The sequence below is a fragment of the Equus caballus genome, chromosome 14 (genome assembly GCF_041296265.1).
Source record: "Equus caballus isolate H_3958 breed thoroughbred chromosome 14, TB-T2T, whole genome shotgun sequence".
NCBI classification, from domain to species: domain Eukaryota; kingdom Metazoa; phylum Chordata; class Mammalia; order Perissodactyla; family Equidae; genus Equus; species Equus caballus.
In genome coordinates, this window is record NC_091697.1 from 103,335,550 (window position 1) to 103,443,554 (window position 108,005).

The 108,005-nt window shown below is 40.5% G+C and overlaps 1 protein-coding gene and 1 long non-coding RNA gene across 2 annotated transcripts; both read left to right on the top strand.

Annotated features, from left to right (window-relative positions):
- The first annotated feature begins 13,044 nt into the window (after positions 1 to 13,044).
- Positions 13,045 to 22,691, top strand: OTP (orthopedia homeobox). The gene is made up of 3 exons (XM_023618368.2): positions 13,045 to 13,195; positions 14,488 to 14,897; positions 20,696 to 22,691. The coding sequence occupies exons 1-3, from the start codon at positions 13,159 to 13,161 to the stop codon at positions 21,224 to 21,226; spliced, it is 978 nt and encodes a 325-aa protein (XP_023474136.1). The 5' UTR covers positions 13,045 to 13,158; the 3' UTR covers positions 21,227 to 22,691.
- Positions 22,692 to 30,722: 8,031 nt separating this feature from the next.
- LOC138917519 (uncharacterized) lies at positions 30,723 to 85,066 on the top strand. The gene is made up of 3 exons (XR_011425718.1): positions 30,723 to 30,889; positions 34,121 to 34,242; positions 85,000 to 85,066. It is a non-coding gene; the product is annotated as an uncharacterized lncRNA (long non-coding RNA).
- Positions 85,067 to 108,005: the final 22,939 nt, after the last annotated feature.

A 108,005-nucleotide genomic window follows, 5' to 3' on the forward strand; every position in this document is an offset into this window, starting at 1 on the left:
GAGTCACATGGCAGCCTTTGCTCTGGGCTCACCTTCCAGCACGGGGCTGGAGGGGAGAGCCCGACTTCATCCTCAAAGGCTCCACAGGGCTCTTTAACAACAGGGCCACCTTGCCGTCAGTCCCATTCTGGGCTGCTCCACGCAAAACTGGCAGGGTGAACCCCATCCTGAACGGGAGGCATGAATTCCAATTGTAATAAACTCTCCTTCCTGATTTGGACTGCTTGATAAGCATAATCTGAATTGAGAAATCTGATTCCCAACTGCTATTGAACAGCTAGGCCATTCGTTCATTCTCCTTTTCACTCATTCATTTAAAAAAGCTTTTTTGAGCATCACTGTGTACAGGGCTCTTGGGATGCTGAGGTAAGAAGACAGTTTCAGCCCTCACAGTGCTGGATTCTACTCAGGAAAGAGACAATAATAATACAATAACACAATAAACAAATAAGCAGGTCACACCCTTTCAGGTGGTGGTAAGTGCTATGCTGAAAAAATAAAGCAGGGTAAGGGGTAAAGATAAAGGATGATGGATACATTTGACTCTTCGAGGGGACCCTTTTAGATTTGGGGGGGAGATTCAGGGAAGGCCTCTCTATAGAGATAACAGTTGAGCAGCCACCTGAATGAAGAGAGAGATCTAACCAGGTGGAGGTCAAGAGAAGCGCGTTTCGGGAAGAAGGAACAAAAGCAAGGCCCCTTGGCTCTGAGGTAGGGATGGGGATGGCAGATCTGAGGAAGAACAAGAGGCCAGCAGAGTGCATATCAGCAGAGGCCTCCATCTGAGAGAGGATGAGAAGAGGCCTCTCATCATGAGAGATGAGGGCCCGCCTTCCCAATCTGACTGGTCACAGGTTAGCAGTCAGAAGTATGAGCTACAGGGAAGGAATCTCACACAGTGTGACTTTAAAGACAACAAAATATGTGACAAGACAGCCAGGCCCACCCCTAACATTTGCAGGATGTGGAAAAAGAGTACAAACAGAAGACCATTGAAATACTATATATGTAAATACTTAAAAAAAATTATGAATCCAGCCAAAAAACTGTCACATGAAATATGTACTATCTTCTTCTCTTGACAAATACAACCTGTCCAAGTTCAAGTTCAAATTTATAATTCTTGGAGTCCTAGTCCCTAGGCCCTGGGCTTGCCCCTCCTTCTCTTCCTTCCCACCAGCTGCATCTAATACAGTACGGGACCTCCCACATGCACAAGTGGTCACCCCAGCCCTCATGTCCAAGCTCCATGACACCACATCACTAATGGCGGTCCCTCAGGCCAAGGGATGTGCATACTCCAAATATGGGAAGAGGCCCACGCAAGCCCTGGAAGCAGGAACAGGATTGTTGGGCAAAGATTTCTGGAGCTCCATGTGGTCTAGAGTGGGCTCTTCATGGGCTGCAGTTGGAGAAGGCCCAAATAGAGCCATCTAAAGCCAAGGTCCAAGGCAGGGGATACCTTCTTGCCTGGGTATAAAGGTGATACTATAGGTAGTTCCTGAATGATTAAAGTTAAAACAAGTAACCCTCGTGCAGAGACAAGCTGGGAACCAAGGAATAAGGGTGGTCAAGGTACTGGAGAAGCTGGGCGAAGACTCTGGGACAAGAGGGAGGAAGAGTTGATAGATACTTTGGATTTTTTAACCTGGGAAGTTTACATGTTTCTTGCATTTTCTGTGTTTATTTCTTCTTTGTTCTCCTGACATCTATAGCAAACTTGTTGAAAGCTCTACTCAGCCTTGGCTAAGGGAACCCGGGGAAAGGTTTCAATCTTTGCTTGACCCAGAATATTTAAGGGGGCAGTACTACCTGGGGGACAGCAGGAACCCAAGTGAAAGAACCTAAAGAAGAAGGTGAAACTTGAGGTTCAGAGGTGTCTTCCAACCCCTCCACCACCACTACACTCCTGGAAACTTTCTTTCCAGTGCTGACCTTGGAAGTTCTGAGTAAGAAAAGGAACCCCTTTGTGCAACAAGACTGCTGGAGAACCCAGTGTCTGCCCCCTTTTCTCTCCGTAACAGAACCCCCTATTGTTCCTGGAACATGACTGTCTGGTATAAAGTTTCCATCCCTTTCTTGTAGCTAGGTGTCATCATTTGACCAAGTTCTAGTCAAAAGGGTTGAGCAGATGTGTACCACATCTGAGGTGTTCTTTTAGAGGAAGAAGGATTCTTTCTCTCCCTCCTTCTCCCATCCTGCTGGCTACGCTGTGACGTGGTGGTGAGCCATCCTGAACAACATGAACAAGGAGACACCCTATCAGGCAGAACAACAAGACAGGAGGGGCTGGGTCCCTGACACCACAGACCCACCAGAACAGCCCTGTCTTTCTGACAGCTGGACCACTAAATCAGAGGAATAAACTTCTGTCTTGTTTAAGGCCCTGTTGGCTTCTGTTATCATTTGCCTCTTTTATAACCGCTGGATCCTCATCCCAACAAACACAGTGGACCACCTCTTGGAGGGAATATAATTCGCCCTGTAGAAAGGACTTCCTGTTATTCGTCTTGAAGATTGTGGGCTGTCTCCTCACCCATGTTTACTCTCTTGAAACCTTCCTGAATTGTATAGGTTTTGATCACATCAACCCTCAGCTCATGTCTTTCTAGGTTGAAATCCTCTGAGTTTTAGTCTGACCTCATGGAGAATGCTTCTGCGTTTTCTAAAATTTAACAACTTCAGCTTTATTATCTGCTTTCGGTTAAATGGTACCATGGGCTATTGTCTTTGGGCTGAGAACCCAGTCCAGAACCTACAAAAGTTTACTGAACTGAATTGACTAGAATTGAAATTCAATGAACAGTCTCTCTTTCAAGAGACAGCATGGACTAAGTTCAATCTCCAGACTTCACTGCCCAGGGTGTCATGTGCTGCCCAAGCAGACAACATGAGGCTGTGGAAGGAATGAAGACTTGGAGAGAATTCCTTTACAAGAAAACTCTTCCTCTTCCGCCCCCATCTCACCTCAATTTCCTGGCCAGTTCCTATGTATCCTTCACGCCTCAGTTCAGACATCACTTCCCAGGCCCCTACCCTGGGTTGGTTTCCTCTGTGTTATTATCTCATAGCCCCTGGTACTTGCTTTTTATTATACATGGTATGTTTCTATTTACTTCTTTGCTGTCTGTCTTTCTCCATCAACTGTAAAGGTGCAAATATACCCATCGTATCTGCGAGTCCCGGCCCAGTGCTTGGCTCACAGCCAGTGCTCAATAACATTTTGATAAATGAATGAATGAATGAATGAATGAACAGTCAATGAATGAATAGATGAGCAATGAACAGCGTTATCCTTGACGCTTCTCTCTCACATCTCATATCCAGAAACAAATCCTAGGCTCTTCCTAAGAAATGCTTCTGCATTTCAACCACTTATCACTTCCTCCACTGCTCTCATTCTGGTCCAAGCAGCCATCATTTCCCCCTTGGACTATTACATTAGGCTCCTGACTGGGCTCTGTGCTTCCACTTCCCTCTTCTCATCCCCCTACAGCACACACCAATCTTCTAGTACAAATACGGGGGAAGCATGAGGATGAGGCCAACTTGTAAGCGAGGGCCATGTTGAAGAGAGTGGTTACGTTCCTCCAAGAGCAGGAAAGCCACGGAGACTCCTTATGTTTTAACTAGCTCAGAAAAAGACTACAGCTCTCAGTCTCCATTGAGGAACATATAGCCATATGACTAAATTTTGGTCACTGCATTGTGAGAAGAAGTGATAGACACATTTTTGAGCCATTCTTTTAAAAGAAAGGGATGAGCCTTCCTGTTTGTCTCCCTTTCCAGATGCCTAAAATACAGAGGTGATGGCAGGAGCTGGAGCAGCCATCTTAGATCACAAGATGAAAGCCAAAGGTTGAGGAAGGCAGAAAAACAATAAAGAAGGCCGGGTTCTCAACCTTTCGGAGCTGTTATATCAGCCTTGGAATGGGAGAGAGAAACAAAATTCCATCTTTTCTTAGCTACTCTAATTTGGGGTCTCTGCTACAGCAGCCTAATATGTATCCTAACTAATATACACTTCCCTCCCTATTGCGGCTGCTTCATGGGGAGTAAAAAAAGATTATGCCAGGAAAATGTATATGGGAAAGACAATATCCCTCCTAATAGGTGACTTGGGGACCTCTTGAAAATTAAGGGAGAGGGGGAGAATAAATCCTTGTTCTAAAGCAGCCAGGAAAGAACTATCTTCTGCCCAGACAAGACTCTCTGGTTCCATATGTTAGCATCTTGGGGAAGTGTGGGAGGGTGGAGAAGGCAGCTCTGCCGCTTGGTTTCAGGCCCTAATGTGTAAAATGCGTTTGGGGAGTGAATGAGAGAATTAGCTTAAGCTCTGGATTTGGGGGCTTTAGTGGGCTTAAGACAGACTTTTAATCACCCTTCACTCCCTGTGGTCCCAGTGTGTGAATTTTAATCACATTCACTTGCATCTCCGCCCAGGGTAAGGTCTGTGTATTTATGACCTACTGTTGTGTGAGGTGGCTGCCCTCGCAGACGAGAGTGCCTGCTGCCCAGGCCCTGCAAAGGCAGGAGCTGCCCATCGACAAAGTAGGTTTCCTGACAGTGCTCTGCAACATGGAAAGATTTTACACAGGTGTGGAACCATATCAACCTGAATTTGAGTCAGATGGAAGATACGAATTTGTCATAAATTTGTTAGACTGCATGCATCTTCTAACCAGTTGTTTTCCTGGAACTTACTGGTTTGAGATTTTAATTTTGACTCTTGACCCAGCTCTTCCCTAGACTGATTTATTGAGAGAACTCCTGGAGATTTGCATTATTTCTTCTCTGAAAGTCTTAATCATGAAAATGAAATGTTCACCTAGATAGCACTCTTTCATAAGCTGGGGCTTGCAGGGGGCCTGAACCCCCTGAAGTTGTTTGCAAATACATGTATTTTAGTGGGAGGAGGTCCACAGCTTTCATCAGATTCTCAAAGGGATCTGTGACTCGCCAAGAAAAAGTTTTCTTTTAAGTGCAAGAGCTGGGGAGGCTCATCAGAGAAGCAGGAACTTTGGACAGCAGTGATTCACCCCCAAATCCTCCTCTCTCAAGCCTCCCACCACCACCAGACAGACCCAGAATCATTTATTAGGCAACTTGCCTCTCTCTCCACTCCTCTTTCAAAATGGGAACACTCTATAAAGGGTACAACATTAACTCCTAACACCCAAGAAGGTTATGTATCAAATTACTCTCTTCCTCAGGGTCCCAGGGTCCTGGGCGGGAAGAGACCACTGACGGAGCAGCTGGGAGGGTCAGAGCACACTGAAGCAAGCCGGGCTGCTTCTGGGTTCGCCTCTGCCTCGCACAGGTGCAGGTGCCTGACAGCCCCAGTCCACCGTGGCTTCAGTGCAGGCCATGCTCCCTCATGGCTGCCAGCTCCCTCAGCCCACTGCTCACTCCCCAGGGACCACCACTGTCCAGCACAAAGTAGCTCAGTGAATATCGGTGGGTGAATGAGGGAAAGTGTGTCAGCTGCCTCATTAGTCACTCTGTGTGGATAATGTGAGTTTCCTTGTCCAGCTGAGAATGGCTCCAAATGGAAAAACTGAATTAAGGAGAGGGTTAACATTCTCATTAGAAATACATGCTGAGGTATCTCCGCACCCGGACACTGGGAACGTGCATATGTGCACACACACCTTGCTGTAAGGAAGGAACACACAGCTCTCCTAAGCCTAACGAACCCGAAAGGTCCGAGCTACCCACTTAAGAAATCTTTGGAATCATTTGTTCAAGACTTTTTGTTCTATGAGGCTGGTAAAACAGAGTTGGGGTCTTTTCAGTACTTTAGTAAAGTTTAGAAGATGACATACGTGGAGAGAGGCGCAGCCCCAAGGCTCTTCCACGCCGGGACTCGGAGTGGTGAAGGCGCAGTGGTGCGCTCCCGCCTCTGCGCACTCATGCGCTGGAACCTCTCTTTCCCGGTGGGAGTCACATGCACCCGCGCCCAGGGGGGCCCCCGGACAGCCCGCAGCACCCGCCCCATCGGTGCTCCTCCAGCCACCGAGGTCCTCGAAGTCGTGCGTGCAGACCCGGCTCCCGATGCGGAGCGGGCGGGGACGCGGGGTCCGGGGCAGCCCCCTCGCCTTGCGCGGCCGCCTCGGTGCGCCCGGCCCGACGGCGCCGCCACCCTAGGGAGGAGGCCGCGCGGCGGGCGCTGCGCCCCCTGGGGGCCGGGCTGGGGCCCGTCCGGGCCGGCGATGGCGGGACGGCGCGCGGCGGCCCCTTCGGGCGGGCGGGCCGGGCCAGCGGGGGAGTTGGGCTATTTTGTGACTGCACCATCCACCCAAGCCTCATTACCACCTCTTAATGAGACCCCTTTACTCCGTGACGTGCAACCGCTCCATCTCATTAAGGAAATCGCTCTTCAATGCTGATTATTTTATTTGCAGCCATAATTATATTTCTTTCGGCTAAATCACGGTTTAATCGAGCCCACATGGAGGGCAGCAGCACTAATTACGGCGGGGGATGCGGCGGCGGGCGCGGCCGGCTGGGGGGGCGGCGGGGGTGCCCGGGCGGCGGGCGCGGCCGGGGGGCTGCGGGTGGGGAGGGGCGCGGGCGGGGGCGGGGGCCCGGGCTCAAACACAACAACTTATTACTTCTAATTCCCCAACTGTCACCAAATCACCTGCACGAAACAAGAATCTAATTTGTTAAGCTGGCATGTCTGCAGATGGAAGATCGATCTTCTCCGTAGATTTCTCTAATTGAGTGAATATAGACGCCCGGAATTAGCCGCACTCGGGCTGCGGGGGGGGGGGGGGGCAAGGGAAGGGGAAGAGAGAGGGGAGGGAGGGGAAGAAAGGAGAGAGGAAGGGGAGAGAGAAAGAGAAGGGGGGAGAAGAAGGAAAGAGGAGACGGAAGGATGGAGCAAAGAGGGAGAGAGAATGAGAGGAGAGAGTGGGAGACGAGAAGGCAGAGAAAAAGAAGAAAAGAGGAATAAAGGGAAGAGAAAAGGGAGGGAAGGAAGAGCGAAGGCAGGACCTTGAAGAAGAAGGAAAGATGGGGAAAGGGAAAATCCTATGCCAGGAGGGCTCGCTACCTCTAAACCCACATCTCCCTCCCCCACCCCCAAAGTGTGATGTGGTAGGAGAAGCCGAGCCGGAGGTCGGTCGGTCCCAGGCGGGGCGGAACCCGCTCAGGAAAAGAGAGAGGGGGACCGGGAGCCGGGCCGGGAGCGAGGGGGAGGGGCGGGCGCCGGCGGCTCCAAGAAATGGCTTACAGAATTACATTTGTTTTTCTCGTGATTTTATTAAAAGTCACTCCTCATCTCCAGAATGCGTGAAAATATCTACTTTCCACTCAGATACACCGCATTAACTTGTTGGAGGCGAATTTGTTTGTTTGTCTATTTTATTTATTTGCTAGATAAGATTGATGCAGTCTTATTAGCGCTATATCTAGTTATAGAAAGAGATAAGGATGAGATGTTTTTCTTTTTATTCCAATTACTAGCCTTGTCACCTAACTGAATAGCTGATATATGATTATTTATCCTGAGTAAATAGAAATCAGAAAAGCAGCGAACTTAACACATACAAACAAAATCTCTGTGTCACTTATTATAGTCCGTGTGGCTAATTGGGGCCATTAAAATTACAGGGCTAAAGGCAAAAAAAAAAAAAGAGGAGACACGGAGTCAAGGGGCGGGTACGGATCCGTCATTGTTTTGTGCCGAGCCTTCTGCGCTGAGAGCCGCGGATGCCAGTCGTTAGAAGAGGAAGATAGAAGAAAATAGTCAAGGGACGGGCCCCAGCGCCCATGGACAGCAAAGCAGATGTACTGCACGGTTGTCGTTTGCAAACTCGAAGTATGGGAAACTGAACGTAGAGGGAAAAAAAAAAAAACCCCATTGAGTTCGTGTATTGCCAAAGGCTTCCGGGAAGGGTAGGAAATCAGAGTCTTTTTGGGCGAGTTTTCTGCTCCTCTGCCGTCCGTGGCGCATCCCCGCGTTTCGGGTGAGCAGGCAGTGGACACACACTGCTCACACAAGCGTGCACACAGTCCACACGTCACGCACACTCAGCCCCTGCTTCCTGAGCTTAAAAAAAAAGCCTGGAATATGGGTCGTTGGCTTTTAGCTGCTAAACTGGGGAGCCCGGGGCCTGAAGGTGAGGAGTTTTTGCGGCCACGGGCTTCCGCGCGACGTTAACAAGACAACCCTGGCTGAGAGCGGCCCGGAGTCCCTGCGCGCCCAGCCCAGAGAGGCCTGGAGAAAGCGCGTCTGGGCTGGGCCCACGCGCGTTTGGCTGGAGGTTGAAGGTGCTCACTCTGCCCTCGAGAGCCGCAGCCTTAAGGCGAGCCGAGCTGGTTTTCGCAGCGGCCGGGCGGGAGCGCCAGCCAAAGCCTCTTTGCCTGTGGTCTTTTTTTGCTGGGAACCTCGAGAGAGTTGTTTATGCACACAAGTGTGGAAGCGGCTGTCACCCCTTCCCAGAGTCTTGGCTGCCCTCCCAGATCTTCCTTCCCCTCACCCCACCCTCAAATTGACTGACCCCAAACGAGTCATACATCAAGCAGCCCCAAACTCTAGTGTGACCAGATGTGGACCACTGACCCCTGTCCAGGACGGGGGTGGGGCATGGTGGGTGAGGTCTTGGGGAGCTTGGGTTCTGGAACTTGGGGCAAGATACGGGAGAAACTGGTCACCATTGTTTCAAACGCAGTGGACTTGAGAGCTTCCTGGTCTTTCCTCGATGATTGCCCCCACCTTTTGTTCTTTTTGAGGTTCCAAGGTAGGCCTGAGGAATATGATCTGATTTGCCATTGCGTTTGGGTTATTGCATATCTGAGAAAGTAAACAGGAGTGTTCAAGTCACTTGATTTGTTTTCTGTAAGCAAATAATACCCAAAAGCATGGCTGTAATTTACCACGAATTAAAATTGATTCTTTTCATCAGGCAAGAAAATAGGAAAATGTGAGATCGTTAATTATTGAGGGAGGCGCTCCTCATTAAAGGGAACAATGTTACAATTCAGCATTTAATAGCAGGAATGTGAATAATAACGCGCCATATTTCAGCCCACTGTCTGCAAAGAAAAGAGAGCAGTTTACAAACAACCCAAGCAGCCGAAAGTTACATTTAATAAAAACTGGAGGTTTCTGTAAGTGGAAAAAGCAATTAGGGGGCTGGGCACACTACCCAATTCTTCAGGAGCACCCGGTATGTGTTTTTATTCTCTCTGTCTCCACAAAGGATTCGCAATGAACACAGAAATACAATTAAAGAGAAAATAAAAATTACAAACCTAATCAGCATAAATCCATCATTAAGACACTGGCTCCCTGGCTCTCCCTCCCCCCACCACCCGCATCCCACCTCCCCACGCAGCCACACTGTATTTCTACATCTTGCTCTGGACCAGGATGGCAAAGCAGGAAAGACACCGATTTTGTAGGTGCTATGCTTATAGTTTACATAATCAGTCATCAGGTCTTTGTTTTTGTTTTAAAATATACATCTCCCAGAAAGCTGACTTCTCTCAAAACTACAAAGTTCTCTGGCTCCGTCTGGGCACACGGCCCTGCGGGAGCCGGAGCACATTCCCTGGCCTTTAAATGCTCTTTGTGTTACGTTAAAAGGAAGAAGGGGGAAAAAGGAGAAAGAAAAAAATGATTCCCTGTGCATCGCCCCTTGGCAGGCTCTTGTACAAAATTCAATCTCTATTTTTTATGAGAAGTAAACTGTCTAAATAAATTTTATTAGGGGCAACCAATATATTTTCTGGTAGTTCCCTTTGTTCCACTTCTACGTGTGTGTAACAATCTAAAACCTATTTATTGAGGAAAAATCACTGGATCCGTCATAGAAAATCCTTTTACTTTGCTTTGAAGTGATTTCTGAAGACATTCTTGTCATTCCGAAGATTTGGGGGCCATTGCGCTAAAGCCTCGCCTTGTTAGGGACTTCAGTTCCCATGATCATGTGGGAAATACCTTAAATTATCAATAGCAATGGGCCTGACCGGCACTTTCCCGGCTGCCCCAGGAACGTGGGAAGATGACGGGGAATAAAACTCTGGTAAATACATCTCAGGCGCAGCCCAGGTGGATTCAGACATTGGCCAAAACGAGCTGCCGAGAGGGAACTGGGCGCGGGGGCGAGCATTTTACATCCGGACTGTTGTCGTTTTCCACGCCACGCCTGCTGGCAGCCGGCTCCTCGCTCCGGCTCCAGCTCCAGCTTGCGCCCTCCCCACCTCGACGCCCCCACACCGCCCCTGTCACCCCCTCCCACTCTCAGATTTCCCTTTCTTTCTTTCTTTCTTTCTTTTCTTTCCTTTATCCCTCCCCCCTCCTCCAGATGCTTCTGCTCTGAAGTCTTGGAAGAAATGATTTAGTTTGTTTATACTGCTATAAAAATCAAGACCAATAGAAAAGTCATAAAATGAAGCGGGCTATCAATCACGCCGCAACATTGTTATTCAGCGGTTACTAACAGAGATGGATAATCCTTTGATTTCGTCCCATTGTTATTACTCTGATGTGTCTTCACATTAACTATTACACATTTATTTATCGACCTGAAAGATACAACAAAACAATATACGAGCGAGTGCGTGTGGGAGGACGCTGCACGGCCGGCGGCTCTTCTGGGGCTGCTGTGGGATGAGGACACGAGCGCCTGTGTGCACACACATGTAGATTCGGAGCCCCATGCCCTTCTGCTCTCCCCAGGTCGTGGCCTCTCCTCCGTCTCGCCAGACAGGGTTCGGTGCCACGGCGGTGCGGGCCTCCGCGGACCCGCCTGTTTGGAGGAGCGGGGTGAGGATGCCAGGCCCTCTGTCTCTTCCTCTGACACTTCTCTCTACCAATGCCCCTGCGTTCGAGTCTTGGATACTCCACAAGCCCCACCCAGGTGGGCACAAACCCCCTGCGAGTCCCTGGGAAGGTGCAACCAGGTGCGCACTCAGGAGCCACGTCCAGGGCGCACGCCCGCCCCGCCGCGGGCTGCTGTCCGACCTCCTGCCGCGCTCGCTTCGCGCCCTAGTTTCTAGATTCAGGGTTTTGTTTCGGGAAAGGAAAGCTTTTATTGGAGAGACTGTTTGCTTTAGGTTTAGGCATTTTCCTCCCAAGCAAAGCCTTTCTCGTAGAGGACACCAGGCGCTTGCCGTAGACCACCAGGGCTCCCAAACGCGCCGCCGCCGCCCCGGCTCAGCCAAGCCGCAGCCCGCAGTCCCGGCGCCCTGGTCTCAGACAGGCCGCGTGGGCAGCAGCTGCGGCGGCCGCCGAAGCTCGGCCAGGCCCAGAGCTTCTGGGGGAAGCTGTCTCCGCAGCTCGGAAGGAGCCTGTGCGGCTCATGCCCGGCGCTGACACGTGTGTGTGCATGTGTGCGCGCGCGCACGTGTGTGTGCATGGAAGGAGGGGAACGGGCTGCAGGAGAGAAGGAGGAGGAAGCGAAACTGCCCCAGAGTTCGCCTTGCCGCCTCCTTTGTCTCCTTGCTCAGTCCCTGTCACACACAGAGCTAAGGACACACACACACACACACACACAATTCCTCTCGCATCTGCTCTCAGGCAGCATTTCCAATGTTTTGTGTAAGTCAATTGGACGGCGAACAAAAAAAGCCATTTGCTCGGTATTATTTAAAACAGACTTCATAGGGCCACCCTTTTGTGGAAGCTTTATTTGCACTAAATGAATAATCTTAATTGCATCACTCTTGAATTAAAAATCAATGTTAATCAAGTTGAGAGTAGTAAATATCAGTTTTCATTGTGCCTGGGTAGAGGGCATTTTTCTTGTGTTGCAAATAAAAATACAAGTCAAATAACTTTAAAAGGGCATTATGTTCTGCTACAAATACAATTGAAACGGATTGTTTAGGAGCAGATCAGAAATGGTACAGAATTTTGCACTTAATTTCCTCAGTTATCATTTACAATAAGAACCTCTGGGCTTGACAGCCAAGTCTAAACAGTAGTAAATTAGTACAAATTTATACTGATTTTACTCTAATAATCGTAATAAAAGCTTATAGATTTGGCACTAATTACATAAATGCCTAATGATCTTGAAAATTACTCTGGTTAGAAATATATTACTAATCTAAACTTTGTTGTTGGCTGGCTCTGAAAAATCAGAACATTAGAAATGGTTCGCTTCACTTGTGCAAAGCGCTTTAAATTGTTCAAGTAGTTTAACATATTCAAGAGGAAAATAAAGAGCATTTAACTTTATTTACAGTCTTAAGTGGAGTTGGAAGCCAAGCTGAACTTAGAAACTTTGGCCGAAGGAGCGGGTAGCGGGCCAGGCTGCTGGCGTGAGCCGGGCGGGCGCCGGCGGGAAGGGTGCAGGGCGCGCGAATCGACGCTGCGCGCGGGTCCTTGAAGCGGACCGTGGGCCCTGGAAGCGCCCGGGGAGTCGACTCCTGCTGTGCGCTCTAGGCCTGCCGCTGGACTGGGACTCGGTAGGCCCGGGGTCCCAGCCAGGGCGTCTGCACCCTAGGCGCAGGCCTACTGGGCGGCAGCGAAGTCTAGGAGCAGTGTGGAGGCTGCGGGGTGCCCTTGTTGTGCTCCCGATCGGCAGGCCCGCGCCAGCGGCAGGCCAGTGTCGCCCAGAGCCCGCGGGCGGGGGCGACTCTCGGGTCACGCGAGGGTCATGCCCTGCTCTGTCCTCTGCCCCGCCTCGGCCCCAAGAAGATGCTAGCTCAAAGAGACAGAGCCGCGCCTGTGGAGACAGCAGGGTGGGACAAGGAGAAGGAAAGGTGTGCCTGAGAAAACCGCAGGGAGGAACTAACGGGGGTCGGGCCCAGAAGCCCAGGGCGAGGCCGCGGCGGCCGCCGCTGGTTTCGCTGCTGCTTCGGGCTGGAGCCGCCAGGGCTGCGGCCGCCGCCTCCTCCGGGCGGGCGCGGGCGGGCGGGCGGAGTGGGGGACTCTCCGGGCGCTGACATGTGCAGGCTGCCCTCCTGATTGGTCCCCTCGCCGAGCTGCTCACGGGTTCATTCAACTGTTAAGCACCTCCCCGTCTCTCTAAAGGACATTATAATGCAAGAAGCCCCCTTTTTAACCACAAACCGAATTTTCTTTCATTTAGGTGATCTATATATATCTATATCGTATAGCTTATAGCTTATATCTATTTTAAATAACTTAAAGCCGCTAAAATTTGGGGGGGAACAGCTTTCGCCCTGGAGCGGTGCGCGATGCTGTCTCACGCCGACCTCCTGGACGCCAGGCTAGGTGAGTGCGCGCCTCTCGCCCCGGCGGCCAGGAGAAGCCGGGGCAGGAAATTGTCAATTTGTTCCTTATTTTACCTTAATGCGCCCTAAATGGACTAATTTCTTTAAAAGTAATTGTGTTGCATTAAAGTTTAATTTGATTTAACATCGTCTTTTCAAAAAAAAAATCTATGGAATATGTAGATCCAGAAAAGGAGTGGGAAATGATGTTACTTTTTGTTTTCTTATTTTTGCATTTCCCTCCTCCCCCTTATTATTATTTTTTTTTAAAGGCGATCTATCCCGTGATAATTTGTTTGGAGGTGTTTTTCTTTCTTTCTTTCTCCCTCTTGTTTGCTTTGATTTGGGATTTCTTTCTCCTCTTTTTTCCCCTCTCTTTCATTCTCCCCACCACCTCCTTCTCTCCTCCTCGTCTAAGTATGGTGGAATTTGTAAAAATCTGTCCTGAAGGAGAAGCTGCTGCCATGGAAGCGGATCTGCTTCGAGTGCTCATTGAGAAAGGAGAAAAGCCAAATTCTTCCTAATAGGCGTCCCGCCTGGAAAGACTCGGCCTCGCCTGTGGCCGGGAGAACGCGCCTTTCATTTCTCTGGAAAGAGGAGTTGAATTCTCTCAAGTTGGATTCACTGTTACCTGTGTAGGGTTTCCTTAACGCTCTCTGGGCTGCTGGGCTCTGGGTTTCCGGTTTGGGAATCTTTGGTGATGGATGTGACTCCATTTTCCAAACACTTTCTCTGATTCGAGGGGGAGGCGGAGCTGATTTGGGCTGATTTCGGGGGGTGGAAGGCTTGGAGACGTATTCATCTTCGGAGCGTGAGAGGGAACCGCTGAGGGCCGGAGGCACAGTCAGTCAGGCTCCCCCGGCGCAGGTCAGGCAGCAACCAAGGAATCCTTTAATTCTCTTTCTTTCTTTGCTCCTCTCTCGCTCTCTTTTTTTTTCTGGTCCAAGAGTATGCTCTCGGGTTCCTGGGCGCCAGGGGTACGGTTCGTGAAGGGGACTCCTCGGCGTGTTTCATTGCCGGCACTGGGAGTGTTCCATTGTAGGAGAGACGAAAGCGTGCGCTGTGCGCTACGGGCGCCGGCTGCGGAGAGAGGGGAGAGGGACGGGGGATGGTGTTCCAGCCTGGCTGTCCAAATCCTGGGGAACCTAGCTGAGTGTCCCGGGAGCTTCCTCCACAGGGCGAACATGGGTGTGGAGGGAGCCAAGGATGGGGCTGAAGGAAGACACCGCCGGGAGGACAGTCCCTCCTGGCATCGCCAGGAAAGTAGTGACCGCGATCCCCTTGCCTCCTCAGGTATGAAAGATGCCGCCGAGCTTCTGGGCCACCGGGAGGCGGTGAAGTGTAGGCTGGGCGTGGGGGGCTCCGACCCCGGGGGCCATCCGGGGGACCTAGCGCCCAACTCCGACCCAGTCGAGGGAGCCACTCTGCTGCCCGGGGAGGACATCACCACAGTGGGCTCTACGCCGGCCTCGCTGGCGGTAAGTGCAAAGGACCCGGACAAACAGCCGGGGCCCCAAGGCGGCCCGAACCCCAGCCAAGCCGGCCAGCAGCAGGGCCAACAGAAGCAGAAGCGCCACCGGACGCGCTTCACTCCTGCGCAGCTCAACGAATTGGAGAGGAGCTTCGCCAAGACTCACTACCCTGACATCTTCATGCGCGAGGAGCTAGCGCTGCGTATCGGGCTGACCGAGTCCCGAGTGCAGGTACGTCGGGCTGGGCGCCAGGACAGAAGACAAGGAGAGGGCAGGGTGATTTGGGCAAAGGAAGCGGGGTCTTTCCTTCCCTTGCCGGGATTCTGGGCTGCGCTTCGGCTGCCTATGCCTTGCTGGGTCCTGTTAGCTCCTCTGCCCGGAAACTGGCCCGGATCACCATCCTCCAAAGGACAGACAGGGCCTCTATCTCCAGCCAGTCTAGCCACATCCCCGCAGAAACTCCTCAAAAGAGAAGCCGGCGTTGTTCCACTGTTACGTCGCCTCCTTCTTCCTGAGAAGGGAACCCTGGCGTCTCCCTCCCTCCAGGATCCTGGCCTCCGCTCCGAGTTTCCTAGGCGGCTAAGCCGGGCGGGCACCTCCGCTCCAGTCGCGTTATTGACAAGTATTTCATTACTCCATAATGAGTTTGTGTTAAAAGTCTGGATAAACGGGGGAATGCAACAATTATACAGAAAACATGTAAAGTGAGAAAATAAGGCGTAATGGGAGCCTTTTAAAAAAAAAAGATCCACACCTGGGTTTCACGGTGTAGCTTTATTCTCCCAAATATCACCCTCCCGCCGCTCTCAGGCAAAATACTGCTAGCCTTGATGATGGCAAAGAGTTTGAACTTTGGTGATCAACCAATGCGCTGGGGGAGGCTGGAGCTATCCCCCTACAGCCTATGAACCCTGGTTTTCCCCTAAGGAAGTCGAAAAAAAGAGAAGGCTTTCTGTTGTAGATATCCGATGTGAAGAAAGGACATTTAGGGCAGGAAAGATTGACAGGTAGTAGACGAAATCATTACTGACCCCTTGTTCTGTCCGACCACCCTCCAAATTGTAGATTATATATAACTTAGAAAAAGACACCTATAACTTTTCTGAAAATTGGGGAATAAAAGTATAAGCCCAATGAATCTCAGATCTTTTTCGCTTTTTAAGAGAATGAAAACAATATATCAAATATTTTATGGACAGATCCTGGAGGTGAAATACCAAGACGAGCGCTTAGTCTTGAGCTATCCAGGGTGCTGAAAATCTTCCTTGCCTATCTTGGACGTGATATTTTTTGTCCCTTATTCTGTATGTCAACCTCAGGTCTAGCTGCTTTTACAAATTAAGTTTAAAGACCTCACTTATTTTACATTTTATCTAAGAAGCAAGAGACAAGGATGTTTATAATCAAGGTGTTGAATATTTCTATCTCCATGCAGCATTTTAAAGGTAGTCTAATCTGGAAAAATAGCCTATGCTTCTGTTCTAAGTAGTCAGCAAACGAGTGTCATTGGGGACCTAATGTGGTCAAATTAATAAAGTAATATTCAGGGTATAAGATAGATTAACATTTTTACTCAATACAAGTCTGAATGGTTTCCTTAGTGAACTCTGGAAGCCCTGAACCATGGGCCGTTGGAATTAAGCACCAGAAGAGTTTTAATTGCATTGTGCAGATATACATTATTAATGCTCTTTAAAATTTTTTACCTCGTATCCCTTTTTAAATCCGAAGTTGAGTTCAAACCTTAACAGAAATATACAATTTCAATACTTCCATTACTGCTAATGATAGTATTGGCTTGTCAAAATCTTGTCGACTCAAAATTCATAAATTTGATTTTTGTCCCTCAAGAGAAATATTACCTAACAATTTTTGTTTTAAAGAGTAAAATGCTGTTGTTTAACCTAGACATAGTGGTAATTAGTTTAAATTAAAATAGAACTTAGAATCACAAATAAAATATAATTGGACAATCGACTTTATGAAAAAAGAAAATGAGGTCTATTAAACTTTATTAGGTCTTCCAAAGGTTAATGGTAGTGATTCTTTTAATAGAAAAAGTTGTAAATGAAATAAAATACAAACTATGTAATAGAAACAATATTTTTTAAAAGTACACAAAAGAATAATCAAGAAGAAAGAGACAAAGCACTTTAATTGTTCTAGCATAATGTTCAACCAAAGATAATAGCTTGAGGCTGCTGATAGGAACAATTTAATAGAATGGCAATTTCAATATTTTTTAAAATAATGTTCCATAGTTTAAAAAGTAATCAGATCAACATAACCTTCTTAATTAACATTTCAAAATGATTAACATTATGTAATGTAATGCAAAAATAATTTATGGAAAATGTATTTAGTTCACAATTCACTGTACCATTGCTCCTTGACCAAATTCAAATTAAATAGTAATTGGTTTATGTTCTTATATGATGAGTACTTCATAGTTTTCTTTATAGTTAACAGATTGCCACACATCCTTTTCAGTACACGGGCCACTGTGCTGATTAAAAATGATCTAAACATTTAATTTATTGCAATTGTATGTTTTAAAAGATGTTTTTTGATTCTACTCTAAATGATCCAACACACTTATTTTTATCTATATCTGGTATATATCATACCTTTTAAGTATTTATGAAAGCACCTCTACTCACATGGAGGCCAATTCCATGTCTGATATCGCTCCCCTTTTCTGGCTAGTGTAATAAAACCATTCCTTTTATAGCATGCCATTATTAGAAACCAATTTCAGAATTATTTATAACCTGGAATGGCTTATTAAGCAGCAATGCGAGAATCATGCAAATTACGCGATCAAATGCAATATAATAAGCATAATCATTAGTCTCTAGCACGGATTAATTAACTTTCAATATTTTATTTACATAAAAACCAAATCAGTGAAATAACTTCTGCACAGTCAGGCTTGCCTTTCAATATTTTATACGAACAAAAATAATGTGCTGTAATTCCATTGACCGTGTCCCCCAGAATGGCCCTGTCACCTGCCACATCTTAATAGGGGGACAAGCTGAGAGTATTTTCTAGTTTTCTAATGGAATGAGAAATTGCATTTTCTTCCTCTCCCAGCACTATTAAAGTGTAATGAATTCGGCCCAGAGTTCACGGCTGGCTGATCGAAATGAACCTGAGATCCAGGCTTTAATATAGCTCCCCAGATTTCCTCCCAAATCTTCACATTAATCATTTGCTGGATTCCAATGAGATCTTCATAAAGCGTTTGCTTCGAGGGGAAAAAAAGTAATATTCTCTCTTTCTCCCTCTCTTTCTCTATCCTGAGCCATTTATAGGTGGGGAATTAAATGGGCTATATATTTTAAAATACATTTACAGTATGTCTATATTACTGTAACAGCAGATATCATGAAAGTGGATTTTTAAATTCCAACCTCCATTAGATTCTCACTGTTGTATTAAGCATTTTCTGAGAAGAGCTGCATTTCAAACTGAGTACAAAGTTGGCCCGTGGCTGCGGTTAATATATTTCCTGGAGTTGTCATCTGTGCATTCTCAAAATCTCCCTTAGGTTTTGCCTGCATTTTAATCCGTCATGCTCTAGTTTTCAAGTGGAAACATTCACATTTTAAAAACATATGCATCATAGCTTGGAACGGAGGTGCTCAGACCCCATGCAGATTTTTTTCCCAACCCCAGTAAGCCATGAAACATAAAAAATTTGTAGCCATCATTTGACTACTAACCCTCAAACATAATTGAGCACGATTTTTCGATTATTCCTGTATTTAGTTCTTTAACAGCTGTTCTTTTCCGCCGGTGCCTGAGATTCAGCAACCTTTCTGAGGACGTGTTTTCTACTGAAATTCTACGGGACAACCCCCCCCCCCCCCGCCCCCGCTCCCGCCCGCCCCTTTCTTTCTTCTGCTTCTCTCTCCACTCCCCGGCTCTTGTCCACCACCCTTCTCCCCCGCGCTGCCCGCCCCAAACGTTCAAACATTTCAGGATTCACTGATACTTGCAGGGTGTTAGAAACCGGTCTTTAATTTACAGATATCTTTCAAAATATATCCGGGTGCGAGTGTGAGGGGTGGAGGTCGTTTGGACGCAGACATCATCCTTACCTAGGGATCCATCGGGTCTCCCTCCCCAGAGTCTAGCCTTGGGTGGGTAATGCAAAGCGACCGGTGGCCGCACGACTCCTCGCTGTGCTTTCCTTGGGTTCTGCCGGTTATTCTCCGGCGGAGGCCGCTAACAGCTCAATCCGCGGCCGGCCGCATTGATCCCAGCCACCATCTAGGGCCCTGCTGCCTCACTAAGCCGCTGCGCTACCAGCTCAAGGGGCTTTAGCAGGGAGGGAACCCGGCGTCTTTACCCAATCCGAACACTGGGGTAGGCAGAAAATGGGGCAATGGGGTAGAAACCAGAGAAAGATACAATGGTGGGCGATGGGGCGGGCATGGCAGAAAGGCCAGGGCCGGCCCAAAGGAGGGCGAGAATTCTAGATCGCAATGCCGTTCACACTGGTAGGCGTAGAATGTGTCTCCACTTGCACGGGTGTGAACACACACACCGCTGTGCATAGCTCGCTTACCGAGAACGGATCAGGTACATCCAGGCTCATGACACTTTAGCTTCCAGAATAAACACTAAATAGCTTAGATTAACGGATGAATAACCTTTTGGCCGAATATGGTGGTCAAATTACGTTGGCCAAATTCTAAGAGGAAACTCAGCACCTGAGTTTTGTCTCACACCAGTTATATTTATGCACGGTAAACCTCCAACTGACTAGATGTTAAACCGCAGGCCTGTCAAATAGGCATGCTGGCAATTATCATTATTAATTATTACTTAAAAAGATCAAATTCGAATATGGGGAGATGAGAGGTTATGTTGGTCAGACAACTTACTTGATACCTTTCAGAAAGAACCCTTCCTTCTCCTGTGGTAGTGAATTTGACATTCGTAGGCATATTTGTCTGGTAAGGACTGAAATTCCAGGGTCACTGTTAAGAAAGAAGGGTAGGAGGCTTATTTTCATTTGGAGTGTATTTTATCAAACATATCTCCTTTAAAAAGACATCTGGGTTTGTCTATGGTATGTCTATTTATGAAGCAAAGTTAAATTTGATTCATAACTAGTGTGAGCTTTAAACTTGACCTCCTTTAATTTGCAGTGGTCAGAAAATTTGCTTTTGGCTTATAGATGAAGTGGAGGGACCTGAGGCAATTGGAGGCCTTGTTATTTGGCATCCTCAGTAATTTCCTGAAAGGAATAGACTTGAAGGCCCTGGGGCTCAGGGCTCCGGCAGCAGGTTCCAGCACACCTGCACAGCCCAGATAAAGGTGCCCTTAGAGGGGTTTGAGAAGGAGGCGCGGAGACTTGTGGCAGTCGCTGCGAATCAGAAGTCACGGTGGCGACCCAAACAAGCCTGTAGCTCAGTGGCGCTCGCTTTCCCACACGGATCAGGGTATTAACCTCTCCGCTCTGTCATCCGTGGCGTTAGGGGTTTTCCTTTGTCTTTCGATTTTGAAACTGGCTATGTCATCCATGGCCTTTCATCAATTTCCAAATTTCCAGCGTTTCTGAAAATTCTATACCCCATCAGTGTTATAAGGCACACTATTAAGCCACATGGGTACACATGTTTATCTTCATTTGTACACCTGTGGGTCCAGCCTTGACACGCGCCTGCCTGCAGACCTGTGCATCTAAGCAGCGTACGGAATGTGCCAGCGTGCAGGGGCGTGGAGAACACTGCACGCGGTGGGATGCTCGTACTGTGTGTAAGCGCTCTGGGGGGGCACGATCACTCAGGACCCCGGGAGTCGGCACTTGGTGGGTGCAAGGGGCATCAGTTGCCTCGAGCTGGTGGAGACCCAGGGTCTCCGGCTGGATGTGGGCGCGTCGGACCGAGGGCACTTGTTCGGCCTGGGGCTGAGGGGGTGTATCTGACGCGGGTCTCTCGGCTCAAGCCCCTGCCGCTCCTGGCCGGCCGGCCCGCTAACAGCGCCCTGTCTGTCTCCCGCCCCGCCCGCTCCAGGTCTGGTTCCAGAACCGGCGCGCCAAGTGGAAGAAGCGCAAGAAGACCACCAACGTGTTCCGCGCGCCGGGCACGCTGCTGCCCACGCCAGGCCTGCCTCAGTTCCCGTCGGCCGCCGCCGCCGCCGCCGCCGCCATGGGCGACAGCCTGTGCTCTTTCCACGCCAACGACACCCGCTGGGCGGCGGCCGCCATGCCGGGCGTGTCCCAGCTGCCGCTGCCGCCGGCGCTGGGCCGGCAGCAAGCCATGGCGCAGTCGCTGTCCCAGTGCAGCCTGGCGGCCGGGCCGCCGCCCAACTCCATGGGCCTGTCCAACAGCCTGGCGGGCTCCAACGGCGCGGGGCTGCAGTCGCACCTCTACCAGCCCGCCTTCCCCGGCATGGTGCCCGCCTCCCTCCCCGGCCCCAGCAACGTCTCCGGCTCGCCCCAGCTCTGCAGCTCCCCGGACAGCAGCGACGTGTGGCGGGGCACGAGCATCGCCTCCCTCCGCCGCAAGGCGCTAGAGCACACAGTCTCCATGAGCTTCACTTAATGCCGCCGCGCCGCCCCCGGCGCCGTCCCCGGGCCCCCCCAGGCCTAGCGGCGCGCGCTCGGGACCCCGCTCCCTGCCCGGGCCCTGCCCGGTCCCGACCCCGCCTCCGCCTCTGCCTCCGCCACGGCTCGTTTTGTCCTCTCCTCGCTCCTCCACTCGCTCGGGCTCTCCCCCGGCCCCAGCCCGCGAGGCCTCCCCTCCGCCTGATTTCGCTCGCCCAGGCCCCCTGCCCCCGCCCAAAGCCCCTCTCCCGGTCTCGCCGCGCTCCTCCCTCGGCCCGTCTCCGAAGCCTCGCCCCCCCTCTCCCGCGACCCCGGCCTCCCGGCTCGCGCTCGTCGTGCTCGCGCCTTCCCACCCGCACCTTCCACGCGACGCCTACGACCCCTCGCCCGCCGCCTCCCCTCCGGTCCCTTCTTCCCCGGACCTCACGCCCCTCCTCCAGCGCCCTGCAAAAAGCATCCTTCCCGCCATTTTACTTACCAGGGAGTCGACTCAGGATCTGAAATCAGACACCAATGGACTGGTTTGTGGGCAGAAACACACACACTCGCACTCTCGCTCACTCTCAGACACTACACACACGCGCGCGCACACATACACAGTGCACCTAGGTCACACACGGACGTGTTCAAGGGACAGCACAATGTTAGGGATTTTTGTCTTAAAGGAGGACAAGCATCTGCTATTAACCGCCTCATCTGAGGGCCCAACTGATATAATTTGATTAATCCTTGTATTCTTTCTCCGAACTCCTCTCTTCTTTCCTTTCCCACCAGCCTACCCTTGCCCGGCCACCCAGCCTCATCCATGCAGCCCTCCATTGGCTTGCAAGACAACGCTTTTATTTTCTCTTACTTTTATTTTCTTAAGCACAATGTGTGAGGGTATTGAACGGAAGCCTTCTCAGGAGGAACATGCCAGTGGATCGGGTGGCTGGAGTAGACTAAAGCAGTCATGTGATGAAAAAGAGGTGATCTTACCCATTTTGATAAGTCTTTATAAGGAAGAATAAAATAAACATGTCAGAAAATTTTCCTTTTGTAGAAGCAAAAGCCACATCTCTTTTCTGGATCCTTCAGGACTGGGGTTTGTTTGCTTCCTTTTCCGTTTCTCTCTCCTCGCTGCTCTGTGCCCTTGGTTGTTCTGTGGTCGTCCTGTCGTCCCTCGTGCCCCTCGGCCACCGCCCTGGCCCCTGCCGGCCGCGCCGTGGGTGCACGCGGACATCTACAACCCTGCAACTTTGTACAGAGAAACACAATCAGCTCTTTCTGCATGTGCTGGTCAAATCCAAACCCAGAGAACAGAAGCGCTTTCGAAGAATGAACAAACATGTGAAATAGGATGTTTTGTGTAGATAAAGCATTCTTGTTACATACTGGTCAATTTGTGATATGTTTTAACTTATTGTCTGTGCTTATTTATGGAATTTGGTTTTCTTAATAAATGTTTGAGCTAATATAAAGCATATTATTTGACTTTTCCGGACAAGTTTATATCGAGTTAAATGTAAATGGATAAAATAAAATCATTTTCAGTATGTGATATGGAGAATGATGGGTTTGGTGTGACTTTGAATGGCGGGGGAGGTCTCGTGGGGGGAGGGGAAGAGAGCTGGCCCTGGAGGTTCTCAAGGCGCGCTCCGCGGGCGGGACCCCGCGTTGGGACCGTCCGCCCTTCAGCGGGCTTGGGTTCGCTTTCCGAGGTGCCCCGCGGCCCAGGCCGCGCTCCCCACACGGCGCCGGCAGCGGACACCCGGCCGCCCGTCGCGCGGCCCGCAGGCCGGAAGTGAAAAGGCCGGGCGGAGCGGGCCTCCCGCGAGCTCGAGGCCTCGCGAGGCTTGGGGCCGCCCTGGGCTGGGGCGCCCGAGGCGGGCCTGGTGGCGCGGCTGGCGGCGCCGCACGCGGGGCCTCAGGGTTGCTGAGTTGCTCGGGCGGCGGACCGTTTCGCTCCGACGGAGGAGCGGAGGGCGGCCGTCGGCGGGCTGCGTGCGTGTGCTGGGGCCGCTGTGGGCAGGAGGGCGGGCGGCCGGGAGGGCGGCGTGGGGCCCGGAGCCGCATCTGGCCCAGGCCGCGGTGGACGTGGGGGCCCGGGCTCTGTCCTCCCTGGGCCTAGGCCTCGTGCGCTCCGAAGAGGAGACCGGCCCTGGTGTGGAGATCTAGGCTCGGCCTCGGGAGCTCCCAGGTGGGGGAGGGAGCGCGTCCGGGACGAGCTGTGCGGGTCGTGCCGCCGCCCGGCCTTCCTCCGCCGGCAGCCCCGGTTTTCTCTGGGTCGGTTCTTGGTGCCGGCCAACCTCGAATTTAGCCACGTGCTCGGGGGACCTCCCCAAACTAACCAGCGGTGGAAACTGCGGTTTTTCCCTCGTCCGAGCCGGAAGGTTGTGGGTATGTTTGAAACTTGGAGGCGAATCGATACACAGTCTTCCTTTGGAAAACCAACCAAAATCAGTCCAGTGGTTTGAAATTTAATGGTTATTACAGGCATTGAGAGCGAACCCTTTCCCATGGGAAGATTTCTCATTTGGTTGCCACAGCCGTAAACCCTAAAAACATCCTTGTCCTAAAATACAGTCTCCTACCGCTGGGCTACATGTGAATTTTAGGAACTGATGTAATTGTTGCTCAACTCAGCACAATGGAAGCTCCTCAAAGGTGAGGACAAAAGGGCATGATTTTCTATGAGGAAGAAAACTCAGATGTTCACATTACCTTAGGAATTTTAATTAGACGTAAAATTGGTGGGTGGGTTCACAGAATCTCATTTCTACATTTTCTAAGAGGATATTTTTGAGGTAACGTTAGAGTATTAAAGTAAGAAGATAAAAACATGCTCATTTGGGTTTTCATATAAAAATAGGACGTTTCTGTATTGTAGAACTCACCTAGAATTTAGCAGCATAACTAAACTTCTAAAATATCTGTAGATGAAACACACTTTTCCTTGTTTTTACATTTCATCATATTCACCCTTGTTTTAGGTTACTGGTCTTTTTTACTTTTAATTTGAAATCGTGGTTACTATAATCTCAAGTCATATTTAAGAGATCAGTACAAATCACAGATTGCTTCACCAGTGAGCATGGAAGCTTGTTTACAAGGATGCTAATTTTACAGCTTTTTTATGCTGCTATAAAGCATAACTTTATGATGTAGGAATGCAATAAAGGATGCTAAATGGAATCTTTAAAAATTGTATTTCTCAAAGGCAAGGGAAATGGGATCTTTCATTTGAAAAAAAATGGGCCAACTCAGAACACTGATGAGAAGTTACAAATCAACTGAAGTGATAGATGCTTTCAAAGATACTTATATTTCATAATATAGAGGTTATTTATCAATATTATAATGAAAGTGTACAGAGTTTTTCACTTGACCTGACTCTAGAATAATATTTGTTTCTATGGCAATAGATTTTTGTATTAAGAATCCTGAACATTTTAATGTCATATATGCCATTAGCATAAGGGAAGGCAACCTGCCTAAATTGTTAAGGTTGACAGTTTAGCAAAGATAAAAAGAGAATGAGAATCTCAATCACAAGCCTGAAAGATTTCTGCATTTTGAGGGAGGAAAAAAACCTGCAACAGAATAATGTTTCATATTATTTTTTAGTCCTTGTCAGCAGCAATTCTGACTCAAAACTGTTAAAGTTATAATAATAACTAATTACATTCAATAAGGGAATAAAGACAATAATGATGAGTAATATCAAAACACAAAGTAGATAAGTACAACATGCCAGGTATCCTACCTCTGATGAATTGTACTTTTTGCTGAGTAGCCTGTTTGGCATTGAATATTGTCACCACATGCTAGCTAGAAAAAGTCAAAGTCTATTACGATGTGACTATGTGATTGATTTATTTGAATACGCATATTCATCCTTGTATCTTTATTTTCTCCTCAATATTGGTACTAACCATCTTACGTGGCATACAACTGATGGCATGAGAATGATGTTGCCCTTAGTTTACCTTTTGTTGATGATGGAAGAAACAGGATATAGAAATTCAACCTGATAAAGATGATATTAGACACTGAATACAAAATAGGATGCAGAGCAATTTTGGTAAATCAAGGTAGATGTGAACGGAGAATACAGAGGAAATTCTAACTTTGGGGCAGTTTATGTTTGATGTCCTCAATGTCTGCTTTCCTTGAAAATGAAAATGTTTTTAATCTGTGTTGTGGACTTTACATGTTAATTTTTACGGTAGAGAAAAAACTTAGACCCCAAAGATGTGTCTTTTAGTAATGGCAATAGTTAACCTGTCAGTTGAAAGAATGTAACCTTCCTTTTCTCCTTTTCATGACATAAAGGTAATCTCATCTAAGGGCATTTATGTGAAGAAGTAACAGCATGGCATGGTGGAACTACTGGCTCATTAATCCTGGCATCTACTTCCTACAGGGTTCCTTGATTAGTTAGATTCATTCATCAGGCATTTCGGAGTTTTTGATTTGTTACCATTGGCTAGGTTCACTGAGTTCAGACTAAATTGAGCCAGAAGCAATGTTTATTAGTAATTTTGTAGTACAGGCTACCCTAATAATTCAGCCCAAATATCTCATCTGAAAAATATCCATTCCCCTTTGCTTCTAATGTGGGTTGCAGCTGTGTTCATAGGGAATTGAAAGAACACAAGTGATTGGGCATGTATTTTCTAAATTATTAATATGACGGCTAATAGCTGTAAACCCATCTTCGTATCCAATGCAGAAATTATGATTCATTTTAAAAATGAAAGCAGCAACAAAGGGGGGACACCCCCCGCCTGGCTCTCTGCTCGCTCTCATCAGTGCAGAGCTTTGGGTCCAGGAGCAGTGGCCTATTTAGCGTGTGGTCATTACAGAGAGAACTAGGACAATACCTTTCGCTTTGCCTCATGCATGCTCTATCAAAACAAGGCATGGATTTATAAGACTTACTAGAAAATGCTTTTAAGGAATTTCAGGCATGAGCTACACAGAGGGCCCTCTTTTGATTTTGACGATGTCATAACTAGTCTTTAAGCAGGCAGAGTTATTTTGTGCAGTTAAGCTGCGTCTTCCATCCATGTGATCAAATATCCCATATATCTAAGGTTCCATCTTTAAAGCCACATTGGATCTGAGATACACTTGTTGCAGTTGCCCATGCTGCCACAATCCCTCCCAGTTTTGAGTTGCAATAATTCATAAGTACTGGGAAAGATATAATTAACCCATGTGACATGTAATATATGTTCTTTATATCTTTCGTTGAAATGTCACAGGACTTTATATGCTTTTGTTCACAGTCCTTATTGAATCTGTTTTGGGTAAACTAAAAGTCAGATTAAGAACACTAGAAGCCCTTGACACTGAAAACGTTATGTGTAATTCTTATGAAATTAAAAATAAAAATACTAAGTTGTAAAGATATACTGAAAATAAGTTCTTTCTAGATTTTCTAAGTGCAAAGTTCTTAGTGAGTTCGGTGAAGCTGAACTGGTGACTCTTTCTGCTGCCCTTTGTTAATTATCACATGCTTAGTCTGCCTCTCAGGTACTCCAACACTGATTTCAGAAGTAATGTTTTCAGAGGGTGTTTATTACTTTCCCTCCAGTACCTTATGTTTGAAGCCCATTTTTCAGTTTACAGAGCACATTACCTCATGTACATCATCGTGGCACCTTTATGAAGTAGATAGTGCAATCCCTGTCTTACAGATGAAGACACTGAGATTCGACGAGGCTAAGACACTGGCCCAAGGTCACATGCCTAGCAAGTGGCAGAGATCACTCTTTAAGTCAGGTCTCCAGATCTGTCAGCAATACCGTCGTGTATGTGACATGTAGACGTTGCTCTTATTCTTAAAATATTTTCAGGGAAGAAAACTAACTTCTCTTTCTTGGAAGTTTAACACCAGCCCTTATAATTTAAACAAAACAGATCATTTTTGATGGGACATGCTAGCTGCATTAAAATTAAACATGGTTTCAAGAGTCTAGAAATACTCCTTCCCTCCTGAACTTTACCCTCTGTCCAGAGGTTAATTCAAGATAGTTCCAGTGTGCTAATGAAAAGGCTCTTTATCGTGTGAGGAATCTTTATCAATGGAGTTGTCTTCTTGTGACATGAGCTCTGGGCTAAGGTGGCAAGAAACTTGGGCTCTAGCTCTGGGAGTACTTTCGGGGGGGTGGCACTGAACATGGAGAGGGGATGGTTTGTCTCCATCCACAAGGGGGAGGATCCTTGTTCCCTCAGTGCTTCAGACTTCTTTCTTCTGTCCCTGTAAGATTTTTAGGAGGATCTTTTGATGTTGCTTCTGTATCGTATTAAAACAGTCACAACCTAGGACAAGCTATTTCTCATTTTTCTGTCCTCCCCATATTAGAAATCCACTGTCAATCATAAAATCTTAGCATTTGAAGGGATCTTTGAAATCCCCTAATCCACATTCTCTGACCACGGTTGTCCCTTTTTTGTCTCTCGCCAAATGGACTTGCAGATTCTGGTTCAACACAAGACAGATCTCTGTTATTGGCCCGACTGCCAGAAAGTCCTTCCTTTTATCGAGCCTAGTCCACCTCCTGTTCTTCCTTCTATAGTCTTGCCTCATTAGGGACTTTCCATCACATCTGTTAGTACTGAAATGATTTTTATTTTTAGTCTTTTATTAATATTTTTATCAGTCAATATTACTAGGCTACGCTAAGGGACCAGATAAACCTCCTGTCTCTGGCTTAACACAACTAAGGTTTATTTCTTGCTCACAAAAATTTCCCTGTGAGTGAAGAGATTCTCCAGGACAGCTCCCCTTTGTGGGGTGACTCCGTGGTCCAAGCTGTTTCATTTTGCAGCTTGACCGTCTCATTATGGGGTTTCCATTGTCTTTGGGGAAGGAAAAGAGAGAGCTGGAAGGCTGTGAACTGGCTCTAATGTTTTGGCCCAGAAACTTCTGCTCACGGTCCAGTCAGGCAAGAACTAGTTACACCACTTCCCCTAATTGCAAGAGGGATGGCAAATGTAGAAGAGTACATGGATATTCAGCGAGTAGAGAATATCTCTGCCACAATCTTATTTTCTCTGTGGTAAACATCCTTACTTCCCTTACTTAACATGTTTTTTATACATGTAAGTCAACAACTATTTTTTTGTGCTTATTGGCAAGGCACAGAGGTAGGGGTGCCAGAGAAATAGATGCTATCCAAGTTCTTGAGGAGCCTACCATATAATTGGGGAGGCAAGGCAAATTTATTCTAGAAAGAAAACTAGACAGGGCAGTTTTTAATGGTTTAAGTGCTGAGTACTCTGATCCCTATCATAAATGCAGTGGGACTTCAAAGAAGCGGGAGATCATTGGGGATGGAATTCCTGGGCGAGGCTCCCTGAAGGAACTAGGCCTTACAGGATGGCAATGTCACATTTAGGATTTTCTTCTTCACTTTATTGGAATTTATTTATTCTTTTTTTAAGATTGGCACCTGAGCTAACATCTGTTGCCAATCTTTCTTTTTTTCCTTCTTCTTTTCCCCAAAGCCCCCCAGTCCATAGTTGTATATTCTAGTTGTAGGTCCTTCTAGTTGTGGCATGTAGGATGCTGCCTCAGCATGGCTTGATGAGTGGTGCTAGATCTGCACCCAGGATCTGAATCGGCAAAACCCTGGGCCACGAAAGCAGAGCACACGAACTTAACCACTCGGCCATGGAAATGGCCCCTATTGGAATTCTTTTGACATTTCCTGTGGGTCTTATTTTCAGATCAATAAATTATGTTTGGTGTGTTTATTTATATCATTACTAAACTCTCTACTATCTGCTTAAATTTGGAGCCATTGCCCGGATTCAGATCTCTAATGACCAGAACAAGCCATGGTGGACCTTCTGCCTTACTCACGTTAATAGACGTTCATAATCTGATATAGTGTTTTTACAGTATCACTGATATTCCCCAAATGGATGAATTGTAGCAACGTAATCCCTCAATATCTGACATAGACTCTGGCACATAGTAGGTGCTCAACAGGTGTTTATTAAGTTGATTTTAGGTCAGATATGTTGGTGTTAGTTCCCAGCTTATTGCCCTTGCTATTGGTCTGTTACCATGTCTGGGGGAGTAGTTACCAATTTTAAAATATCATATATTGAAAGGCTTACATGATTATTAAGGTGAAAAATAAACAAATCATTCCTGACAACAAGCAAAATAATATTTTCACTCCCACAAAAAGAGACCATCCTCATCCTATGGTGAGCACAGTGCTCACTCGGAGTAAACTAGTCACCCATGGGAGGCCAATTACCTTTTCCAAAGAATGAGGGTATCATGTAGTGTCTTCAAAAAGGTAATTTAGTAAATGATGCCCTGGTATCTTGGAAGAGTTAATCTGCCACTCTTAGAAACTCCAGTGACTGGATTGTTCCTCAACAGAGGAAGGAGCGCATGCTTGCAGGAAACCCGCTATCTCAGATTTCCCTATTGGAAGACTTAAGAGCTTCATTTTCGTCTTAAACCTAGTGGCTTCTCTGAGAACTGGTTGTATGCCATGAGACGTCTCCGATTTGAAGAGTTATGATGAGAATTTTGTACTTAGGCAGAAGAACTCCACAGCAGCACCTTAAGATTCTGGCGGAGGGCACAGGTTAGGAGATTGCTGCTTCTCAGGGAGACAGGCTGTTTCCATTTAGTTGCAGAAGGACAATCCTTGTCCTGCCCCTACTCTGCTATAGCTGGGGACCGTGAAGAAACGCAGCATGGTTTGGAAAACATAGTTGTAATCCTTGGTCACCCATTATCTGACTGTATGATCCTGGTCCAGTCACTTAGCAGCCGTAAGCTTCTATTTCCTCGCACGATATCTGAAGTTCTTTCCCAATGCTAACCATTTATAATAATGTTATAACTCCATAAGGCTGACTGGTGCAGTGCAAGTCAGTTAAAAAATACCTGTTAATCAGAGGCCTGGGCTGGTCTTTGTCTAATCTGTTTCTTTTAAAGGTATTGTCCTTTCACCTGAGACAAGGGCATCTGATTCTGAGTCAAGTCAGCACTGTGTTGAGAGGGTGAAAAGATAAGCAGAGAACATCACTGCTGTGCTGAAGAGTTGCTGCCACTGACTGCATCCCTCGCCTCCTTGTAATGGGACCCAGGGACGGGGTTGGGGCGGCGCTGGATTTGTATTCCAGAGTAGGAGAGGAAGATTGGACGACGCAAGAATTTATCTTTCCGTAGACAAATATGGCTGCATGAAGAAATCATCATCCCTGTCCTTAAATCATTAGTGCCATGGGGTAAAACATGGTTATCCCATGGACTTAACCGAAAAGGAGAGATGAGAGAGGCGACGTAGACCTGTTCTCCTGTAGGAAGCAGTCAGTGACGTTCAGTTGGATTGATTGGATTCAGATGGCACCAGTTCCTCGTGTAAAGTTAGCAAGGCAGCTGGACAGCTCCCTAGAAGCTAGTGTGGGGCAGTGTCAGCATATTTATTCAGTTGCCAAGGCGATGCCAAGTGTTTATGACCACATGGGAGAATGGAAAGAACATTCAGGTGAGTGCACGTACACAGGCCACGAGGTGTCCGCTCCTCCCCTCTGCTTACGTGTAGATGAAGGCAGATAGTGCAAGTCCAGGAGCAACTGGTGAAGTCTGTGGAATTTTGAGGGAGCCTTCAGCGTTCTTCCCTCCCCTGGCATTTTTGGAGTGAGGACCTTCTCTTTCATATCATTTTCCCCACTCAAAATAGGAAATTAGTTGGTATCATTTACATTTTGGCTGACTAGATTTAAAGCAATATACTAACTCATCCACTTTAAATCCTCTAATTTTACTGTAGAAAGATGTCTTTCTATTAATCCTTTTAAAAACATGTGAGCGTTAGGAGGCAAGTTAGAATGGTATTGGAGAGAGAGCATTTGCACACAGCGGTCTGCAATTTAAGGAAATTATACCACAGCTGAGACTGGCCCCCCAGATAAATCTACTTCACTGGCTTAGGAATGCTCCAGGAGTTGGAGAAAAAGGAATAAGGAAAAATATTCTTCATTTGGGAGATGGCAACACAGGTGTTTTTAAATTATTCTTCAAATGGTATATATACTCTTTTGTTTGTTGGACGTATTTCACAGTAAGAAAAAAATAACAAAAGTACCAGTTGTTATTCCCTGCCTCCCTCAGTATCCCATCATCAAAGGTCAGCTTTTTCAGAGTAACCAACATCTTACAGATTGCTGTGGAGATGGATTGCCTAAAAGCTTCTAAGCACACAGAAGCACCTTCTGCAGTGTTGGCTTCTCCTCGCTGAAACCCTGGTCTCCAGAGTCACTTTGGCCGTTTCTGTCTCCTGGCTTCAAAGTAGTCCTCTCCTCCCACCCCTGCAAAAACACCCACCTCTTTTCCTTTGCTCTCTTTATTCCTCTGCTCAGAAGTCCACTTTTTACTGTGTGATGTCCTGCTCTGAGTTTCCTTCTTCCTTCCCTGTGGTAACCCTGTTCCCTCTAGACAGGCAGTCCTCGTCCTTCTGGCTCCAGATTTCTGCTGCCTCAAGGACACCTGGAGCTGGGGTCAGGGCTGGGGAGAAGCAGCAGCTGGACGTGTTGCCCATGCGCCCCTCAGGTAATTGGGGTGAGGGGAGGGAAGGCGAGGTCTCGTTGGGTGTGATACAGGAAAGTCTGGTCTGAGCATAGGGATAGGGTAAGGAAATGAAATGAGTTTGGGGAGCATCAGATGCAGGGCTTTTGTCTCTCAACTTGTGTGTATTGATTAGTTTAGCTGTTTCCTGGCCTGAACGTGTGGTACTTGACACTTATTAGACGGCAAAAAGTATCTGTTGAATAAATGATCCTGAGGTGGTAATGAGGAGAAAATACAACATTGATCTTGATTTTGGTACCAGAAAAGTGACACAGGAGTCAAATGATTTTCAGTGTGAAAGTAAAAAATTACGTTGATGTGAGCTGCTTATCTAATTGTCATGAAGTGCAGAAGCAGTTAGATGTAAAATAAAATACTCTCAAATGAACTTTGAGTTCTCTTTTGTAACAGTAGTAAATTCCACCAGGTGTTAGGTAGGATGTTTCCAGGCAGGAAGGTTGGTCACTGGCCATCTACCCTTGTTATTGCTGACTAAATTATTCACACAAATTATAGACCAAATATTCATTTGGCATCAGCTTAGACATATCCCAGAGACAGGAAGCTCACAACCTTATATGGGGTCCCATTTCTTTTAAAATATTCGTATATCAAACTGAAACCATTCCCCTTCTTGCTTGTTCTTGATGTCCCACGAAACAAGCCTGCACTCTTTGTCACTTGACAGGTCTTCGCATGTTCAAAGACAGCTTTTCTATTCCCCTTCCTTTCCTAAAATTTATGAGAAGATAAGGGGCTATGGTCAGAGGTCTTAGGGTTTCCCAAGTTATCAAAAAACCTGTTTAGTCATCTTTATTAAATAGGAGACAGATTTTATCCGTGTGAAGCATCAGGGGGTCTTGATGCTTTTTCCTATCCCAGACATTTAAAGCAGGTGGTTTTTCTAAATCGATATTTCTCAGACTCCAGGGATGGAGTTTAGGCCCCTCACTGTGAAGTTTGAGAACCACGGTTTCAGTCGCTGAAGCTGTCCAGGTGAATTAAGTGTAATTGATGCTAATCTCAGGAATCGGATGCACCTAGAAAGCAATGTGGAACCTTTCTGGCCTCTTCGCTAACAGGCTTGAAACAATCTTTTTTTTTTTTTTAGGTACGCTTTTTGGTGAGGAAGATTGGTCCTGAGCTAACATCTATTGCCAATCTTCCTCTTTTTTTCCTCCCCAAAGCCCCAGTACATAGTTGTATATCCTAGTCGTGAGTTCTTCTAGTTGTTCTATGTGCATGCCACCACAGCGTAGCTTGATGAGTGGTGTGGAGGTCTGTGCCCAGGATCCGAACTGGGGAACCCCGGGCCCACTGAAGTGGAGTGTGCGAACTTAACCACTACTCTACCAGGCTGGCCCCTGAAACAATATTAAATCTTTCACCAAGTGATTATTAACATCGACCCCCGTTAGCTCTCTTATCCTCATTTACAAGCTCTTTGCCCTCTTTCTCTAAGTGATGGAGTTACACGTTCCCACCACTAGCACACAGCTTGAGTTTTTCAGTCTCCTTGTCCTCAGTCCTTTAGGTTGCTACTGATGGAGGAGAGTCATTTGCTCCCGATGGAGGAGAGTCATTTGCTCCCACCGTTCGAATGTTATGAGATTATTCCTATGCTCAGTCCTTGAGATCTCACTTCTCTTAACTCTTATTTTTCTAAAGCTTTATTTATACACAAACATTAATACAACTCAACATGAATGAAATCCACTTAAAATTCTTTCCTCTACCTGCTGGTTTTCATTGGTTTATGGTTCCTTCCAATCCGTATACATGTGCCTGTTTAATTTTTTAATATTTCTGACCAAAAAATACATAATATCTTGTATTCTGCTTCTGAATATTTCCCATGTTGGGGTATGTCTTCATATGTATAGTTTTAGTGACTATAGTATTAGTTTCTAGCTTTTTCTGATTATAAATGTTACCTGTTTATTGTAAAAATTGTCAAATATAAACACATTCAAAAATGTATTTGAATGTCTGATTCCATTGCCCCATCTCCCAGTTAAGCACTCTTAAGATTTGAGGTATGAGCCTGTGAGTGTGTGTGTAGATGAGGGAGCGAGAGGGAATTATTTTAAAGAATCTTTTGTGTATAACAAGTGTCCCGAGTGAAAACAAAACGAAAGTCTTTCACTTATAGCTACACTGTCCAGTATGGTAACCACTAGCTACATGTGGCTATTTAAGTTAAATACAAGTAAAAATTTAGTTCCTCAGTCGCTATAGCCACATTGTAAGTGCTAAGAAAACCGCAGGTGACCAGTGGCTGCTCGTTGGGTATCATTACAGAAGTTTTCTTGGACAGTGCTGACTTGTGGCATTCCGGGCCGGAGAGAGAGGGAATCAGGGTGCTCTGCTCCTTGCTGAACTCCATGAGACGTCACCCGCTGCTGGAGCTGGAACCGAACAACGTAAGTGGACAGCGAGTACCCCTGAGGGCTGGGGAGAAATCCGTGTAAGTAAGAACTCACCTAGCCATGGGATTGCTATCTAGATTCCAAAGTAAAATTTTTTTAGTTGAGGGTTAGGAGGACCTGAGAAAGTAGGTCTTAACTCCCAAGAGTGTGGAGGGAGAGGGACGTGCAGTTCAGGTCTAACATTTCTGTGCTTGCTGTACACCACTACTCAAATCATGCTTCAATGATTTTCTCTCTCAGTGGTAACCAAAGAAGGCTTTTTATATAAGGTTTTGAATTGGATCCATATGTAAATTTAGGGCCATGCCTTGGTCATTTACAGTGAGTATATGAAGGATATGATAAGGAGTGCAGGAGGAGAGCAACTATGATTTGAAGCAGACGTGTGTATATATATGATACACACACACATACACACACACTAAGAGTTTCCTCCAGCTATGTCATAGCTGTTTCAGGAAAACAACTGTTTTCCCACTTGCAGCTTGTTCCATACCTGATCTGAAATTAGCCGTCCTTTCTCCCCAGGGCATCCTCAGTTCCCTGCAGATCTCAAAAATGGTTATACATCAAAACCCTATGGACTTGGTCAGATGTGCTGTTATATTAATTATAACGCAGGTCATGGTTGTGGGTTCTTTATGCAGATGTACGTAGGAAGCCTGCAGATGTGCACAAAGGAAAAGCCGTTGAAAAGTCTTGAATACATTGCACTGGTGCCAGGCATATTTATCACAGGATCACAGGCTAGTGACTGAGAATACCGATGGATTTATTTCTCAACCTGGGCATTATCGAGTATGTAATGAGCAGAGACTCAATTAAGCTGGTAGGGAAAAAAAATGTATATATACACTTCCTCCCCCTACAATCTGCCCCCCCCAAAAAAAACCCCTCCAAAAACAGAGTGGGTTTATAAAATATTTTGAAGTTTCAAATGGTGACTTAAAGGTAACCAATTGGTTTTTACTATGGTGACTTTAAATAATTTTAAATACGGAAATTTACTTAAAATGACAACCTGGTATCTTAGTCTGGCAATTTTGGGCGATCATAAACTCATCATTGACTTGGTTTATAGCATTGACTGTAAGAGGGTATTATTGTAGCCATTAATTTTTTTAAATTGTAAAAAATTTCAAGCATATATAAATGTACGGAAAATAGTACAATGAACTCCCAATATGACCATCACCTAGATTTAATAATTAATATTTTTATTCATTTGCTTCATTCATTCTTTTTTCCATCTTTTTCTCTGTTTTAGTATATTATAGCATATCACAGAGATTGCACATATTTCAACATCCATTTCTAAAAATATGAACAAATATGCCATTTACACCCAAAAAAATTTAAAATAATTTTTTGGTGTCATCTAGTCCATAATCAAATTTCTTTGACTATCTCAAAAATGTCTTTTTAGAGTTAGCTTATTAGAATCAGGTCCAAACAGGGTCCATATATTATAATTGTCTATTATGAGTTTTTTAAAATAATTCAATAATATTTAGTAAACTTACAACCATCATTATAATCCAGTTTTAGAGAATTTCGACACCTCCCCAAGATTTCTTCCAGCCCATTTGTAGCCAGTCCCTGCTCTCACCTCCAGCCCCAGGAAACCACGGATCTGCTTTCTTTTTGTATAGATTTTTCTTTTCTGGACATTTCCTATCTTAAGTCTTTTAAAATCTGGAGTAGTTTCCCCTGCTCACTTGTCCCCCTGCCATCCACTTGCTGTTCTGTAGAATGTACCACGTTCTGGCCTTGTTTGCTTGCTGTTTCTGGGGTTGTTCGATTTGTTCTTTTATCCCCCTCTGTGTCCATATTTCTTGTAAATGGAATTTAGCCCCAGAGCAGCACCGCCCAACTGTACTCCTACACTGATGGGAATGTTCTGTATCTGTCCTGTCTAATGTGGCTTTTGAGCACTTGCGATTGAGAAACTGAATTTGTAATTTCACTTTCTAAATTTAAATAGCTACATGTAGCTAGTGGCTATCTTATTAGTGCAGTTTGTAGAAGCTTGATCAGATTTGGGTCCAACATTTTTGTGCATAAATATTTCATAGGTGGTGCCATATGCTTCTTATTGGATCCTATCAGATGCACACAGTGTCTGCTTGTCTTACTTTCAGTTATGCAGTGATTGACCAGTGGGTTCAGTGGGGACAGCCTGATCTCCATTGTCCAATTCCCGTCACCATTTTATCTAATGGATCGTCCACTTATGAATATTGCCTGAAACAGTTATTCTACCAGGACTTGCAAAACGGTGATTTCCTAATTTCTTCATTTCTTCTATATTTATTAGCTGGAATTCTTTAGTAAAGAACTTTTTTTTTGTCAACCAGAGCTATTTGGTTATCCTGAAATACATTTTGTACAGAAAAGGCAGGATAAATACTCCATTTTTGCCTTTTAACTGTCAATTTTCAGAAGAAGTAATGTATGCTCTAGTTATTTCCCATAGTGCTCAATGCGGATTTTTAAACCACTTTTCTTATTGTATGTTTTTCCAGTTTTATTGAGAAGTAATTGATAGGCATCACTCTCTGAGTTTAAGGTGCACAGCACGATGCCTTGATTTACATATAGTGTGAGATGATGACCAATATAGGCTCGGCTAACAGCTCTCATACAGATACAATAAAAAGAAAAGAAAGAGAAAAGGAAAAAAATGTTTTCCTTGTGATGAGAACTCATAGGATTTACCCTCTTAACAACTTTTTTATCATATAGCAGTGTTAGCTGTAATCATCGTTATACATTACATCAATAGTACTTAATTATCTTATAACCAGAAGTTTGTACCTTTTGACCACCTTCCTCCAGTTTTCCCTGCCCCCACCCTCCGCCTCTGGTACCCACAAGCCTGACCTCTTTTCTATGAGTTTGGGTTTTTGTTTTTTGTTTTTTTTGTGTGTTTTTTTGGTGAGGAAGATTCACTCTGAGTTAACATCTGTTGCCAATCTTCCTCATTTTTTTTGCTTGAGGAAGATTGTCCCTGAGCTAACAACTGTTCCAATCCTCCTGTATTTTGTATGTTGGAAGCCACCACAGCATAGCTTGACAAGTGGTGTAGGTCTGCACCCAGGATCTGAACCTGTGAACCTGGGCCACCAAAGCAGAGTGCACCAGACTTAACCACTATGCCAGAGGGCTGGCCCTGGCTTTTTGTTTTTTTAGATTACCCATATATGTGAGATCATACAGTTTTTGTCTTTCTCTGTCTGACATATTTCACTTAGCATAATGCCTACAAGGTCCATCCATGTTGTTGCAAATGGTAGGATTTCCTTGTTTATGGCTGAATAATATTCTATTCTGAGTGTGCATATCTATGTATGAATATACATATACACTACAGCTTCTTTATCCACTTATCCATCAGTGGACACTTAGGTTGTTTCCATATCTTGACTATTGTCAATAATGCTGCTATGAACATGGGGGTGCAGATATCTTTTTGAGTTAGTGTTTTCATTTTCTTTGGATATATTCCCAGAAGTGGAATTGCTGGATCATATGTAGTTCTATTTTTAATTTTTTTGAGGGTCTTCCATACTATTTTCCATTGTGGCTGTACCAATTTACAGTCCTGCCAACAGTGCACAAGGATTCCCTTTTCCCCACATCCAGCTTGTGTTATCGCTTGTCTTTTCAATGATGGCCATTCTCACAGGCAGGAAGTGATATCTCATTGTGATTTTAACTTGCGTTTCCCTAATGACTAGTGATGTTGAGCATCTTTTTATTTACCTGTTGGCCTTTCATATATCTTCTTTAGAGAAATGTCTGTTCAGGTCCTTTGTTCATTTTTCAATTGGGTTGTGTTTTTGCTATTTAATTGTATGAGTTCTTTATATATTTTGGATATTAACCCCTTCTTACATATATAGTTTGCGAATATTTTTTCCCATTCTGTATGTTGTCTTTTCACTTTGTTGATGGTTTCTTTTGCTGTGCAGAAGACTTTTACTTTGATGTAGTGTGACTTGTTTATTTTTTGTTTTGTTTCTTCTGCTTTAGGTGTCATATCCAAAAAATCATTACCAAGACCCATGTTAAGAAGCTTTATTCCTATGTTTTCTTCTAGGAGTTTCATGGTTTCGAGTCTTACATTTGAGTCTTTAATCTATTTTGAGTTAATTTTTGTGAGTGGAGTAAGATATTGTCTAGTTTCATCCTTTTACATGTGAATATCCAATTATCCCAGCACCATTTATTGGAAAGACTGTCTTTTCTCTATTTAATATTCTTGGCTCCCTTGTCAAATATTAGTTGACTGTATACGCTTGGGTTTATTTCTGGGCTCTTGGTTCTGTTTCATTGGTTTATTTGTCGGTCTTTATGCCTGTGCCATAATGTTTTAATGACTATAGCTTTATAATACAGCTTGAAATCAGAAAGTGTGATGCCTCCTGCTTTGTTCTTCTTTCTCAGGACTTCTTTGGGTATTTGGGGGTCTTTTGTAGTTCCATATAAAATTTAGGAGTGTTTTTTCTACTTCTGTAGAGAATACCATTGGATTCTTGATAGGGATTGCATTGAATCTACAGATAGTTTTTGGTAGTGTTGACATTTTAACAATATTAATGCTTCCAATCCATGAACATGGGATACCTTTACATTTACTTGTGTCTTTGATTTCTTTTATCAATGTCTTGTAGTTTTCAGAGTAGAGATTTTTAGCCTCTTAAATTTATTCCTAAGTATTTTATTGTTTTTGATGCAATTGTAAAAGGGATCAATTTCTTTATTTCTTTTTCAGAAAATTCGTTGTTAGTGTGTATAAATGCTACTGATTCTTGTATGTTAATTTTTATCCTGCAACTTTACTGAAGTCATTGATTAGATCTAATAGTTTTTTGGTTGAGTCTTTAGGATTTTCTATATGTAAAATCATGTCATCTGAAAATAGAGATAATTTTACTTCTTCCTTTTTAATTCTGATGTCTTTTATTTTTGTTGCTTGATTTTTCTAGCTAGGACTTCTAGTGCTATGTTGAATAGGAATGGTGAGAGTGGGCACCCTTGTCATGTTCTTGATCTTAGAGGAAAAGCTTTCAACCTTTCACTATTGAGTATGATGTTAGCTATGGGCTTATCATATATGGCTTTTATTATGCTGAAATATGGTTCTTCTATGCCTAATTTAAGAGTTTTTATCTTGAATGGATGTTGAGTTTTGTCAAATGCTTTTTCTATTGAGATGATCATATGATTCTTTTTGTTTCCTTCTGTTAATGTGATGTATCACATTGATTTATTTGCATATTTTGAACCATCCTTGCATCCTACGGATAAATCCCACTTGATCATAGTGTATGATCCTTTTAACGTGCTAGGAGATTTTTTTTTTTAGTATCATTATGAACTTGGGGTTTGTATATTTAGTGTACTTTAATCAGTTGTATTTACATATTTTTTGGTGCTTAAAGTATCCCATCTTTGGCCAACAGGAGCTCTTTGTGTTGGCTCATATGTTCTTTTGATAAAACTATAGAGAACACTCATCATTAGGGAAATGCAAATCAATGCCACAGTGAAATACCACCTCACACCCATTAGGATGACTACTACCAAAAACCAGAAAATAGCAAGTATTGGCAAGGATGTGGAGAAATTGGAACTCTGTGCTCTGTTGGTGAGAATGTAAAATGGTACAGCTGCTATGGAAAACAGTATAGTGGTTCCTCAAAAAAGTAAAAATAGTGTTACTGTACGATCCAGCAATTCCACTTCCAAAGGAATTGAAAGTAGGGACTTGAAGAGATGTTTGCATACCCATGTTCATAGCAGCCTTATTTGCAGTAGCCAAAAGATGGCAACAACCCAAGTGTCCATTGACAGATGACTGGATAAACAACATCTGGTGTATACATACAATGGAATGCTCTTTAGTTTTGAAAAGGAAGAAAATTCTGGCACGTGCTACCACTTAGATGACTGTTGAGGACATTATGCTAAATAAAATAAGCCAGTCACAAAAGGACAAATACTGTATGATTTCACTTAAATGAGGTGCCTAGAGTAGTCAAATTCATAGAGACAGAAAGTAGACGGTGGTTGCCTTGGCTATGGGTAGAATGGGAGTTATTGTTTAAAGGGTATTGAGTTTCAGTTTTGCAATATGAAAAGAGTTCTGTGGATGAATGATGGTGATGGTAGCACAACAATGTGAATGTACTTAATGCCGCTGAACTGTACACTTAAAAATGATTAAGATGGTAAATTTTGTTATGTATATTTTACACAATTTTCTTAAGAAGCAGTTTCATGAAGTTTCATATGGGCGAAAGCCGATTGGAGAGCATTTAGTGAGAATAGAAGGAATGGAATTGGAGAATCTACATACAGACAGTTATTTGAAAGCTGAAAATATATACAAAATTAACAAAAAGCATTTAAACATCCATTTCTATGCCACTTAAAATTAAGCATTGTTATTTTTATATATTTTCTACATACTATATTATAGATTTTATACATTTTCTATATATTTTATTTTATTTTTTATAGCTTTTTTTATAAAGATTTTATTTATTTATTTTTTCCTTTTTCTCCCCAAAGCCCCCCAGTACATAGTGGTATGTTCTTCGTTGTGGGTCCTTCTAGTTGTGGCATGTGGGACGCTGCCTCAGCGTGGTTTGATGAGCAGTGCCATGTCCGCGCCCGGGATTCGAACCAACGAAACACTGGGCTGCCTGCAGCGGAGCGCGCGAATTTAACCACTCGGCCACGGGGTCAGCCCCAAATTGATATGTATATTTTAGATATTATATATTTATCTATCTATTTTCTATATATGTTCTATATATTATAAACAAATTTATATCATTAAAAAATTCAGGGGCCTGCCCGGCGGTGTAACGGTTAAGTTCGTGAGCTCTGCTTTGGCGCCCTGCAGTTTGCTGGTTTGGGTCCTGGGCATGGACCTAGCACCGCTTATCAAGCCATGCTGTGGCAGGCATCCCACATATAAAATAGAGGAAGATGGGCACAGATGTTAGCTCAAGGCCAATCTTCCTCAAAAAAAAAAAAAAAAATTCATAAGGAACATTTTCCCGCTCAGTATCCTGTGACACTTTAAACACATTTAATCTAAACTTACCTTGGCATATCAGATCTGGAAGAGTCATATGAAGCATCTAGTTTAATCTTATTTTTAAGAAGAGGACCTGGGGTTCGGGAGGTTGTGTTTGCTCACGGTTATGTGCCTGAGTGGTGGTACAGCTGGCAGAATCCCTATCCAGTCTGATGCTCTTCTCACTGCAACATAGCTGCTGCTAGGAACCCCCCTGAAAACTGATTCTACCTCTTGGTTTCCTCGTATCTGTCAGTATCATCATTACTACTCTAGCCGCCAGGCTTAAAATATGGGGGTAATCAGTAATTCCTATTCTCCTCTCTCCTTCTGTCTCGTATCTCTAATAAGTCCTGTGGAATTTTTCTTCACAGCATTCATCACACCTCCCATTCTCTCACTTTTAGTGATGCTATAAGTGATCAGTGGATTCAAGTGGTGGCCTTACCTTCATTGTTAATTCCCTATTAACTTTTTATCTAATGGTTTCATCCATGGAAGAATATTGCTGTTATCCTAATTCAGATCCTTATTCCTTCTTGACAGACAGTCCTCATCCTTTCGGCTCCAAATTTCTGCCTCTTGTTAAGTTAGATTATCGAAGGGGCTTCTGCCCTTACAGGCACTTGCGGGGGCAGGCAGAGCCATGAAATTTCATTCATAGTTTGCCTAGTATTGATTCTGATGAAACCACTCATTGAGGCCAAACTCAGATCAGGGCCAGAAGCAAGGTAAAGAACTAAATGAGGTAACTATCTCAAACCAGTCAAGCTATAAGGAAAGCCAAACGAATTAAACATTCGTTTACATTCAAAATGCCTTTTCCTCAATTTTCTGGATTGTTTTTAGAAAGAGTTTGTCCCTCTCCCGCCAGCCACCACCGTCCCTCCATACACATAGAACTGTGGACTCTTTAGAGCAGTTATTCTTAAAAGGCAGTCCAGCTATCTTGGGATCCCCTTTTAAGAAGTCTGGGAGGTTAAAACCATTTTTATCATAAGACTAAGATGTGATTTGCCTTTTTTACTGTGTTGACATTTGGTCTGATGGTGCAAAAGCGATGGTGGATAAAACCATGTTATAGAGTGAGTCACTACATTGACACAAAACTGTACTAGTAGTCATTGTATTCTTATAGTAAAAAAAAAGGAATGAAAAAGTTTCACTTAAAAACATTTTTGATGAACGTTTAAGAACATTTTGAACAATAAAAAATTAACTTTATTAAACCTCAACTCTAGAGTAAATGTCTTCTGAATATTCTGGGTGATGAAGTGGGCATCATGCACAAAGCTCTTCTGCCTGCATCCCAGAGAACCATGGTGCAGGAGGAAAAGCAGTTGTGTGATGGTGTGGGTCGTGAGCTGGTCTAGCTGCTTTTTTCACGGAATACTATTTTTAGTTGAGAGAACAACTGACAAACTACTAGCCATCGGAACTGGGTATTTGGCAGACCTTTTCTCAAAAATGTACAAAGTGATATTTCAAGGAAAGTTCAAGAAAAACAACTTATAGTATTAGTTGCCAATGATAAAATTTGATCTCCCAAGTGGAAAGTAGAAAGTTGGAAAACTTATATTACCCACTGACAGCTTGACAGTATCTCAATAGCTAAAGGCTTCTCTGATAAGATTCATAGATATGATTTTTAAGTATTATATAATGAAATGTGTCAACATTTGAAAGAAATGTCAGTGAACTAATATATTTAAGATGATCAATACATAATAGTACAAAATCATGCTAGTTAGAAGATCCTTTCAAAGTGCAAGATAAACTAATGTATTTTTAATGTAAGAAAGCATGAAATTTCATTGATATGGTTTCAGATTCCATATTACAACTAACTTTTAAGAAACAACCACTTCACACATTTTGGTTTTTTATCAAAGCAGAATATCTCCAATTATCTAAAACAACTGTTAAAATAACCTCTTTTCCAACTACATGTCTGTTGAGGCCAGATTTTCTTTATACACTTTGGTCAAAACAACATATCACAACAAGTTGAAGGCAGCCTATTTGTTAGAATTCAGCTGTCTTCTATTAAGGCAGTTGTCTCACTGTTATGCTTTTTTTAAGGGAGAAATGTTTATTTTAAATAAACTGTTATTTGTGTTAACATGTAATGGATTTATTTTTGTCTTAAAATGAATTAATAAATACTTAAAATTTTTTTCAGTTTTAATTTTTAATAGCACAACTATTGATATAACCTATAAGCAAAAACTCTTTGAAGTCTTCAGTAATTTTTAGGGACCAAGAAAGTTTGAGAGCTCAGCTATTGAGAACTGCTGCCTTAAAGGGCTGTTTTTTCCTTCCAGGGATCAAAAGACGTCTTACTTCTCTATGTTTTCTGCATGGTGCACCTAACGGAAGAGTTCCCCACAGGAGTGACAGTTATCAGGGAACTCTTCCATTAGGTGATAGAATTTATAGATCTCTCTCTGATTATCAGAGTCTGATTTCTAATAATTGAAACCTCAGAATACGAATCCCTGGAGCTTTCTATTAAAATTAGAGGATTTGGATTCAGAATTAGGCTGAGGTCTGTCTGGATAAGAGGCAAGCAGTGGGCCAAGAAATATCCCTGGTCTATACTCCAGCAAGTGACTCCTGCCTCTGGAGCTCCCTGCCACTTTACCATGTGAAATCACCTTTGACCTCAAGTTACCCTGTTACACCCCTTCCCCAAGCCATTAAAGTAGGAGATTCCCCTCCTTTAATCCTGCAGGGGGCAGGAGAGTGGGAAACCGTAGCTGAAAGGCACGTGTTCTTGGTTTAAACTGTGGGTGCTCTTTCCCGTAGAAATATGGTACCAGCTGTGGCTGGCTTCTAGGACAAACTTACACGTGTACGGAATAGCCTTCTGTGGGCTTGCCAGGGACCCTTAGGTGCCCTAAGTTCTAAATAAAAAGTTTAGGATTTAACTTTTCTCCTAAGTTGGGAATTGCTTCTACTATTAAAAAAATTTCTACATTTTAAATCAGGATAAATATTATATTATTATAAGGACAGGTAAAATTAAGGATGCTCTTACAGTGGTAAAATGGGGTCATTTTGCTTTTTATGAGACTAAATGGTGAGATTTGTCCCATGCACTATGAAATTAAGACCACAGGCAGTACTTAAAAACGCAACAGAAGTACATGATCAAGAAGTGCCTGAATTCCTAAATTTTGTTAAATGGCGTCATATTTCTCAGGGCCATTGGCATTCAAAGAATAAAATAAACATTCCACAAAATTGTCTATTTTCTAGTTAAACTGATGTCCTATAACTGTATCTGAAAAGCTAAGCTGTAATTTTGAGGACACCATGGATGAAAAAGAAAAAAATTACTACCACTAGTAACAGATGTGAAATTACATTAGATAAATATAATCATTAGTTTCAGTCTCACCCTGGTTAATTTGTTTGTGGAAATGTGCAACCCATTATTCATTAGATAATTTTTCACACATTGATTAGAAAGCCATGTCGAATTGTGACCCTGCACATTCGGGCTTACCTATCTTGCAATGAAGTATACCGCTTACAATAGTGGAAATGGGGGACAAAATGTTTATCTCAGGCTGATTTTGTGCCAATAAATAAAGTAAATCAATAGCCAGTGAAGTGTGAACAACATTTCTCTGCTGTATAATATGGTTTTGGGGGCAATTTGACATGCTACAAGGGGAAACAAGGGTCTCGAACAGAAAGGTAATAAAAGCAAATCATGCTGGTAACTGTTCCTGAAGTCCTCTATTTTTCTATACTTGGGCAGCTTCAAGATGTGAAAAATAATGCACATAAAATTATAAAAATATTGAGGCAACTTTCCCCCATATTTATAAACATTCTTTCTTATAGCTGAACTTGATTTTATTGGTCATGCACTCTAGACCTGTGACAAATCTTTTCTATTTTCTATTTGATCTGATTTACTACACAAATTCAGATAACTTTAATGTATTTATAGCAAATAAAACAGAAAGACCTTAAATAGACTGCATTAGCACTCAGTAAGACTTCGTCTGAATTTTACTTTTCAATATTTAGATAACTACGTACAGTAATCAAAAATCTCTCAAAAAGTATTTTTTCTGCCCTGCAAAAAGCATCAAGGAGAAACCCCCATTTTCTCGTCTTCCATTTTTCTTACCATTCCAAGCCCTGCAAAACCGTAGGAAAATGAATCTCTTGTAATTCTCTGAAGGAGAATAATGATATAAATGCATTTAGAAAGTGTATCTTCTTGCCAGTTTGAACCTCAGATGTTGTCTTTTAAATTAAGATGAAAGTAACAGGTTTTTTCCACATAATGCAGCCTGCATTCAAGTAATTAATGCTTAATTAAAAGCAGGTTTTTTTCCTGTGGGTCAGACAGTGAAGGGCTATGGCATGTTACTATAGTAAGGAGGAGGGTAGGCTGTTTGGTTTCTAGAAGGAGCCTTCTGGCCCTCTAAAATAAAATCATAGCCAGGGAAACCTGCAGATTCAAAAGAGAAATGGTTCAAAAGAGAAATGGTGTCACAGAAACAGTATTTTGCTGCCCAAGAATATTATTTCCTTGACAAATTCTGTGTACCATTGTTAGAATTTCAAAAAATCGTTGACCACAGACATTTTAGTACTGTGCGCTGACGTGTAGTGTATTTATTTATGGTCAATGAATTGATTCATATAAAGAGTCTCATTTGAATGCCAGACTATCAGAAGTATAAGTACTTGGGAGAGCCAATATAGCAGAGAGGCCATAGGGGCGACAGAATAAGCGTTAGATTGAGAAGCGGATCTATATTCTAGTACTTGCTGTCAATTAAGTCCTGTAACTTTTCTAATTTGGGTAGACTAGGTGAGCTCTAATCTTTTCCAGCTTCAATATTCCATGCATACCATATTTTTATAGAATAGCATCATGCTATACATGGATGAATAAACTTTATGAGTTAGATAATAGTCTACTTTTACAACCTTCTTTGTTTATATTTAATATAAACATTTTTCTATGTCCTTATGTATTATTTTACATCATTTATAGTGGACATCATTTATAATGGCTGTATCATATTCCATTATATGGATTTACTGTAATTCACTTAATAATCTCTCCGTTACCAGACATAATCAAAGCTATCATCTTTTTCTTATAATGCTGCCATGGTTTATTAATTGGTCTCCCTTTTTCTGCTCTTACACCTTATAGTGTATAATCTCTAACCAGATAAATCTTTTTCTTTTTAATGGCAATCAGATACAACACTGCCCTGCTCAAAACTCTCCAACCATCCTAGAATAAACTCCCAAATCATTACGTGCCATACAGGGTACTGTGTAATTTGGCACCTGCCTACCTCTGGAAATTTATATCTTCACACACTCCACTCCACGCACTGTTCTCCAATTCTCTAAGCATGTCCCAACCTTAGGGCCTTTGCTCTTGGTGTTTCCTCCACCTGGGACACTCTTCTTTCTGATACTTATGTGGTTTGTTCTTTCACTGCCTTTGGATCTCTGCTTAAATGACACCCTCAGACAGTTCTTCCCTGAGTATCCTATCTAAAATAGCATTCCTCCACTGTTCTCTGTCCTCTGACTTTTTCTTTCTCATAGCACTCATTACTATCTGACAGTGTTGTATATTTCTTTTTTTAATCTCTTTTATCTCTCCATAAACTCCCTGAGGGGAGGACTACAGGTTTTGTTCATTGTTAAATCCTCAGCACCAAGAGTTCCTTGCTGTCAGCTATCTTATCTGAAACCACCCACTTTCAGTTCCTCTCTGCACTTCTTCTTTCTCAGTCTTGACCTTGTTTCCTGTCTACTTTCATCCAGACCATCCATGGTCCCTGGGGAAGCCCACCCGGAAAGGCTTATAAGGTCTCAGTGAATTCCCTACTCTGCTTTTGCTGTCTCCTCTTTCCTTCACCTCCTGTGCCGACTGTGTGGTCCCTCGAGGTGTGCTGTGTTCTTCATGCAGGGGGTGGTAGGCTTAATAAAACTGACTTGTGTCTGCTACATCCAGTCTGGAGGTTATGTACTCGGTCATCCAAACCTATTGAGAAAGGAGATGCCTGCCAGCCCACTGTGGGTGTTGGTAAGGCGATCAAAACAAACACGGGCACGTAGACGTAAAAATCCGGAATAAAATATTAGGTATCTAATTGAGCGATATATAAAACTGATAACATATCACAATCAAATTGAGTTTATTCCAGGAATGCAAGATTAGTTCAACATTTAAAAAATCAATGGAATTCACATTAACAAAATAAAGGACAAAAAACTCCCATATCATCATCTCAATAGATAAAGGAAAAACATTTGATAAAAATCCCACACTTGTTTATAAAAGCTCCTAGCAAACTAGGAATAAAAGTGTACATCCTTAAACTCATATAGAATATTTACACAAAACGGTACAATAAACACTGAACTTAATATTGAACTATTCAAAGCTTTTCTTCCGAGATGGAACGCAACGATGCCAGCTCTCACCACTTCTATTCAAAATTATACTGAGTTCTTAGCCACTGCCATACAACAAGAAAAATGAAAGTTATAAGACTTGGAAAGGAACAAATAAATTTGTTGTTATTCGTAGGTGACATGATTGTGTATGCACAAAGTCAAAAAATTAATTATGTTGCTGAATTAAGCAAGATCAAAATGCAAAAATCAATTATATTTCTATGTACTATCAGTGAACAATTTTAAGATGAAATTTTTTAATGATAGCTTTTGCAATACCATTGAAAACATCAAATACTTAGGAATAAATCTTAAAAAATAATGTAAAAAGTGTCTACAGAGAAAACTACTAAAACATTTCTGAGAGAAAGATGTAAATAAACAGAAACCCACACATGTATAGGGTTGGAAGACAATATAGTTTCTCCAAAATTCATCTCTAGATCCAATACAATCCCAATAAAATTCCCAGCAGGTTTTTTTTTTAATATAATGCAATCTCAATAAAAACACTAAAAGCTTTTTTTTTTTCACCTTGATAAGCTGGTTCTAAAATGAATACCTCTGACTGTTTTGAAGAACAAATTTTAAGGCTTTATGCTACTAGATGTGAAATTATAAAGCTACAATAAATATAATGGAATGGAAGTGGCATGGTGGAATAGTGCTGCTATAAACATTCATATACAGGTATTTGATGGAGTACCTGCTTTCAATTCTTTTGGATATATACCTAGGAGTGGAATTGCTGGGTCATACGGTAGTTCTCTGTTTGACTGTTTGAGGAACTGCCAAATTGTTTTTCCTAGTGGCTGAATCATTTTACATTCCTACCAGCAAAGTACCAGGGTTCCACCTTCTCCACGTCCTTGCCAACCATTGTTAATTTCCTTAAAGAAAAAATTGTTATAGTCCTCCTAGTGGATGTGAAATGGTATCTCCTTGTTTTCAATTTGCATTTCTCTAATGACTAATTCTGTTGAGCATCATTTTGTGTGCTTGTTGGCCATTTATATATCTTCTTTGGAGAAACGTTTTAAGTCCTTTGCCCATTTCTTAATTGAGTTGTTTGTCTTCTTGTTGCTAAGTTATGAGTTCTTTATATAGTTTTGATACTTGATCCTTATCAGATATATGGTTTGCAAATATTTTCTCCTGTTCTGTGAGCTGCTTTTCACTTTCTGGGTAATGTCAATTGATGTGCAAAATTTTTAAAGTTTTTAACATGTTGAGGTCCATTCCTTCCATACTCCATTTGTTGAGAGTTTTTATTGTGAAAGGATGTTGAATTTTGACAAATGCTTTTTCTGTATCTATTGAGATGATTATATGATTTTTATCCTTCATTTTGTTAATGTGATGATCACACTGATTAATTTGCAGATGTTGAAGCATGCTTGCAACCCTGGAATAAATACCATTTGATCATGGTGTATGATCTTTTTAATGTATTGTTGAATTTTGTTTGGTAATATTTTGTTGAGAATTTTTGCATTTATGTTCATAAGGCCAATATGCTTGTAGTTTTCTTTTCTTGTAGTATCCTTTTCTGGTGTTGGTATCAGGGTGAAGCTGGCCTTGTAAAATGAGTTTGAAAGTATTCCCTCCTCTTCTATTTTTTGGAAGAGTTTGCAAAGGATTGGTATTAGTTCTTCTTTAAATATTGGTAGGATTCACCAGTGAAGCCATCTGGTCCTGGAATTTTGTTTGCTGGGAGGTTTTTGGTTATTGATTCAATCTTGTTACTAGTAACCAATCTGTTCAGATTTTCTATTTCTTCATGATTCAGTCTTGGTGGTTGTGTGTTTCTAGGAATGTATTCATTTCTTCTATGTTGTCCAATTTTTTGTTGTATAATTGTTAGAGTAGTCTCTTATAATCTCTTGTATCTGTGGTATCAGTTGTAATGTCTCTTCTTTAATTTCTAATTTTATTTGTTTGCATCTTCTCTCTTCCTTGGTGAGTCTAGCTAAAAATTTGTCTATTTCATTTATCTTTTTAAAAAAACAGCTCTTTGTTTCTTGATCTTTTCTATTGTCTTTTTAGTCTCTATTTCATTTATTTTTGCTCTGGTCTTTGTTGTTTCCTTCTTTCTACTAACTTTGGACTTCATTTATTATTCTTTTTCTACCTCCTTGAGGTGTAAGGTTAGGTTGTTTATCTGAGATCTTTCTTGTTTCTTAATATAGATGTTTATTGCTGTGAACTTTCCTCTTAGAACTGCTTTTGCTGTGTCCCATAAGTTTTAGTATGTTGTATTTCTATTTTCATTTGTCTAAAGATCTTTTTGATTTCTCTTTTGATTTTTTTTTTTTGACCCCTTGGTCATTCAGTAGCATGTTGTTTTATCTCCGCTTATTTGTGAATTTTCCAGCTTTCTTCTTGTAATTGATTTCTAGTTTTATACCACTGTGGTCAGAAATGGTACTTGATATGACTTCAATCTTCTTAAATTTATTAAGACTTGTTTTTTGGCCTAAGCAGTTTTTAATCTTGATGAAGTCCAATTTATCTATTTTTCTTTTGTTCCTCATGCTTTTAGTGTCACATTTAAGACTCCTTTGCCAAATCTAAGGTCATAAAGATTTACCCTATGTTTTCTTCTAGGAATTTTATAGTTTTAGCTCTTATATTCAGGGCATTGATACCTTTTGAGTTACTTTTTGTGTATGGTGTGAGGTAAGGGTCCAGTTTTCTTTCTTTTACATGTGGCTATCCATTGTCTTGGCACCATTTATGAAAAGATTATACTTTCCTCACTGAAGGGTCTTGGCACTCTTGTTGAAAATCAGTATTCCAAAATGTAAGATTTTGTTTCTGGACTGTCAGTTCTAGTCCACTGATCTATATGTCTGTCCTTGTGACAGCATTGCACTGTCTTAATTACAGTTGCTTTGCTTTTAAGTACAGTTGTTTTGAAATTGGGAAGCATGAGTCCTCTTATTTTATTCTCCTTTTTAAAAATTGTTTTGGCTAATCTAAGTCCCTTGCCATTCCATGTGAATTTTAGAATCAGCTTGTCAATTTCTGCAAAGAAATTGTAGAATTGTCAAAGAAATCTACAAAGATTTCTGTCAAATAAGCTGTCAAGGAATCTACAAAGAAATCGTCAGCTGAGATACTGTTAGAGATTGCACTGAATCTGCAGATCATTTTGAGGACTATTGCCATCTTAACAACGTTGTGCCTTCCGATCCATGAACGTGGGATGTTTTTCCACTTAATTAGATATTATTTAATTTATTTCAACAATGTTTTGTATTTTTCAGTTTCAGTTTCAGTACTTCTTTGGTTAAGTTCCTAAATATTTTGTTCTTTTTGGTGCTAATATAAATGGAATTCTTTACTAATTTCATTTTCAAATTGTTCATTGTAAGTGTATAGAAATATAATTGATTTTTGTATATTGATTTTGCAACCCTGTTCAACTCATTTATTAGTTCTAATAGTTTTTTTCTTTTAGTGGATTCCTTAGGATTTTCTATATGTATAATCATGCCATCCACAAATAGAAATAGTTTTACTTTTTCCTTTCCACTCTGTGTGCCTTTTATTCCTTTTGCCTTCCTAATTTCTCTGACTGGTATCTCCAGTGCAGTGTTGAATAGAGGAGGTGAGGGTGGAGATCCTAATTTTGTTCCTGATCTAAGGAGGAAAGCATTGTCTTCATCATTAGGTATGATGTTGGCTGTGTTTTTTTGCAGATGCCTTTTATCAGATTGAGGAAGTTTTCCTCTAATCCTAGTTTGTTGAGTGTTTTTATCATGAAAGTGTTTTGCATTTTGTCAAATGATTTTTGATGTGTCCTTTGAGATGATCATATGATTTTTGTTTTTTATTCTAATGGTATGATGTATCATATTAATTGATTTTTGGATGTCAAACTAACCTTGCATTCCTGGGATAAATCTCACTTGATCATGGTGTATAACTCTATTTATATGTTACTGGATTTGATTTGCTAGTATTTTATTGAGGATTTTTGCCTTCATATTTATAAGAGATATGGATGGCCTCTAGTTTTCTTGTAATGCTTTTATCTGGTTTTTCTATCAGGGTAATACTCTCCTCATAAAATGAGTTGAGAAGTATTCTCCCCTTTTCTGTTTTTTGAAAGAGTTTATGAAGAAGTGGTATTAATTCCTATTTTTAAAAAATTATTAACTAAAGGGGCTGGCCCCATGGCCAAGTGGTTAAGTTCGCGCGCTCCGCTGCAGACGGCCCAGTGTTTCGTCGGTTCGAATCCTGGGCGCGGACATGGCACTGCTCGTCAGACCACGCTGAGGCAGCGTCCCACATGCCACAACTAGAGGAACCCACAACGAAGAATACACATCTATGTACCGGGGGGCTTTGGGGAGAAAAAGGAAAAAATAAAAATCTTTAAAAAAAAATTATTAACTAAAGTCTATACTTTATGCGCATTCTCTTAGTTTTTTGTTTTTTAAGATTGGCACCTGAGCCAATATCTGTTGTCAATCTTTTTTTTTTCTTCTTCTTCCCAAAACCCCTCAGTACATAGTTGTATATTCTAGTTGTAGGTCCTTCTGGCTCTGCTATGTGGGACACTGCCTCAGCATGGCCTGATGAGCAGCGCTAGGTCCACACCCAGGATCTGAACTGGCAAAACCCTGGGCCCCTGAGGTGGAGCATGTGAACTTAACCAATTGGCCATGGCCCTAGAGATCTTTCTTAATATCGATTTTTGTAGCTATAAATCTCCCTCTGAGTGCTGCCTTAGCTGTGTGTCATAAGTTTTCTGCTCTCATAAGTTTATTTTCATTCATCTAAAATTATTTTGTGACTTCCCTTTTGATTTCTTTTTTGACTCATTGGTTGTTTAGGAGTTCGTTGTTTAATTTCCGCATATTCATGACTGCCTAAATTTTTTTCCTGCTTTTTATTTCTAATTTTATTCCATTATAGCCAGAAAACATACTTTATATTATTTCTAACCTGTTAAACTTATTGAAGTTTGTTTTATGGCCTAGTATATGATCTATTCTGAAGAATGTTTCACATGTACTTTAGAAGAATGTATGTTCTGTGTTGTTGGCTGGAGTATTCTCTAGATGTCTGTTAGGTCTAGTTGGTTTATAGTGTTGCTCAAGTTTTGTTTCCTTGTCACTTTTCTGTATAGTTGTTTTATCCATTATTGAAAGCAGAGTGTTGAAGTCTCCAAATATAATTATTGAGTTGTCTGTTTTTCCCTTCATTTCTGTCAGTTTTTGCTTCATGTATCTTGGTGCTCTATTATTGAAGGCTTATATTTTTATAATTATTATGTTTTCTTGATAGATTGACCCTTTTATCATTATAAAGTGTCCCTCTTTATCTAATTTTTTTTGTTTTAAAGTCTTTTTTTTTATTTTAGCCATTTTAGTTTTCCAGTGTTTTCTGTTTTCATAATATATATTTTTTTATCCTTTTATTTTCAGTCTATTTGTGTCTTTGAATCTAAAATTTGTCTTCTATAGATCAAACTTTTTATCCACCCTGACAATCTCTGCCTTGTGTTGGATTGTTTAATCCATTTATGTTTAATGTTATCATTTATTTATTTATTTATTTAGGAAGATTAGCCCTGAGCTAACATCTGCATCCAATCCTCCTCTTTTTGCTGAGGAAGATTGTCCCTGATTTAGCGTCTGTGCCCATCTTCCTCTATTTTGTATATGGGATGCCTGCCACAACATGGCCTGGTAAGCACTCTGTGCCCTGGGTCTGAACTGGCATGCCCTGGGCTACTAAACTGGAGCATGCGAACTCAACTGCTACACAACTGGGCTGGCCCCTATGTTTTTGTTTTTGTTTTTTTTTGGTGAGGAAGATTGACCCTGAACTAACATCTGTTGCCAATCTTCCTCTTTTTTTTTTCTCCCCACAGCCCCAGTACGTAGTTGTATATCCTAGTTGTAACTCATTCTAGTTCTTCTATGTGTGATGCTGCCACAGCCTGGCTTGATGAGTGGTGTGTAGATCTGTGCCCAGGATCTGAACCCGTGAACCCTGGTCCACTGAAGCAGAGTGCGTAAACTTAACCAGTCAGTCATGGGACTGGGCCCCTAGTGTTATTATTGATATAGTTGGATTTACATCTGCTATTTTACTTTTTGTTTTCTATATGTCTTATGTATTTTATGTTCCTCTATTCCTTTTTGACTACTTTCTTCTGCATTATGTAGTTATTTTCTAAGGTAGTATTTTGAGTTTTTCAATTTTTTTTCACTATATTTTCTTGTTAATTTTCTAGTGGTTGTTCTAAAGTTTACCATATACATTTTTACTTATCAGAATAACTTCAGATTTATAGTAGTTTAATTCCAGTGATATATAGAAATGTTACTCCTATATTGCTGTATCCCTTTCCCCCATTTTTGTGGTAGTATTATTATACGTATTATATTTGTTGGTGTCATAAACATAACAATACATTGTTTTAGTTATTACTTTACCATCTTTGGTAATTTCCTTATCCAAATACGGCTTTGCTCCCACCAACTTCCTGTTTGATATTGTTGGAAAATATTTTACACATATATTACATTTTTATATGTTATGGGCCCAACAATACATTATATGTGTATTATTTTATACAACTGCTTTTTAAATCAGTTAAGAGAATAAAGGAGAAAAATGCATTTATACTTCTTTTACAATTTCATAATTACCTTAACTATGTATGTATGTATTTGAATTACCATCCAGAGTCATTTGCTTTCAGCCTGAAGAACTTTCTTTAGTATTTGTTGTAAGTTGGGTCTGCTAGCAACAAATTCTCTCAGCCTTTTTTTAAAATCTGGAAAAGTCTTTATTACACCTTCATTTTTGAAAGATAGCTTTGCTGGTATAGGATTCTTATCTGACAGGTCTTTGGGGGGCACTTTGAATATGTTAACCCACTGCCTTATGGCCTCCATTGTTTCTGCTGTGTAGCTGGCTGTTAATTTTACTGAAGTTCTCTGGTAAGTGATGAGTCATTTTTCTTGTGCTGCTTTCAAGATTTTCTCCTTGTCTTTGACTTGAGTATTTTTAATATGTGTTTATTTGTAGATATTTGCATTTATCCTGCTTGGAGTTTGTTGTGCTTCTTGGGTGTGTAGATTCATGTTTTTCAATATATTTGGGAAGAGTTTTTTTTTTTTTAGGAAGATTAGCCCTGAGCTAACTACTGCCAATCCTCCTCTTTTTGCTGAGGAAGACTGGACCTAAGCTAACATCCATGCCCATCTTCCTCTACTTTATATGTGGGACGCCTACAACAGCATGGCTTTTTGCCATGGTCCATGTTCATGGTGCCATGTCTGCACCGGGGATTCGAACCGGCGAACCCCAGGCTGCTGGGAAGTGGAACATGCGTAATTAACCACTGTGCCACAGGGCTGGCCCATATTTGGAAAGTTTTAAGCCATTATTTCTTTGAATCATTTTTCTTTTCCTTTATTTCTCTCCTCTCCTGATAGTCCCATTCCATGCATGTCCGTGAGCTTAATCATGCCCCACATTTCTCTGCGTCTCTCTTCATTTTCCTTCATTCTTTTTTCTCTATGTTCTTTGGTTTGCCTGATCTCTATTGATTTATGTTCAAGTTCACTAATTCTTTTTTCTGCCAGTTCAAATCTACTGTTGAGCCCCTGTAGTGAATTTTTAAAGTTTCAGTTATTGTACTTGTCAACTTCAGAATTTCCATTTGGTTCTTATAGTTTCTCTCTTTGCTGATTTTCTCTATTGGATGAGACATTGTCATCATCCCTTCCCTTCCTTCTTCAATCATGCTTTCCTTCAGTTCTGTGAACATATTTATGATGGTTACTTTGAAGTCTTTCTGTTAAACCCAACATGTGATTGTTCTCACCAGCAGTTTCTGTTGCCTGCTTTCTTTCTGGTGTATGGTTCATACTTTCCTGTTTCTTTGCAGGCCTTGTAATCTTTTGTTGGAAAATTGATGTTTTAGGTAATATATTGTAGTACTCTGAGTATTGGGCCCTACCTCCCTCTGGACCTTGTCATTGTTATTTGTTTGTTTGTTTAGTGGCTAGCTGGATTATTTTAGTGAATTCCACCTACCCACTACCTCCCTACAGTTTTAAGCCTCTGATGTTGCTTCTCAGGGAGGTGCAGCTTTGGGCGCGCCCACAGTCATCCCAAGATGACAGTGGTATTGCTAGGGCTCTCTTCTTCTCTTTCCCTGACCACATCCAGCTGTTAAACTCTTCTAATTGCTAGTTGATTTCTCTGTTGTTTTCAACAATGCTCTGGGAGTGTAAATTGCTCTAGACATGTGTCCAATAAATTGTGGCTCATTTGAAGAAATGGTTTCTGAGGTCAGTGTTTGATGTTTATTCGGATACCAGGAGGGCTCCTCCCAGCTCTTATTCCCCTATTCTCTCTTGCAAACTAGCCACCTATAGTCTAGTGTGTATCTTCCTTAAATCCAATAGTCTCCCCCCAGTTGCATTTCACCACAACCTCTACTGTTCTTGAGAATACCCTAGGGTTTGAACCTCTCCATACTCTCTTGAAAATGCAGTCGGTTCATTTGGGAAGAGCTTAGACCTGCTTCTCCCTGCGGGCAAAACCTCTGAGCCAGTGCTCTGGAGCTGGGGGTAGGGACAATGGAAAACTTCTCTCTGACTGATGCCCTGCTCTAGGAGCTGAGTGCTCAGTGGAGGGGGGCCAGCAGACTGAGATCCTCTTGGTTTGCCTCTCCTGTCATGGAACGACCACCTCATGAGCTGGAGCGAGGGCAATCAGGTCCCTAGTATTCTCAGCACACTGCACCAAGATAGAGCCTCTATTCCATGAATGGGGGCTGGATAGAAGAAGGGAGCCCCCACTTCTTGACTATGCGCCTCAAGTACTTAGCCTCAGCAATCGGTTGCTGTGGGTGGAATGAAAAATGTGAAAGTCGTTCTCCTGCAGGGAAGCAAGCTCTCCAACTGGGAGCTGGGGGCAGAGGGAGCACTGAGTTCTCAGCTGTAGCAGTCTTGGGTGCAGTCCCTGCCTCATTGGTCTGGGAGTGGGAGGGAGGGAGCAGCCTTGGTTCAAATACTGTAGACTCTGGCCTTTCTTAGTGAATTTTAATAGATTTTCTTGAATAGATGCTTCTTCATTTGCTGTTTACCCTTAGGACCATTTCCAAAGGCCTTAAATGGTTGCTCTTTAATAATATTCATTAGTTTCACTGGAGGGTGGGTCAGTGGAGCTCCTTATGCTGTCCTGACAGAACTCGATCTCTCTGGATTCTTTTTCTTTTTCAACATTATTTTTTAAAGGTTGAATCTTGTTGACACATGTAGTTCTAGTTAACTCATTTTCAACCACTATATACTATTCTACCACTGGTGTACACTACTCTATTCCATGAATAAAGTACAATTTGTTTAGCTATTTCCCTACTAGGGATAATTAGGTTGCTTTCCCTCTTTTATTAGAAATAGTGCTGCAGTGTGCATCCTTGTATATGTCTCTCTGTGCACATGTGCAAAGTTTCTCTAGAATAAACACCTAGAAGTAAAATTTCTAGGTTATTGGGTAATGTTATGGCCAACTTTACTTAGTATTGTCAAAGTACCATCTGAAATATTTCGATGAATTTATACTTCCTCTATCCTTAACAACATTTCATGTTATCAGACCTAATGATTTTTGCAATTCTGATTCATGTGAAATGATTCTCTTTGTTTTATTAATTTGCATCTCTTGACTATTACTGAGATTTATCAACTTCTTATATGTTGTTGACAATATTTGTTTCCTGCTTTGAAAATTGTCTGTTTATACTATACCCTTGGCCCATTTTTCTTTTTTTGGTGGGAGGCGTGGGGTGGAATGGGGATATTGATTTGTAGGGAATATTTTTATATTGTGGTACTAATTCCTTGTTGGTTATATGGGTTGCAAATTAATTCTTCCAGTTTTGGGGCCATGAATGATTGATGTACAAGTGATATGTGACCCAAGCTGGGCCAATACAATTCTTTTTGTGGGAACACGAAAGAAACTTAGAACATAGAGAGAGCCTCAGAATTACGTTTGTGGCTAGGCTCTGGAAAAAAGATCATCTCCTGAAGTCCTGGTTCCTTCACTTCTCATGTCAACTTTTCCTTTGAGTCGGTGAAATATCCCAATATCTTTTAGCCATTTACTTAAAAAAATACTATTATGCAATCTGAGGTCAATTTCTTGTTGCTTTTAATCACAAAAACAAATTTAAAAGGTAACTTGAATAACAACTCTCAAATTTCGGGCGTGGCTGATTGGTCTTATAATGGTGCCATTAATCAAAATAGGGATTATAGGAGAGGAGTGTGGAATAGTGTTTCAGGAAGGGTAATTGGTACAGTTTGGAATATGTTGAGTTGTGCTACCTGTATAGTATCCACATAGAACTGCCCAGGAAGAGTGTGAGATGTGAGGAAGAAAAAGGACTAAGAACAGAAATCTGGCTAACACTAACTCCTAAAGGATAGCAAGAGGAAGGGGAGGCAGTCAAGAGATCTCAGTTGAGGTAGTCAGAGCTGTAGGAGGAGAACTCATAGAATCTAGGGGTAGGAAGAGATTCAAGAAAGAGGGAATAGTTAATAATGAGTAAAAGGCCTGAGTTTCAAGGAGGTAGTAGTTAATAACAGGTCAAGTAAGATTTGGTAGTGAGCGGTATAAGTGACCTCGGCTTGGTCAGAAGCTGGAAACCAAACTGGAGAAAGTCAAGGAGTAAATGACATGTTAGGATATTAAAGTGAGGGTAGAGCATTATTTTGAGGAAATTGATGTGAAAGGAAGCAGAGAGATAAGATATCTAGGAGAGGATGTGAGGTTGGAGACGGGGTGATTAAAGATGTGGGAGATTGTTCATGTTTACATCTGAAGGAAAGGGACCAGAAGGAGAAGCAGGAGAGACAGGCAAAAGAAAGCATGATTCCCAGGAGACAGGAGAGAATGGGGCAAAACACAGATTAAGGATGTGTTTTGTCACATGGCAAATAATTACACACTATTTAAGACATGCTATGAAGTATGTACAAAGTAATAAGAAGTTATAAAGGAGAGAGCTACTAAATCTCCGTCTGTGGTGTCAGGAAGACTTCATCCATTTGATGAAGTTCATTTTGATCTGATACGACTGACTGACCACCTGTCTGTGTAGCCTGAATACCCAGGGAGCCACAGACATGAGCTTTGTCACTTCATGGTCCTTGGGATCAAGGATTTTGTAGACTTGATGCATTTTTTAGGCTCTCCTTCCTCAACTATATTAAAATATGATGGATGGTACAGAAAATAAATCTTGCTAACCTCACACTTTTTCTATATCTTTATACACAAATTCCATGAGGAAAATCTCAGTTCTTCAGCAGAGTTGCCCTATGAATCGAGAAGGTTCTCTTGCATTGCCTCCTAATCTTTTTCTACATCGTGACATACAGAAAAAAGTGATAATATTTATCCTGCACACTGGGGTGAGCAGACTTCTCACCACTAGTACGAGGGGCTCCTGCCTGACTGCCCTGAGGGCTTCGGGATCTTGAGCACACGTGAACACACCTGAAGCTCGTCTGGTGTGCCCTGGGATACCAACTGAGATTTCTGCTCTAAGGCACATTCTCCCACACTTTAACTTTTTTTCAGTTTCTGCTATATGATAAAGGACTTTTCCCTCCTACCATTAAAATCCTTACCAAAAGTCTTCGTGTGATTCGGAAGGATGCTTAAATGGTAAAAGCAGATGGTTTGCTGTTCTCTTACACATCTCCTTCATAAATGTGTATGTTATCTTAAAGAACTGTCTACATTCAAACATATTTTATAGGACTCTAAATTATCTCATTGTGAAGTTCTTTCCTGTTTATCACTATATAAAATCTGGTATAGGTGTCATAGCTTAGTCTTTGACTCTTTTTCTTTCAGAAACTACAGATAGTTCTTCCCCAGGTTAAAGAGGTATAATGCCGGGAGGAAGTATGTTCATCACATCAGGCATTACATTGCAATATATGTTTAATACATTGAGGAATAAAGTTCAGTATAATAAAACCATTCATATATCCTAGCAGGAGAGAAGTTATCTTTGTTTTTTAGTTTTCTAAATGCATTTTAGGCCATTCTTCCATGGATAGAGGCTTTTATGAAATACGATTTTTGTATTTAAAAAAAAAATCCTTATTTCCAGCTGCGCATAATTTTATATTTGGTCTCTGGAGACTAAGAAGTATCATTAACTGTATACGCCCTTTGTATTTTGAAAAGTTGTAGGAAGATGAGAACTTGGCCTTTCTCATTTAAATTGTAAGAAGAAGAAAAATATAGGAATATATTATGCAAGGAAGTGTTGAGTTGTATGGGAAATTGTGTTTTAAGACCTACTGTAGATCTATGTCGGTGTCTGTGGAAGAGGATAATTAGCGCCTGCACTCGCAGTCATATCAGACTAAAGGTAATGGGGTGTAAGAAGTGGTTCATTAGGCTCTCTCAAGTACTTTCACTGTGTCCATACTATTTATACCATAGAAAAAATTCAGTCTTTAAAATCAAGTCAAAGCATTAGCCTTAGATTCTTCAATATGAGAAGTAACACTGAGTACTGATCCCTTAAAGTCAGATGAAAAAATGTACATAACAAACCTACACAGTGTTTATTGGCCTATACGTCACCCACACTGAATACTTACAATATCTAACCTCCTCCCTTCTTGATGGCTCATTTCACACCCGATGTGGCTCCAGGAGTTTCAGGTGGAGGAGGAGGTGAAGTCAGAAACCACTTGCTAAACACAGTCATTGTCCACATTGGGATTTTAATTGAAAAGGAAATTTATTGGAAAACGTCTCCTTACCTGGCGTGGGTTGGGGAGTAGATGGGAGAAGAAAGCAATAACGAGCCCTTGGTTCTTGCTCCTAGAAAAATTGTCAGTGGTGGTAGACATGAAAATTGGGTCAATTAACAGGAGATAGCGTCTTTCCCCAATGTTGTTCAAATGTTGCTCAGAGAGGTGAGACGGAGCTATTTGAAAGGGGAGGGGTACTGTGTTTGATGCTGCCTGGACCACATCTCATTCTGATGGAAATTTCTGAAGTCAGTCTCTTTTAATCCTTTCCCCCCTCCATTCCTGTGTCTTCCTGTAAAGCTGCTGAGATGCACGTCTGAGCTTTGGAATCAATGCGGGCCAGGCAGTAGTGGCTATAGTGGGAAATTCTGTGCCTGCATGCAGAACAATAACTCAGTCTGTGGAAAGGAGAAGGAGGAACCATGAAGAGTTGGAGGGGGAAGATATACCAGGGTTAGCAACTTGGGATAAGTTGCATGTTTGGTTCTTCTGTGAGTCCCTTCTGCAAGTTTAGAGAAGAGGGATAGTGTTGAATAACCCGTAATTTCTGTATTGAGTGGAGTCTATGAGTGTTCTGGTAATGTTCTGAAAAACTCATCAGATTAGGAGAATCTTGCAGTAGATGAGGGCAGTTCCAGTACTTGACTCGTGCCTAGTTTAGTCTCTTAAGATCCCATTAGATTCTGGACTCCCTAAGCCTTGCAGGTAGCTGGGCAAAAGAGTGGAAACAGCTCTATCCTGGATAGCAAGGGACCTTGACTTTAAGTTCTTTGAAAGCAGTGACATCTGAACAGTGGCTCTGAGGCACCATGTGCAGTTGTGAGTAAATGCTTTTTTGGTTTGATCGGTATGATAGGAGAGGAAGATTAGGAGAGAGGAAGAAAAAGCATAGGAAATACATAGGAACTGCTCTCTCCTTTGTGCACACAGACAGCCTATTTTATACATCACTTTTGGGGCTGGGTTGATCTAATGAAAGAGATATACAGTGAACACCAAATACTTCTGGTTACTGGAAAACTCAATTGCTAGCAGATATTTTGGTCAAATAAATGCCAAGCAACTAACTTGAGGAGTTTTTTAATGAAATTGGCTACTTTGAGAAACTTTGCCTTGTTTCAGATATATGTTTCTGAAATGGTAAAAATTGCAGAATAGTGGGGAAGATGTTTCTTGGTAGGCAAAATTTTCAGTACTTTTTCTTTTTTGAGAAAGATTAGCCCTGAGCTAACATCTGCTGCCAATCCTCCTCTTTTTTGCTGAGGAAGACTGGCCCTGAGCTAACATCTGTGCCCATCTTCCTCTACTTCATATGTAGGACACCTGCCGCAGCATGGCTTGACAAGTGGTGTGTAGGTCCACACCCAGGATCTGAACCAGCAAATCCTAGGCTTCTGAAGCAGAATGAGTGAACTTAACTGCTGTGCCACTGAGCTGGTCCCCCAAATTTTTAGTTCTTTTGATGACTGACTACCTATTACTTCACTCTCCTTAAGACTGGCTTTGTCTTCATTTACTGTCAGACTATGTCAGGAAATTAGGAAATGGTTAGGTAAAAATTTTCATTGAGAAATCTCTATAATTTATGCTATTTATTAGATATTAGGAATTCCAAATTGGATTAAAAGTCTACAACATGAAACAAGAAAATAAAACCCCCTTGAACTAACATTTTGATATGGTTATAACTCTGTAGAGCAGCAACAACTGCTGAGTACTCTTTCTTTAATATAAATTTCCCCCCAGATTTATTGAGATATAGTTGATATTTAACATTGTGTAGGTTTAAGGTGTACACTGTGTTGATTTGATACATGTATATACAGAGAAATGATTGTTATTGATGGTTAGTTAACACATCCATCACCGCACATAACTATCTTTTTTGTTTTGTTTTGTGGTAAGAAATTTTAAGATTTACTGTCTTGGCAACTTTCCAGTGTACAGCACAGTGTCAGCTGTAGTCACCGTGCTGCACAGCTCATCCTCAGAACGTAGTCATCTTGTTAACTGGAAGTTCGTACCGTTTGGCCACCTTCACCCATATGCCCTGTCCCCCTGCCCCTTGCAACTACCAATCTACTCTGTTTTGATGTTTGATTTTTTTATATTCCACATATAAGTGAGATCATACAGTATTTGTCTTTCTCTGTCTGACTTACTTTGCTCAGCATGATGCCCTCAAGTTTCGTCTATGTTGTCACAAATGGCAGGATTTCCTTCTTTTTTATGGCTGAATAATATCCCATTGTGTATATATATATATGTACATATCTCCTTAAGATACTGATTTCATTTCCTTCGGATGTATTCCCAGAAGTGGAATTGCTGGACCATACGGTAGTTCCATTTTTAATTTTTTGAGGACCCTCATACCATTTTCCAGAGTGGCCGCACCGATTGACATTCCCACCAGCAGTGCACAAGGGTTCCCTTTTCTCCACATCCTCGCCAGCTTGTGTTATCTCTTGTCTTTTTGATAATAGCCATTCTAACGGGATGAGGTGATATCTCTTTGTAGTTTTGATTTGTATTTCCCTGATGATTAGTGATGTTGAGAACCTTTTCATGCACCTGCTGGCCATTTAAATACTGGATACTTTTGACAGCTTTTAAAGTTGCTGTTAGTTCACACAGCTAGAGCAGATATGTTTTAAAAAATGTGAACACGATCAAAAGATCTGGGTTCACGTTTCAGCATTGCGGCTTCCTAGCATGTCTCTTAACTTCTGGGTACCTCACTCATCTGTGAAATGGACAGACATTAAATAATAGTATGTCTCACAATGGAAGTACATTGTTAGTTCTAAAGTGCTGTATGAATAGTAACAGGAACGGTGGTTGCTGTTATTGTTAAGAAAGCTTTATAGAGTGAACCTTCGCATCCCCTTTCTAGCCTCCTCTGACAGTTTTCTGTATCCTTTGAAGTTTCAAGATCCATTTCACCCGCAGCACACGAACCCAGTCAGCCTGGAGCAACTTGGTCTTCAGGCCTTCCGTGGTTGCTTGCAGAACTGTGTGGCCCAGAAGCCTAGCATTTTTCTTGCTTCTTCAGGCACTAGGAATGCAAATATTAACCCAGGTTTTTCCACTGGAAAAACACTTTTCTCCCTTTCACTGAGAATTGGGATTTAAACACATTAGCAGCAATTAGTACTTGAGCCAAGAATTCAGGTTTTGATAAAAACTACGGTTGACATTTGCTCCTGGAAGAGAGACTGAAAAATGGTCCATAAAGTTTCTATTAACTTCAAAAGCGGCAACATCTGCTCCAATGCACAAAGCTGCAGGGTCTGCCACGTAGGAAGCATGCTCCCGGCCGCTCAGAATCCCTCCAGCAGGCGAGTCCACGGTCTTTCCAGCTTGGCATTAAAACTCTGAAGGAGGAGAGCATCATTTCCAGCAAAAATGTGAAGTCTCATAAGGAAGATATGAACTCAGCATTCTGCTTCAGACCCTCTGGGGAAACTTGGAAGGGCAACCACCTGAAACCAGCGTGGCCAAAGGCGTTTATTTCACAAATGTCATTCCAGTTTCTTCTCTTCCTCCTTCTCCTCTTTTTTCTGGGCTTCCATCACAAATATTTGCATAATTCAATGAAGAAGTTTGTATCCTGTAACTCTTTGGGGCAGTTTGCTGATAGCGTGACCGACTATTAAAAAGAAAAAAAACCTTTTCCAAACAACGCTGTGGTTTTATCGGTTGCATAAGTTTTCCTCCCAAAATTCAGGGGAATTCCAGACCATTTTGCAATTAGTTAAGGATTATATTTCCTTATTTTTATTAATTTTATGCAAAGTGGGATTTATCGGTGGAGCATTCATTGACACTGACTTCAATTTATTCTGATGAAACTGACTGGCATCTGTGTGTGCTGTTCATCAGTCATAATTTAAACCATTCTTAATTGCATTAAATGTAAATTAAGACATTCAATTTCAGCCATTATTTTTCATAAAACACTGTGAACTGAGTTTTAGTGGGTCATGAGATCTTCCATTCAAGATAAATAGGTTAAATTCAAAACTTACCATTGGTGTTCATGTTTTACCCTTTGTCCACTATTTCTTTTGTTGCTTACTGGATTGGAGCAATTAACTCGCTCTCTGACGAGACGAATGGCTAAGGAAGATGGAGCTGAAGTTTTTAAGGAATGATTTTATCATTTTGAGAGCTTGCTTATGTTTTAAGTATGTGATTTTAAAAAATGCGTAACTATTTATCTAAACCAAATTGAAAGTGCCAAACTAAGTTCTCGGATTTGGAACTCATATCTTTAAATGTTTGGATTTTAAGAATTTAAGATTACATTTTCTTTAAAAAATGGTGTAGCTATGCTTTTATAAAATTTCAGCACTACGGAGTAGACATACTAATGTAAAATGAGCAATGTGTGACGTATTACACACCATATGACATCATACAGTGAGGTGTAATCTCCCCCCGGCCCCTTCTTGATAAGTGTTGCTTTCTCCACATTCTGGTTTCGTTTGTAAGCCACCATTCCCAGTGCCTGCAATTCTCCCCACTGGGTGAGAACAATCTTCTTTTAGTCGTATAATGATTAGAGTGACAATGATCATCATTAATAGTAAATAATAATAGGCTTTTGTATGATATCTTTTCATGAGAAAATATATAAACCCATGGTTAATATTCACCCTTAAAGAAACATTCAAATAGTACAGGCTGTGATGGAGAGCCTGAGAGAAATTAGGCCTAGGTGAAAATCATGCTGTTAGCAAGTATTAATTTTCAACAGAATGAAGTACCAAATAGTTGAGGCTAAGAGATTGGATTTGGCCAGGTTCCTACTGCTTATTTTTCTCTGGGGAGCTATGGGAACACTTCTGTGGGTGGAGTTTTGTTTCTTTTTTTTTTTTATATCTGTGTCTCTACCTGCGTGACTGTGCACTGGCTTATTCTGAGAGAGAAAAGAAGCCTCCAAGATCTTCTGGATCTGTCCATGTGCTGAGGCTCTGTTGTACTGTGCAATCCTCCCAGGATATGTACATTTATTTAAGAGAACATTCTGCCTCTTACCCTAGTTGATGGTGAAAAGTGTTCTTCGAGAACAAACTAGCTAGAACTTTGCCATGTCATTAAACCCCTTTGATTTCCAAATAGAAGTTGGTCAACAAAGAGAAGGAAACTGTCACACTTGCCTTAGTCACTCATGTAGTAAAATTTTATATGACTATTATATACGACATTTACATTCCCATGTCAGTTCAACTGATGGAGAGTGAAGTGTTGCAATAAGTCTGGAGATGGGTAGTGATGCAATCATCCTACCAGTTTCTTGCTATTAATATATGTCTCTTATTCATTTTTAAAGATAGCATAAATGAGAGTACTGAATATAAATGGCTTTTGTAAGTCATTCAGGTCAGTGAAGCATGTCATTGTTTGCGACCTGAGTTCCATGAGAGCCCCGGCTGGTTGATAGGCGCGCCATATATTTTTCTCATAAATGAAAAACACAAACAATATTCACAATTTTTAATAAATATTATGAAATAATACAATATGAGTTTCCATAGAAAAAACTAGTTGCATGTACTTAATAGTGTGACCTTAGTGTGTCATCTTTAGAATATATAAAGCCCATATAGACAGGCATCGTATAATTTATTTCTCCAGATGTAACGTGAACAAACATTTTATTATGATTTATTTTTTGGCTCTTTGAAAGATGAAGTAAGTTCTTTAGTATTAGCATTGCTAATGATTTTAATGAGGCATTAAAATGTTGCGGTATTGTAGGAACATTTTTCTTTTTTTTAACATTATTTCATTAATATTTCACAGGAATTTTAATGTTAAATTGATGAAGGAACCTGAGAGTGTAATCCACAACATGTCCGAGTGCTCGAATAGTGGGAAAGAAGCAGAGAAAGGTGGGGCACAGTGATGGGGAGGGTTCATGAGGTGCTCCTGTACTGGAAACATGCCATGACCTACAGTCTGTCATTGCTGAAACGAAGACAAAACAATTTTATTTTCTCACTCAGGGTTTTTTTGCACAGTCTACAGAAATCTAGCACACATAAGATACTGTTTGTATTCTCAGATTAGACGTGGGGGAGCCAAACACACGAAGAGGGACTTTCCTAGGAGAGGACACTCTGCTGATTGACTTCTGTATTAGAGTAACCTTCCTCGAACGTTTGCAGTTTGAATCGCTTTTGCTACATACTATTCAATAATTTCCAGTGTTTTCATGGCATCTGAGAATATGCAGAATGCTTTCGTGGGGATTGTATTGTTTAATCCTCACAAAGCCCCTTGTGCGCTATGGGAACGTTAGGGGAAATCACCTGCTCCCCCAGATCCTAGTACCCCTGCAAGGAATTGGTGTTTGGAGAACTTACAGTTACCACAAGGTAACCACTCTGCAAGGTATGTGGACCAGAGGAGAGAGGGCCAAGAGGTTTCGTCCCCAGCTCGCTGAGTTCTCATGTAAGTGCACAATTGCAGGAAGAAAGACTAGCTTTATTTTAGGCATTGGAGAAAGTTTAAACAGCAGGTGAAGCAAGGACTAAGCAACCTTTGCCGCCGTATAGTGGAAATCCTGGCACGAAGGGGAACTGTTCTTGAATAAATTCTCCAATGTCACAGGCAAAAATAGCCCTTGTCATGGTTTGGCCTCAGCAGCTGCTTGCTCTGCTGGGATCAGAGCCTGGCAGACTCTGTTCTGGCCGGACAGCAGCGCTGTCTGGTACGTTTCATTATCTGTAAACCTGATCCTGCCCTTACGCAGCCTTCAGGGCGACACCTTAAACCCCCGTGTACCCAGTAAGCAAACACTCTGATCACCTCTTGCTTTAGAGGAAGTATGTATCGGATCTCTAACGTGGTCTCTAAGTCAGCATAGCTGATCTATACTCAACTCACCTGGGGGTTGTGGGACCCAAGGAAGGAAAAAAAAGGTTGCTTATGGAACCAACTGCAGGGATATCCAACTCTTTTTTCATGCCCTCCCTACCTGAATCACTGGGGTAGGGGTAGGGGTGAGGAGGATGGGGGTAGGGGTGAGGAGGGTGGGGTAGGGGCTAAATAAAGGGTGAGGGAGCGGTGCTTATTAAAATGCAGATTCTTGGGCCTAAACCTATTGAGTCAGCCTCTCCAGAGGGAAATTTGGGGAACCTTTTTTTAAAACAAGATTTTTAGGTGATTCAGAATAGCAGTAGTCCCTAGTCTTGAATGTTTTCTTTTTCTTGACAGCTGGCTTAGAGTACCTGTATCACATTTACTCCAGTACATAATTAGTCTGTAAAGATGCCACTTATAAGTGATTACAGATAGTTCCGTTCATGAAACATTTGTGCTACTGCTTGGAATGAGGGGTTTGCACTGACTCTAATGTTGCCATGTGTCTGGGCGAGAAGCTCTGTGAGAAGGAAGAGTAGTGGCCCTGTTTCAACGCCAGCATCAGCCAGCCGTCTTGTAAACGCAGGGACCGTAGTTGGTCACGGTAGACAAGATGGAAGCACAAATCTCTTTTTTTCTGGTTTCTCAGTAACACCAGCCCGAGAACCCTAGAAGGTGTACAGAAAAAACTAAAAGCTGAAATGCAAGCCAGTCAGTTATGCTGTTTGTTAGCTAATGTGAAAGCTTCATGGAGGAGGAGATGGCTGAACACCTTGACTAAAATGAAATTTGGGTATTATCTGTGGATTTCAATTGTTCATGCTATTCCAAAACTTTAGAGCATGAAAAATCTAGAGCTGCTCATTATCTGTTCTAGCAGAGTCACCAATAAGTATGTAGTAGCCAAGATTTTTATTGGTGCAAATAGAGCAATGGACTCTGACTCTCTACCTCATTTGTTTCTGGCCTTTTAATAGGGCTCAAATTTTCAAAGCGTCTGGCCCAAGATATGAAACCTGGTTCATGTACCACCATACTGGACTTTACTCTGAGTGCTGGAACTTATTTTTCTCCCATTGACATGAGCTGATAGAAGTGTCGTATTCTATCACATAGAGTGCCATTTAACTCTAGTGACTTCTGGTGCCCCTCAGATCATGCTGACTGTCAGGAAAACCAGACCCCCAGGCCTGAACACGCGCACAGACTTTGAGTGCAGTCAATTCCCGCACCCTGAGGTAGAGCAGGTCTGTGTGTCGGAAGAAGTATATACAACACATAAACAGGATAGAAAACAAGTCACTTGTTACCCTGACATAAACAAATTTTGATGTCTACTCTACTTTCAAAAACATATTCTTTTATTCCCTATGTCCTTCCCCCGCCACTGCCAACTAAACACACGCGTGTGCGCGCACACACACACACACACACACATAACCTCAACTCACTGAATTAACAAATGCCTTTCTTTAAAAAAATGGCAGTAAAAGCCCAGAAATACTGAAAAGGAAACCCTTTAATGAAATGTGTGTCTTGGCCTGCTGTAAATGCCCTTCAAAATGGACAGTTCGGTTCAGGGGGAATTTTTATTTATATCTTTTTTGTCAGAGTATTTTGTTAGGTACTCGTCACTGCAGCTAATATACATACATTTAGAGTCATCTGAAGAGTTTGTAGTATCAACATAGAGATCCAAGGAGACCTCAAGGACAGACAGGAAAGTGACTAGAGAACAGGTGCCTTTAAATAAACAAATACGTAACGATTAATAAATAGGAAAACATCTTCTTAATACCAGGTGAAAGAGCTAGACGGCCACTAAGGCCCCCTCTGGTGCTAATGTTCTGTGATTCTGTGGTGCTTTGGTTAAGAGCGTAAGCTTTGGAAAGACTGCCCAAGTTTGAGTGTCAACTCTTTCACTTGTGAACTGTGTAAGCCTTGTAAGTTATTTAACCATCTCTGTGTTTATTTCCTCATCTAAAACTGAGTTTTATGTCAAAACTCTCATAGGGTTGTTGTGAGAATTAAATGAGTTAATACATACGTCTATTATCTCGTAAGCATTCGTGAAGTTTTATTAATTACAATAATCTGTTGAGTATCTATAATGTGCCTTGAGATATTATGAAGAGAAACATGAAAAAAATGTTTGACACAGTTCTCTTCTTCATGACATCTACAATCTATCCGTGGAGTGAAAACTTATAAAAATATAATTCAAGAAAAATTATACAACAGCATGGTCCTGATATAACTCGCAATAGGAGACAGGAGGGAGAAAGTATGGAGGAGCATGGCCAGAGGATGCTTGATGAGAAGGTCGGGTGGAGCTCATCTTTGAAGGATGGGTCTTGTTTAGGTTGATGTGAGAATGGTGAAGGAACGGTTTTAAGCAACGGACCAAAGAATTGAGATGGAGATAAGACTGAGGAGACTGTAGCTGTCAGACTAAGAACGCCATCACAAAGTTGGGTGGGGCTAGATTACGGAGACTTGGAAATTGGCAGAGGAATTGCAGCTTAAGCTGCTTGGCAGTAGAAAACCATTAGAAAGTTCCTAAACACTAATGTGCCATGATGAAATTGATGTTTAAATACACCTTGTCTGTTGAAATTGGAGAGACCAGAGACATGGAATCAATTGTAATAATGGTTCCAAATCTAGTTGCGTATGACAATCAATCGGAAAGCTTTAGCCCCCAAAGATTCTGATGCAGTGAGCCTCAGGGTGGCCTGAGAATCTCTATTTGCGAAGTTCCTTCAAAGTATTGTAACCCGCATCCAGGATGTGAGCAGCACTGAGCTAGGAGGTGATTGCATCACTCTAGGCGTGAGACCTTGGACTAGAGTCATGGCAGTGGGAATGGAAAACGCTATTCAGATTTGAATGACATCTTAAAGGAAAAAAGCAATGGGTGATAGATTGAATATAGAGGATTAAAAAATAGAAAAAAGCCAAAGATGACCTCTAAGTTTCTACTTTGATGGAAAAAAAGTAGTTTGAAGGAAGGCTGGCTGAGATTTGGTGAGCCCCTGAGTTTGAGTCAAGGCAGTTCATTAACATTGCATATCCTGGAGGCAGGTGGAACCTGAGGACTGGAGCACGAATCAAAGGTCAGGACTGGAGACAAAGATTTTGGGGTCACTGACATAGAGTTGGTGGTTGAAGCCATTAGAGTGAGTATGCTCACCAGGCAGGATGAGTGCAGAGAGAGGAGAGATGAGCGCCGAGAAGAGGACCTTGGTGTGATACCATCGGCTAGAGGGAGCGGCAGTAAAAGATTTCAGCCAGCAAAGGAGACGAAGAAGTTAGGACATTTAGAATGTATTTCAAAAGTATTAAAAGCGGTGACAAAACTATGTAGATCATCTGAATGGTATCCATGAAGTCTTAATTGGCTGTTCTACATGCCGAACATGAATGTATTGTGGAAGAATGCAATGTGACGATTAAACCATTATATCCGTGTCCAGTGGTTCAGGTACACGGATTGGAAGTGACAGACTTGTGAAATAACATTAGGCTGAGGTAGGTCTCTTTTAGGGTAGGAATAAAGTTCCTAAAGGGAGAAAGTGGGAAGGAGAAAAGATCACTTATTATGTAGTAGGTGCTGTCTTTGCACTTTACATGTATTAAATTATTTAATCTTTAGAATTGCTCTAAAAAATAAATATGTATATTTTATAGATCAGAATAGTTAGGCACATACTGATTAAGTAACTCACCCAATGAAACATAATTAGAAAAAGGAGTAATTGAGATCCTAATCAAGACTTTCTTATTCCAAAATGTGTTCTTTCATATAGTTTATCGAATCTTTTCAACTGCATTGTCTTGAATGGCAGAAGAGAATGAATTCACATTCAGGGGGATCAGAAGCAGTCCACTGAATGTCGGAATTTTTTTCTCTTTTTTTTGGTAAAGAAGATTGTCCTCATTCATTTGGCTAACATCTGTTGCCAATCTTCCTCTTTTTGTTTGAGGAAGATTGTCCCTGAGGTAAAGAAAGTGGGAACTTTTTGAATTCTTATGTTTTAAAAATTCATGTAAAGGGGTTGGCCCAGTGGTGTAGTGGTTAGGTTCACACAGGCCGCTTTGGTGGTCTGGGGCTCGCAGGTTTGGATCCCAGGCGCAGACCTAGTACTGCTCATCAAGCCATGCTGTGGTGGGGTCTCATAAAACAGAGGAAGATTGGCACAGATGTTAGCTCAGCAACAATCTTCCTCAAACCAAAAGATGAAGACTTGCAACAGATGTTATCTCAGGGCCAATCTTCCTCACACACGCACAAAAATAATTTAAAAAATCATGTAAATTTTGCATTCCATTCCTTACTTTATCTGTGTTTATTTTAATATAAAAAATAATGTTTTAAATTACTTAATTTGCCCATCCAATAGGATGTTCCACATTTTTCTAGTGGCTTCAGGTATTACTTGGCACGCTGCCTGGTACCTCCTTAGGATGCATAGCACTGTATCCTAATTACCTTTTAGTACATGGTGCATAGTAGGCTCTAAATAAAGAGTTGGTGAATTAATGATTCCGTGTCATAAAAAGTAGCTGAATGTGTTGAGGAGGCAATTTCTCATGGGATGGTTTCAAAGACTTGTCAGACATTGATGAGGTTTATATCCTGTGAATTACTGTGTGGTCAGGTGAGGGGATCTGAGGATATTACACATAGAAGGGATCTGGATACAGTGTGTGAGGAGCGTTGGTTTGCTGAGCTGGGCTGTAGAGCTGTCTTAGAAGAAGGTCTGGCGTGTGGTTTTGCTGACGAGAGGCAAAGTCAGAGAGAAAACAAAAACTTCAAAGTGAGATTTCTACACGTTAGAGGGGCCGTTCACCTGTATGTGGTGATTCAAAGAAGGTGAGGGAGATTTAGGAAATCGGCCAGGCATTAATGTTAACGATAAAACTCTGACGGCTTTAAAATTTCGTCAAACTAGAGACGGCTGACATGTTGTAGTCATCTGTTTATCGTTCATTTTGCAAACATGTATCAAGCACTTAAAATGTGTCAGGCAAATGGCTACCTTAGGTAAGGCGATGGTTATAAAGATAAAATAGATGTGATACTTGCCCTAAGGAGCTTATAATCTACTGCGGGAAATGAGAGAGTATCTGTCCTACAAGGTAAAGAGCAATGATAACTAAGAAACGCACGAGTCAAATCTCGGGAAGAAGTTCAAGGAAGGAGAGGTTACTTCTTGGGAGAATCAGGAATTGCTCCTGGAGGAGACAGCATTTGAGCTGAGTCTTGAAGGATGAATAGGATTTGGTCCCTTACATGTACTAACATGTTTACTAGCCTCTTGGCATGAAGTCCTCTTGCCTAAGCCAGAGCAAGTAACTTGTGGGTTTAGAAGGCAAAATTCACTTGCGTTCTTTTTTTACTGACCCTTCAGTGGTCAAGATGCCAGGCAAAATGATACCTAGGCCAAGATGTTATATTTTGCTTCTAAATTTATCTCTTTCTATAACATTTATCATACATTCTGTGTTTTCTTAGAGGGAAAAAATTTGGACATATGCAATTTTCTGTTGAAGACATCATTAAGTAGCAGAATTTATTAACAACTATAGTTGAACCAGAGGACACATCAACTGATTGTTAGTTCCTTGCCACCAAATGAAGATATATTATCAGTATTTGTGTTGAATATTCCATTTTAACAGTGCAGATACATATTCATTAGCAGGCAGAATAACCTTAGAGTTTGCACTTTGCAAATGCTTGTTATTTTCGTGAAGTCTGAGCAGGTTTTAAAACTTTGCATTACCTCCCGCATGTAATCTCGGAGTCTGTCATTCACATGTAGAAAACTCACCTCTCTATTTAGCCCATGGTTGGTGAGAGATAGACAGTTACAGGGCCCCTCTGCCCTTGAGCTGTTCCATTAGTGCATGGAAAGCACCTTGCAGCCTGTGACAAGCGCAGCAGATCGGCACTAAATCAAAAATCAGTGCCAGCCAGGGATCTAAGCCACCATGAAGGTCACAGCCATCAACTGCATGCCATCTCAATCCAAACAAAACACATTGGATACACGGGGATTTTCACTGCTCACAATAGGTGACAAACGCTTCATGTTAGAGTAATCCACAGCAGTGAAACTGGGAACTGACCTTTTAAGTACTTTTGAGTATTTAATCAAACTTTGAAAAAGCTGGAGGTAATTTTTGGTAATATTTTACATTTAAAAACAAAATAAAACAAAATAAAACCTCCGCAGCGTGCTGTTGCTGTAATCAGGATTTTGATGAAAAAATTCTTTTTTCGTTTTTGGTATTCTTGTGTGCTTTTAAGAAACAAAATCACCAGAAATCTTGTATAAAAATAGTTTTCATTTGCTTTTTTGAAATCCGTGCCACCAATCCATTATGAAATGAACAATTTGTGCTTTAAACTGCCTAGTTTTGCTTAGTCTGAGAGTTTCTAATTAGCGTTTATGGTAAATAGGAAATACTAGGACTCGCGTAACGCTGGTGTGTCTTTACCTTCAGCAGCCAGTTCAACTGAATTTGGCGAGTTTGAGTCCACATGTTAACAGTATTTCTGTACTGGCCAGGGAAGGTTTTGAGTAATGTAAACACTATTTAAATGTTATGGGTCAAATTTCCTTTTCACTTCTAGCTCAAAAAAAGAAAAACCCAGGAGGAAAAAAAATGTATCCAAATTAAATTATAAATTCTCTATCTACTTGATGGGTTTTCTTTTATGGAGAGTTAATTACCTAGGTTAATAAGAAAAATTGGATAGCCAAGCAAACTCAGCCAGATTTTGCTAAATTAACTGGGAAAATGCCTATGCTTTACAAAAAGCTTATATGCAAAAATTATTTTCGTAAGGGAACTAGAGTATTAATGTGATCCGATTGAATTATATCCCACTGCTATGGGGGTGGGGTGAGGAAAAGCTTACTTAGTTCTACCTTTGATGAAATAACTGACAAGGGGCTAACATAAAAGATATATACATTATTCTTATCAAAATTAGCTTTTGTGAGTGATTTTCAACAAAGCAACGGATACAGAGAGCAAAGATGAAATACTCTTTACAGTCTAATCAGGTTCACAGGGACCAAGACTATTTTGAGGACATGTTATTTCAGAAACAAATGCTTGGACCCGACTATGTTTATCAGTGAGTGAATCCGTGGTTAATTGACACTGGCTGGTGAAGTTTCATCAAACGAAAATCAAAGCAGTCCAGCAGGAGTGTACGTAATGGAAGCCCGCCACCTGCTGGCGAACGCTGTCAAATCCATGTGTAATTAGGAAGATCTGAGGACACGTGCTCTGCAGACCAGGAAGATTTCAAAGTTCGTAGAAGCCTTTTTTTTCGTTTGGAAAAATCTGCTCTCATTAAGCTGATGTATACCTTTGATATACATTGTTCATTTCAAATTAACTTGATTACTAATTTCATGGAATCACTAGTCAGGAAAGCCTTGAAAGGAAATGGGCGCAAAGGGCATTTTTTTCCTTTTTGCCAATTTACAAAGTTTTTGTATTCATCATTCATCAGTAGTCAGCCGGTGAGTCTGTTCTATTTAAAAGCTCTGGCTTTTCACTTAATGCATCCCATCTGTTTCTGAAATAAATTGCAATAATCCGTGTTTAATTTTAATCAATGTATTACTAAATATGCAAATTACATTAAAAGCCATGGTTTGAAAAAGCTTTCATTTGTAAATATGGTCGCTTAAAACAGGAAGCATATCTAAAAGCTATTTAGCTACAGTAGCCTAACTCTAACACTGTAGCTGATTTATAAAGCAGATCGCAAGTTGATCTTTCTCCCACAAGGGGATATGTAAAACTGTTGCATATCAGATTTAGTTAACATCTGATGGGCTGGTGCTAACAGCGTAAGAGACTCATACTTCAGCAACCATGTCTTTTACATTTAAATTAAGGTAATCTTATTCCATTCTACATCTTCTCATTTTTTTTTTACACAACCTAACATATGAATTTGCGTGATTGGTTTATGAATCACAGTTAAAGCAATTTGAGCAAGCCTTTCAATCAATCTTAAATTTTTAGTGTCTAATTTACTTGTGATTTGCATAATTAATTGTGGAAGGGATCCTTTGGGAGGCTCTCTCCTTCCCCCCTTTTCCTTTCCAACTAGTGTCTCATTCCCTGACTAGACAGAGTGGGAACGATACTGGAGTTCTCTCAGGCCTGCTGGATGACTTTGTTAGGAATCCCGAAATTATGTTACATTGCGTTGTCTGATCTGGCTGGACTAAGGGATAAATTCTGAAAATTAAGTCCGTTATCTTCAAAACAATCCATTAACATGACTGTCACTGAATTGTGTATGTGATTTACCGAGCAATTGCCTTAAAGGAGAATTTTGGAATTCCTTCCTGTATATTGGTCATGAGCGTATGGGAATGTATATAAATCATGCTCATATACTGAATTCTGTCATTTACTAATTGTTGTGCCAGTTTAGGAACATTACCTAGAGTGTAGTCTAATCAGTGGTAGGCTGGAGCAAAGTTTTCGGAGTTTTGCCAGCCTGTTGTTAAACACTGTCATTATTTTTTATTTCATTTTATTTTATTTTATTTTTATTTTTATTTTTTTAAGGAAGATTAGTCCCAAGCTAACATCTGCTGCCAATCCTCCACCTTTTGCTAAGGAAGATTGGCCCTGAGCTCACATCCGTGCCCATCTTCCTCTATTTTATATGTGGGACGCCTGCCACAGCAGGTCTTGATAAGCGGTATGTAGGTTCGCACCTGAGATCCGGGCCCACGAACCCTGGGCTGCCAAAGCTGAGCCCTCGAACTTAAGCGCTGTGCCACCTGGCCAGCCCCAAACACTGTCATTATTAAAAACAAAATTACGTAAACTTACATTAAAACAAATTATGCTAAACACAAAAGTAATAAATGCTCGAACATCACTTCCTAATTATTGTTACATTTTGCTATCTATGCTTTTAAGGTTATTTACATCCATCGATTGTATGTGTACGGTGAAAATGCTAGATGGTGATGTGCTGCTGTGCATTTCTCCCCAACTCCACAATTAGTAACATCAAATTGGTAGCTTGAAATTGGCTTGGGTGGGGGTATTTACACCGCAGAAATTGGCAAATGTTGCAAATCAAGACTTTTTTCCTTTGGTATAGCTGGTTGTTAACCGTTTACCAGCACACCACCATCTTTAATTATAGCGCATACACAGCAACTCAATACATGTTCCCTTTTATTTATTCTTGGGCTCTATTAAGAGAGTAACAACAGTTCTCAACGACCCTTTCACAAAAAGCAAAATATATATTTGATTCCCTAGGGAATCTTAGCCCCGATTTCTTATTAAACTTTAAAAATTAAGTTTTTCTTCTTAGTGTTAGAGATAATTTGGAAAATAGAGAAAAATATTTTTTCCATGACTTCATTATTTTGAAGGGAGGAAAGTCATCACACAATCATTATTTACTAAGCAGTTTTTGTCTTGCATATTAGTCTACCAGGCAATTTATTGCTGAGTTTAAGGGGCTGCCAAGCAATCCTGAGATTAGAATGTGTTCTAGTTAGAAAACTAGTTTGTGGTATAAACTCACTGCAATAGTATGAATAGAACAATCATGCCAAGGACCATCTTCGTTAGAAATAAACTTACTTCTCTATGCAGAAGATTTATTTATTACTCATACCCCAGGCTGCTCAATAATCAGTGTAAACAAATTAAAAACCTCAGCTTGTGATCCAAGGTCATTTTCAAATTGGAGGCGACCTCAGTCTGTCCTAAGAGGGCTAATGATGTAAAAATCAGTAGGACGCCGTCCTCTGGGAACACAGTGCGGGTCAGTGAGGCTCTCCTGGTGAATGCGCTGATCTGCTCTGCTTCTGTAGCCCTTTGTGTAGCCAGACTCCCCGGGAGAGGTGGGTTGTCTGCTGTTGCCTGGCACTCACGCACGAATTTTCTAGTTTCAGTTTCCTTACTTCTTTTCTGTTTTTCTTGGTTTTACACTCACTGATGAGAAATAACTCATAATCCACTAAAAATGTAACCATGATAAACTTTCCTCTCCTAAAACTTTCTTCTCAAAAAGAATTCAAGATCTATGATGTTTTTCTTTATAAAGAGTTCTTTTTATGTTGAATATTAATTAAAAATATGTTAAGGTCTGAAGAATAAAATTTTGATGATTACCTATATGCCTTCTCCTATTTTTTTTAAAAGAACATCTAAAGGACTCGTGTCCCCGTCCTCTCCCTCTCTCCTTAGAGGTAACCATTATTCTGACTTGGAGGTTTCATTTGCTTGTTTTTACTCACAGTTTTAATATATTTTTTCTTCTAAACAATATGTTGATTAGTTCTGCATGCTTTTGGTCTTTATACAAAGAGAATTGTTCTGTTTATATTCTTTTGCAACTTTATTGCTTTTACCCTAAGTCATTACTTTTCACTGTCATGTAGTACTCCATTGTACAAATACGCCACAATTTATTCATTCCGCTATTGGTAAACATTTGGTCTATTCCCTATTTTTTCTATTATGAATAGTGCCACTATACTATGAACATTCTTATACATGTGTTTTGGTGCATACATGGGAGAGTTTCTTTAGGTGCACGCCTAGGAGTAGAATTACATGCCTCCAACTCTACAAGGTAATGCCAAATTGTTGCCCACAGTGATTATACTCATTTATGCCACCACAAGCAGTACGTGTGTCCTAGTGCCTCACATTAATATTGTTGGAATTTTAAATTTTTGCAAACTTGGCAGATGTGAAATATTATCTTATTGTGAGCATCTTTTATCTGTTTTTTAAAGATTGACACCTGAGCTAACAATTGTTGCTAATCTTTTTTTTTCTGCTTTTTCTCTCCAACCCCCCCCCCCCCAGTACATAGTTGTATATTTTTAGTTGTGGGTCCTTCTAGTTGTGGCATGTGGGACGCCGCCTCAGTGTGGCCTGATGAGCAGTGCCATGTCCGCGTCCAGGATCCGAACCAGTGAAACCCTGGGCCGCCAAAGTGGAGTGCGTGAACTTAACCCCTCGGCCTCAGGGCCGGCCCCATCTTTCATCTTTTTATACTTTCAGTTACTTGTGCTTCTTTGTGAAATACTTGTTCAGGTTTTCTTTTTCTATTGGGTTGTATGTCTTTTTCCTATTGATTTATATATTTCTTTGTATATTTTGGGTACAACTTTTTTGGCCACTTAGAGTGTATTACAAATAACTTCTCCCAGTGTGTGATTTATCTATTTACTCTTTTTATGGTACCTTTTGCTAAACATTTCTTAACTTTTCCCAACTGTGCGCAACGTCACTTGTGTCAAAAATCAAGTCTGTTTCTGGGCTATTTTATTGTGCTGGTTATTTTTTCCATTTGTGTGCCAATAACATTCTCTTAATCGTTCTAGCTTTATAATACGCTATCTGATATCCAGTAAGGCAAATCTCATTTTGTTTTTCTTCCTTAAAAGTATCTAGCCTAATCTTGCTCCTTTGTATATAAATTTTGAAATCAGAAATCAAGATTTCCACAAAGAAACCTTGTTAGGATTTTGATTGGAATACCACTGAATCTTTACATCTTTATGAACTTAAAATCTTCCAATCCATGAGTATAAGATTTATCTCTTAGTAGTTCTTTAATCTCAACAAAATTTTATAATTTCTCCACGAGGATCTTACACATTCTTAGAGTTATTTCTAGGCACTTTATATTTTTTGATGCTGTTGTAATTAACATCTAAAAGATAATTGTAGATTTACATGCAATTGTAAGAAGTAATACAGAGAGATCTTTTGAACACTTTGCCTGGTTTCCTCCAATGGTAAACTTTTGCAAAACTGTAGTATAACATTACAACCAAGAAATTACTGTGAACCACTGATTTTATTCAAATTTCCTCAGTTTTAATTGTACTTGTGCGTGTGTGTAAGTTCGATACACTTTTATCACCTATGCAGGTTCACGTATCCACTAGCACTGTTCAAGATACTGAATGCTTCCATCACCACAACGATGCCTCCTGTTGCATTTATAACTATACCACCTTCCTGTGCCTGTCCATATAGATTTTAGAATAATCTTGTCTATGAAAAAAATTTTGCTAGTATTTTGATAGGAATTGCATTAAACTATAGACCAATTTAGAGAGAATTGAATCTTGAGTAGAATGAGTCTTCCAATTCACAAACATGATATACCTCTCCATTTATTTTTCTTTTATTTTTAAAAATCAGCATTTTGTAGTTTTTCTCATACAGCTCCTATACGTGTTAAGTGCATACATAAATATTTCATTTTCCTTGGAGTGATTATAAATTGTATTTGTTTTTTATTTCAGTTTTGGCATGCTCATTGTTAGTATAATTGTTTCTTGTGTGTCCTTTTATATTTATTTAAATTACTGATATATTTAGGTTTACTTTAACAATTTTATTTAGTGATTTCTATTTGTTCTACCATTCTATGGTTTTTTTTTTGGTCCACCTCTGAATCAATTGCGTATTTTTTTCTCATTCAATTTCTCCCCTATTACTAAATTTTATGCTCTATTATTTTTATTTTGGTAGCCACTATAGAATTTGCTTTTGAATTCTAACTTATCAAACTCTAATGTTAATCAATATTTTTACCCCCCTTCTTAAACATACAAAGTCCTTAGAACATTTTAACTGTAATCACACCATTCCTGGCTTACATGCTTTGACTTATATCCTATTAATTGTCATGTATTGTAATTTTGCCTTTTTTGTTTAGCTCCGCAAAATGTTACTGCTATTTTATAAGAATCAGTGTTCATTTAAATTTAATTACATATCTACCTTTTTTTCGCATGTAAGACCTTCCATTTGAGATTATTTTCCTTCTCCCTGGAGTATACGCTTTTGAATGTAGCTTATTCTTCTATCATTCTGATTAAATGCATGTTAGACCTTTCTACCCTATGCTCCATTCTCTCAACTTTTCTTTTTACATTTTCTGTCTCCTTGTCTAGATGTGTAGATATGTGATTCTCCCGCATTCTTGATGAATTGCTGAAATCTATCTTTCAGTTCACTGATTCTCCCTTTAGCTCTTCTTAATCTGCTATAGAACTTATTCATTGTTTTAAATTTCAATTATTATATATTTGGTTCTTTTTCAAATGCTTAGCCATAATTTATTTCTCTTGTTTTTTACTCATATTTTAATTCTATTTTACTACAGATGTTAAAATATCTGTTTTTGTATTCTGTGATTGATATTCTAATATCTAAAGTTTTCATTGATTTTATTCTGTTCTGTGTTATTGCTACCAGTTCTTACTCATGGTGACTTCTTTTCTTGTGTGTGAACTTTGTTGAGTATGAATTGCTATTTCTTAGGATAGTAGGCATTCTTTGAGGCTTGCCTTGAAGGTGGGTTACCACAGAGAGGATTTATATTTGCTTCTGTTGTATGTCTGGGACCACTTTAAATTCTTGGCTTGAGGTTTTTTCAGACTACCTTGGTAGTATGAAGTCAGGATGCAGACCAGGAAAAAAACTATTGTGGTTATTAATACTTGGGATTTTATTTATTTATTTATTTATTTTGCACTTTCTCTTCATTCTACAGTGAGTTCAGGCAGCTTTCCCTGCAGTTCTCTTTGTGGGCTTGCAGGAAGGGAATCGGGATTCTTTTTAGTACACCTTTACACAGAAGGGGTAGACTTTGTGGTCTCATCTTTATTGGAGGAATCACTTATTATGCTTTATAACTCGAGCAGGCCTTGGTCTTTTTCTCCTCTCTCTTAACTCCTGGGGGGCTATGGAAAACCAAGCTTGAGGTCATTTAACTAGGTGTGTACTCTCAAGACAAGAGTAGATTTCAGTGCTGAATTTACCTTTCTGGGTTCCCATATTCATTTTGTTTTTGACATCTGAATATTCTTTAATATCTTGCCAGGTCATCAATGCCTTTAAAAAGGAAATTCTTATACTTTGTCTAGTATTTTAACATTTTCATTAGGAGGTCAGGCAGGTATCTAGCCCACCTTACTTCTAGAAATGGAAGTTCATTTTTTTTTGAAGATAATTAAAGTGAATGTTATAGTCATCCTTAATAGTATTCTCAATGACTTAAAATCATGTCTGTACCTAAGAGAGACACTTTGCTTCAAAATTAACACAGGGTATATAACTAAATAAATTATGTATCTCAGCTAGATATTGAGGGCCTATAACTAAATAAATTATGTATCTCATATAGATATTGAGTGTGGGGGAATCTCCTCTGTAGCTATATTCACAAAAGTAAATGTTAAACCAAATGGGAACATTTGTACTGTTATAGCATCTTTTCCATTTTGCACAATTTTTTATGATGAACTATGAGATATTCCTCACAACAGTCCTATGAGGTTGCTATTTTTATTGTATCATCAGTGTACTGTAAGAGTCCAAGCTGGTAATGACTGAGGGTAGTGATAGCTGCATTATATTCCATTGAATCGGTAGGTTAGTTTTCTTCACCTTTCGCTTGTTAGCATTAAGGTTGGTTCTTTGTTTTGAGTTTTTTGGTTGTAATACTATGGCTGTGAACTCTCTTGATAAGAGCTTTTGCTCCTTTTTTCCTCTTGTCGGAACATTGCTAGAAATAAGGTTCCTGGGTAGTAGAGTATGGTAAACTTTAATTATTAAAAGTCTCCTTTAGGTATGTTGACCTGAGCTGTTGCGTTCCTCAGGTTTGGTGTAATAAGCCTTCGAGAGTCACTGAAACTTTATGACGACTGTGGTCACGTGGTACCTCGGGGGCTTCGCGAGGGGAGGTCGGGGAAGGTCTCCCGGGCCTTGGCTGCTCTTGCATCTGCCGATTTGCAATAAGATGTTTTCCTTTTTGTTGTCGAACTGTTCCCTTCTTTAGCTGAAGCTCCTAGGTCTTAAATGGGAAACGGGTTTATGCAGCTTGAAGGGAGCACAGCGGTTTGGATTCAGATACAAAACCGTGTTTGAAACGTGAGAATGTCCTTAGCTCTTAGCAGCAGGCTTATAAAGGACCGTTGGATTGCTTGGATCTGGGCAGCACGGCCTCAAAATGTCTAGCCATTCTTGAAAGTTTGCAAGAGTGGAGATTTAAAATTGAAATTCTTTGACTGTTTCCCGGAGGCAGCTTGAGTCAATTAGACCATTTGGGGAATTTGGTGCTGCTGCTATTGCCCCTGCTGAGACACGTCCACAGAATTACCAAAGCAAGACTCAGTCCGCGGGGTCCTGCCCGCGGCTGGAGTGACCCCCACCCCTGTTACAGCATGCGGAGACGTCTGTCAGGAGTGATGGGGTTCTATAACCCCCTCCCTCCCAGCGAGGTGTCTTCCCTTTCCTCCGCCCTGGCTTGAGGGAGGCTGGGCGAGAGTCCTAAAGACTGCTTATGTTTGACCTGTGTTTTGTCTTGAGAATCTGTGTTCTCGGGGTGAAGGGCTAGTTACACAGAGGGAAAAGAACCTACTCTTGTCTCCTCCCCCACCCCAGGAGGAGAAAATTAACCTTAATCAGACTTTCATACATCTTCTTTTCAGGAGGGAGGGGTGGTTAGGTACCATTTTAAAGTCTCGACGGCCAAGCCATCAGGAAGTCTCACTGGATCCACACTGGGTTTATGAGGGCATCCTTCTATCCTGACCGTTATCATTGCTGTTGTTGCTCCTGTTATTATTATTATATTGGGGGGTGTTTTGCGGGGAGGCTGTTTCTATGGACAAAGAATTATGCTAATTTTAGGCTGACTCTTTGAAGTACTGTTACTATCCTCATTTTACAGGAAACTGAGGTTTAGAGAGATTAAGTGAGAGCCAGGGTTCAAACCCGTACTTGCTCTTAACCAGTTCTGTGTCCAATATTGCCTCTCTATCAATATGAGAAGATAATCCATGTAAAACCTTGCTATTCAAAGTGCAGCACAAACTAGCAGCAAGGGCATCCCCTGGTTGCTTCTTGGAAAGGCAGCATCAGCCCCAGCCCACCCCCCCAGACCTACTGAGTCAGAATCTGCATTTTAACAAGATGCTCAGTTGATTCTTGTGCACATTAAACTTTGGGAAGCGCCTCTCTGAAACAGAACATTAAAGAGGCAGATTCGCTTGATCGGGGAAGGCATTCCAGAGGTCGGACAGGAACTGATGTTTGCTGAAGGGTAATTCCAACTTTTGTCTGCAGATGGTGTGTGGTAACACCGAAAACACTTCTGAGAAAAAGTGAGCAAATGAAAACCTCTCCAGTTTTCGGGTCGTTACCTGATTGGCCAGTGTAATTATCCTGATCTCATCACGGGACACATAGTAGATATTCAATGAATATTTTAAAATTTGTTTAAAAACTTACCTTCTTAGCATGGCATGCAAGCCTTCCTGTCTGACTCCAATATACATTTTTAGTCCCAAGCCCACTACATATTTCCATCTGTTCTGTTCTCCAGCCACATTTAAATGATCCCTCCTTCACTTATTCATCTACATAATAAAAATTTGCTGAGCCTCTTCACTTACCAGGCATTGTGGAAGTGGTGTATATTGACTGTATTTTCTTATTTTCTGTATTCTTGAGCTCCGACATTTGGAACCTTGAAGAGTCCTGAAACTTCCGAAAACTCTTGAAGAGTCTATGCCTCCCAGGGCTGGCTAATTCCTAGAGATGGCAAGCAGGTCCCCTGGGAGCATGCTTCCGATGTACAAAACCACCAGTCCAGAGCCCACACTCAACATCTGCTTTGTCAAACTCATGCACACCGAGTGTCTATGTCCGCTTGCCCTAAATCACCCCAGGACCAGGTATTAGACAACTAAGGACCATCCCTGTAGGCAGAGCCCACTGGAATTGTTCAGACTCTCTGATCCTAAACTCAGTGTATGCACCCTGCCTTGCCCTTTCCTTCCCGGGAGAACTCCAGTAAAGGCTGTGGGCCGCATTCTCCCTGCTTCCCATCTGCATCCTGACCAACTTTGGTGCTTTCCCTATGTGGCGCTGTGGGCCGTGCTGTGCCTCCTGTTTCTAGGGATCTGTGAGTGTAAATTTCTTCCTCAGTGACGATTGTTTCTGTGTCTTCGTGTCTAACCATTCCTGATTAGAACAAATCCTGGGTATATTTTTAGAACACAGTGGTGGACAATGGTTGCTCTCACGGAACCCACGTTCTAGAGGGAGAAGACAGAAAAAATAAAAGATGTAGGTAAGGCTAGTTGGTATTCACTTGGTATGCACCAAAATGTCTGTCCTGATTATTATAGTCATTATATCTGTTTTGGTTGGTCAATATCCATATCATACCAGGAGTTAAAGATTTTGAATAGCACCACTATTACGCAAACCCTAATCTCATTTTTCTTAACTTAGTTTCTGTAGAGAGTAAAAGATGAGGCAAGAACTAAAATCTTAGTTTTGAGACTTAAAGTCCAATGTTTTTTCTCTTTGAAAATATGACTCTGAACTACTTAACTATCTCAAGCCCTTTTGACTTTGTTCATTATGCCCTTTTTCTCTGTTTCTCAGACTTTAGAAATTTTATTTCCAGCTTAAGTGCTGCATCTTCCGTGGAGACTTCGCTGGTATTCCCCAGGTAAATTTCATTACTTTTTCTTTTGCACTTTATGTGCATCTGTTAGAGTCCTTATTTCATTTTGCTTCATTTATATGTCTGTCTCTCTTACTACCTTCTAAGCTCTTTGAGGTCAAGGAAGATAGTTACATTGTTATCCTTAGTACCTAGCACAGCACTGCACACATCGTAAGATCTCAGTAAATGCTGAAATGACATGACTAATCAGTCATCAGGAGATGTGTGGAAGGGTTTGCTCTTTGGAACCTAAGTCCTAAATATAATTTTCCTTATAGACCAGCATAAATTTGTATGTATACATAATAAATAAGGATATTTGCATTGGGCCAACAAAACAGTAGCATGCTTTAGTATATTCCAAGAAATAGGAAACTGATTAAACCAATTGCCTTCAGCTTTCTCTGGCTCAGACTTTGGTGATCCAGGTTCACTGTGATGGTGAAATCCTTGGACAAAATTTTCAATTGTGAAATTATTCATCCTTATAAGGGCAGATAAAAGAAAAAAAAATTCATTGGCCTATTTCTCAGAAGAATAAGCTGGTCTTGTACAGGGTGGGCAGGCAAATCCTAGCAAGTGGGCTTCATTTGTTCTCATTTTCTTTTTCTTTTTTTTTTTTAAGATTGGCACCTGAGCTAACAACTGTTGCCAATCTTTTTTTTTCTTCTGCTTTTTCTCCCCACATCCCCCCAGTACATAGTTGTATATTTTAGTTGTGGGTCCTTCTAGTTGTGGCATGTGGGACGCTGCTTCAGTGTGGCCTGATGAGCAGTGCCATGTCCTTGCCCGGGATCCGAACCAGTGATACCCTGGGCCGCTGAAGTGGAGCACGTGAACTTAACCACTCAGCCACGGGGCCAGCCCCTGTTCTCGTTTTCATAATTTAAACTTCTATAATTGAGCCTATAATATAATATCCTAAATTTAAACTTCTATAATTGAGCCTATAATATAATATTCTAATCCATGAGCAGAGACAATGTGGCCTTGTCATCTGGCAGCTATTTCTTAATATTGGTGACTGGTAAAGACTAGACAAATGAGTGAAGACAGTTCTTGTGAGTCCAGGATAAACAGCTGAGGCTAGGCCACCTGTTCATTTTCCTGTCATGATGGAGTTGAACACCCTAGTATTTTTGTGACTCAGGTATTTACTGTGGGAACTAATAAACTGGTGGGCTGTGGCAGACAATCAAGTCTTTCTTATTAGCCTTCTGGGCTAGTCATCCCTGCCTCTGCCTACGTGGAGGTGTTTGTGCACAATACAGATGTAACTGACATCAAAGCAAACATAATACAATATCTTTCCAAGAGAGAAAGCTTTGTTATTACTTTAGGGTCTGCCATTAGTTTTGACGTCCTAAATCTCAGTGTTTATGAGAAACATCAATAATAATAACCACCCTTTGCATGGCTACAGCACCTTTCTCCCCGGGCTCTGAGTGTTTCACAAGCATGAACAGCTCTGTGCAGAAGGGTAGGATGGAGTGGGAGAATCTGGCCCCAGACAATTAGGAGCTAAAATTCTTTTCTACAGCAAGCATGGAACATAAGAGGGACAATTTAGGATAGGAAATGGAGGATGTTGGGGCCAGCTGAGACTGTAAGGGGAATTTAGCAAGATAGTAATGACCTGACTCACAGTTTGTCCCGCTAAAATTAACCATGACTCTTAAAAACCCACAAAACTCAGAAATTACTGGGTCCATGAATATCTCTGGTATTTGCCATAACAGTTAAAGTGCTAAAGTTTAATCGTAACTCCTGGCTTCACAAACTCATCTATCTTCAAGAGATATATATGTCTCTTATATATCTGAAAACTATTTTGTCTTAATTTGCACACATTTTATAAACACAACTAAGCATTCCTTTTTGTCTGGGGAGTAGACATTAAAAACACCACCACACATCATTTATTGTTTTTCGACTTTGGTGCCTGAGGGTAGGACCTATCTATGCCTTATTTCAGGTTGGTGAAGTCCCTGGCTCCTAGACTATGCCTTTCTTAAATGCTTAACAAATATTTGCTTTAGTTGAAATTTTGTAGGTACTTTATTTAAAGCTTTTTTATAGTCTCTGCTCAGTTACCTTTGGTTTTCAATTGTTTTTGTCTCTGTAAAAACTTTTTTCTACATATAATGGTATAGATGCAAATTTGTTCTAGAATATTTCTGCAATTTTTATGTTTTAAACATAATTTCTACACAAGATCTATGTAAATTTAAAAATTATGATCCACAAAGAATATTTTACTAGTTTATGAGATGAGTTTTAAAAGCAAAGAATGCTATATTAAATTTTAAAATAGATAATGAGTTTTTAAGGACTTTATTTAAACTTATCTTCTGGGAATAGACTCTAGATTCAACTGGAATGGTTGAAATTTTCTGCAGAAATGTAACATTGTATTTTGTAGGTGGATATTCGTATAATAGCTGTAACAGTAATATGCATTTCCAAATCACGCAGATGATATTTGTAGAGCTTATTTCTCTGAGGCACTTTGGCTCTACAAAATGATTCTGCAGGTTTTGCAAAGGAAGGTGCAGTGCTGGCGAGAACAGCTCTTTGGTGTTTTGGAAAGCTCAAGCATAACGTAAAGAAGTAGCTACTGTAAAGGAAACTCCAAGAAATGAATCTGCTAGGATTTAAAGATATGGAAGGGCCTCCACGCTGACCTGAGGCTTCTGTAGATTAGTTACACTAACAATATTGGTACATTGCCTGACTCTTGTTTCTTCTTTAGACTTCAGGACTAGAGGGTTGAGTTAGTTATATTCTGCTCTTTGTAGCACACTACCGTTATCATCCATTCAAGCCTCTCCCCTTATTTTATTTCATCCTTTTTGTCTCTCCATCCCCTCACTCCATTTCTCTCCCTCCCATAGGCATTCCCTACTCTAATGTATTTGATATGTGTACATATGTAGGTATATATGAATGTACTCACAAAAGTATGAATATTTTAAAAAGTTGTATATGTGTTTTACATTTACATAAAGGTCATAGATATAATTTTATTACTTTTTTCCACTCCACACTATTTAAGAAAAAATCAATCCAAGCGACCCTATGCTCCTTTTAGTTCATTGCTTCTGATGTTGCCCATCTTTCCTTCATATGCGTCTGTCAGAGTTTACTTACCCGTTACTCCTCTGAACTCCTAGGTTGCCTGCAACTGCGCCCTACCAAAAAACTGTTTCAAAGAACAGCCTTGTGCCTGTGAGTGAATTTCTGTGGGGTGGATAGCCAGAAGTGAGATTGCAGGGTGATAGGGAGTAACCTACTCAAATTCCTTGGCAATAACTTAGCTCTTCAGAATGATTACACTGGTTTATACTCTTACCATGAGGGATCCCATTTCCTCATATCCTTGTCATCATGTATGCACTGTATTTTTTTAACTTTTTAAAATTGTGAAATATATAGCACATACAGGAAAGTACTTAACATAAGTATACAGCTTAATCAATTATTAAAAAGTCAAAAATTAGACATCCAGGTAAAGAAATAGAACATTGCTAGCATCACCCAACCCCCTGAAAGCCCCTTCCCAATCATGATATCCTCCCTCCTGTCAGGCATAATCACTGTCCTCATTTTTATGGAATCACTTCCTTGGTTTTTTTTTTTTTTTACCTTTACCATCCAAGTATTCATTTGTATCTCTATACAGTCATGCATCACGTAATGACGGGAAGACGTTCTGAGAAATGTGTTGTTAGGTGACTTCCTCATTGTGCAAACACAAAGCATGTGCTTACACAAATCTAGATTGTACAGCCTACCACACACCTAGGCTATATGGTACTAATCTTACAGGACCACCGTCATATATGCGGTCCTTCATTGACTGAAACATCCTTATACGGCACATGACTGTAGTTTAGTTTTGCCTGTTTTTGAATTATGTGTGTATTCTTTTGAATCTGACTTCTTTCACTTAATATTATGTTTAGGAGATTTAGCCATGTTGTTGTGTATTGCTGTAGTTAATTCATTTTTACTGTTGTATAATACTCCACTATACGATGATATACCACAATTTACCCATTCTACTGTTGATGGATATTTGAATTTCCAAAATTTGGGGGGTATTATAAATAAAGCTGTTATGGACCTTCTTATACATGAGTCTTGATGCTCATGTCTACTGATTTCTGTTGGATATATACCTGTGAGGAAAGTTGCTGAATTGTAAGATATCAGTATATTCAACTTCAAAATGCCTAACAATTTTCCAAAATGGTCATGTTAATTTACATTTCCATCAGTGGCATTTGAGAGTTCCTGTTGTTTAAAATTACATTATACTTGATATTGTCAGTCTTTTTTTCCTTCTGATCTTTTATTATGAAAAATTTCAAACATATAGTAAATTTGAAAGAATTTTCACTGAACACTTGCATGTTCACCTAATTCTGCCATTAATCTTTTCTTTTTTCTTTTTTTGGCATTCTGTACCTTCTAAGCCTTCTCTCCCTTGTTCTGTTTTTAATTTTTTTTATTGAGGTAAAATTCACATAATGTGTATCTCTAGATAAATTTGGGGGAAAATTGATAACTTTATAATATTGAGTCTTTTAGTCCATGAACATGGGATATCTCTGCATTTATTTAGATCTTTTAAGTTTTCTTTCAGTAATGGTTTATAATTTTTCTGTCTAGAGGTTTTGCAGATCTTTTGTAAGATTCTGTCTGATTTTCTTATGTCCTCCTCTTTATAAATTGCATTAAAATGTCTATTTGTTGTTGGTATATAGAAATAAATTAATTTTAGTTTATTGACGTTATATTCAACAACTTTACTAAAGCTGCTTATTGTTTTTAAGAGTTTATCTGTAGATTTTTTTTGAATTTTTCACGTATATAATTATATGTGCTACCTGTGAATATGACAGTTCTATTTTTTCTTTCCAATCCTTATACCCTTTAAGTTTTTTTCTTAACTTATTGTCCTGGTATGCTGTCCAGTACAAAATTAAATACATAGAAGTAATGACAGTAAGCATTCTTATCTCATTATATGTTTCAAGGGAAAACTACTAATATTTCATTAAGTATGATGTTGCCTTTGGTTTTTTTTCTTTTTTTCTTTTTTGCTGAGGAAGATTAGCCCTGAGCTAACATCTGTGGCAATCTTCCTCTATTTTGTATGTAGGACACCTCCAAGCATAGCTGATGAGTGGAGTAGATCCACGCCTGGTATCCAAACCCATGAACCTCTCTCTCTGCCTTGATCAATCTTGCCAGAGGATTATCAGTTTTAATAGTGTTTTCAATGAATCAGTTTTTGCTTTGTTGAACCTCTGTTGTAAAATCTTTACTGTTTTGTGAATTTTGATATAATCCTTCGTATTTCCTTTTTCTTTTGACTTTAATTTTCTATTCTTTCCCTAACTTCTTGTGAATAATGCTTTACTTCACTAATTTTCAGTCTTACTTTTTTTCTAGCATGCACCTAATGCGATAAATTTCTCTTGAAGCACTTCTTTAAACTGCGTTTTGCAAGTTTTATATTTCATATTTCAAAATATTTTCTATAATTTCTACTTTGGGCCTTGTATCATTTAGACATAGATTTCTTTTTTTTTTTTAAAGATTTTATTTTTTTCCTTTTTCTCCCCAAAGCCCCCCGGTACATAGTTGTGCATTCTTCGTTGTGGGTTCTTCTAGTTGTGGCATGTGGGACGCTGCCTCAGCGTGGTCTGACGAGCAGTGCCATGTCCGCGCCCAGGATTCGAACTAACGAAACACTGGGCCGCCTGCAGTGGAGCGCGCGAACTTAACCACTCGGCCACGGGGCCAGCCCCAACATAGATTTCTTTTTTATGTCAAATTTCTCATTTATTAGTTCTTAGATATGATGTAATTCAAATAAAATTCTTAATAACATTTTACATGGAGTCAGACAAACTGAATCTGAAATCTGTAGGAGGGAATCATGGTCCAAAACAATTCTGAAAAAGTAGAATAAAGAAGGAGGCTCTGAGCATATCTGATGACAATATACAGCTCTAACAATTGAAACAATATGGTATAGACCTAATGCCAAACATCTATGGGAACTCAGGACACGGCAGAGGAATCATTAGAATTCAGTTGGAGAAAGAAGGCATTATTAAATAAATATTAGGAAAATTAGTCTTTTATATAGAAAAAATGCTGACTTTTGTATACATTTATCAATCAGTTTTTAGTTATTTAGTAATGTTTCATAAATAGCTTCTAAAGTGTTTTCCCCCTAAGCATTGTCTTTTCTGAAGCAGAAATTTACCTAAGCTCAAATCTTCCAGTCTCATTTAACCAAAGTGTTTTTTATGAGAATTGAGTCAGATCTGCGACTACTGCAGTCACCGTCGGACTCAGTGAAGGGGAGTAACTGAAGTTCTGGCAGAATTAGACCAAACAAACCATATTCAAATTTTCAGTATCGCTTTATTTATTTGTTTATTTTTTTTAAGATTTTATTGTTTTTCCTTTTTCTCCCCAAAGCCCCCCGCCGTTACATAGTTGTATATTCTTCGTTGTGGGTCCTTCTAGTTGTGGCATGTGGGACGCTGCCTCAGCGTGGTTTGATGAGCAGTGCCATGTCCGCGCCCAGGATTCGAACCCACGAAACACTGGGCCGCCTTCAGCGGAGCACGCGAACTTAACCACTCAGCCACGGGGCCAGCTCAGTATCACTTTATTACAAGATTCAAATTTCAATGTTGACCTTTCTTTTGATGTTTTATATTTTCTTTAAGCCATAACATGTTTTAATCGTTGAAAACAGAAGCGAATTATTTGAAAACTACATGGTATTTATTTCAAATGCCAGTTCATAAGTGGATCCATTTCTGGTAAATTAACTATAGGAGGTGGAAAAAGGCAGAGATAATTTTCTGTGATTCATAATGACTTAAACACTGACCCATTTATTAGGGCTTTATAAACAAATTATGCGATATTGAAAGCGCTGTTAATCAAGTAACTTTCACCCAGGGCTTTAAACTCACATGTAAGGCAGATCTTGCAGGGTGTAGGCGGTGGTCCCTACGCATCAGTGTGCAGACTAGCCACTTGCAAATGCTGCTGGAAATGAACGTCCCCACACGTCCCCTGAGGGATCCCAGGCACAGGTTCTGTAGGCAAGGCTAGGGCTCTTCACTGGTAACGGGTGCCCATATGGCTCTTAGCCGAGAGCCCTTTGATCACGTTTTGGGAAAGGTGGGGAAGACCAATCAGGGGAAATCTCCTTTCTGGTTCTTATTTCTCCTTTGCTGCTCCAAAACTTCAGAGGTAGGTAATTGAAATGGTTACATTGGCCGGGGTGGGTATGGAGAGAAAATATCAACTCCATACATATTCTTAATCCTGAAGTCCTTTAAGGTGTATTTGGCTATTTATTTGAGGTTCTGTTATTTCATGCAGTGACTTGATCCAAAAGACCTGGGTGCTTGGTTTAACTCTTCAAACATTATCTATCCTCTGAGTCTTGAATACTAGAACTGTCAGTTGGCCTAATTTACAGGGGTGCAGTGATGCTGAAATGAAATAGCATAAGTAAAATAAGTGTGGTACAATTGTGAGATCGTATCTTCATTACTAGATTTTACTTATTAAATATAAAATACTCTAAAGATAAATGTCTACACTTTTTTAAATATGAGTAGTTTAGAAAAAATTTATTGACAAAGGGAATGATGTTGCTATATGCTCTAAACAAGAATTTGAATTTTTATCCTCTACCTGAACAATGTATCCATAAATCTTTGATTGCTTGACGAACTCCATGTAACCAGGAAGACCCACTTCTTCAGCCAGAACTACAAATATGGTATCTTTTCTATTTCTTTCTTTAATTACTTGTCCCCTCCTCGATATCCATCATATAAAGCAGAAGTCTGGAATCTCCTTCTTAGGACACCATTGGGCCAGTTGTCGAATATTCCTGGGGCTTACACAGGTCCACAGTTGTTGGAGCTGCTTTCAAATGTGAGGTGGTGAGCATGGGATGTTCTCATCAGTTTGGTGTAGGTCCCTGATGCTGGCTTGCCCTTGCCTCTGTTTCTGGAGGTAGAATTCTTATTTCCCAAATATTTGGGAATTTTCAAGTTTTTTTTTTTATATTGATATTTAGCTTAGTTGCATTATGCTCAGAAATCATCTCTGTATAATTTCAATCATGCTCTATATGATTTCGATTCTTTGAAATTTGTTCAACCTGCCTGGCTTTGCAGCATGTTCTCAATTTTTGAAAATGTTCTATATGTGTTTGAAAATGCATTTGAGTTGTTAGATGGGGATTATATCAAATAGGTCAAATGTCTTCTTTTTTGTTCAAATTGTATATGTATAATCTGTGTATTCTATCAATTTCTGTCATGATTGTGTGTTCCTACTTCTGGTTCCATAACTTCTGCTTCATATATTTAAGGCCACATTATTAGGTGCATACAAATTTAGGATAGTTATATCTTCCATATGAATTGAGCCCTTTATTCTTATGAAGTATCCCTCTCTATCTCTAATATTGCTTTTTTGTCTTAAATGCTAGTTTGCCTGATATTACTACAGATACTGTAATCCCCCTTATCTGTAGTTTTGCTTTCTGCGGTTTCAGTTACTCACAGTCCACTGTGGTCTGAAAATATTAAGTGGCAAATTCCAGAAATAAACAATTCATAGGTTTTAAAATTGTGTGCTGTTCTGAGTAGCATGATGAAATCTTGTGCTGTGCAGCTCCATCCTGCCCAGGACATGAATCATCCCTTTGTCCAGTGTATCCATGCTGGATGTGACACCCACCCGTTAGTCACTTAGTAGCCGTCTTGGTTATCAGATCAGCTGCTATGGTATCAAAGTGCTTGTGTTCAAGTAACCTGTATTTTACCTAATGATGGTCCCAAAGTGCAAGAGTAGTGATGCTGGCAATTTGGATATGCCAAAGAGAAATTGTTGTTGTTCTCTTACTGTGCCTAATTTCTAGCTTAAACTTTATCAGAGGTACATATGTATAGGAAATAGATAGTATATACAGGGGGTTTGTACTATCTGTGGCTTCAGGCATCCACCAGGGGTCTTGGAAGGTATTCGCCTTGGGTAAGGGGGGGACTACTGTACACCAACGTTTTTTGTAGGTATTTGCATGATATATGCTTTTCTTCCATTTCACTTTTAGTACTTTTATATCCCTCTTAACATATGTCTGTTTTGAACAGCACAGAGTGAGGCTTTATTTTTTTAATCCAGTCTGACAATGTCTTTTTTTTTTTTTTGCTGGGAAAGATTCAGCCTGAGCTAACATCTGTTGCCAATCTTCCCCTCTCTTGTTTTTTTCCTCTCCCCAAAGCCCCAGTACATAGTTGTATATTCTAGTTGTAAGTCCTTCTAGTTCTTTCATGTGAGCCGCTGCCACAGCATGGCTACTCACAGACCAGTGGTGTGGTTCCACGCCTGGAAATGGAACCCAGGCAGCCGAAGCAGAGCACGCCGAACTTTAACCACTAGGCCATCAGGACTGGCTCCAGTCTTTCTTTTTACCAGAGCATTTAGCCCACTAATATTTACTTATCACAACTATGGGTATCTCTGCTTTGCTGGGATGACCTAGAGTTAGGCTTTTATTAAACTAAGGCTTATGGAATGGTCTTTCTGAGATATTTACTGTGGGCTCAATTTTTCCAACTGTGTCATAGGTATCTTGAGAAAATTTTCCTCATTTGTTTTAAAATACTCTGTGAAAAAGGAAGGCGACAATGGATGTGGTTTTAAGCCGAGATTTAAAGGAACTAACTTCCTTAAGGGATAGCTATTAGAAGCACTGGCTGAGAAAGGAGCTGGGTTAGGTTTACCAACACAGCCAAACCCAGTCTTCACTCTGGCATTGACAGAGAAAAAAACATCTTGGCTTACTGAATTATAATTACAGCTATATGAATCACACACCACTATATATACACACACATACACACGTACATACATACATGTATATGTGAAATGTGATTTTATCTGTGATATGTAAAGGGCCTTTCTAGTGGGGTTGTACTGTGATTTTAATAGACTGGAGAAAGTACTGAGAGAGTCATAGCTAAGGAGTATTGGGGTGAAAAAGTAGGCAGGATATCTGAAGTAATCACTGAAGTGTGAAAAACATATTGAGGCTGGGCTAAGCACTGGGGAGGTGAGCCTGAAGTTCATGGCTTGTGCATAAGACTCTCGGAGGTAAGGTACAAGTTCAGAATAGGATTTTGTGAAAATCAAGAAAAGTAAGCTTGTTGAATCCAAATGTTGAATACTGTTTTGTGGTAAACTAGAAATAAATATTTTAAATGACAGGAATAACTGTTAAAAGACATTTTTTGAGACAAATAAGGAAATTTAAATATTGATTGGATATTAGATGTTATTAAGGGATCACTGTTAAGTTTGTAAGTGTGACCATATTGTGATGATATAAAAAATTGTCCTTATTTTTCTGATGTACACAAAGAAGTATTGAGGGTTGAAATGACATAGACAAACAGTCGGCCCTCTGTATCCATGGATTCCGCATCCTTGAACTCAACCAACCACAGATGGAAAGGCCTGTGATGGTTGCATCGGTAGTGAACATGTACAGACTTTTTGTTGTTGTCATTATTCCCTAAAAAATACAGTATAACCCCTATTTATATAACATTTCCATTGTATTAGTTATTACAAGTAGTCTGGAGATGATTTAAAGTATATGGGAGGATGTACATAGGTCTAATGCAAACACTACACCATTTTATATGAGACTTGAGCATCTGCGGGGGCATCCTGGGACCAATCTCCCATGGACACCGAGGGATGACTATGATGGCAGGAATTTACTTTAGAGTGTTGTAGTAACAAAGAGAGAGAAAAAAGGAAGGATAAACTTGTGTGCAAAATGTTAAAATCTCCTGAATTTGATCAACAGGTTATATGAGAGTGTGTTATTACTATTTTCTCTATGTTAGTATAAGTTTGAAAACTGTAATAAAATTTTTAATGAAAAAAATGTATTAAAAGCATTCTATCACCTTAATGTTAAAAATTTAAATATTTTCATGATGAATAAAATTTCTATATATAAGATTTAAAAAATGACTGGAAGCTGGAAAATGAACCAGAGAATGCCAGGGATGGTACTGGCATTTGTTGTAGTGGAATGAGCACTGGCTTGGTTATAGGCTTCAAACTATAGTCGTCCCCCCTTATCTGAGGGGACACTTTCCAAGACCCCCAGTGGATGCCTGAAACCACGATGGTACTGAACCCTATACATACATACCTCTGATAAAGTTTAATTGATAAATTAGGCACAGTAAGAGAGTAACAACAATAACTAATAATAACTATTATAGCAATGTACTGTGATACAAGTTATTGTAGATCTTAGCAACCTCAGCATATGATTTTTTTAAATTCAGTTGAGAACTTTCATCTTTTCACTTAAAGGAAGCACTTTCCGGCTTCTTTTTGGCATATCTGAATTGCCAGCATCACTAGTCTTGCTCTTTGAGGCCATTATTACATAAAATAAGAGTTGCTTGAACACAAGGACTGCAATACTTCAACAGTTGCTCTGACAACCAAGACAGCTACTAAGTGACTACCGCGTGGGTAGCCTATACGTTGTGCGTACACTGGACAAAGGGATGATTGACATCCTGGGCGAGAAGGAGTGAGGCGGTGTGAGATTTCATCACACTACTCAGAACACACAATTTAAAACTTATGAATTATTTATTTTTGGAATTTTCCATTTAATATTTTCAGAGTGCGATTGACCACAGGTAACTGAGACAACAGAAAGTGAAACTGCGGGTCACTGGGGGCTACTGTACCACTAATGATCTCCACCCATTTGGCAGGACATTTACCTATCTGGGCCTCAGGAATTTTTTGTTTGTGAGGTGGAGCATTGGTCTAAATGAACTCATAGTCCTTTGCAGGTCCTGTCATCTACGGTTCTGAATGTACTGTATTTATACTAGGCTTGTTGGAACTCTCTGTTAACTAGAATTGGGAATGTATACAAGATACCAACTTTCAGACCGAGCCCTTCAGAATTCTGGTGCTTTAAAGGAGCTCCTTCAAGGCGGCAGAAGAATGCTAAGTGAGCAGAGGTCTGGATCTTTCCTAAACCCCAAGCCTCTATTTTAAAATTTTTGATGTTTCCTGGTTTTTGCCAGCTCCCCTGGGCAGAGCTGCTCTCTCTGTGTCTGCTGTGCAGTTACTTTTATAGCTCGTGCTCTGTTGCACTGCATGTGCCCTCCCACAAGGCTGTGAAAGCCTCAAGCTAGGGATTTTCTATTTCAGTTTTGTATTTGAGCACCTAGGAGGCAGTGTGGCATGTAAAGGGACATAATACGTACTCGTTGAGTGAATGAATCGATGAACGAAGGAAGGGATGAATGAATGAAAGCAGCTAAAAGAATTTTGTGGTATTTAACTTAGTTTCATGGGACATAGTGAAAAGAATGTGAATCCGTCTTTACTATTCAGTTTAGAAAGCGTTGGTTTTTCAGTGGAGTGCATTTACATCGGCCAACTCGCTCTCCGTGTTGCCTCCTTACTCCACCCTCCCATAGTCCTCAGCAGTGTATTGTCTTCCGAAGGATTCATTCGATCCGAAAGCGTTAAGTTCTGTCTTCCCTCGTCGCCTAAACTCCTGGAGCTGTAGTTCTAAAACTAAGGCTGAGGGGCCCCGAGGATGGGATCCACTGGTGAGCTGTGGTGCATCTTCCTAGAGGGTGATTATACTCAAATATTTAGGGAAATGTAATTGCTAAATAATTTAGAGCATTATTTTATATTAAAACAAACTTGGATGTACGATAGGGTAGAATTTTCAATTAACACGAAATTCTAAGATACATCTTGAGATTTGGGGAGCCTTTTGGGCTATGACTGTCCTTCCTACCCCAGTTCCTGGCTCAGTGATTTATTTTCTGCTGTGGTGCTTTGGTAGAAAATGCCTGAGTTGCACTAACCTAAGACATACATAAAAACCCTGGAGTAATAATATAAAGTTATTTTATTTTTAAAGTAAACTGTCATATTTTCTTTAGGAGTAACCTGATTGTTTTGTCCCTGTGTATGAACACATGTACCCTGCTGCTTTGAACTGTGAAATATAATTTATAAAAAGTGTAGGAAAACACGTTTTGTAAAATCCTAGTCAGCGTATATAAGATTTTTTGAAATATCAGATAATTTGAAACAATTGTCAGTTCTCCAGATAATTAGATGTCTCATTGCTCTTTAATAAAAGGATTGGATAATTCAAATTCTTAGTTCATTCAGGTCTTTCTTTTTTTCTTGTTTTCTTAGGTTTCAAATGAGTGGGCATTTACTTCAGTCAGTGCCATCAATATTCACTCTTCAAAGTTCTTATTGAACTATAATTTGATCTTTATTCTTTATATTCTTTTTTTTGGTGTGTATGTGCGTATATTCAAATCTATTTCTCACCATCTTCAAGACTGTTGAACTAAGAAAGAACCTGGTACTCCAGAAGTTTATGTTGCTTATAGTGACACTAAATCAAATATTCTTAATTCAACTCAGCTAAAAAAAATGATTGAGCACTAATTCCAAGCACTGTAGTCAGTGTGGTACTGGTATAGCTTTCTGAATACAGTGGGTAATCCATACAGGCTTACTAACTAGGAATAGTAATAGTAATGAACAGACAAAGCACTTAGACTCTGTGCCTTTGCTCCCTCATCTGCAAAATAGTATAGTTATTTCTCCTCATAAAAGTTATAAAGCAGAACAATAAATTAGATGCTTTCTAAGCACTTGGTAAATAGAAAATTCATGCTGTTAGGGGGAGAAATGTTATTTAGATTATTCTCAAAAGTAGAAAATATGTTATTCTATTTTATTTTTCAAATACATGAGGTATTTACCATTATTTGCTTTTCTAGTTTTCCTTTTCCTGGGCGACTACTACAGTTTTTTGAATTCTTTCCCAAATGAGTGCTCTGCATCTGTTACCTTCATTTTCTCCCCACACGTCATACATTCCCTTGCAGTCTTTACTGGAACTATGCTTTCAAAATCTCCAGTGACTTCTTTCTAGTCAAAACGATTACCGCTTGTTCAGACACCTCATAATCCCTAATCTTTTTCCAGCATTTGCTTTTTCTGGTCACCATCTTCGGGAAACTCGGTCTTATCTTGACTTTTATAGTGCTGTGTTTCTTGGCATTCTATCTCTTGCATGGTTCTTTCTTCTTTTACTTAGTTGAGGTAACATTGATTTACATCTATAGGTTGAAGGTGTACAACATTATAATATTTGACATCTGTATGTACTACAGCGTGCTCACCACCAAAAGTGTAGTATTCCATCCTTTACCATGTGATTGACCCCCTTGACCCTTTCCTCTCCCCCACCCCTCTAGTAGCCACCAATCTGCTTCTATGAGTTTGTTTTGTTTGTTCATTTGTTCTTTCTGCTTCTTTTAAAGATTCCTTTCCCTCTGGCCTTCCTCTGGGACTGTCTTTCTTGACACTTTTTCTCTGGAATTAGCTGCTGTCTCAAAGGTCCAGTTTTTAGTTCTGTTTTCCTCAGCTCTGTGTAGCTCTTGCTCCTACATCTTCCAGAACTACAATCTATCTGTACATGTGCCTGGAGGGCATCTTCACACGTCGCCTCAAATGCAAACGGAGGTGAAGTTGAACGCCTCTCAGGCCTGCTTCTCCCCCTAACTCCACCTCGAATGTTTTAGTCACCTACAGGTCAGGAAGTTCTACTGATTCTTCTGGAAAGAGGACTCTTGAAATTATCTCAAACTGAGTAGGAACCGAGTGACCCGTCCAAAGTTACTGAGCTGGTAGGCGGGGCCAAGAATCAAGCTGAAGTCTTAGAACCTGAACACCAAAGACCTATTGTTTATAAGGTCTAGGTGCCTTATCTGAAGCCCTTGGTACCTGATGTATTTCAGAACTTAGAATTTTCTAGAGTTTATAAAGATAGTAACGTACATATGCATTTATAAGATAATACCCTTTGGGGCAGCACAGCAGACATAATCAAACATTAATATTTCTGCCGTAAAATGTGTGAATAGTCACATGGAATGTGATAAATCAAGACTATGCAAAGCCTCACGTCAATTTAGTTTGGGTTTTGCCACAAAATGTGGTCAGGTCAGGTGAACTTTTGCCACCAAATGAGTCATAAAAATTTTTTCAATTTTGAGAGCTTTTTGGATTTTGGAATTATGGATAAGGGATTGTATAGATCTGGAAAATTAATCACTTGGAATTAATGTGTGTAGGTTGTCTTTTTTTTAAGATTGGCACCTGAGCTAACAACTGTTGCCAATCTTTGTTTTTTTTCCCTGCTTTTTCTTCCCAAATCCCCTCAGTACATAGCTGTATATTTTAGTTGTGGGTCCTTCTGGTTGTGGCATGTGGGATGCCACCTCAGCATGGTCTGATGAACGGTGCCATGTCCACACCCAGGATCCGAACAAGCGAAACCCTGGGCCACCGCAGCAGAGCGTGCAAACTTAAACACTTGGCCACGGGGCCTGGCCCTAGTGTTTGTAGTTTTGATACAACATTTTCACTGGGCAGATGGGCAGCTTCCCCAACAATTATCTGGGGAACCAAGTATTCTGTACCCTAAAGGGAACTTTGGAGACAAGAGGGAGCTTGAGGGCAATACCGATTTGTTTGGCTAGACTCATAAGGCAGCCACAGTCTCCTGGCATGTAAAACTCCCACAGGTTAGCGATTGAGGACTGGAAACTCAAGTGGTATTAATGAGCTCTAGTCAGTAAGATGTCCAGCAAGTATGGGGGATTTACAAGGATGATGGATGCTATGTTTTCAGATAGTTATGAGGTCTTAACTGGAGAGTTGCCCAGGCAATGTGCTGCTTTCTAATCTCTTCTCCTGCCTCTTCACCTCTCTCCACCTCACCTTATTCTCATGTTTACATATTAGAGATCTTTCATGGGCCCTTGTAGTGAGGAAGGAAGAAAAGACATCCAGTGATAAATTGAATGAGTAACGGATTACCACCTCAGTTCTAGGTTTGGCCATAATTTAATTTCCTCATCTGTGAAAAAGGAGATTCAGTGAATTATTGCAAAGGTTTCTTTCAGTTCTCAAATGCTATGATTATGTCCTGTCATTCAATTCCTAAATTTTTCTTTATACTCAGCCCATCTGCCTTATCAGAATCCTTACCTCAAATTCCTAAATTTTGGTAGCTTCTGGTTGTACCAGGCTGAGGATTTAGGTAGGTGGGAGCAATGAAATAATGGCGTACAGAAACAGGGGAGGGTCTGAGCTGACTAGGAGAGTGTAGCTCTGTGCGTTTTCCTCAGTGGAGAATGCTTATAACAATGGATTATTTTTCCCCTATGTAGACAGATGGGCAGAAACAAGTTTATAACGGTGATAAGTATATAGACTATAGAGTAAGGTCTAAATTAAGAACATAAAGTGGAAACCTAAGTAACTATCTAATTATTTGGGATGGTATAAGGTATTCAGATATGATGACCCAAAGAAGGATTTTAATCCAAATAATTCCACTTGTTCAATTCTCCGGAGAACTACTGTTTTTTTAATTAAATTTCAGCAAAGTGTCAGGTACTTTCTATAATCTCCTTGCTTAATATAATCTTATATAATTATATTAACATACCTGTGAGGAAATAGAATTATTTCCGTATTACAGATGAGGAAGCTGAGATTCAAAGATGTTAAGTAATTTGTTTAAATTCAAAGCGAGTGGCAGAGCTGGATTAATATCCAAGTTTGTCAGACTCTAAGCTTTGCTCATTATCAAACCAACTTCTCTGTCTTTTCTTTAAAAAAATAAATAAAGACTATTGTTAGGTCTTTCTGTGGTAAATAGTACCAAGCATAATCTGCACGCATTTACCTACAGGTGGCTCTCTTTAACAGCTACAGCACACTCAGTAATGATGGGGAACAGGGAGCAGCTGTGTGGACTTCCGGTATGAAAGGAAGTTCATTTCCAGCGTGGATCAGCAGTGGAGGAGGAGTAGAGGGGAGAACGCGAGGAAAGGCCCAATTATATGGGAATAAGTCCAGCAAATTTAGCGATGGAGGTGGTGTTCTGTGTATACCAGTGTCTATAGTGCCTCCTACATACGCAGTTGAGTTTCCAGGCTTTGAGCTCTGTTTTATCAGTGGGCACTGCATGTGTGACTTTGAGCAAATTCATTTCTTGGTAATTTGGCTTTCTCGTGCGGAAAATTAAACTAAGCGTACTTACATCTTACTGCCTCACAGAGAAAGGGTGAAAATTAATGGGTTAATGCTGGAAAAGAGCTTAAGGATCTTTAGACAAAAGTGCTGTTATCAATCCTAGCATGGAATGATTTGGACTCTAGAATAATGCTTCTAAAGAGATTACAAAGATATTGTCAATGCACGTTTAGAAGTGTAGATATTTTTTCAAGTTATATCTGTGGTTTCTGATTTAACCCACCTAATTTTATTTAATCAATCCATTCTAAATGGACCTGGAACCCAGTCAGAGAATGATCTTATACTAAGAGGGCAAGATAGATAATTATGCTGGCTTTCTCATCTGACTGTTACTTCTCTAATTGTGCAGGTTTTCCCAGTGAGGCTTTGCATGGGCCGTCTGAAAACAACACTCTATGTGCCTTAAAAGAAAGTAATTCAGAAGCTTAAATTTTTCAAGTTGTTTTTCTTTAACTTACTAAAAAATACAAAATTATAATGTACTGGAAAAGCGTATTGAAATAATATATTAGATTAAAAGAATAATGTCTTTTAATATTTTCACCACGTGATCCAGGGTCTTAGATTAGTCAACCTTCTGGAATTTTGAATAGCTTTCTTGTGTGTCTCTGTGTGTGGTAGCAGAAAAGATTTCATACTTTTTGTTACCATGAAAGTTATAGGTAAAAACTCATGAAAAAATTTAATTGAATGCCTAGAATTGGAACAATTTTGGCATGGACTTCACATTTAACATAAAAATATAAACTCGTTTCATAAAGATGAAAAATAAAATATTTAAAAAATCTTTTAAATTGCCTAATCTAGATGAAAACCAGTCTGTTTCTATCGATATTGTTTTAGAAAAAAATTTTTAAAATCTAGTATGTCTTCACAAGAAGCTATTTTCAAGTTGAATTTTAATTGCTTCTCACTAAATATAATCTTGTGGAATCTTTTAGTACATTAAGTTAGAGATAATTTGATATAGCAGTGGGTAGATTAAATTTGGAAAGAACAAAGACTAGGTACTTGCAGTTAAACTGCAGTCTGAACTTTCAATTTAGTTATCATGTTGATTATTTAGTAAATGAAATGAATACAAAAATTAACGTCCTTAGGAAGTCATACAGTAGAATTGATGATGGTGTCTACTCAAGTATGGTTTGATAAGTTGGGTGTTGTATATTTTCAAAATAATTTTTAGAAGATTGAGCTGTAAAAAATTTATATATGCAAGTACATAGAGCAGTAATTTAAACAAGTTTATTTTGCTGAATATAAATAACCAGGCAGCACACTATAATACAAATTATTTTCATTACAGTATTTACTATTGAATTCTATTGGTCAAGTGCTTGAAATTATATTGATTGAATATGCAAATTCCATTATTTAGTATTAGCTGAAGAGCATGCTGTTCATACCTGCTTCTAGAATTTAGCTAAAGATCTCAAAAATGTTTTCCAGTTTAACACATATAGTGTTCTTTCAAATCAGAGAAATTGAGTCTAAGAAAATTAACAATTTTTCAGAGATCACAAAGAGCATTAGTGACAGTTGCAAGTAAACCTCTCCTTCTCCCTGGGATTCACTGGGATTAAGTTTATACTGTGCATATATATTTATTTAGACATATATTACTGGATTCTTAAAGTAGTGTCCCTGGGAAAAAAATTCACATTTTGTTCTTTGTAGAAATTTTGGTTTATGATCTATTTTATTTGGAAAATGCTTTCTCTTATTTTAATCAAAATATATTTCAAATTCATACCAACTTCAGAATTAAGAGAACTTACTCAAAATGAAGTGTACCAATTATGAAAGTAGTGTTTTTCATATTTGTGTTTAGCATTGGAGTAAAAGCTATTTCTTGTTAAAGCAGTTTCTGATCTGTGCCACACGAAAACAAATGACTTAGGAAGAACAAGGCTATAATGCCATCTGGGGGCCTTTAGGGACATCACAGTTCGCTAGAACTAAGAATTCTGTAGGGTAATTTACAGTTACCTCCATTTGCCCTTTAGGACAACAATTACCATTTATTTTTCTCTTTCCACTGATTTTTATAGTAATTAGACAGAAGGAGTAATGGTTCAAAATATCCTTTCTTTTACAGTCTGCATTACCAGGGTATTTTTTTTCTGTAGCCAGGCAATGTTCTTTCTCCTCTCAAGAGGCAGGGTATGTACAACATAAAGTGTCCAAAATTTCACATTACATTATGAGATGCAATAGGAGTACAGAGTGAAACCAAATAAGAAAAGCTTAACAAAAAGGCGTATACGAACATGTGTCTATGGCAGTGAAAATATGTCCTTTTCTTGGCGCTAACCTTAAAAACCTGCAGAACTGTTTGTCATCCCAGCAGAGCCACCTGAGAGGGGAGCATTGGGGAAGTGGTTACAGTGCAACACCCATTTTTGAGGGCGTCCATTTGCATTCATCAGTTAGTGGTCTTAACTGAATGCCTATTGTTTGCTTAATATTGTTAAGAAAAAAGAAAGTTCCTCTGTGCTGTCAGGAGGTAGTATATATAATACACATCAGATAAAAACATATAAAAGCTGCTAATGTCCTTATTCATAGTATTTTTGTTTGTTTTGCTTTACAACAAAATGTTTATTTTTTTACAATTCTGACAATGATTTTGGCAGTCTGATGCTTTAACTGTATCTTTAACTATATCTTTTCCATTTGGGTAATTTTCAAATCCCTGTTGCTGTCCAGCAGTGTGATATCTAATTAGAAGCTCATTATTCTATTTGTCAACTTATTCACATCCTTTTTTTCTTTCTGTTAATTACCTACTAGCCTGATATACACTATATACTATATATGTACATAACAGATGTTCAAAAAATGTGAATAAATAAGTCAATATTTTGGAGTTTTCTAGTTGTCCCAACAGGAAATATATATGATAAAGGAAAAGAAAAAAATGTTGAAGTAGACAGTGGCTAGATGGGTGGGATGAAGGATTTGGTCCATTGTTTGCAGCCTGACTCTATGGCTATTTTATGCACATGTTCAGAGCACTCAGAAAGGTTTAACTGTTGTAGGGGCACTTAAAACAAGCAGAAGAAATTTGTGATGAAATCTAATCCATTTTTTAGTCAACTGGTCACTATTGCATCTGCTAAAAGCTGTGGTTAGGGTTGATGAGATTTGAATTTTTAAAAAATGAACATCTGTAAATTATTTGTGGATTATTTGAACTGTATTACATTACTCTGGCAGGAGCTAGCAGTAGTTCCTTGAATATCCATCCTTGTCATCAGCAATAGAATTTTTATCTGGTTCTTTGACTGCCAAGAATAGAGGCTACATTCCCCAGCTTCCCTTGCAGCTGCTCGTGTCCATCTGACTAGGTTCTGGCCAATGGATTGTAAATGAAAATATCTGTGGCAACGTCTGGAAAACATTCTGAAGAGACAGGTGGCACATGCCACCTGCCTCTTCTTCCTTCCTTCATCTATCCTGCTGCCTGGAACAAAGATGCACTATCTTGGGCCCTAACGTAGAAGCCACACAGAGTACAGCTCTATGGAAGGAGGCAGGGTTCTTAGAGTGCGATAACAGCCCTGGATCACTCACCTGGGAGCGAAAGCAACTTCTGCTATGGTGCACTTATTTTGAGTTTTCTATAACTTGCAGCCGAATCGAATATAAACTAATATAATTGTCATGGAAAATGCAGATTCACTTGTTGATTACAGTAGCTAAAAATGTATTCATTTTCAAATTAATTTTTATATAATATATCCATGAATTTATCTACTGCATTAATTTTGTCCATCCTCTCAGCTTAGAAGCATTGTGATAGTATTAGAAAGGGTACTGTTATACACAGTTGATTAAAAAGAAATGCAAACAATAAACATAAGAAAAATATTCAACCTAAAACTAAAAATGCAAATTAAAACAATAAATTATCCTGTATCTATTATTAACTTAACACAAACATTTAAACAAAGGAAACTGGCATAGGAATTTATTGCTGTGGCAACTTATAATGGAAAACAATTTGGAAATATGTATTAAGAACCATAAGAATATATTTGCTTTTTGATCCAGGAATACTGTTTCTGGGAAATAGTCCTAAGGAAATAATCATATACACTGAAAATGTTATGCACACAAAGATACACATTTAGGCATTATTAATAATGGTGACAAATTGGAAACATCTAAATGTCTAACAATAGGCATTGGTTAAATAAATTATGATAATACATGTCAGACATTGTCAAGTGACCATTGAAAATGAGGATTACTTACTCAACAAATTTGTATTTGTTGGCGCACAATGGCAGGTTAATAAGTATTTGTTGAATATGAGTGTCTACAATGTTGCAGGGTTTGTTCAGGTTATATAATGATGAGCAAAAGTAGAAGACGTGGTCTTGGTTCTTCTGGAGCTTATAGGAAACTCTCATGGTGTCTTGTGGGAAAGACAGATGATGAAGTAATTACAGTCATGGTTAGTGCTGTATAGGAAAGGAACATGGTTCTATGAAAGCAAATGACACGGTGACCTGACGTAGACTCAGATGTTAAGATAAGGATCATTCATTGAAAGTGTGATGTTTGAATTGAGATCTGAAGAATAGAAAGAAGTTAACCTGGAGAGTGCATAAAAATATCGTGTAATAACACAGAAAATGCTTCGGTAGTAGTGACTGGAAAACATAGGGTACAAAAATGAATCTATTATGTGACTATGTGTAGAAATAGATGCAGAGAAAAAGGACTGGAAGAAATACATCCCAATGTTAAGAATGATTTGAATGATGGTGGGGAATCTAGGTGATATTCCTCCTCATATATTTTCCCAATTTTCTGTAATGTCCTGTAATTACTTTTATGAAATTTTTTTTATTAAGAAGTGCTATTTTTCCGTTATATTAACATATAAGGGAAGCTTTGACTCACAGTACAAGAAAGAAAAAAATTTTAAGTTTTGTAAAGCAAAATAAGGAAAATAAATGTTTGATTAAGCAGTCATTGATAAAGAACAACCTTCTGTGGGCATGCGCAGAGGGTGCAAAAATTTGGCTACTCTCAGTTTAAGAGTAGAGAGAGGAAGGTTTACCATTCAGAGGGTCTTTTGTAATGGAAGGAGCTAGAAAAATAAATTGGACTTACAAACATTTAAAAAGCCTACTTGAAATCTGGCAAATACTATGTAGAAATGATTAACAGTGTTCTGTTAAAGTGTGTTTAAATTTTTATGAAGGAAAAAAAAGCCGTAAGTAGCCCTTTTAAAGGGCTGGTTTAGAAAAAGAAGGGCAACTTCTTTGTGTCATCTCTAGTATTGGGTGGAAAATAACTTTTATCCCTTCACTGAATGCAAGGAAGAAGGAGGCAGATGGATGAATGAGGAAGAGTAATTTAGTTCCCAAGGAAACCCTTTGCTAATTGGAAGAAAAGATGGTTTCAGGATCTGTGGCTATGGAGATGTATCTAGACAGCTGTGAATTTTTCTGCTGTTATTTTCTAATCTGGAAAGAAGGAAGTTGCAATATAGATTTTATTTTGAATTTAAGAGCTAATTTAGTTATATGGTGAATGCTGACCACTAGCAACATGAAAAAGGCGATGCCGCTGAAGAATTCGTGTCATCACTGGCAGGGGCACAGATCTGCAGAGTGCCAAGCAGTAATATGATGCTGGAATCCATGAATCAGACTCA

Bases quoted from the DNA above. Each gene is read 5' to 3' on its own strand.
- OTP (XM_023618368.2), top strand. From the start codon at position 13,159: ATGCTGTCTCACGCCGACCTCCTGGACGCCAGGCTAG. The intron at 13,196-14,487 runs GTGAGTGCGCGC...TTGCCTCCTCAG, and splicing joins CCTCCTGGACGCCAGGCTAG to GTATGAAAGATGCCGCCGAG. The intron at 14,898-20,695 runs GTACGTCGGGCT...CGCCCGCTCCAG, and splicing joins TGACCGAGTCCCGAGTGCAG to GTCTGGTTCCAGAACCGGCG.